We start from the raw sequence: 144179 nt of genomic DNA, 5'->3' as shown, positions 1-144179 counted from the left end.
GTCTGCCAACCCCCCTGGTGAAGGTGAGTTCTTTAAATAGCAATACAAATGACAGGTTATGTGTTTGTCTCTAGGTTGAAGACCTAATGGATGCAGTCAGTGGTGTGTTGGTACAGGGAAGCCACAAAGTGCTTGATACCCACAGTCAGGAACAAAGTGAAGAACAACAGAGCAATAGAACTGCAAGCAATCACTCTGGTGACTTAAGCCTGCTGATCAAACCACTCAAAGAAATGCTTCACAAGGTTGGTAACCCCCACAGCTGTCCAGCAGGACACTGAAGAGAAGGGTCCATGCAGTTGGGGGTTAACAGCAGAGAGTAACTGCCATTAGGTCATGGCCCTGTTACTGACACTATGGGGCAGGCATCCCTGCTGTGGGGGCTGGAGAACAGTTCCCAGGTGTATTGAGCCTTCCCTGGTCATAGTTTGTCTTCTTCTCGCTAACACCCACTTGGTGAAGGTTAGGTGCTTGTAAAGAAAAGTTAGATGACAGCTTATATGATTCCTTCTAGAGTGAAGGCACAGCCAGGAAAGGAAAGCTGGGGAAAATTGCCAAAGTTCTTGGAAAGAAACTTGTTAGTGAACTTTTAAAAAACGCACCAAAATTGATAGAAATTGGGATATGCATTGGAGAGCTCATTCTGGGAGATGCAAAAATATCAGAGTCCTCGGGAGGAGTTTTCAGTCATTGGAGCGAGAGCTCTGGGAGATAATAGCCCTCCCCTGACCCTAGAGGACTCTGACGGTGGTGATGAGGTGAGTGCGGCATGCAATGCTTAACATTTCATCCTCCCTGCTCACTCCTTACCTAAATAATATATCGCATTACAACATCCTATTTCTTTTTCCTTGAAGACCAATGAAGAATCCTAGGCAGGAGATGCTGTGATGCTGGAACCAGAAGCAAAAAAGAGGACAGTACCGCTATGGCGATGCCCTGGCCTATGGATCCAAGACAGGAAGCCGATGGACCTCCTCTGCTGAGGAAATAGCTGCCTGGACCTGCTGCCTGGGAATTTATAGGATAACAGCCCTGGTCACACCCAGAGTCTGGACCTGAGACAGGACCCAGCATTGTGATTCTTACCCCAAGTACCAGCTTTGAATTTTCAGGAGCAACCACTTAAAATTGAGCCCTGGAAAAGCTAATGCCCTTCACCCCACCACTTTTTAAAGCTATAATAGGTTCTTGCCACCCGCTCTCCATATCCCCTTGGTTTGTGACCTGGGATGGAGGGTTATCCTTCCTCCAGCATTTTGTTATCCTTCCCTTCCCCCAATTGTGTAATAAATCTTGTGGCTTTTCTTTCTTTGTGAGAGTGAATCCAAAATGTGCCATCAGTGAAACAATCCCAGGGTTGTTCCATCTCCAAAGTGGGAGCTGGGGGGCTGTGGGAGCCTCCTGCTGACCCGGGGGTGACATGGCTCCTCCTCCAGCAGTCATAATCCGCATGTCCCTAATTTAATACATCAGCTCTAGGCCAGCACACCCCTGTGAAGAACAGGTGTGCCCACATGCAGCAGCTCTCTCTCCACGGGGAAAGCAAAAGGAGCCTGCCATGACAAATGGGAAAACCCTCCCATTTGTGACCACAAGGATGGACTGTGAAGGCATTGTGCCCCATGAAATAAGTCAGCAGAGCAAGTAAAATACCGTGTGATCTCTCTTCTGTCTGGGATCCTACAAACAATCCAAGAAACTTGGAGAATCAGAAGTCAGTCTTGTGGTTTCCAAGGTGGAGGTGGAAACAGGGAATTGGGGGACGGTGGTGAGAGGCAGGAATTCCAGGTGTTGGACACTCAGTGTTGGGGATGGAACATACAGCATGATGACTGTGACTCAGAGCTATGCTCGCCGTCCCCTGCATGGTGAACAGAGCTGTGTATGTCCCCCATTCCAGCTCTGCTTGTGAACTATAAACGGGTTCATAAAACAAATCCCATATCGAGAATTCTCACTTAGATTGTGGAATCTATACATGCACACTGTTAGAACATTAGATTTATTCCCTTGCTCAGATTTCTGTTTCAGTAGTGACCGTATGCCTGTTCTCACATCTATGTTATGTGGAGATATCCATCATATTCTATCTATCATTCAAATTTCTCCAGATGAATCATATCTTATGACCAGGTGAACCCAGAGTGTGTCAATGAATAGATGCTAATTTTTCAATTTCAAAACAACCATGTTGTAATTTTTCAATTTCAAAACAAACATCCCTCCTGGGATGCTTTAGAACAAACTTAACTTGGAAATCTGTAAACTGCAAACTGTTTTAAACTCATCTTTTGCATGAGGTGGGTGGTATCAATCAAGTGTCTTGCCCTTTACTTGTGAAAGGAGGAATCTTGCAAATGAATGCTGGCTTCAGTGTTCAATGTTCTCCCTCTGTTGGTAGAGATTCAAACCAGATTACCTTCAAGTTCTATAAGGACTTTACGCATTTGTGTATATAGGTATGCATATTTATACACATATATGTATATATATGTTTACATATATTTAAATACATTTTTGTTGATTTCAGAGAGAAAGGGAAAGATATAGGAATATCACCCATGAAAGGGAATCATTGATTGGCTGTCTCCTGCACTGGGAAATTGAACTTCGACCTCGTGGTTCATAGGTGTATGCTCAATCATGGAGTCACACCGGCCATGCTCTATGTACATCTTTATCAGAGGAAATGGGAAAACACCATGACATACAGCTGGATGGACTCTTGGTCATGTAGGATTCAATGCAGAATTTTAACATAGGTGTGTATTTTGTACAAGTCACATCTGTGCGACATGTTGTTGTGTCATATTACTAGAACCATATGTCCATGGTTTTAACTTTTCATAAATAGAATTGGCCTTTGAGTTAGGGGTACCATCCTCCTTTCCAGTAGAAAATTTATGTATAATTTTTACTCTTCCTACTCATGGCAGGAAGGAAGCCTTACTAGGAACATGAACAGTCAGTTGACATACAGTCTATAAGTCACATGTATTACAATACTGTATTGTTACAATAAAGTAAGCCAGGGGAAAGGAGATTTTATGAAGAAAACATAAGGAAGAGAAAATACATTTACAGTGAAGTCAAAAGCCAAAAGCAAGCATGTTCAGGCATTCGATCACAGAGTCCAGGGGCACAGGCAAGGGCTCTCACTGAACGCTTCATTTGCTGTGGTTGTCACACAGCTCACACATGAGGACTAAGAAAGCATGCCAGGCATGTTTTGAAGGCTGCCTGCGTATAATGCAAATTCCAGGAGAAATGCTTCCAAGTACGCTTTGCTTGTGCTAATGGAAAAACTGAGCTAGCTACGTGCAAGACAATGGCACCTGGAATAATTACAAGGTCACAAGATGTCCAGTTCCTGGGTTTCGCTTAAGGTCATGGCACTGGTGCCCAGCTATGAGAAATGTTGCACAATCGTGGTTCTGCAGCCCAGCAATTCCTGTTCTCAAACTCTAACTGTGAGCTGCTAATGTGCTTCTTTTTGTGAAGCAGGAGAGGTAACCTCAGGGTCTTGAAGGGAATTAGGTGTTTGCCTTGTGGAGGACTGCGTGTCTGTAAGGAAGTTCTGACCAGTTCCTGACACCCAGGAGCATTATTCAAAGTAGCCCAATGTGGGTATAAGCCATATGCCCATCCAGGGATGATGAGAGAAACAAACATAACACATTTACTCACAAAATATTATTCACTTTTAAAAAATGAAAATTCTGACATGTGCTAAAATATGGGTGAACATTGAGAATATTATGTGAAGTGAAATAGCCAGGTACAAAAGAAAATATTACATGATTTCACTAATGTGGTATGCGTAGAATATTCAAATTCATAGAGACAGAGAGTAAAACATTTCTGTTATTGCCAGGTACTGGGGGAGGGAGGATTGCAGAGTTACTGCTTAAAGGGGACAGAGCCTGAGTTTGAGGGGGGAACAGGTTCTGAATGGAGGGTGGTGACAGCTGAGGACAATCTGCACGAGCTTCATGCCACTGAACTGTGCCCTTAACAATGGTGGCAATCAGTATTTTTATGTTACATCTATATTGCCAGAGAAAAAAACAAAATTGTATGTGTCATCGTGGTTCCAGAAAGTTTGTCCATCTAATTGTAAGTATAAAATAGGTACTAGTCTTCATGAACTGTGACTCCATCTTTATTTTAAAAAAATGAAAATATGCATAGAAAACACTGGTTTTTAAATAGAAGCTTTTTCATTGCTTCTCCTATCCAAAATGAAAAAGCAAAAGTCTAAATCAGAAGTGGTGACCTAAAAATAAAAATCCAAACCCGTGGAGAATTTTTATGACTTTATTTGAGCCAGCTGACATGTGCTGGGGAGCAAGATCTCACGTGCTCCAGAAAATAAAAGTTGTGCAGCTTCTTCTATGAGTTTGAAATTGAAAATGGGATGTAAGGGAGAGTACATGAAGGTGGCAGAAAGCAAGATGGCAATGTGAGTGCAGGCTGGTTAACAAGGTCATATGCTCTCCTGAGGGTGGTTAGCGCTTATCACAAAGATGTGTTCATCTAGATACCGGGCTTGCTTGAGTCAAAGATAAACCTTTTAATGAAAGTTAGGTCCCTGGGATGTGACTACCCACCATGACCTGTCCACTTAGGAATGTATGATCAGACCACCCTATTAAGGGGTTACTTTACAAAGGACCCCTTTTTCATAAACAGAAAGTTCAGCCAAGTATTAATTTTTTTTCCCATTTCATTAGCTGGGCAGAGCCATCAAACTATCCATGCTGAGGTGCCAGTTCTCCGTGGCCCTCGCTGAAGGGTTTTGTGCCTGTGGGGTGTGACTCCTACATCTTCAGGGTGCTCAGCAGCGGTGAGCACAGCAGTAGTTTAACATCTCACTTTACCACGCTGGCACTCTTCGAAATCACAGGAGAGACCTTTGACTAACACGTATATTTGCCACATGCTTGTCTTTACTACTTCTCCACAAATTGTTCCTCTTTCTCTTGCATTTCCCTGGAGATCTATCTTGGGAGAAGAACAGACAATTGTTAATCAACCTGCTGGACTACAGCAATGTTATGAAGCATCATAGAGTGTCTAATATATTCCCCTCTCTTTGTTTTAAACAGAGATATGGTTCTCATATGAGAAAGTTCACCAGATAAGCGTATACAATCCACTAGTTTTGTTATATTCACAGAAAGTGGAACGATGGTGGTCAGAGGCTGGTGGGAGGGAGACATGGAGAACTGTGTTAAATGGGTGCATATTTTCAGACACAAGAATTCAAATGCGAGTGTACCTAATGCCTGAACTGTACACTTAAAGTGGTTTAAGTGGTAATTTTATGTTATGTTTATTTTACCATTATTTTTTTAATATATTTTATTGGTTTTTTACAGAGAGGAAGGAAGAGGAAAAGAAAGTTAGAAACATCGATCAGCTGCCTCCTGCACACCTCCCACTGGGGATGTGCCCACAACCAAGATACATGCCCTTGACTGGAATCGAACCTGGGACCTTTCAGTCCGCAGGCCAACACTCTATCCACTGAGCCAAACTGGTCAGGGTCTTAGCATGATTTTAAAAGAAAACATGCCCAAGAGATAAAATGCAATAGCAGAGTGGGCAAAAGTATTTTCAAATCATATATCTCATAATTGAATAATATCTAGAATATATAAAGAACCCAAATAACTCAACAATAAAAGGACAAATAACCCAATTTTAAATGGGTAAAATATTTGAATACCTATTTTCCCAAAGAATGTATTCACAGATGCATAAGTACTTGTAAATTATAAACATCATCATTCATCAGAGAAATGCAAATCCAATAAAAAATGAGATACCACTTCTAACTATTCGCAGGGACATAATTTAAAAGTGGACTGTGGGATGTATTACAGAGGATGTGCAGGTACCAGGATCCTCACAACGTGCGGAGGGGGTGTGAAATAGGAGCCACTGTGGAAAGTGGTCTGGCATTTCCTCAAACCCAAAGAGGATGCCATTCCTTGGAGGAACACCTGCCACACAGCCTCCTGTGAGGCAACTGCCTGAGGGCAGGGCCCCTGCAGGAGCAGGTGTAACTATCTTATGGATCTGAGGCCCCAGGGGAACTGTAAAGCCACAAATCAGAAATCTACTTACATCCCGTGATCACTGATTGGGATAAAATGCATGGTGTACTCAAAAAATACAGCTCCACTGATTTAGAATACAATGTATTTTTTAATCATGTAAGACAGCGTTTTTCAACCGCTGTTCCGCGGCACACTAGTGTGCCGCGAGATGTTGCCTGGTGTGCCGTAGGTGCAGACAAGACAAGAATTTTATAATTTTTCACTATTTTGTTTACTTAATATTTCATAATAAAGTAATTATAAAATACTTTCTTTGTGTTTATTTGATTCCTATTCAAGAGAATTACTTTATATATAGTCAATATAGGCACAGAGTTAAATTTTTTTTAACATTTTCTAATGGTGGTGTGCCTCGTGATTTTTTTCATGAAACAAGTGTGCCTTTGCCCAAAAAAGGTTGAAAAACACTGATGTAAGAGATTAAGGTTCCAGTGTTTGAGAGAGGAGAGCTTCTTATATTCTCAATGATATTATAATAAAATTCAAATGAACTGATTTTTAAAAATTGTATGGGGTTCCCAAGATTATTCAATAGAGATAGGATGATCTTTTCAGCAAATGATACTTGAAAATCAAATATCCGCATACAAAAGAATAAAAATTAGACCTTTACCTTAAACCTATGCAAAAATAAACAAAAAATGGATCAAAGACCAAGCATGAACACTAAAATTATAAACCTTAAAATGAAAACACAAAGGAAGAACCTCATAATATTAAATGTATATGTAATTTTTGCAAAAAAAAAAATACATTAAAAGGATAGGCAGCCAAAAAAACTAAATGTTTTATATAATCAAATAAAAATTTTTAAATGTCCATCTAATGTTGACATAATAAAATGGAAAATCAGAGGATTTGGGAAAATTCTTGCAAATCATATCAGATTGGAAACCTGTTGCAATGCTGGTAAGAATTTAAAATTGTGCAGCCCCTGCCTGTGGTAATCATGGAAGAAAATAAGCCCTGAATTTTCAATCCTGGCCGGTTTGGCTCAGTGGATAGAGCATAGGCATGTGGACTGAAGGGTCCCAGGTTCAATTCTGGTCAAGGGCATCTACCTTGGTTGCAGGCACATCCCCAGTAGAGGGTGTGCAGGAGTCAGCTGATTGATATTTCTCTCTCATCTATGTTTCTAATTCTCTATTTCTCTCCCATCCTCTCTGTAAAAAATCAAATATATATAATACACACACACACACACACACACACACACCGCATTTTCTGGTGTATAAGATGACCCCCTAATTTTACAGTTAAAACATAAGTTTAGGCCTATATTCGCTGTATAAGACTACCCCCCACTTCAAAGAAAAGACTTACTTTGCCGTCAAGATATGCAGGTAATTTTTGTGCAATTTTGTTCTTTTGCCTCCGATTTTCAGTTGACTTTTTTTCATTTCAAAAGTTGTCTTATACGCCGGAAAAAAGAAATGTCTGTGTGTGTGTGCATAGAATTTCAGACCCAGCAATTTATCCCACTTCTGGATTTGTCCCCAAAGACTTGAAAGGAGGAACTCAAACATTTGTGCAGCTATGAGGACAGCAGCATTATTCAAAGTAGCCTAATGTGGGTGTAAGCCACATGCCCATCCAGGGATGACTGGAGAAACAAACATAATACATTTACTCACAAAATACTGTTCACTTTTAAAAAATGAAAATTCTGACATGTGCTAAAATATGGGTGAACATCGAGGATATTATGTTTAGTGAAATAGCCAGGTACAAAAGAAAATATTACATGATTTCACTAATGTGGTATGCGTAGAATAGTCAAAATCATAGAGACAGAGAGTAAAACATTTCTATGTTATTGCCAGGCACTGGGGGAGGGAAGAATGCAGAGTTACTGCTTAAAGGGGTCAGAGCCTGACTTGGGGAGAGGAACAGGTTCTGAATGGAGGGTGGTGACAGCTGAGGACAATCTGCACGAGCTTCATGCCAATGAACTGGGCCCTTAACAATGGTGGCAATCAGTATTTTTATGTTACATCTACATCGCCAGAGAAAAAACCAAAATTTTATGTGTCATCGTGGTTCCAGAAAGTTTGTCAATCTAATTGTAAGTATAAAATAGGTACTAGTCTTCATGAACTGTGACTCCATCTTTATTTTAAAAAAATGAAAATATGCATAGAAATCACTGATGTGGGAAGGCATCTGAGATAAGAATAAAATTGTCTGACAGGTATTTTCTATAATGAATACAAACAAACATACAACATTTCTGGTTTGTGTTCCCTAAATACTTAACAATAGAAGTTAATATGTAATATAGATATATACTTTCTCCAATTAAAACATTTTCACCAAATGTCATTAAAATGCTGACATTAAGTGTAAATCAAAGTAAAACTTCATTGAATAAAAGTCTAAAGAAAGTTTCTTGAGTGAAATCTCAAGAGCAGCCGGTTGGACACTGAGGAAGACATAATGGCTCCTGGTGCACAGAGGGGCCGGGTAAAAGCCATTTGCTCCCCTACTCCTCCATTGCTTAGCCACGTGTCTCTGTAAAGGAGTCCTTCCTGGGGACCTGGAGAAAGGCCTGGGAGGGGGCACAGGACAGGAGCCCTAGGAGTGTCCCCCTTCCCGGGAGCCCTCCCAGTCTGTCCCAGTCAACCCAGCACCAGGGCCTGGCCCTCCATGTCTGTGCTTTGGGCATGGCCATCCCACTCCCCATTCTTCCCAAGCCCAGCTGCGCCCTCCTGAGACAGTGAGTACCTCCGCCTGTGAGCCCTGCCTTCCTCCACCACCCGCCCCTTCTTTGCTGCAGAATAAACAGGATCCAACAGAGAGATGGCTGTTCTCAGCCTTCCTGAGGTTTTACCCCAAACCCCTAGAACTGAGAGGAAAGGCAGGGTTATGCTGAAATACCACTTGGGGTTCCCTGTAAGCTCTTGTTTCTGAACCCCCTACAAAGGGCCTGAACTGCAGGTAATGGGTTAACATGGGTTCCAGTCCCTCCCTGGAATACTTCTCAGTGTTTTCCTGGTTCCTGGTTCATAGTCACCCCCAGGTGTCACCAAGGCAGATAGGATCTGGGCAGGGATCAATTAAGACCACTTGAGCTTTGTCCCTCACCTGGAGATTCATAATTTGGTGGCCCCACCCAAGGGTATCCTAGCCAATGAGGCATGGGTAAGAGATGGGGGTGGGGCTGGCCAGGCTGCTCAGGATCCTTAAATGGGAGGCCTTGGGGCCACAGCTATGCATCAGAGACCCCTGGACCTGCCACTGCTTACTGCACCTTCTCAGCTGCTCCACCACAGGTGAGTGCTCTGCCAGGCCAGGCTGGGCTAGGCCACCCCAGGAACCAGCCTGTCCACCACCTTGGGGAACAGGATGCTGGCCCCCAGTGGGAATGATCCTCTTCCATTGCTGGGCAGGACACAGCAGCCTGACCACAGCCCATCTGCCGCTGGGCCCATGCTGCCTGACTGTTTCAGCATCTGTGGAAGAGGCAGGAGTGTGTGTGGGCAGGGAGCAGGGCTGCGTTCCCTCAGGTCCTGCCTGCTTTCCTGCCCCTTGTCCCTGGCCAGTGATCTGAGCCTCAGAAGAGCTGGGCCCTGTCAGGAGGCAGGAACTGGTGTGTGTGTGTGGGGGGGTGGGGGGGGGGACAGAAGGGGGAGTGTCTCTGAGTTCCATCATGCCAGGTGAGCACTTCCCTGGTTGGGGAAGGAGTAGGGGGATGGTTAGCCAAGGCCAGGTGGGGGAGCTGAGCCCTGGCTGTCCTCCTGCCCACCTTCCCCTGGCTGGGCCTGTAGGAGAGATTCCAGTTCTAGGAGAGGCAGTTGGAAGGCACATCTCACCCTGCCTTGCAGTAGTCAGGGAGGAAGTGGGAAGTGGCCACCTCACTCCTGGGACCTCTGTCCCTACCTGGGGTTGGGAGTCCTCCTTAGGGAGGCTCTCCTGGGTCACCTGGGCACTGTTGCTAAATCCCTGGAACAGCCTTTTGCTTGGTTCCTCTTTGGAGCCTCAAAATCCTGACCCATAAGCCACCCTCCCAACCTTCTCCCAACCTAAATGATCTTTGCACATCTTGTTTCCAACCTGGAGTCATTCTCCGCTGCTTTTCCTTCAGTGACTGAATCACATACCTCCATCTGGATTGATTTTCTCCACGTAATTCCTCATCTTTCCTCCACAGGCCTTGGATAAATAAGTTTTTGGGAGAGGGAACTCAATCTTTTTGTCCCACCTACTCTCTTCAGAAGAAGGTAAAATGGTTTTTTTTTTTTTAGAAGGATTGCTCTCATCAGACTCAATTATTTTTTTTTCTCCTTAGGTGTTTGAACCATGAAAGCTTCAATCTTCCTGGTAGTTCTTTGCTTGGGAATAGCCTCGGCTGTTCCAGCAGTTGATCAGAGTGTCCATGCAGAACCAAATGAATTGGTTGTAATGCCCGGAAGTATAGTTGGCGCGGTAGGTACCATGTGAAACTGTCCAGAGGGGCCCTTAGCGGAAGGGTCCATGCTGTTGGGGGTTTACAGCAGCGAGTAGCTTCTTCAGCAGCTCTTCCCAAGGCCATAACTTCATGCTCCCCCCTCCCATTACTAACACTATAGGGCGTCCCTGTTGTGTGGGTGCCTGAGAAGAGCTCTCTGACCTATAAACCCTTCCCTGGTCCTGGTTTCTCCTCCTCTCTGTCTGCAAGTCCCCTTGGGGAAGGTGAGTTAGTTTGAAATAGAAATAAACATGATGTATTATATGTTTGCTTTTAGCTTAAAGATATATTCAAAGCTGTGATCCAGGCGATCGTTGGCGGAGTGGTTAGGGTAGCCGTTGAGAAAAGACCAGTGAGTTTGGAGACAGAAATCAATGTCCCCGCTGAGGAGGTGAGTGTGACATGGTTGGCTGGACTCTTGTGTCCTCTCCTAGTTTATTAGCAAAATCATCTCTTGCTTCTCCACACTCTGTTTCCTTTTCCTTGAAGATCGCTGAAGAATTCCAGGCAGGAGATGGAGTGATCCCAGAGGCAGAAGCACAGAAACTGGAAAAAGCCATCGAGGACATCCTCGTGGCCATGGGTTTGGGAGAGGACAGCAGCGGAGCGCCTGTGCTGAGGAAATAGCTGTTTGGACCCGCAGCCCGGGAATTTACAGCGTGGCCACCTGCTCACACCCAGGGTCTGGATGTGAGATAAGGACTGAAAATTCCGATTCCCAACTCAAGTACCGACTTTGATTTCTCAGGAGCCCCTTTAAAATAACCACTAAAGTTGAGCCTTACAAAAGCTCACCCCACCACCGTGGACGCTATAATAGCTTCTTGCTATGTGCTCTCTCCCCTCCTGTTGGTTTGTGACCTGGGCTGGAGGGCAGCACCTTCCCCCAGCACGCTGGGGCTCCTCTCTTCCCTCCCCCAATTGTGAGACCTGTAACTAATAAATCTTTGACTTTACTTCCTTTGTGCGAGTTCATTCAAACCGCCTTCAATGAAAACCACACCACAGTTTTCATATTTCCAAAGTGGGAGCTGGGGGGCTGTGGGAGCTGCCTGCTGACCCGGGGGTGACATGGCTTCTCTTCCAGCAGTCATAATCCGCATGTCCCTAATTTAATACAGCAGCTCTGGGCCAGCACACCCCTGTGAAGAACAGGTGTGCCCACATGCAGCAGCTCTGTCTCCACGGGGAAAGCAAAAGGAGCCTGCCATGACAAATGGGAAAACCCTACCATTTGTGACAACAAGGATGGACTGTGAAGGCATTATGCCCCATGAAATAAGTCAGCAGAGCAAGTAAAATACTGTGTGATCTCTCTTCTGTCTGGGATCCTACAAACAATCCAAGAAACTTGGAGAATCAGAAGTCAGTCTTGTGGTTTCCAAGGTGGAGGTGGAAACAGGGAATTGGAGGACGGTGGTGAGAGGCAGGAATTCCAGGAGTTAAACACTCAGTGTGTGGGATGGAAGGTATAGCATGCTGACTGACCACCTCCGCTGTCCGGTGTAAAGGAAAGTCATTAAGGAGGTAAATCCTAAGAGATCTCATCACCGGACAAAACATTTCCCTTTTTTATTTTTTATTTTTTTCATTTTTTTATCTACTTGAGAAGATAGATGGTAGCTGAATCTAATATGGTAATTATTCCACAGTATATGGACATCAAACCATCATGACCAATAGCTTAAATGTATGTAGTCACGTGTGTCATTATTTCTCAATAAAATTGGAATAAAAAGTAACACATTTTTAATAACATGAAATTGTGTCCTTTCTAGGGTAGACTGTTGACCGATATACAGTTCGCCCTTGGAGACTGAGAGCTTTTTCATTGGTTTTCTCCGTCAGTGTGGCTTTGGTTGGGCTGTTAGTGTAACTGGTGCCCTTGAAGGACAGATGTTCTGGAAAAGTGGAAACTTCCTTTCCTGAGTGAGCAGAGCCTGGCTGACACTCTCGGTCTCACAGCAGCGAGGGCTGCCACGGCGCCTGAGGCATGACACCTTCCAGGGTGTGAAGGCCAGTGGAGGCCTGGACTCAGAGCTACACTCTCCGTCCCCTGCATGGTAAGCAGAGCTGCTTATGTCCCCATTCCAGCTCTGCTTGGGAACTATAAACACGTTCAAACATTTTAGATTGTGGAATCTATGCACACTGTCAGAACTGCCATTAAAATGTCTTACCTTGTCCAGATTTCTGTTTCAGTAGCTACCATATAGCTGTCTTACTCCTATGTTATGTGGAGATACCCATCGTATTCTATCTATCATTCAAATTTCTCCAGATAGATCATGTCTTATGACCAGGTGAACCCAGAGTGCCTCAGTGAATAGAAACCAGCTAATTTTTCAATTTCAGAAAAGCATTTCACCTCCTGAAATGCTTTATAACCAATTTGACTTGGAAAGGGTCAAGCTGCAAACTGTCTGGAACTCCTATTTCACTGTAGGTTGGTTGGTGGTGGTAGTGGTGGTAATCAAGTGTCCTGCCCTTTACCTTTTAAAGGTAAATCTTGAAAATACAGCCCTCAGTGTTCAATGAGGGTTCTCCCTCTGTGGGCAGAGATTCAAACCAGATTACCTGCTGGTTCTATAAAGAAGGTAAGTTTTGTCTATCTATATATTCATCAGAACAATTGGGAAACCACCATGACATAAAGCTAGATGGACTCATCGGTATGTAAAATTCAATGCAGAATGTTTTAAGTGTGTGGATTTAACCTATTTGTAGATGTAATATTTGTGCCTTATGTTCCCATTTGACCATTACTTGAATGATATGTCCATGATTTTATGTGTTTCACAAGTAGAATTGGCCCTTGAACAACATGGAGTTAGGAGTACCAACCACCTTTGCAGTAGAAAATGTGTGTATAATTTTTCTTCTTCCAAATCTATACTGAAAGCCTACTCATGGTGGGAAGGAAGCCTTACTATAAACATGAACAGTCAGTTAACATACAGTCTATAAGTCACATGATTACAATACTGTATATTGTTACAATAAAGTAAGCCAGGGGAAAGGAGATTTTATGAAGAAAGAGTAGAGAAGAGAAAAATGCATTTACATGAAGCTGCAGCCAACAGTAAGCATGTTCAGGCATTAGATCACAGAGTCCAGGGCACAGGCAAGGGCTCTCAGTGCACGCTTCATTTGCTGTGGTTGTCACACAGCTCACACACGAGGACTAAGAAAGCATGCCAGGCATGTTCTGAAGGCTGCCTGCATATAATGCAAATTCCAGGAGAAATGCTTCCAAGTACGCTTTGCTTGTGATAATGGAAAAACTGAGCTAGCTACGTGCAAGACAATGGCATCTGAAATAATAACAAGGTCACAAGATGTCCAGTTCCTTAGTTTCACCTAACGTCACGGCACTGGTGCCCAGCTGTGAGAAATGTTGCAGAATCGTGGTTCCGCAGCCCAGCAATTCCTGTTCTCAAACTCTAACTGTGAGCTGCTGATGTGCTTCTTTTTGTTAAGCAGGAGAGGTAATCTCAGGGTCTTGAAGGGAATTAGGTGTTTGCCTTGTGGAGGACTGCGTGTCTGTAAGGAAGTTCTGACCAGTTCCTGACACCCAGGAGCCTCGCTGCACAAAACGTTTCCTGTAACTGAGAAGCACACTCCCCGCTGGTCCCCTGAAGCCCCCGCCCTGACCCCCTGGCTGAGGGAACACGCCCTGCCTTGGCTTGTTGAGGAAAGATGACGTTGGGAGATCTTTCTCTCTGCCCTCTCCCTTTGCCCGAATCAACTAAACCTTTCTCTACCTCCAGGCACCTGTGTCTCCATGATGGGAATACGAACACATAGGGCACAGGTACCTTTATTTTGGTTGGGAAATCAGTAACAACAGATTTATACAAAAACTCAGACTATAAGGAGAACACACAGTAAAATCCTTGCTGTTCAAGTATCAATGATATATTTAAATGGCTATACAATCTGATTTGATATAGCTTTCTTGATATTTATTAACATTTCTTTAGTGATATAACTTTAAAAATATTTATTGATTTGAGAGAGAGATAGTGAGACAGAAAGAGGAAAAAAAGAAAAAAAGAAATAGTTTTTTTTAAAAAAATATATTTTATTGATTTTGTACAGAGAGGAAGGGAGAGAGATAGAGAGCCAGAAACATCGATGAGAGAGAGTCATCGATCAGCTGCCTCTTGCACATCCCCTACTGGGGATATGCCCGCAACCAAGGTACATGCCCTTGACCGGAATCGAACCCGGGACCCTTCAGTTCCCAAGCTGACGCTCTATCCATTGAGCCAAACCGCTCCCGGCTATTATTCTACTTATTTATGCATTCATTGGTTCTGTCTTGTATGTGTCCTGACTGGAGATCAAACCCACAATCTTGGCAATTCAGGATGGCACTCTAACCAACTGAGTTATCTGGCCAAGCAAAGGCATGACTGTCTAAATGACATAAAAGAAGTCTTAAGTTGGTAAACATTATTAATAATAACTAGAGGCCCGATGCATGAAATTTATACAAGAGTAAGCCTTCTTTCCTCCAACTGTTGGCATCTGCTTCTCTCTGGCACCTGGGACCCAGGCTTCCCTCCAGCTGCAAGCAGGCACCCAGGACCTGGGCTTCTCTTGCAGCCACAGCTTCATCTGGAAGATTGTCCAGAGGATGTCCAGAAGGATGTGTGGTCTAATTAGCATATTATGCTTTTATTATTATAGATAGCTTTATGCTAGAGACTGTATGCTAAGCACTATATAACTTATTCTCTATAATGTCCACAATGCCCTCAGAAGTAGGCGTTTTTATCATTTTTAATTTAACCTTGACAGATTAGAAAATGGACTCTATATCAAAGTCATGATCAAGGTTACATGGCTCTTAAGAGGCAGAATCAAGACTTGAAATCACAACTAATCTATTCCAAATCAGTGGACCTATTATATAGTTGATAGGTCAATTAGGTCAAGTTGTTACAAACCTTGAAAATTCGAGGGAAGTAGAAAGAATAAATAAAAGAGTTTGGAATGATAAAACTAAATTTATCATCAAAAGGTAAATTTCTGCACCCAAATATCAGGCCCTCTGAAATATATGGCTGACACTGTTTCTCCTACTGAACACTGAAGTCACTTCTACGGGCAGCTCGTGTCCAGTGCCAAAAAATGACTTTTCTCTGACACTTCTCAACAACCAGTGTTACATCATCTCCTCTGTTATCTTCTGGCTCATTCTCCCAGGCACACCCTGGCCACACTGAGCAGATGTTTCTACCTCTGCCTATTTTGTTTTCTGGAACACCTTCCCTGTGTTTCTGGAAACTATGAAATTCTTTTCAGTGCTAACCCTGAGCTGCTCCTCGGAATACAACCAGGTTCTACACAGCACCAAGTGGGGATTCCAGAGAAGGCAAGCTGCTTTCTTTCTCCCAGAAGCGCTTTCCGAAGAAAGACATTGTCTAGGGAACTTCAAGGCCATAACCTTGGGATCTCTGAAACACAATCAGTAAAGGAGTTACTAATTCTGACTTTCTGAAGGTGTTTTTACTAGGGGAGAATTCAATGTCCCCCATGGGTTATTGACATATTCTAGGGAGGATTTTGAACATTTACTTTAGGCACTCAGTGCAGAACCGTGAACTCAGTAGGAGCATAAAGGAGAGGGTCAGATGGAGGTTGCCTGTGGAAGTGGGAAGGCCCAGCACGTCTGGGTCATCCTGATGAGAAGGCCCCACCTGAACGCAGGAGGCAGCAGCAAACAGCAGGGTCTGCCCGTCAGAAAACATGTCACAGGAGGAAGGACTAGACTTCCTCCCACAGGACACAATAGTTATTAAACACAAGTAGAAGTGCAAGGTGCATTCCTGCCCCTTATTCCACTTGAACACACATCAGTGGAAGCCCTGAGTGGTATGAGGTTTTTCTGCACCTGGGAGCCAGTTCAGTCAAATGTTTTCTCCCATTTCAACCTTAGCTAAAACGCTAACCCTTTCCCCAATGTGTTAAGGATGTGTCATTACCATTCACTCAAGGGCATTAATACTGCTTCCTACATAAGGGATTGTGGCTCTTATATAAATACTACCATATTGGAAGGTACCTAAAGGAGTAAGATGGACTCCTGATGGTGTGGTGTGCGTGCAGTGGCTACTTTGGGCAAATTTTAACTGGCTGTGGGGTTTCAGTTGTTCTGCCTTAAGGAGGGAAGCTTTCTTATCATTAATCGAAGCAGGAATGACTACTAACTATCAGCCTTCTGGTCAGGCAGTCCAGTCACTCAAAAACCCATGATCATAAAACTTCTTTCATGTCAATGGGACTTCATGGTTTTTTGTTTATTTCTTATATATATGTTTTATTGTTGATGGCATTATAAATACCCTCCTCCCTTTTACTTCCTCTCAGCCCCCACTTTCCGACCGCCCTCAGGTCTTCACAAACCTCTGGCCCATGTCCATGGGCTATGCATATAAGTATATAAGATCTTTGGTTTATTTCTTCTCATACCCCCATCCCCACATCGAGGTATATCAGTCTGTTCCATTTCTCCATTCTTTGTGTTTTTGTTGTTGGTCAATTCATTTTGTTCATTAGATTCCACAAATAAGTGAAATCATGGGATATTTGTCATCCTCAGATTGGCTTATTTAATTTAGCATAATATTTTCCATGTCCATCCATGCTGTCCCAAAAGGAATATAATATCCTTTTTTATAGCTGCATAGTATTCCATTGTAAAAATGTTCCACAGCTTTTTTATCCACTCAATATACAGATGGATACTGGTGCTGTTTCTAAATCTTAGCTATTGCAAATAATGCTGCTATGAGCATAGAGGTGCAAATATTCTTTCTGATTGGTCTTTTAAGTTTTTTAGGGTATATTCCAAGAAGTGGGATCACTGGGTCCAATGGAAGTTCCATTTTTAATTTTTTTTTTTAAGGAAACTCCATACTGTTTTCCATAGTGACTGCACCAGCATTCACCAGCATTCACTGCATTTCCACCAGCAAACTAGTGTTCCCTTTTCTCTACATCCTCACCAGCACTTGTTTGTTGCTTTTTTGATGATAGCTATTCTGACAGGTGTGAGGTGATATCTCATTTTGGTTTTACTTTGCATTTCTCTGATGATTAGTGACTTTGAGCATTTTTTTTTTTCCATATGTCTCTTGGCCACTTGTATGACATTTTGGGAGAAATGTCTATTCAGATCTTTTTCCCATTAAAAAAATTTTTTTTTCTAAATCTTTATTGTTGAAAGAATTATATATGTCCTTTCCCCCCCCATTGACCTCTTCAAGACTGACCCCACCCCTAGCACTAGGCCTACACTACCTTATTGTCTGTGTCTATGATACATACACACACATACACACACACACACACACACACACACACTTGAATACACTAGGAGAAATTCTTAGAAACATACAATCTTCCAAAACTTAATCAGGAAGAATTAGAAAAACTGAATAGACTTATAACAATGAATGAAATTAAAGCAGTAATGAAATAAACAAATCAACCAAAAAACCCAACAAACAAAAGTCCTGGACCGGTTTGCTTCACAAGCAAATTTTCAAATAAAAGCTAACACCTACCCTTTTCAAACTATTCCAAAAATTCAAGAGGAGGGAAGACTCCCAATCTCTCTCTCTCTCTCTCTTTTTTTTTTAACCAGGCAAGCATTAAATTAATTGCAAAACCAGATAAAGACACTACAAAGAAAGAAAATTATATGCCAATATTTTCAAAGAACATAGATGCTAATATCCTTAACAAAATATTAGCAAATTGAATCCAGCAATACATTAAAAAGACCATACACCATGAATAAGTGGTATTTATTCTGGGGATTCAAGATTGGTACAATATTCTCAAATCAATAAAATGTCATATATCATTAAATAAAATGAAGGATGAAAATCACATGATCAGATTAATAGATACAGAAAAACATTTGATAAAATCCAGCACCCATTTTTTATAAAACTCTCACCAAAGTGGGAATAGAGGGATCATACCTTAACATAATAAAGCTATATGACAAAGGTCAGGAACAACACAGGAAAGTCTGCATTCACTGCTCTTATTTAACACCAGAGGCCAAGTGCATGAATTTGTACATGTGTGGGTTCTAGCAGACTCACCCTGATCTGGGACAGGGCAGGCCTGCCTAGGGAAGGGGATGAGGGAGGTTGGCCAGCTGGCTCGCCCCCAATCGAGGCAGGGAGGCCAATCAGGGGTGGGGCTGGCCTGCAGGAGGGACTGTAGGTGGTTGGCTGTCTGGCACCACCCCTGGCCAAACTCTTAGTTGAACTCCTGGTAGAGTGGGCAATTTGTATATTAGCCTTTTATTTTAAAGGACTAGAGGCCTGGTGCATGAAATTCATGCATGGGAGTGTGTGTCCCTCAGCCAAGCCTGCACCCTCTCCAATCTAGGACCCCTTAAGGGATGTCTGACTGCCCATTTAGGCTAGATCCCAGTAGGATCCCAGTAGGATTGGGCCTAAACAGGCAGTTGAACATCCCTCTCACAATCCAGGACTGCTGGCTCCCAACTGCTCGCCTGCCTGCCTTCCTGATTGCCCCTAACCACTTCTGACTGCCAGCCTGATCACCCCCTAACCACAGTCATGCCAGCCTGATTGATGCCTAACTGCTCCTCTGCCAGCCTGATTGCCCCTAACTGCCGTGCCCTGCAGGCCTGGTCCCTCCCCCCGCCCCCAACTGCTCTTCCCTGCAGGCCTGGTCACCCCCAACTTCCCTCCTCTGCTGGCCTAATCTCTCCCAACTGCCCTCCCCTGCAGACTTGATCACCCCCAATTGCCCTCCCTTGCAGGCCTGGACCCTCCAACTGCCCTTCCCTGCTGGCCTGATCGCCCACAACTGCCCTCCCTTGCAGGTCTATTTCATCCCAACTGCCTTCCCCTGCTGGCCATCTTGTGGTAGCCATCTTGTGTCTTGGAGAGATGGTCAATTTGCATATCACTCTTTTATTAGATAGGATAGTACTGGAGGTCCTACAAACAGCGTTCAGACAAGAAGAAGAAATAAAAAGCATCCAAATGGAAATGAGGAAGTAAAACTGTCATTATTCACAGATGACATGATATTGTATATAGACAACCCTAAAGACTTCACCAAAATGCTACTAGTCTAATAAATGATTTTGGAAAAGTAGTAGGATACAAATTAATCATCAGAAATTGATGGCATATTTATACACCGATAATGAGCTGTCAGATAAAGTAAGAAGATAATCCCAGTTGCTATTGCAAAAAAAAGAAAAAGGTAACCAGGAATAAATTTAACCAAATAGATAAATGCCTATACTCAGAAAATGATAGGCCATTAATGAAAAAATAAAGGAAAATATAGATAAGTGGAAGCATACACTGTGTTCATGAATTGGAAGAATTAATATCATTAAAATGTCCATACTACCCAAAGCAATCTATCAATTCCATGCAATTCTCATTAAAACACCTCTGACATATTTCACTGATCTAGAACAAATACTCCAAAAGTTCATATGGAACCTCAAAAGACTCCAAATTGCTTCAGAAATCTTGAGGAAGAACAAAGTTGAAGGTATCACAATACCTCATATCAAAGTATACCACAAGGCCATTGGAATCAAAATAGGTAGGTACTGGCATGAGAACAGGGGTACAGATCATTGGAACAGAACAGAGAGCCCAGAAATAACCCATGCCTTTATAGTCAATTAATATTTGACAAAGGAGGCAGTAGCATACAATGGTATAAAGATACATACAAAAAAAAAAAAAAAAAGAAAAAAAAAGAAAGAAAAGAAAAAAAAGAAATTAGACCACCAATTTACACAATACATAAGAAGATACTAAAAATGGATAAAGAGTTAATGTAAGTTATAAAACCATAATAATCCTAGAAGAAAACTTATACAGTAAACCTCAGACATCTCTCATAGCAATATTTTTGCTAATATATCTCCTAGGCAAGGGAAACTAAAGAGAAAATAAACAGATGGAACTACATCAAAATAAAAGGCTTCTGGACAGCAAAAGAAACCATCAACAAAATAAAAAGGGAATTCACTGAATGGGATAACATTTGCAAATGATATATCAGAGAAAGGGTCAATTTCTAAAAAATATAAAGACCTTATGCAACTCAACACCAAGAAGACAAATAATCCAATTAAAATTAGCAAAGGAACTGAGTGGACAATTCTCCAAAGAGATCATACAAGTGGCTAAGAGACATATGAAAAAATGCTCAATGTCACTCATCATCAGAAAAATGCAAATTAAAACCACAATGAGATATCACCTCATACCTGTCAGAATGGCTACCATCAATTCTATCTAATAAAGAGGGAATATGCTAATTGACCCTCACACCATCGCAAATATGGTGGCACCCACAGCCAATAAGGAAGGGATATGCTAATTGCTGCCCCGCCCTCAAACATGGCTGTGCCAACAGCCACAAGATGGCAGCTCCCAGTTTCCTCAGCCTTGCTGGGGTACCTGCTCCAGAGTCCCACATCCCCTCAGCCCCTCAGCTGCTCCGGGCTGGCCAGATGCATAAGCAGGACTTGGATGGTAGCTGTGGTTCAGGTAACCAGGACTGGCTGAGGCATGCACTGCCAGCAGTGGCAGCAGCATAGGTGTGATGGGGTTTCACCTTACCCTGATTGCTGGGTTTCCTCCTGTCCCCGAGGGCTCCTTGACTGTGAGAGAGGGCAGGCTGGGCTGAGGGACCCTACCTCCAGGGCATAAATTTTCATGCACTGGGCCTCTAGTATATCAATAACAAGTGCTGGGGAGGAAGTGGAGAAAAGGGAACCTAGTACAGTGCTGGTGGGAATGCAGTCTGGTGCAGCCATTTTGTAAAACAGTATGGAGTTTACTCAAAAATAAAAAGTGGAACTTCTGTTTAACCCAGCATTCATACTTCTAGGAATACATGCTAAAAATCCCAAAACACCAATTGGAAAGAATATATGCATCCAGCCCAAATGCCCATCAGTAGGTGAGCAGGCATAAAAGCTTTGGTCCATTTATGCAATGAATTCCAAGCAGCTGTAAAAAGAATGAATCTTACCTTTGCAAGAGCATGGGTAGATCTGGAAATAATTATACTAAGTGATGTAACCAAGTCAGAGAGAGGCAAATACCTTATGATCTCACTTACATGTAGAATCTAATGAATAAAGTAAACTGATCAACAAAATATAAACAGAGACATGGAACAGACTGCCAGCTATCAGAGGGGATGGGTGTGGGGAGATGGAAGAAAGAGAGTGAGGGGATAAATGAAAGAACATAATGTATATACATAACCTAGAGACACAGACAACTGTATGGTAAGGGCCAGGGGTGCAGGAGCAAAGGGGGAGGGACATCTGTAACAGTGTCAACAATAAAAATAAAGCTAAAATAAAACAATGCCTACTCTCACCTCCAAAAATAAGCAAAATAAAATAATTGGGAAAAATAGATTGAAAAAATAAAGGGTCACACATCCATTCCAGGAAGTATTTGAAATAGTACAGTTATTCTGGATTATAGTTTAGCAGTATCTAGTTTCCCAGATTTGTAAAGACACATAATTGACAAATTGTATTGTATTAAGTGAAAGTGTACACTATAAGAATTTAAAATATAAATGTATTGCCAGCCCCATATAAAATTCATGTTTTCATTATACTGTAGCCCCATGGTCAGCAAACTGAGGATTGCGAGGCACATGCAACTCTTTGGCTTCTTGAGTGTGGCTCTTCCACAAAATACCATGGTCTGGGTGAGTCTATTTTGAAGAAGTGGCATTAGAAGAAGCTTAATTTTTAAAAATTTGGCTCTCAAAAGAAATTTCAATTGTTGTACTGTTGATATTTGACTCTGTTGACTAATGAGTCTAAGGGTGTGCATAGCATTATGTCTAAACAAAGAGTATGCACCTTAATTAAAATGTAGTTGCAAAGAAATGCTGAGTACCATTTGAGCTCCTCATAAGGTGATAGCCACTGTGAGGGCTTCTATTCAACATGCGAGGAATGCAGCCTGTGAGAGGCATGAGTGAAGGACAGTACAGCTAGTGCACCCGTCCACAGAACAGTTTGGAAACCATGGTAACCTCACTCACTGTACATCCCAGCCTCAGAAATGCTTTACCTTACGCTGAAAGTTTGGCCTTTCACCACCTTTACTCATTCCCCGCCCTAAGATGTTCCTTATAAAAGTGAACACACAATCACCAAAGACCCAGCCATTGCCCTCCTTTAAACTTTGTGTCTATCGCCCACTCTTCCTTAAACGTGTTCCAGGTGCAGTTGGCCACACTCTCCCTCAGCATGAGCACAGCTGCCAATCATCTGGAGCCTCAGTGGCCTGTTTGGAGGAGCCCACGGGGCAGTGAGGCCAAGCAAAGGCCAGGGAGCAGTCCCAGGTGTCTGCTGTGCCCAGAGCCTTTCTCCTCCCCTGGGGCTACCGTCCTGAGAAAGGCCTGTGCCTGTGACAGCCACGCCTGAGGGGAAGGCCTCTGAGCAGGAAGCCAAGGGCAATCCAAGGTGTGGGTGGGAGAGAAGGCACCTGGTGGACACGGCCTCATTCCAGAACGTTCTTCCCCAAACGATACGCTTTTATGGCGTCCAGCTTTCCTTCAGGACACAGGGCCCTGTTTCACAGACAGAAGACAATGCACTATTTTAAGTTTACTGAGTTAGGATCTTCCACTTGAAAATGAAAGACTTATGTTCCTGAGGCAGGAACCAGAGCTTAGAACTGGGTGTGTAAATAAGAGTCCATAAAACGGGCAGGTGGCTGCGCTGTAGCATGGGAGATGGCAGCAAGCAGGTCTCTATCGTCACTAAATTAAGAATTTGCAGGTATTTCCTACAGGCGATTGACTTGTCCCCTGTTGTTCCTGGAGGAATGGGTAACACCCAACATGCCGGGATATTCGGAAACTGTGGAAAGACGAGGATATAGGAATGCATTGCTCCTCCTTCCAGCAAGAAAAGAGCCTTTACAGAGAAACTTCTCTGTTTGCAAGGACACCTGGAAAGCACAGAGTGAAATGACAACCTTGTGTGTGTACAAGTAACTGAAGGTGTTTAGATTCTGTGCATGCTTCAACTTGTGGATTAGAGAGACGATTCTCTGCCCCTGGCTAGGACTGGGATTGAGGCTAAAAGTAAGACAGAACCTAACATAGGAGGAGTCAGTAGTTTTCCTCATCAGGTTTTGTTTGAGTTGCTTAGTTTAATTTTTTTACATCTTAACTTTCATCTTTTTCTCCTTCTCCTTATTCCCTGTGCTGGCAATTGATAAATCATTATGTTGTACAACTGAAACTAATGTACCATTAAAAAAAATACATATTTTATTGATTTTTTACAGAGAGGAAGGGATAGGGATAGAGAGTTAGAAACAGATGAGAGAGAAACATTGATCAGCTACCTCCTGCACACCTCCTACTGGGGATGTGCCCACAACCAAGGTACATGCCCTTGACCGGAATCGAATCTGGGACCCATAAGTCTGCAGGGTCAACACTCTATTCACTGAGCCAAACTGGTTAGGGCCAATATACCATTTTTGGTCAACTAGCCTATACAATAAAGGCTAATATGCAAATTGTCCCCTGGAGCAGGGGGCAGAGTTGGCTGGGCAATTGCCGTGGTCCTTCCCCCTGGCCAGGCTTGCCCAATCAGCCCCAATCAAGGGGGCTGCCCAGACCCCAACTATGCATGAATTTGTGCACTGGGCCTCCAGTAGTTTAATAAAATGATTTCAAACAAAAGGAAGACAGTGTGGCTTCAGAGTAAAGTACAGGCCTGCTCCATGTTCACATCTGTCCCTAAGCAAAGCCCCCAGAGAGGGATAGAGAACTGATTGATGGACTTTCAGGAACATTTGATATGTGATTATTTCAAAAATATCTGGAGGTCGTACTGGGTGGAAAGTAAAAACGGAAAACAGCATTTATTTTAATTTGCTGTTTAATTTTTGTTGGTTTCATTTTGAATTCACTTATGGACATGTGAGATGAATTCCTTCAGACTTCATCAGGACAAACAAACTGTTCACGAGGAGGTACATGCTCTGATACATCTTCCCAGAAGTTTGCTGAGAACATCTTTTGAGCTCCAGCCCCAGGCTCACCACAGGGCAATGAGCCAGGGAGACATGTGCCTGCTCCCTGAGGCTGGTCACCTGCTCCCTGAGGCTGTTCACCCGCTCCCTGAGGCTGGTCACCTGCTCCCTGAGGCTGGTCACCTGCTCCCTGAGGCTGAGCACCTCTCCCTGAGGCTGGTCACCTGCTCCCTGAGGCTGAGCACCTGGTCCCTGAGGAGGGTCACCTGTTCCCTGAGGCTGAGCACCTGCTCTCTAAGGCTGGTCACCTCTTATGAGGCTGGTCATGGGACTCAACTCAGTGGTTGAGCATTAACCTATGAACCAGAAGGTCAGAATCAATTCAAAGCCTGAGGAATTTTCTCTGGTGAGGAGGATTCTTTTTGGGGATTGAGGTTGTGCTGTGGGTCACAACCTGAGAGTGAGGTCAGACTTGATGGTCACAAGCAAAGGTCACAGTTGATGAGAGGCCTGAGCCTCAGCCCCGCAGGCCCAGGAGGAAGCAGCTTGCAGACACAGCCAGGGCAGGGGCTGGAGGATCTGTCCTAGCCGAGCCCCCTGGCCTGAGGGTGGACAGGGAGGTGCCCCTGAAAGGGGATTTCAAGGAGTAGCCACCCCTCCCATGTGCAGCTCTGGAAATGCAGTGGCAGAGCAGGAAGTGGCCCCAGGACACAGCTGTTAATCTCCCTGGAACCACCCAGGCTCAGAGGCTTGCTGGCTCATGACTGGTGATCACAAGGACAAGTCTTCTCTCAAAGGGAGTGAGGAGGTGTCTGGGAGGAGGGAGAGGAGGTTCACAAGCACCCACAGCAGGGCCCCCTGGGTCCAGGGTGGTGACTGTCACTCCCAGGGCTGATGCTTGCTGAGGCAGCCTGGCAGGTGCCAGATGCTGTGACTCCAGCCTGCAGGTCCTGTCAGGGTCCTGGTTCCTTATAAACGAACCACTGCTAAGTGTTCATAGTGTGATGTAGTGTGTGTGTTGGGGAGGAAATTATTTTTTTCTACTCTTCAAGGTGGGAGGATTTAATAATCACATTGACAGAAGATAGATTAGAGAAGAACAAATATAGTTATGTATTGGGCCCCATAAAAATATGAGCCATTTGGCATGAGCAGTGGTTGAGCATTGACTGATGAACCAGGACATAGAGGGTCAATTCCCAGTCATGTCACAAATCCAGGTTGCAGGCTCGTTCCCCAGTGCAAGAGGCAGCTAATCAGTGATTCTCTCTCATCATTGTTGTTTCTAACTCTCTTTCTCCCTTCCTCTCTGCAATCAATAAAAATATGTTTTAAAATAAATAAAAATATGAGGCCCAAGGGTCCTTGGGGCAGTTGAGGCCTGTATGCCAACCCAAGCTAAGGCATGGGATGGAGGCCTGGGCTTCAAAGGGGAGACAGGGATTTGGTGCAGAGGTTTGCCCTACCCTACAGGTAGGTCTTTCAGATAAAAAGTTAGGTCTGGACCCAGCTGCTTTTCTAGATCAGCCTCCACACCTCAACCAAATATGTTTAGGCTGTTAAGGGAGAGGTAAAAGCTTTTCTTGGATCCGCTGGGTCTTGGTTGTCTTCTGCTCAGAGTAATCCAGGTGCCAAAATAATACACCTCGGGGACTTTCGTTAGAACATCTTCATGTGCATGTGTGCATCATGAGTAAACGCAGGTGTGTGTATTTGCATATGCGTATGTAAGCATTTGTGCCTACGTACCTAAGTGTGTGTGTGTATGTGTGTGCATGTATAGAATTGTCTGTGTGCATATGTGTGTATGTATATAACTGTGTGTAAGCATATTATGTGTTTTGTGTATGTTTAGTGAGTGTATATGTACGATGAGTATATTATGTAGAAGTGTGTTATGTCTGTATTGTTTACAAACATGTGACTTTGTGTGTGATGTGTGTAAAGTGTGTGTATATGTGTCTGTGTTTTATGAAGTGAGGGGCTCTCAGGCCCTAAGGAGAATCTGTGCTTCTGGCCATGCACCTGGTTCTCACCGATTCAGCCATGACGTCCGTCTCCACAGCAGGGTGACCACAGAGCATCCTGAAACACTCTCCCCCCCTATGCCTGAATGCCACCCCCCTGCCCCTGAGTGACCCCCCGGGGTTCTGTGAGCCCTCGGACTGTCACAGCCAGTGCCCTGGTAATCTTTCTGTCTCCAGGAAGGGAAGGCAGTCCCCCTAAAGGGAGGCCAAGGCTGCCTCCTAGAGGTCGAGTGACTCTGTGCCAGCACTCCCCTGGGAAGGAGAAGCAGGCCTGGCCTCTGCACAGAAAGCCAGCAGAGAGCATCCTGGGTGCCCGCCTCCCCAGGGCTCAGCAATGCCCCTGGCTTTCAGAGACACTTGATGAAGGCGAGCGCTGGCTTTTGTTTTTCTAGACATTTTTAAAGTAACCGATCTTTTGACCTAACACTGGGACAGCTGGTTGTCAGTGTTCTTAGAAGCTCTTCAGAAACATCAGTGTCAGTGGCTGCTTAACACTGACAGTCATTGACTTAACTCTTCCCAACCTGAAACAGCCAGGCCTTCTCCCTGTGACAGGTAAAGCTGGGATCCACATCCTTATGCACATTTTTTCTGCATTTTGGATTGGACGTGAAGCTGTTTTCCTTGCTTTATGTGCAGGACTTCATTCAAGGCACAGTTCTGGCTGAGCAAAATATTGCGTTTTTGTTGGTTTCTGTCAGGTTTACTATTTCCCCAGAAAAACATTATTTTACTCATTAACTCTTGACTCATCTTATACTTTTTAACTATTATGTGCTACAAATAATGGCTTTTAGAATCATTAAGCAACAACATAGGGAAAATTTTAATGCCATCATGAGGATAAAAATTATTAGAAATGATTAAAGGTGTTGAGAGTTAAGAAAACATTAGTTTCAAATGTTATTACTGATAATGCCCTAGAAATTTCTGTAATTGTTTTTAAACCTGGAGAACCTGTTTCGGGATGCGTTTGGGGGTTTGTGTTTTTTCCTAACTGAGCTGTAGGATTCTCTGACATGTCAGACTTTTACGTCAGTGACTTGCGATAAGCTCATTGAATTGTCAACACTCATGAATCAGCTTGTCATGGCCCGTGTCCCTCTCCATCTGGCTTGATGTCCTGAGTTTCTGCTCACACTTGGGGTCCCGCATGCCTCTGAGTCAGTCAGCAAGCAAGGGAGCTATGGTGCTGAAGGTGACTTGTTCTCACTGCCAAGGTGAGGTGGGGCTGCTGCTCTACATGGAGGGAGGGGAGAAGATGTTTGACAGACAAGGGATCCCTTAGGGTGTCCTGTGATTGAGATTAAATAACAACACCCAATCCAGGAAGGACTGCTAATGGCTTAGACCAGGGACTCTCACCTGGTAAAACATGCAACACCAGCCTATTTAGTCAGGCCACTGACCTCTGCCCTTACATTGTCAAAAAGAAAATAAAAAATAACAACACAACACAACAATAGCCATCCAGTGTGAATGATTCAAAATTATACCTATTTTTTTTATCTGATCAGCAAAAAAATATATAAGTTTATGGGTGCCCCAGGATTTTAGTAATTAGTTTGTGTGCCATGAGGTGAAAATGATGGAAAACCAGGGGCCTAGACCCTTGAGGAATAGAAGTCTGGGCCACCCCACCAGGAAAAGAGCACAACAAGCTGAGGAGCTTGCTGAGGACAAAAGGAATAGAGAGCAGGTGGTGGAAGACAGTCCTTATGAATACCAGTTGTGAGTGTTACAGAAATGAGGATTGTAATTACCAAGAACAATTCCTTCCTATTTTCTTAGGGATCTGATTGTCTGTGCATGTGCATTTAACACCTTACTTTCCTCTTTATTCCTGATATATCAGGTAACATGAGATGTGTTGAAGATATTTCATGATATTAAAGTATGGTTGATTTTTACATCATAGAGTTTAAGTTATAGAGTATTAAGGAAAAGAGTAAACATCCCTCAGAAGTGTATTTTCTGAGGAAGGAATTTGTGTATTATGTGGATGTATTATGACATTTGGCAGAAATATAACCGCTAATGTCCTTATCTGGAGATTAAGTGTAATTTGAGAAGGTGCCAAATTCACAAAGAGTGGACTGGTGGTGGTTAATTTTATGTGTGAACTTGCGGGACCATGGAGTGAGTACCCAGGACTGTGGGGCGCTTTGGGACAAGACTGACACTGGAGTGGGTTCACTGAGCAGAGCAGATCACCCTCCCTGATGTGGGCAGCCTGCACCTATCAGGTGACTCCTGAACAGAACAAACATGCTGGCACTCTTGTGGGTCAGGGGGCGCCTCCTGCTGGCTGCCTTCTGGCTGGAACACTGATCTTTCCTGCCCTTGGACCAGAAGCACTAGCACCTCCTGGGCCTGAGGCCTGAGTCCCCAATTTGCCAAATACAGTTCTTGAGAGTTTCCATCCTCCATATTTCATGAGCCAGTACCTTGTAATGAACACATTTATAACCTCTTCCTGACGCTGTTTCTCTTGAGAGTCCTGACTAATGCAGGCTTCCTGAAATCTACCCACAAACCCAAGGAGTCTGGGACAACAGATTAGGAGCCCTGTTCTAGTCTTTCTTTGAGCTCAGGGTTTACCCACAGGCACAGAATATACAGGACAAATCTGTTGTCACCTGTTCAATGACTCAATGCTAGCACTCACACTTTCCATTTTACCCTCTGGCCTCCTAGTCCAGGGAGCACCCCTGCCCCAGGGCACACCATGTGGTCACAGGCCTCATGCTCAGCTATGGAAGGAAGATGCTGATGATGCTACAAACCTGCTAGACAGATAGGCCTTAGGGACCATTATACACGTGCTTCTGTCATTACAGCTCTTCCTGCTGGCCCAGCTGCTTGCCCCCAGGCCCCTCAGCTCACTGTTGTCTTCATCTCAGATGTTGGGAAGGGGCCCTGGGCTTGTGTCACAGGCACAGGACAAAGATGCTGGCTTCACATGACATCAGTCCTGCCAGCAGTTGTGGAATTTTTGCTTGAAAACTTGATTTCTGGGCTACAACCCTGGGGTTATAATATTAAGTAACTAATTATATGTTTGTTTGTTTTTTTTTTAAATCAAGTGATTTGGGCATTAGGAAGGAATGACACTAGTTAATATTTTTTGAGAATTATTCTTTATTCTGTATATCCAATAAAATAGAGATAAAACAAAAAGGAGAGAAAATTAACTTCTTATTCACATATATCTTTTGTGTATAACTATCCCATGGATATACATGAAATACTATATCATTTTATATCTATGAATTGATTAGCCACTATATATCATTACAGATGCCACTAAACTATTTTTTAATGATAAAGTCAAAAGTGTCAACTCCCATAGTGAATTGACTTTCACCATGGAGAACTCCCCATTACAATATGAATAGGTTAATTGTCAACTAACACATCCATATCCAGTCTTGGCTGAGATGGGTAAGGGAGGGGAAGTCTCACACTGGCTGTGCAGGTATCAATCAACTCAATACTTTAGGAGGATACTTTTAAAAACATCCACATAATTTTCTATGGGCATACTAATTGATGTAGTAAGTTTTTAAGGAGCTAAAAATATCCTTGTAAATGCATTAGAATATTTGTATAAGTATGTACAAATTTATAATAGGAAAAATATGTAAACACAAAACAAAAATAGCAAGTAAAGAAAATGTCTATAAAGTAAAATTTTGTATAATCATTATATAGAATGCCAGAGATCTATATGTGGTGACATACAAAATGAATATGACATATTTTTGAATAAAATTGAGTGGCATATAAATTTTAACTGGTACACATTTGAAAAATAAATTACACTGGTTAATTTATACTTTTTTAGCTATCAAATCACATAGAAAGAAGGCTCAGAAATATTGTCCAGAATATATCTTTATGATTCCCACTAATTTCTCTGCTCCTTAAAATACAGGTTTGATATCTAGAATCACTTTAACTAACTTTAACTTCTAACCTGTGAGGTGGAGGATTGGAGCCATATGACTCCTCAAGCAAAACAAGCCTTTTCTTTATCTTAGAAAGAAAACACAGAGAGTGTTGTTTGTCCACATGGCCCTACAAAGGCTTGCATCAAGGGGGGGCTGGAGGATCAGGACTCAGCTGATAGCAATACATCAACACCTCCTTAGACGTTCTGACTGCTGTGAGAGTAAAATAGACTTAGGCAGCTTATAAACAACATAAATTTATTTTCCACATAAATAAATTTATTTTTCTTTTATACAGAAAAGCTCTGTATCCTGAAAGTCCAAGATCAAGGCACCAGCAAATTTGGAGTCTTATGAGGACCCACTTCCTGGTTCATAGACCTTTATCTTTTCTGATTGTCCTCAACTGGAGAAGAGAAAAGGGAATCCCCAGTGCTTTCTTTATAAGGACACTAATCCTATTCATGAGGGCACCACCTCTTGACCCAGTTAACTCCCCAAAGCAGCACTTCCTCAAATCATCACCTAGGAGTTAGGGATTAAACACAGGACTAGGGAAAGGAAAGCAAACATTCAGTGTCTAGCAAATACCCAGTGTTTCTCTGCTCTTCCTCCACCCCAAGGCAGCATCAGTCACCACCATCTTTATGTCAGTGTGTATTTGTCCAGAACTTGCCCAGTGCCAATCCTAGACTTTGTGTGCTTTAGTACAGCGTGCCCCTTAGGAAAGTTTCTGCTTGTCCTGTTGTACAGAGTGAGGAAACTGGAGCTGAGAGAGGGTGAGGACATGCCCCAGCTTCATACACTTGGAAGGAGGCAGTCTGCACCCCTCTCTGCACACCCCTCTCTGACTGGCCTCTCTCACCTCCCTGGGGATACACCATGGGTGTGGGTGGGTTTTGTGAAGATCTCCGGGAGGCCCTATGTCCCATCAGCACTGAACACTTACATCAGCCAGTGAGTAAAGGGCTTCCACAAAGAAGTTTAGTCACTTAAAGGCCATGGAGATCCCAGAGTCCCAGCAGAAACTTACAGTTGGAAAACTGGAGCTCATTTCCTTTTGAGGAAATCCTGTCTTCAGGACACTAAATGGTGCCACTACCACCTGGGTCCAGGGAATGCCCTCTAGTTCCCCAAACACTAGCTGCCATGGAAGCTCGTTCCTTGGAAATACCATTTCATTGTTCCTGTGGCTGATTGCATTTTCCAGAGATAACCATATCGAGATCCCCGATTATATGTGGTCTTTTAAGAAAATGACCTTTGTACTCCATCCATTGCACAATGGGGTCTACCCTTGAACCTGATAGATCCTCTGATGGTTCCTGATAAAGAATGGGAGAAATCGTGAGATGTGACTTCTGAGGCTGGGGCATAAAATGCCATACATTTCCTCCTTGCTGTGTGCCATCATATATCTCCACACCCAGCTGTAGATGGATTCCTTTTCAGAAATGTTTATTCTCTCTGCTCCTCTACATGGGTGTGCTTCCCTGCTCCAATACGTTAGGCTTGGCTGTGCAACTTCTCTTGTACAAAAGTGTATGGGGAAGGGACATTGTGCTAGTTCTGAGCCAAGGCCTTATGAGTCCCTATGTTTCCCATTACCTCTTATCCCTCTGTCATGGCCACACGTAGAGCATGACTTGGCCAATCCAAAGAGCATGAGGGATGCACGACAGAGAGCTGGCTGATCACCTGCATCAGAAAACGTGCAGCCAAGCATAGACCTATGGATGGCCCAGGTTTTCAGGAAGAGTGTTGGAATGTTGTGTTATAGCCACAGGTCATTAATACAGGGGCTTGGCATGTTTGAGTCCTGCTGACAGGACAAATCCAGAAAAAAAGGCACTGACCTCATAGCTAAAGGTTATCTGAACTCCAACTGTGGGCTTAATTTAGATTTGGGGACAAAACAAGAATGATCTCACTTAGCTTCTCACCACATCAAATTTTTATTATGGATCTAAACAATAAATAAGCCTCAATAATTGTAATAGAACTAGAGGCCCAGTGCATGAAATTCATGCTTAGGGGAGTAGGGTGTCCCTCAGCCCAGTCTGTACCCTCTCTAATCTGGGACTGCTGGCTCCCAACCGCTTGCCTTCCTGCCTGCCTGCCTGATTGTCCCTAACTGCTTCTGCCTGCCAGCCTGATCACCCCCTAACCACTCCCCTGCCAGCCTGATTGCCACTAACTGCCTTCCCCTGCTGGCCTGAACCCCCAACTACCATCCCCTGCAGGCCTTGTTCCCCCCAGCTGCCCTTCCCTACTGGCCTGGGTTCCCCCAAATGTCCCCCATTGCAGTTCTAGTCCCCCAACAACTGCTCTCCCCTACAAGCCTAGTTCCCCTCAACTGCCTTCCCCTGCAGGCCTGCGCGCCCCCCCCCCCCCACTGTCCTCCCCTGTAGGCCTGGTCACCTCTAACTGCCCTCCCCTGCTGGCCTGATTTCCCACAATTGCCCTCCCTTGTTAGTCATCTTGTAGCGGTGGCAGCCATCTTATGTGTTGAAATGACAATAAATTTTCATATTAGGTTTTTATTATATAGGATAGTCACCGTGTTGCCCATTATATCATCCAAATTTATTTATATTAAAACTGAGATTTGTACCTTTTAAACACCTTTATCCACTTTCTACCAAAGCAGCTCTTATAAAATTAAACATACCTTAACCATATCAGCTGTCAGCTGCACTCTTTCTTTCCTTTATAGCAGCTCCTCTGCTTTGAAAGTGTTTCAGGTTCAGCTGAACATAAAGCAAAGCAAAGCAGCTGGGAAAGCATGAATATCACCTGCCAATCATCTGCAAACCACAGGGATCTGTTCGGGATGAGCTCTTGTCTCAGGCCACCTAGAGGCAATGTTTTGCTAGTAGCCAAGATCCTTTCTCTTCTCAGAATACTGCCCATGGAGCAATCAGTTTATAATCACCAAGTGTGGGTATAAAACTCTGAGAAGAAAGGCAAAAACAAGATTGTCTGGGTGAAAAGGAAGGGCACCTGAATGTGATGTGACAACATCAACCAAGGTGATTAATTTTGGTGGAATTCAGCTCTATTCCAAGAAAAATTACCCTATGTCACATAACAGGAGTCTCTTTCAAAGCTTATTGAGTTGGGTGTTAATCACCAGAACATGAAAAAGGCATGCCTAATGCAGAAACCAGTCCTTAGAAATAGGGTGTTATCAAAAACGTCCATAAAATGGGCAATGGGCAGTGCTGTAATATGGTAGATGGCAGTAAGAAAATTTCTGTTCTTACTAAGCTAAGAATTTGAAAATACTTATTACAAGGTGGCTGATCGGTCACCCATTGTACCTGGGATATAGAAAACAGCTAACCAGGCTGGAAATCTAGGAAACTGCAGAGAAAATGTAGAACGTAGGGATGGATTGATGACTTCTACAGCTTTCGCTGAGCTCCAGTATGTAAATTACTTCTTTTGCAGATAAAATTCTTGGCTTGCTAGCACACCTGGAAATGAAGGAAAGGGAAGAAAAAGTGGTATGAAAGACCCTTTCTGAATGGGAGTAATTGAAGATTTTTTAGGTTCTGTTCATCTTCTTACTTGCAGATTTTGAGATACTAAATTCCCTGCCCCTGGCTAAAGGGGAATTGAGAATAAAGTGGGACAAGAGTTAAGATGGGGGGAAGGCTTTCTTTTTTTCTTTACCTCAGGCTTTAAAATTTTAATTTAGTTTAGTTTAGTTTTTTTTTTTTTACTTTTTGAGCTCCATCTATTTTTTTACTTTTTGACCTCCCACCTCTCTCTGGCTACCGCCCATCTATTATATCTATAAGCTTATTTTCTGTTTGTTAGTTTTTTATTTGTTTTGTTTTAAAGATCCATGTATTAGAGAGAGATGATATGGTATTTAATTTTCTTGGTAAAACTTCTTTCACTTGCAGTAATACCAACAAGGTACATCCATGTTGTAGAAAATTGCAGGATTTCACTTTTCTAATGATTAGCATTATCACAGTGTGTGTGTGTGTGTGTGTGTGTGTGTGTGTGTGTGTAGGGTAGATAACAATGAGATAGTCAAGGTATGGTAACAACTTAATTGTTCATGATTCAATAAATGGATGAAAAGGCTATTTCTTATTCAAAACACATATTCAAAAAGATATGTGGGCCTCTATGTTCATTGCTGCACTATTTACCATAGCCAAGATATGTTAAGAAAACCAATATCATCAATAGACAAGTGATAAAGAAGATGTGGTACATATCTATAATAATAATAAAAGCAGAATATGCTAATTAGACAGGACATCCTTCCAGTGGCTGTAAGGGAGAAATCCATGTAGCCATCAAGGCTGTGAAGGCCTACTCTTGCATTGATTTCATGCATCAGGCCAATAGTATATAATGAGCATAATCAAAAGCCAATACTTAATGGCAACAGTGGTCACTGCGATGTTACTGGACCTTTGGATTAAATGTCATTTACTCAAGGACATGTCCATTTTCAAGGGAGAAATTCTGGATATGATGGGTTTTATCAACACTTGTGTTACCTCATGTAATTTATAACCCAAACATATGAGGGTTGCCTTTAACATCTTTGATGTTGACCACATGTATAAGTGCATTTGGATGGTGGCCCATCCAAGGCACATGTGCTGAAAAGGCTCATTCACACTCCATGCCCATGAGTACTTGATGTTCACAGGTTCACCTGATAGAGAAATGGAGCAAAGAGTATCCCTTTTCATCTTAACCTTGTCATGAGCTTTGAGGTCACGCTGATGAACTTCTCTGGGGTAGGTGACTGTGTCTGTGGCTTGGAGAAGACAGATTCTTTGCCCTAAATTTATTCCTGTGAGGGATGACTTTGGATTTACCTGCATTTTCCACAATGAAATTCTGTGAAAAACCTTGACATCAAGAGTTTTAAAAAATGTTTCAACTCATGAATCATTTATCCACTATTTTAACTCAGACATGGCAGTAACATACAATGGTTTTAAAATAGAAGCTTTGATATATTCTGTAATTTTAGTGACCAAAGCATGCTATTTCTGGCAAAACATTTATCTACGTTCTGTTCCAGTTCAATTAAAATAATAAACAAAAAGAGAAAAAAAATGATTTTTATTGCTTCTCTTATCCAGAAGGAAATGCAAAATGATAAATCAGAAATAAAATGACAACTTAAGAAAAATCCAAGCCTGTAGGTAATATTTTTATCTATATTTTAATTGATTTAAAAGAGGAAGAGAGAAAGATAGAAACACCAATAATGAGAGAATATCTGATCAGCTGCCTCCTGTAAACCCCAAACTGGGATCAAGCCCACAATTGGGGCTTATGCCCTGACTAGGAATCAAACTATGACCTCCCAGTTCATAGCTCCACACTCAACCACTGAGCCAAGCCAGCTGGCTGTAGATAATTTTCACAGGTGTTTGTTTGAGCCAAACGGGCAACATATGGTGGTAGTGGGAGAAGATCTCAAATATTCCAGATAATAACAGTTGTGCAGTTTCTTTTATGCATTTGAAATTAAAAAGGGAATATAAGGGAGATTACATGAAGGTTGGGAGATTACATTTAACATCTTTGATGTTAACCCCAAGTATAAGTGCAAGTCCAGGCAAGGATTGGACTACAGGATGCTTAGTGAGATTATGTACTATTTGAGGTTGGTTACAACTTATTGCCAAGGTGTGTTGATCTATCTAGATGCATGGAAACAATGGTCAGGGCTTGCATGTGTCAAAGATAAACCTTTTAATAAAAATGTATATAGCTAGGTTGTGACTACCCACCAAGACCTGCCCACTTAGGAATTTATGAGCAGATCGCCCTGTGAGATCACTTTCCATAGAACCCCTTTTTCATCAACAGAAAGTTCAGTCAAGTCCTAATTTCCTCCCCTTTCATCATTTGGGCAGAACCATGGAACTATCCATGCTGAGATGGCAGTTCTCCGTGGCCCTCGCTGAAGGGTTTTGTGCCTGTGGGGTGTGACTCCTACATCTTCAGGGTGCTCAGCAGCGGTGAGCACAGCAGTAGTTTACCATCTCACTTTACCACGCTGGCACTCTTCGAAATCACCAGGGGAGACGTTTGACTAACATGTATATTTGCCACATGCTTGTCTTTACTATCAATACTTCTCCACAAATTATTCCTCTTTCTCTTGCATTTCCCTGGAGATCTATCTTGGGAGAGGGGCAGGCAATTGCTGGTCCACAATTGCAGACTATAGCAATGTTATGAGGCAACTTAGAGTGTCTAATGACTTCTATATATCCCCCTCTTTATTTTCTAAACTGAAATATGATTCTCATATGAGAAGGTTCTCCACATAAGCATATACAACCCATTGGTTTTGTTATATTCACAGAAAGTGGAACTATGGTGGCCAGAGGCTGGTGGGAGGGAAACATGGAGAACTGTGTTGAATGGGTGCATATTTTTGGATTGACAAGATGAGAATTCTAGCTCTTGATGACAGTGATGGGTGCACAAAATGCTGAACTATACACCTAAAAAGGCTTAAGTGGTAATTTCATGTTATGTTTATTTTATCACGATTTTAAAAGAAAACATGCCCAAGAGATAAAATGCAACAGCAGAATGGGCAAAATATTTGCAAATCATATATTTCATAAATGCATAATATCCAGGATATATAAAGAACCCTTGCAACTCAGCAATTAAAGAACAAATAACACAATTTTAAATTGGGCAAATAATTTGAATACATATTTCCCAAAGGACATATGCACATATACGTAAGCACTTGTAAAGATGTTCAATATCATCATTCATCAGAGAAATGCAAATCCAATCCAAAATGAGACACCATTTCTAACTCTAAACAGGGACACAGTTTAAAAGTAGACAGTAGGATGTATTACAGAGGATGTGTAGGTACCAGGATCCTCACAACGTGCGGAGGGGGTGTGAAATAGGAGCCACTGTGGAAAGCGGTCTGGCATTTCCTCAAACCCAAAGAGGATGTCATTCCTTGGAGGAACACCTGCCACACAGCCTCTTGTGAGGCAACTGCCTGAGGGCAGGGCCCCTGCAGGAGCAGGTGTAACTATCTTATGGATCTGAGGCCCCAGGGGAACTGTAAAGCCACAAATCAGAAATCTACTTACATCCCGTGATCACTGATTGGGATAAAATGCATGGTGTACTCAAAAAATACAGCTCCATTGATTTAGAATACAACGTATTTTTTGATCACCTAATAGATTCAGGTTCCAGTGTTTGAGAGAAGAGAGCTTCTATATTCTCAATGATTTTAAAATAAAATTTAAATGAGTAATCTTTAAAAATTGCATGGGGTTGCCAAGATTATTCAATAGAGGTAGGATGATCTTTTCAACAAATGATGCTTGAAAATCAATATCTGCATGCAAAAGAATAAAATTAGAGTCTTACCTGAAACCTCTGCAAAAATAACCCAGAAAATGAATCAAAGACCAAAGTATGAATACTAAAATTACAAACCTTAAAATGAAAACATAAAAGAAGAACCTCATAATATTAAATGTATTAGTAATTTTGGCCAAAACAATAAAAAAGATGTTAAAGAATAGGCAACCGAAAAATAAAAAAGTTTCATATGATTAATTAAAAGTTTTTCAATGTCCATCCAAAGATATTATTTACTTAATAAAATGGCAAATCAGAGGATTTGAGAAAATTCTTGCAGATTATATCAGATGGGAAACCTGTGCAATGCTGGTAAGAATTTAAAATTCTTAAAACCTGTGGCAATCATAGAAGAAAATAAGCATAGAATTTTCAAACCCAGCAATTCATTTAACTTCTAGGTATGCACCCAAAGAATTGAAAGGAGGAACTCAGACATTTGTGCAACTATGAGGACAGCAGCATTATTCAAAGTAGCCTAATGTGGGTGTAAGCCATATGCCCATCCAGGGATGACTGGAGAAACAAACATAACACATTTACTCACAAAATACTGTTCACTTGTAAAAAATGAAAATTCTGACATGTGCTAAAATATGGGTGAACATTGAGGACATTATGTTTAGTGAAATAGCCAGGTACAAAAGAAAATATTACATGATTTCACTAATGTGATATATATATGCAGAGAAGTCAAATTCATAGAGACAGAGCGTAAAACATTTCTCTGTTATTGCCAGGCACTGGGGGAGGGAGGAATGCAGAGTTACTGCTTAAAGGGGACAGAGCCTGACTTTGGGGAGAGGAACAGGTTCTGAATGGAGGGTGGTGACAGCTGAGGACAATCTGCATGAGCTTCATGCCACTGAACGGTGCCCTTAACAATGGTGACAATGAGTATTTTTATGTTACATCTACATCGCCAGAGAAAAAACCAAAATTATATGTGTCATCGTGGTTCCAGAAAGTTTGTCAATCTAATTGTAAGTATAAAATAGGTACTAGTCTTCATGAACTGTGACTCCATCTTTATTTTAAAAAATGAAAATATGCATAGAAAACACTGATGTGGGAAGGGAGGTGAGATAAGAATAAAATTATCTCACAAGTATTTTCTATAATGAATACAAACAAACATACATTTCTGGTTTGTGTAATATGTAATATAGATATATACTTTCTCCAAGTAAAGCATTTTCACCAAGTGTCATTAAAATGCTGACATTAAATGTATTCAAAGTAAAACTTCATTGAATTAAAGTCTAAAGTAAGTTTCTTGAGTGAAATCTCAAGAGCAGCCGGTTGGATACTGAGGAAGACATAATGGCTCATGGTGCACAGAGGGGCCGGGTAAAAGCCATTTGCTCCCCCCTCTCCTCCATTGCTCAGCCACGTGTCTCTGTAAGGGAGTCCTTCCTGGGGACCTGGAGAAAGGCCTGGGAGGGGGCACAGGACAGGAGCCCTAGGAGTGTCCCCCTTCCCTGGAGCCCTCCCAGTCTGTCCCAGTCAGCCCAGCACCAGGGCCTGGCCCTCCATGTCTGTGCTTTGGGCATGGCCATCCCACCCCCATTCTTCCCAAGCCCAGCTGTGCCTCTCCTGAGACAGTGAGCACCTCTGCCTGTGAGCACTGCCTTCCCCCACTGCCCTTCCTTTGCTGCAGAATAAACAGGAGCCACCAGACAGATGGCTGTTCTCAGCCCTTTTGAAGTTTTAACCAAACCCCCTAAAACTGAGAGGAAAGGCAGGGTTATGCTGAAATACCACTTGGGGTTCCCTGTGAGTTTTTGATCCTGAACTGCAGGTAGTGGATTAACTTGGGTTCCAGTCCCTCCCTGGAATACTTATCAGTGTTTTCCTGGTTCTACCTTCATAATGAGCCCCAGGTGTCATCAAAGCAGATAGGATCTGCCCAGAGAGCAATTAAGACCACATGAGCTTTGTCCCTCACCTGGAGACCCAGAATTAGGTGGCCCCACCCAAGGCTATCCTAGCCAATGAGGCATGGGTAAGAGATGGGGGTGGGGCTGGCCAGGCTGCTCAGGATCCTTAAATGGGAGGCCTTGGGGCCACAGACATGCATCAGAGACCCCTGCACCTGTCACTGCTAACTGCACCTTCTCAGCTGCGACCACCACAGGTGAGTGCTTCTGCTGGGCCAGGCTGGGCTAGGCCACCCCAGGAACCAGCCTGTCCACCACCTTGGGGAACAGGATGCTGGCCCCCAGTGGGAAAGATCCTCTTCCATTGCTGGGCAGGACACAGCAGCCTGACCACAGCCCATCTGCCGCTGGGCCCGCGCTGCCTGACTGTTGTAGCATCTGGGGAAGAGGCAGGAGTGTGTGTGGGCAGGGAGTAGGGCTGCGTTCCCCCAGGTCCTGCCTGCTTTCCTGCCCCTTGTCCCTGGCCAGTGATCTGAGCCTCAGAAGAGCTGGGCCCTGTCAGGAGGCAGGAGCTGGTGTGTGGGGTGTCTCTGGGCTCCATCCTGCCAGGTGAGCACTTCCCTGGTTGGGGAAGGAGTAAGGAGATGGGTGGCCCAGACCAGGTGGGGGAGCTGAGTCCTGGCTGTCCTTCTGCCCACCTTCTCCTGGCTGGGCTTGTAGGAGAGATTCTAGTTCAAGGAGAGGCGGTTGGAAGGCACATCTCACCCTGCCTTGCAGTAGTCAGGGAGGAAGTGGGAAGTGGCCACCTAACTCCTGGGACCTCTGTCCCTACCTGGGGTCGGGAGTCCTCCTTAGGGAGGCTCTCCTGGTCACCTGGACACTGTTGGTAAATCCCTGGAAAAATGGCTTTTAAATCACCCCACTGTGCACCATGAGTCATTATGTCTTCCTCAGGTGACCCAGGAGAGCCTGAACTGAAGGTAATGGAGTAACATAGTCACCTGGGGGTGACTATGAAGGTAGAACCAGGAAAACACTGAGAAATATTCCAGGGAGGGACTGGAACCCATGTTAACCTATTACCAGCAGTTCAGGTCCTGGGCAGGGTGTTCAGTGCCCAGGTGACATAGGAGAGCCTCTCTTTCCAAGCCTTTTGCTTGGTTCCTCTTTGGAGCCTCAAGATCTTGTCCCATAAGCCACCCTCCCAACCTCCTTCCAACCTACATGATCTTTGCACATCTTGTTTCCAGCCTGGAGTCCTTCTCCGCTGCTTTTCCTTCAGTGAGTGAATCACATACCTCCATCTGGACTGATTTTTCTCCACAAAATTTCTTATCTTTCCTCCACAGGCCTTGGATAAAAAAATTCTTGGGAGAGGGAATTCAACCTTTTTGTCCCGCCTACTTTCTTCAGAAGAAGGTATGATGGGATTTTAGAGGGATCGCTCTCATAACACTCATTTATTTTTTCTCCTTAGGTGTTTGAACCATGAAAATTTCAATCTTCCTGGTAGTTCTTTGCTTGGGAACAGCCTTCGCTGCTCCAGCAGTTGACCCCAGTTTCCATGCAGAACCAAATGAATTGATTGTAATACCCGGACTTATAGCTGGTGCGGTAGGTACCATGTGAAACTGTCCAGAGGGGCCCTGAGCGGAAGGATCCATGTTGTTGGGGGTTTACAGCAGAGAGTAGCTTCTTCAGACCAGCTCTTTCCAAGGCCATAACTTCATGTCCCTCACCCCACCCTCCAACCGGCCCCCCTTTAATGACTCAGTAGGGCCTGCATCCTTGTTGTGTGGGTGCCTGAGAAGAGCTCTCTGACCTATAAACCCTTCCTTGGTCCTGGTTTCTCCTCCTCTCTGTCTGCAAATCCCCTTGGGGAAGGTGAGTTAGTTTGAAATAGAAATAAACATGATGTATTATATGTTTTCCTTTTAGATTAAAAGTATAATCGTAGGTATAATCCAGGCGATCATTGGCACCGTGGTTAAGACAGCCATGGATAAAAAACCAGTGAGGTTTGAGACAGAAGTCAATGTCCCCGCTGAGGAGGTGAGTGTGACATGGTTGGCTGGACTCTTGTGTCCTCTCCTAGTTTATTAGCAAAATCATCTCTTGCTTCTCAACACTCTGTTTCCTTTTCCTTGAAGATCGCTGAAGAATTCCAGGCAGGAGATGGAGTGATCCCAGAGTCAGAAGCACGGAAACTGGAAAAAGCCATCGAGGACATCCTCGTGGCCATGGGCTTGGGAGAGGACAGCAGCGGAGCGCCTGCGCTGAGGAAATAGCTGTTTGGACCCGCAGCCCGGGAATTCACAGCGTGGCCACCTCCTCACACCCAGGACGGGAGATCAGGAGCCTCCAAAACTTGATGGCAGTTAAGATGCACCATGGATCCAGGGGAAGACAAAGCACAAGAGACTCTATAACATGGTCGATAACACCGGAAACTGTCCACAGGGTTGGGAGTTCATTGCACAAAGTAGCTGCTTGAGGCCTGCTCTCCCCAAAACAATGTTTTTATCTCTATGTCCCCAAAATAAAAAAAAAAAATTTAAATGTATCTCATTGTGATTGCAAAAAGGTTGTCAATTTAATTATAAGTAGAAAGTAGTTACTAGGCTTCATGAACTGTGGCTCCATTTTTATAAAAAAAAATTAAAATATGCATAGGAAAATCTGATGTGGGAAGGAATGGGAGAGAAAAAGATTTTTTTTCTACATTCATTTTCTAAATAACTACACATTTTCAGGTAATAATGTACAATTCATCTGGTTTGTGTTTCCTAAATACATACACTACTATTTAATACAGACATACATTTTCCTCCATTTAAAACTTTTTTACAAAATGTCCTTTAAATGCTGACATGAAAATAAATCAAAATTGAAAAAAAGTTTCTTGAGTGAAATCTCCAGAGCAGCCGGTTGGACACTGAGGAAGACATAATGGCTCATGGTGCACAGAGGGGCTGGGTAAAAGCCATTTGCTCCCCCCTCCCCTCCTTTGCTCAGCCACGTGTCTCTGTAAGGGAGTCCTTCCTGGGGACCTGGAGAAAGGCCTGGGAGGGGGCACAGGACAGGAGCCCTAGGAGTGTCCCCCTTCCCGGGAGCCCTCCCAGTCTGTCCCAGTCACCCCAGCACCAGGGCCTGGCCCTCCATGTCTGTGCTTTGGGCATGGCCATCCCACTCCCCATTCTTCCCAAGCCCAGCTGCGCCCTCCTGAGACAGTGAGCACTTCTGCCTGTGAGCTTTGCCTTCCCCCACCTGCCTCTCCTTTGCTGCAGAATAAACAGGAGCCACCAGCCTAGATTATACTGTTCTCAGCTCTGCTGGGATTTTAACCAAGCATAGGACTAAGTCAACTTGGGGTTAATCCACTGTGGTGGGTGGAGGGAGTCCTGTAAGGGGTTTGCCTTCCCCCAGGTTCACTGAGGTATGACCTGCGCTGGGACAAGTGAGGGTCAATTAACTGAGCCTTGACACTCACTGGGAGGCCCACAGAGGCCCACAGAGGTCCATGCTGTTGGGAGTTTATGGCTCAGAGCAGCTTCCTGAAGCTGGCTCTGACTAATAGAATGTGCATCCCTGTTTTAAATGGAAATAAAGGCCTAAAGGCCATGGCGAATTCCTGTGCCTCTGGAATGAAGAAAGGCGTAGAAGAGCAGAGTGGGAGAAGAGCATGAAAATGACTGACCTGCACCATCAGGAAGGGAGATGCTGCTTCGCCATGGCAATGACTGAGTGTGGCATCGAGGCTTGGCTTTTTGTGTTTCCTCTCCTAGCATGCTGGCAAAAAGAATCTTGCTTTGCAACACTCTACTTCCTTTTCCTTAAAGACCAAGGAAAAATTCGGGAGGACGGTAAATGGCTTTTAAAAGCGGGAACCCGGAAGGGGAAGGTGCTCTGAGGACCCCGCTTGGCTGTGGATTGGAGAGGGAAAGGCCCTGTGACTCCCATGAAGAACCAGGCAGGCCGGCGTCCAGCAGGTCTCTCCCAGAGCAAAGCCAGCGTGAACCCGTGGCCTTTTGTGTAGACTATGTATCAACATGCACTTTTCTATTTTTAAAGGAGATTTCAGATAGAGGGGCTCTTGTCAGTCTTTCTATTTGTTTCATAGAATGAGCGCTTTTGAATTTTGTTTTCAGGGTCAGTGTGGTTTTTGTTGGGCTTTTAGGGCAACTGGTGCCCTCGAAAAACAGATGTTCCAGAAAAATGAGTGAGTGGAACCTGGTGGACTGCTCTCGTGCTCAGGGCAATGAGGCTGCAGGGTGGCCTAATGGATAATGCCTTTGAGTACGTCAAGGACAACCAAGGCCTGGACACAGGAATCCTACCCATATCTCCCATAGGTAAAAGGGGCTTGTTATTCTGTTATTGTTCCAGCTCTGCTTTAGAAATTCAACACTTTAGGGAACATTCTATTTCTACAAACTCTATTAGCTTTGCGCAGTTCTCAGTTGATATGGCTAAGGTAGTTTTTCTATTACCATGTTACATGGAGATGTACTTACCATTCTATACTGCATATCTCTCCATGTATCTCATGAGCAGATACATGTAGTGCCTTACTGAGTAGACACACCAGCTTGTTTTTTAAATTTCAAAACAGCTAAAAGCATGTCTCCTTCTGAGATGCTTTATATCAAACTTTTTTTTTAATTTAGAAATTTACTCAGTTTAATCTACAAGCTTTATATAGCTTTAGATAAAACACACACACACAGCCGAAACCGGTTTGGCTCAGTGGATAGAGCGTTGCCCTGGGGACTGAAGGGTCCCAGGTTGGATTCTGGTCAAGGGCATGTACATTGGTTGCAGGCACATCCCTTGTGGGGGGTGTGCAGGATGCAGGTGGTTGATGCTTCTCTCTCATCGATGTTTCTAGCTCTCTATTCTTCTCCCTTCCTCTCTGTGAAAAATCAATTAAAAATATTTAAAAAAATAAAAATAAAAAAACATGCACAATCAACAATGTAAAAAACAAAAACAAAAACCAGTGAAAACAAGACACTATTTCAAAGTCTGGGCCCTTGTGACCTTCCAAATACAAGAGTTCTGAAGTTGTATATGCCAATTGGAAGAATAAGACAAAATTATGAATGGAGCCATGACATTTCAAGAAACAAAATTGATGTAGCTAAAATGTGTTTGCACTTTAGACTATAACATTTGTTGTAATAATTGCTAGGTTGAAGTTCACCATGCAAAAAAGGGCATGGGTTTACATTGCAAAAGGTGTCCACAATGCATTAGTGACATTCTTTTATTGACAGCTGACATAAATTCATTTAAAGTGAAATATTTTAAGCCAAAAAAAGTTCCCTTTTAAAAAAAGGAGCTTTAAATATTGTTGACATTTTTATGGTTTCTTTAAATGCCCCTGGCTATTCCCAGAGGTTTTTTCCCTTTACTTTTTATCATTTGAGTCTTAGCATCCATTTAAGTTATGATGCTTCCAACCTTGCATGGCTTGCAATTGCCCAGAAATAAGACCACTGTTGAACTATTACAAAAGTATAAATGAACCTTTTAATGCCACCATCTTTCCTGTTGCCTGTGGAGTCTCTGCTGAATCAGGATCAAGCTCCAGAAAGAGACAGAAAATGAAAGCACGCTGTTTGCCAGGACGCGGTGGGTTAATACTGATGTATATCAAACTTTTTAAATCAATTTTTTTGTTTAAAATATCACATATGTATCCTTTCCCCCTCATTGACCTCTCCCCAGCAGCTCCCACCCTCAGCACATGCCCTTATCCCCCTACTGTCTGTGTCCATTGGTTTTGCTTATACTCATGAATATAAGTCCTTTGGTCTCCTACCCTTCTTTCCAGCCTCCCCCACAATTTTCCCTCTGAGGTTTGATGGTTTGTTCAATGCTTCTATGTCTCCGGACCTATTTTTGTTCATCAGTTTATATTGTTCATTATAGTCCACATATGAGTGAGATCATGTGATATTTATATTTCTTTGACAGCTTATTTCACTTAGCATAATGCTCTCCAGCTCCATCCATGCTGTTGTAAATGGTAAGAGTTCTTTTTCATAGCAGTGTGGTATTCCATTGTGTAGATGTACCACTATTTTTTAATCCACTCATCTGCTGATGGGCACTTAGGCTGTTTCCAAATCTTAGCTATTATAAATTGTGCTGCTATGAACATAGGGGTGTTTCTGATTTCTTGGGATATATACCTAGAAGTGGGATGTTTCTGATTTCTTGGGCTATATTCCTAGACGTGGGGTGACTGGGTCAAATGAGAGTTTCATCTTTAATTGTTTGAGGAAATCCTACACTCTTTTCCACTTTATAACAAACTTGACTTGAAAACTATTAATCTGCAAACTGTCTTGACCTCCTGTTACCAGGGAAGTGAGTGGTAGCAATCAAGATCTTCCCCTTTAACTTTGAAAGAATGGAATCTGCAGATGTAGGCCCGAGAATTCTACTGCCAATGACCCTGACTCCATTAATATTCGTAACCAAGAGAGGCTCCTTATGGAGGAAATGGCAGCTGTGGGCTCCTCTGTCGCGATGGAGGCAGGTCGGTGTTGCTTTCAGTTCTACAAGAAGGTAAGCATTTGCCTTTGTGTAAATTGAGGCAGAGTAACAGAGAAACATTGATGACATGACAGGATCACCTCTTTCTTCAGTGTGCAGACTTCAGTGTGAATTCCTCGGTGTGTGGATTTAACACAGCTGTTCATTCTGTACATGTAATGTCTGTGCCTGATGTTTCTATGTGATATAACTTGACCCTTAGCTCCATGATGTTAAGAACTTCATAAATATGTTTAAATAGCTCTATGATTTGATTGGTATAGGAATACTTTACTTTTTGTCTAATTGTTAGACCTTTCAAATTTACCAAATAATTTTACTCTGTAATTAAATTAAAAAGACCCCTTGGATCTGGCCATTTTGTTTTCTGTGCTGTTTCCTTAGAAGAGTAGAATGATAGTGTTTTAACTAGTGGTCTGTTATGCCTCATGATAAGTTGATTAAAAAAGATGTATTTCTAATATGTTACAAAAGGGCTTAAATCTCTAACCTAAGAAAAAAGATTTTGGTTTTATTTTATTATTTTTTTAAAATATATTTTATTGATTATTTCACAGAGAGGAAGAGAGAGGGATAGAGAGTTAGAAACATCGATGAGAAAGAATCATTGATCAGCTGCCTCTTGCACACCCCCTACTGGGGATGTGCCCGCAACCCAGGTACATGGGAATCCTTGATGGGAATCGAACCTGGGACCTTACAGTCCGCAGGCCGATGCTCTATCCGCTGAGCCAAACCGGTTTCGGCATGGTTTTATTTTTTATATTTAAATCTTTATTGTTGGGAGTGTTACAGATGTGCACTCTTTCCTCCCCATTGCCTCTTCCAACTGGTTCCTGCCCCCCCCCCCCCCCCCCACCGGTTCTTCACCACCTTATTGTCTGTGTTCACAAGGAATGCTTATGGCATAAACGTTCTTTGGTTAATCTCTTCCCATCCCCTCACCCATTCCCTCTGAGATTCCTCACTCTGTTCCAGGTTTCCAGGCCTGGTTCTACTTTATTCATCAGTTTATTTTGTTCACTAGATTCCTTGTTTGTTTTGATTTTTAGAATCAATTGTTGATAAATATTTTCTGCCCTTTTTTTTGTTGTTGTTCATAGGTCAACACTCAACCACTGAGCCATGCTGGCCAGGCCCCTAATTTTCTTGATGTGAAAGAGTTTTCAAATATAGCACCCACTTATTTTCCCAACCTTATTTCCCATTCTTCCCCTTTGTTCATTGTTCACTTTTGCTGACCTGGCTTGGTAATATTTTTCCTGTTGGGAAAGTTGTTCATGTGCTGCAACTGATGATCTGTCTCCTCCCTTCTGCTGCCTCCATACCACCTGCCCCGAATTCCCCCGCTGGCAGCAGGCTCTTTTGAATGCCCGTAACCCTTTGTAGCTCTCTTTCTTATAGCACTTCTCATTTCCACCTACCGGTACTTCTGGTGTAAATATACCTCACTCTCCGTTTCCTAGAGGGCTCCTGAGGATCTGTGCTAGTTCTTCCTCTCTCTGTGCCTGCTCTAAGGAAAGGCCACGGGAGCATACAGCAGAAGGAAAGAGCACTTACCAGAAAAATGAATTGGCTGGAACCTTGATCTTGGGTTTCTAGCCTCCATAACTAGAAGAAAATAAGTTTCTGATGTTTGAGCCACTTAAGTCTACATTTTATTATTGCTGCCGGCACAGAATGAGAGACATGTGCCCTGAAACAAATTCAGAAATGAAAACGACCAGATAACTAGAGGACACACAAATCAAAGTGATGACCTGCTCACTACACTGCCTGCTGCCTGCTTGTCTGCTCCCCAACAGGGCCGAGACCATGCTGGCTCCCAGCCCTCCATGTTCCCCGCAGATCACTGCCGTGGCTGTAAAAACAGGAGAACCTGAAGGTCAGCCAGGCTTTGGGAAGCTAACGTCTGAGATTCGCTCTGTTCTCAATAGCCCAAAACGTTAGCCACGCGCACAGCAGAATTCAACCCCAAAGTCAAAAGGTTTTCCTTGAAAATAGACTTAATTTTATTCAAATTAGAAATATCTGTCACTCTCTGCCAAACCACCTCCAAACAAAGGTATCCTCTGGACAAATGAAAAGAATTTCCTAGGGAAAAATTTTAAAGATAGTAAAAGAAAACTTCACATTTCTTTAATGGGGATCGATCGATAGAAAGTTACATAATCAGAAAGTGTTAACCTCTGACCTGTCCACAGGTGTGTGGATCATTCACTGGGAGGGAAAGGGGAGGGGGGAGTGGCAATCACCACTGAGATTTGCAGTTGCAGAAGTTCACATCTACCCTGTCAGTTAACACAGAGTAACAGGTGAGCCGAGGAGAACCGAGAGGCAGAGGACAGGGCGTTCCTTCTGAGAACACCTCTCTGTGTTCAGCTGAGCAGGCACAGGCCAAGAGTAAAAAATCAATGTTCTATGATCGGTCACTTTAAAGACAAGCTCCGTTCCTTCTGGCACTACTGACATTCCACCACGCTAGGTTCCAAATTCTAGAAAAAGGTAAAAAGATTAAAAACGGAGAATGGAGGAACTGCTGCCCGTGCCTGGAGGAAGGGAACATAGTGCCCTGGGCTCCATCTGCCAGGCAGCACCCGCGGGGCAGGGCGCTGGCTTCTGCACCGGGCTGGGGGCCGGCACCGCACGCTCCGGGCAGCTCCGGGCAGGGCTCCTGGGAAACCGGGCTACTGCGCCATCTTGCGGATCATGTAGTTGAGGATGCCCCCGTTGCGGAAGTAAGTGAGCTCCACGTCGGTGTCAAACCTCATGACTGCCTGGAAGGTCTTCCCGGTGTCCAGCTTCGAAGACAAAGAAGCGGAGAAGCGTCACTGGGGAGCAGGGGGGCAGCTCAGGAGGAGGAGCATGTGCCGCCCGGGTCAGCACCGGGGACTGGACCAGAGGGGACCGCACACTGGCACTGCCTGGGGACGTGGGGGTCTCAGGCCCGCCCAGACCCTGATTCAGACGCTGCATTTTAAACATCCCCAGCGACTCATCCACATGGGAAGGCACTGCAGTGTGAGTGATGGACCGGAGAGGCACTGCGGGTGTGAGTGATGGACGGGAGAGGCACTGAGGGTGTGAGTGATGGACAGGAGAGCACTGAGGGTGTGAGTGATGGACAGGAGAGCACTGAGGGTGTGAGTGATGGACGGGAGAGGCACTGAGGGTGTGAGTGATGGACGGGAGAGGCACTGCGGGTGTGAGTGATGGACGGGAGAGGCACTGAGGGTGTGAGTGATGGACGGGAGAGGCACTGAGGGTGTGAGTGATGGACAGGAGAGCACTGAGGGTGTGAGTGATGGACGGGAGAGGCACTGCAGTGTGAGTGATGGACGGGAGAGGCACTGAGGGTGTGAGTGATGGACAGGAGAGGCACTGAGGGTGTGAGTGATGGACAGGAGAGCACTGAGGGTGTGAGTGATGGACGGGAGAGGCACTGAGAGGCACTGAGGGTGTGAGTGATGGACGTGATAGGCACTGCGGGTGTGAGTAATGGACGGTGGAGGCACTGAGGTGTGAGTGATGGACGGGAGAGGCACTGAGGGTGTGAGTGATGGACGGGAGAGGCATTGAGGTGTGAGTGATGGACGGGAGAGGCACTGAGGGTGTGAGTGATGGATGTGAGAGGCACTGAGGGTGTGAGTGATGGACGGGAGAGGCACTGAGGTGTGAGTGATGGATCTGAGAGGCATTGAAGGTGTGAGTGATGGATGTGAGAGGCACTGAGGTGTGAGTGATGGACGTGAGAGGCACTGAAGTGTGAGTAATGGACGGGAGAGGTACTGAGGGTGTGAGTGATGGATGTGAGAGGCACTGAGGGTGTGAGTGATGGACAGGAGAGGCACTGAGGGTTTGAGTGATGGACGTGAGAGGCACTGAGGGTGTGAGTGATGGATCTGAGAGGCACTGAGGGTGTGAGCGATGGATGGGAGAGGCACTGAGGGTGTGAGTGATGGATGTGAGAGGCACTGAGGGTGTGAGCGATGGATGGGAGAGGCACTGAGGGTTTGAGTGATGGACGTGAGAGGCACTGAGGGTGTGAGTGATGGATCTGAGAGGCACTGAGGGTGTGAGCGATGGATGGGAGAGGCACTGAGGGTTTGAGTGATGGACGTGAGAGGCACTGAGGGTGTGAGTGATGGATCTGAGAGGCACTGAGGGTGTGAGCGATGGATGGGAGAGGCACTGAGGGTGTGAGTGATGGATCTGAGAGGCACTGAGGGTGTGAGTGATGGACGGGAGAGCACTGAGGGTGTGAGTGATGGACGTGAGAGGCACTGAGGGTGTGAGTGATGGACAGGAGAGGCACTGAGGGTTTGAGTGATGGACGTGAGAGGCACTGAGGGTGTGAGTGATGGATCTGAGAGGCACTGAGGGTGTGAGCGATGGATGGGAGAGGCACTGAGGGTGTGAGTGATGGACGGGAGAGGCATCGGAGAGTTAGAAAGGGGCTGTTTGGGCAGTAGTCACTGTGACTGGGGCATGGTCTTTCAAGCCTCTCTCAGGGCTCCCTGCAGAGGGAAGTGCCTCAGGTCAGGTCAGCGGTTTTGTTGGGGTCCCTGAGGCACTGGGCCCAGCTCCTCACCCTGTTCACAGACCTCAGCAGCTGCCTCTGCCGGGGAGTCTAAGCCCCCCTGGGAACTTGGCGCGGGCACGTCCTCCTTTCCTCACCCAGGAAAGACTCAGGGATGGGGACAGCGTCAGTTGTCCTATCCCTGAGCTTTCACCACTCGTCTCCGGACTAAGTGACACTGGGAGGAATGGGAGAGGCTTGAGGTATGAATGGAACTGATCACTCTATGAATGAACAGAAATACGTGGTATGTTCTGAGGCAGGTAGAGAAGGGCCTGGTAAAAACTCTTACGTCTAATTTAGTCCTACCCTTTGTTTTTCCTTCTTCCAAATCCCACTGATTTCCTTCTAACAAGATGGATTACAAACACAGGGTCCCCGGGAGCTGGCCCTGGCCTGGAGAGGCCCTGGCTCACCTTGACCTGGACTTTCATTCGTGGCTTGAGGTTCTCTGGGATGTTGATGGTGTATCGCTCCCGCCCGGTGAGGCCCAGGGTGTCTGCCGTCTCCCCGGGGAGGTACTCGAGGGGGATCACGCCCATTCCGACCAGGTTACTGCGGTGAATGCGCTCGTAGCTCTCGGCCAGCACGGCCTTGATTCCCTGAGGACCAAGAGAGGGGTTTGGACACAGCCCGGGTTTTCCTTAGACACACACAGACTCAGCCACAGGCTTCCTGAGTCAAAACTTTTCTCACAGCTGCATTCTTTGAAGTCATGATTTACACAGAGAGCTACCCCCTCGCTATAAATAACACAGAAGTCAGTGCTAAATGAGTGCCTACACAGAACAGGCACTGTGAGCCCTTAAATGGCTGCTCTCATTCCCCTCCACCACGCCGGGCGGTCAGGGGAGTGTCTAGCATTCTGAACCCATGCAGTATGAACACACACTGAGCCACTGTGCGACGCAACACCTCTTAGCAAGCTTCCACTGTACCTGGGATCAAGTCTATTATGACTGTAGGCCCACTGGCAGACACGGGAAGACTTAATCAGAGAAGCAACTTATAGAGCATACTATCAAGAGAGTAAAGAATTACCTACTGTGTGCTTTTATACTTCCTGCTACAAGAATCAAATTCTATGGAATATAATCTTGACATTAAACTATTTATGAAGTACATTTTACTGGCAATCTACCAGTATAACTGGCAATACACAACAATGATCGATAAACCAGGATACTTGATTAACTAAAACACCCTATTCTCAAATATTACTTAACTGTAATAGAATATTATGGTACCCCTAAAAGGTCTCTTGATATCTAGGGTACACTCTTAAGAACATCCTTGCATAAGGGTCCCTCAGGGAGCTTGTTAGGAATGTAGAATCCTAGAGTCCTGGCCGGGTAGCTCAGTTGGGTAGAGAGTCATCTCGATTCGATTTGCCAAGGTTGTGCTGGATCCTCGGTCAGTGCACATTCAGAAAGCAACCAGTGGACATTTCTCTCTCTGTCTCTAATCAATCAATACAAATAAATAAACAAACAAACATGTTTTAAAAATGTAGCATCTCGGCCACTACCCCCGATCTACTGCAGATTCCCATGCAGGGAGTGTGGGGAGGAGGAAGAGAGTGATCATTGCAAGTCATGGAAACCATGGCTATGAAGCAGTGGCTCTCAAATTTGCTGCATATTAGAATCATCAAGGGAGGCTTTTAAAATCTGACACCAAGGCCTTTTTCCTTACCCGTTAAACCATAATCTCTTGGGATGAGATTCAGGCACAGGTGTTTTTAAATATTCCACAGGTGCTTCCAAATTTTAAAAATTTATTTATTGACTTTTAGAGAGAAGGGGGGGGGGGAGAGAAGGAGAGAGAGAGAGAAATATATATAGAGAGAAACATCGATTTGTTGTTCCACTTTATTTATGCATTCATTGGTTGATTCTTGTATGTTCCCTGACTGGGGATTGAACCTGCAATTTTGGGGTATCAGGCCCACACTCTAACCAACTGAGCTACCTGGCTAAGACTGTTTCCAAATTTAAAAACAAATTTATGGAGGAAGGGCAGATTCTTCAGGATAACAGATATTTTGGATACATGTATTACATAGTTATTGGGGAGGGGGAGAGTATAAATCTTTGTAAATGCATACTATTCATGTCCCTAGTTCTGTATAAATGGCTGTGCAGGCCTGTCAATGCCACAGATCGCAACTGTGTGACCCTCTCTGTATGAATTCACCTGGGAGACTGCTGAGTGGCCCTGGCTGGGCAGCTACAGGTTGAAGTACATGGTGTCTGAGCAGCCAGGACTCAGAGCAGCTCTACAGCGAAGTCTAGACTCTGGAGCGCCCCCTGGGTGCTGGTTCTCCTTCCCTCCCACCCAACTGACTGGCACTACTGTTAGTGACCAGTTCCCTTCCTCAAACCTCTTCCTTCTTTTCTCTGGTTCTTTTCAGCAGATTCTAAAAAGAGCAGACCCCTGACATACTACCAAATAATCAGATAACCTTTTTTTTTTTTTTTTTTTTTTTTCCCCCTGACAGAGCAAAATGATTGATTTAAAAAAAAAAAAAAAAAAAAAAAAAAAAAAAAGGTGTTGGTTAGTCAGAGATTTTCAGAAGCCTGGCTGTCTGGGGCTGCCTGCCGGACAGCCACATGTTTACAGTACTTGTGGATACCACCTATTTAGGGTTTCCCAAGTGCATGGATTGGCTGGAGCCACACGTTATCTACATTGACATCAGCTAAGTCGTTTTGCCTTCCCTGAATATTGAAGCCGGCAGCAGGATGCTGAAGAGGTGAGAGCTCTCTGCTGCCTGGTGTGGCCCCACCTCTGGGGAAACCTCCAGGTCAAGCCCTGAAAGGCTGAAGGGTCTACAGAGTGTCCTGTTCGCACAGAGAGAGGGCGTCCTTCCCGCTGAGTCTAAGGAGACTGTCACAGGCAGGAAAGAGCACTGTAGGAAGCACATTCCCTGAGTTTACCCAAAGCTCAGGCTCCTGGCTGTTCCCCTTCCAGGACCCTGGCAGCCCGGTCAGCAGCCGCAGCCCTGGCTTGTTCACCTGGGACAATGGCCTTCAACAAATGTCGGGTCCTCAGCCTTGAGAACATTATGAAAACCATGGAATTTCCCCCTTAGAAAAAGACATACAACCTTTTGGATATGATTTCAGAGACTGCACAGACCTTCCGCCCAGCTGCCCTACTGCGACCCCCAGAGAACACGGTTCCGGGACATGTCTGGTCTGAGGGAACATTTCATCTCCAGATCACTCTTCACGGAGAGAAGGGAAGCCAGTGCACCAAGAGGCAGGGGAGGAACAAACGCCACTGCTTTTCTGAGCTGTCTTCCACATCGTGGAGAGTAAAGCACCAGGATGGATTCCTGGCCCCTCTCAGCGTCACTTCCGGTCCATGTCCCTATGTCATACTCACCAGGAGGAAAGGGCCCTTGGCTGCCCAGTCCCGGGAGCTGCCGGAGCCGTACTCCTTGCCGGCCAGAATAATCAGGGGAAGGCCCGCCTGCTGGTACCGCTCAGCGGCATCAAACACATCAAGCTGAGGAAGAGAAACAGAAGGTATTACAGATGTGGTAAAGGCACAGAGTGCAGACACAGGCCTGGGAGACCTGGGAGGGTGTGCAGGGTCTGAGGTCTGCAGTGAGCCAGGTCAGTGCAAAGCCAACGGAAAACTCAGCCAGTCCACAGGTTGGTCTACAGATGCCTGATCTACAGATTCCCAATGAGCTCCATTTATCTACACCGACCAAATTATATTTTACTAGAGGCCTGGTGCACAGATTCGTGCATATTGGAAGGAAATTAATTAGAAGGTGACTAGCGGGGCAGGACTGAGCTAGAGAGGCTGGACGTGTCCTGGAGCCAACTCCTGCAGTCCCTCCCTGGCCAGCCGCACATGGGGCGGTGCCGGGGCTCAGAGGGCGTCTGCAGAGTGAGCAGGGTGGAGTCCCTCAGCCTAGCCTGCGGGGATTAGGCCAAAACCAGCAGTCCGACATCCCCTGAGGGGTCTGAGAGTGCGAGAGGGCATTCTGCAAAGTTGCTGCCTCTCCACAACTCCTGTGTGAATGTCTGCCCCCTGGTGGTCAGCGAGCATCATCCCTACAAATAGGTCGGCTGGTTGCTTAGCCTTTTATATGCATAGATATTCTCTTAACTGAAATGGTTGGTTGTGAGGGTTTTAGAAAAACATTCAAATCCTAAGGCATCAAGGGAAAAAGGAAAAATAGATTAGATTGTTTTTTCCTCTTCCATTGACTGAACTATTTAAAATTAAAAAAAAACAAACCAACACAGAATCCCACCTAAACCTGGGTTTCAACTCAATATCAGAGACTCGTTGATGGTCAATTGTGAAGGGTAGCAAAGCACAAGAAGGTAAGGTTCTGAAATCATTTAAAATGCAAACTTTTATTAGTCACCCTTCTGCATAGAGGTCAAGGTAGAGAGAGTAGAAATATTGATGGGTTAATGCCCAGCATTAAAGGACAGGAGAAGATGAATATTTAAGTGCATATGAGAAATACCGAATAGATTCATTTGTTCTCACAGGGACTCTGAATACTGAGCTGAGACTTCACAGAAACACCTCATGCCATTGCTAGTGGTGGAGCAATGCAACAACTGTGTTTCCCAGCTACTAAGTCGGAAAATAAAATCCCTCTAGAGTAGGGGTGTCGAACTCAATCAGAGAAGGGGCCAAAATCTAAAATCCAGCCTAAATCGCGGGCCGAATGGTTTACTGAACAGTCATAAACTGACAATGTCATAAACTGACAGCGGAGTGCAGTGATGACAGCGCGGTGCGGGCCACATTGCAAGGCCTGGCGGGCTGGATTTGGCCCGCGGGCCTTGTGTTTGACACATGTGCTCTAGAGAGTGCTCCCTTTGGAAGGTATTTAATCAAACCTTTAAGCCAGCATTGATAAACTACTGTTTTGATGGACCGCAGGAGCCTGTGGTTAATTCTCCAGGGCCTTGGCTAAATCTGGGTGGAAGTCTGTATGTGTGCAGCTGGACCGAGCTCATGAATAGAGAAACTTACAAAAACAGTAAAAGCCTCTCTGTCCAACCAAATGGTCTAGACTGCTTCAAAGACCAGAAGGAAACACCCTGCCTGATACTGTCAGAGAGATCTGTCACCAGCGTTGGGTGTTAAGAATGTGGGAGTTGAGTTTGAATCTGCTTTCAGAACTACTGCAGGCTGAGCACCACGGCAGAGCAGGTCATGAAACCCCCGGTCCGGGGGACCAAGCAGCTCTGGATTCCGTCTCCTGACTGCTGTTATAGGAGCCATGCTGCCCGCTAACCCGGCTAGCGTGGGAGCTGTGCTCTCTCCCTCTCCTAGGAAGTTTCTCGTGCTTCTGTGCCTCTGTAACTCCTAGGTGTTAGGTGTGAACAGTCCATTCTCCATTTCGCCAGTTTCATCACATCCCCTAGTTTGATGAGGATTAGGTTCTCTTAAGCACCATTCCCAAGAATCCCTCTGCACCTCTCCTGCCCCCGACCTCCCGATAGAGTGACTTCAGATGGCTGGTATGTCAGTATTGGGTATTTGCATTATGATTATGTAAACGCTATTTACTGCTGAGTCAGGTAATGTACTATGACTTATCTTTCTTGGCAATTTAAAAACTATTTTCACTGAAATTAATAATTTTCATTTTGTGTGTGTGCTGACCAGTTTCTATGTTCCTACCCATTAATTAATCCCCAAACGATCTGCCTAAAGCACAAATCTCCTCAAAAGACACTCAGTCGTATCAGGCAATCCATCCCTGAAAGTCTTTTCCATGGGGCTTCGCTCCTGGAGCCGGCACTGCTCCGTATGGGCTGACGGCGCTCTTGGGGCACCTCCCGGGACCGAGGGGCCCTCCACCCGCATCCTGGGGGTTCCCAGCCCTGCCTTCCCCTGGACCCGACACCTTCCTCTCTTTTGGTGGAACACTGTCAGCTAGCAGGAATTGAGGGATATCTTTTACGTTTTTGAGTATCTGAATATATTACTTTAATTTCATTTGACTGGAGTATGAAGGACAGACCTGTAAGGGGGAAATCAGTCTAAGTTACCAGTGTTGTCTCTGGGCCTCTGATCTCCAGCACATTGTATATAACCTGTCTTAGCTTCTCCGCGAGTTTCCAGATCTCCTTTTTTAAATCCTCAGCCAAAGATATGTTCATTGATTTTTTAGAGAGAGGAAGGGAGAGAGAAATTGATGTGAGAAACATGGATCAGTTGCCTCCTTGAGTGGGGCCAGGGATGGAACCCGTGACCCTTCCGTGCTCTAATGAACTGAGCCACGCTGGCCAGAACCCCGCTGATCTTAACTCCCCAGGGCTGTGACTGGCGCAGGTCATCTTCAGGCGCTCTGCTGGGCACTCAGGGGCCTTGCAATCTGGAGTCTTCCATCTTCCCTCATGGGAGTGTGCGACCATCTCCACTCTTCTCTCTTCAATGTCTCTCTTCAGTCAGATGTTAGGATTCCTCAGTTCAGTCTTTACTTTTCTTAGTTTCTCTCTAATTTCTGCTCTATATTTTGAGAGATTTTTTTTCAACTAACCAACTCTTCCTGTGGAATTTTTAAGGATTTTTTTTTTTTTTTTTTTTTTTTAATTCAAAGAGCTCTTTCTTGCCCTCTAATTACTTTATGCAGGGATGGGAACGTCTGGCCCCTGGGCGATATATAAGGCCACAGAATCATTTGGTCTGGTCCTGCCAAGGCGTTAGGGTGAGTTAATTAGATGTTTGACAACTATAGCAGGGACTTCTTAAGTTGATAATTTCGTATGGCCTGCGAATGATGTTAAAAATATCCAAATGGCCCTGGGCAGAAAAAAGGTTCCTCACCCCTGCTTTACAGCAACAGAAAACCATCTCATCACTCTGAAGAAACAAGGTTTTTTCTGTTTTCTTCTATTCTTTGCATTATCTGTGTTCTCTCCCTTCCTCCCTGTCCTTAGCCTAGGTCTGTCTTTCGAGTTCTCAAATGTCTGTCCTTCTCTGCTCTGTCTCCTTATTTAAGAAGCACCGAACATCTGGCCGGAAGTTCTGTCACGGTGGAATCGCAGATAAGTGACGGTCGCTGCGACAATCAGTGCCCGGAGGCCCCAGTGCTTGTCACGGCAGGGCCTCCCCTTGGTCTCTTGGGCGTCCCGCCATTTAACTGTATCCTTCTTCATCTAACAGTTTGCTCATTACCCCTGATCCACCGAACATCCCTAGCACGGGCTCTGTGCAGGTCCTGGTGAGCAGTGACTGTCTGTGAAGAGACTTCACAAAAACACGATCGGCGGCAGGCGAGGCGGGGGGCACGGTGAACAGTACTGGCTTCGAAGCCGGACTCCCTGGGTTTAAACTCCGTGTCTCTGCCTGCGGCCTGAGGGATACATGAGCTCTCGATGCCGTGGGTTCCCAACTTAAAATGTGGGTAACTATGGTACCCGCTTCTAAGTGTTGTTACGAGTATTATATTAGACAATGCATGCAAACAGCTTAGGACAGTACCTGAGACATAGTAAGTTCTACGTAGATATTAGCTGTTATCGCTTTAGAATAGGTTGGGAAGGTTATTTCTCAAGTGGCCTAGCCCGCTTCCAGCAGCTTCGCCACATTCCTGGGGAAGGGAGGTGACACTGCGGAGCAGACACCAGACTGGCTGTTTCACGTGTCCCTCCGTGTGCGTCTCAGCCTCGGCGCCTGCCGAGGGCGACAGCGCAGTTTCTGCTTCACAGGCAGGAACGCTCAGGCTCCGAGGGAAAGGCACTGCTGTGAGCCACAGCTGGCCTGAGGTGGAGCTGGGACTTGAACCCGGGCCTGACTCAAAGGGCAGGTTTTCCCGGCCTCTCTCATGCCTCCCAGCAGACAATTCCACCATCACAGGTCACATACGGGTTCCCTGTGGGACCCGAGCAGGCCTCCACATGCCTTCTTTCCTCCTGGGATGGCGAACTCAATGAGATGCCAATGCAGCCCTAAACAGCACTTCTGGATAAACACCCCCACCTTCGCCTGAATTCCCTCCAACACTCGGACCTCGGAGCATTTCAGTCAGAGCCTCTGAAAGCTCAGCTCCAGGAAAGCGGATTTAGTCAGGCCAAAGGCAGAGCCCCTGAGCAGGACGAGGAGGTTCCCTGGTTAAAGGCGCCCCCATCCCTGATGAGCTCCACAGGGACGGGGCGGAGGAAGCCACAGGCAGGAGGGCAGGGAAGGAGCTAAGAGCGAAGGCGAGTGACCCGGGAGACGCCCAGCCAGCCAGGGCCGGGCGAGGGCACCATACTCACCACTTCTCCAGAAGGCAGGTGTATCGTCTGCGGTGCCTGCTTGTTCAAAAACTTGTTTAGTAAGCGAATGTTGGCAAATGTGCCCCGGGCCATGATGGCATCGTTGCCTCGGCGGGAGCCGTACGAGTTGAATTCCCGCGGAGTCAGGCTGCCAAGGCAAGTGGAGGGGAGCCGTCAGTGATGGGGGAAGATGGCCCCAGCTTACCCCAAGGAAGGGGAAACAGGAACCTCGGTATTCCTCTCCTCTATCAAGAACGCCCTCCCAGGCAGCACTCTGTTCCCACAGTCTCAACTGAGGCAGCTGAGGGTGCAATCCCAACCTCCACTCTGGGAGCTGAGGGGAGCTGGGGAGAAAGGAAGGTGGAACTAAATATTATCCCAGGCCAACCTCTGCCTTACAAATCTGGGTAGAAAAATAGGAGGAACTCTAATAGGAATATTTATTTCATTTATTCAGTAAGAGAGCCTATGAAGTTTCACAAAAATTAAAATATCAAAAACGAGTAAGAAAGCCCTGGCCAGGTGGCTCGGTTGGTTGGGGTGTTGTCCTGTACACCAAAGGGCTGTGGGTTCAATCCCCACTCCAGGCACATCCGGCAGGTGAACTGTCAATGCTTCTCTCTCACATCAGTGTTTTTTTTTTCTCTCTCTCCCTTTTTTCCTTTCTCTCTAAAATCAATAAACATAGCCTTGAGTGAGGCTTAAAAATAAATGGGTAATAAAAAGTAAAGATGAATAATCAGAGTAAGTTGGTCAGGGGTCAGGTGGAGCTCCAAATGGGGGAAACATAAACTATTGACCCATTAGCTAACCAGAAGGGGGTTCAGATTCACCCCCCAGTTATCAGAAACTGAACTGAAAGGGAAGACACACCACTGGCAACAGGATTTACAATTTCATAAGATAAACGTCAGAGCAGTGCCAAGGAGGCAGAGCAGCTATTCCCCCTGGCCCTGAGGTCAGAGAAAAGCCTGGCCGGGGGGACCTGAGAACGTCAGAGGAAACATTGTACCACGAACACAGAGACCCCTCCACAGGCTGCTTCTTAAAACGCTAGGAAATGAGTGTGAGTGTTAATGCGATTGAAAGGATAGACCTAATTGAGGATCGAGAGAACCTGTAAGTGGGTTTCAGGAACAACTAAAATTATACCCAAAATGTTATGATCTGTGCATTTTTCTGAGAAGGCATTAAATTTGCTTTTACTCAATTCCCTAAAGAGTCCATGTCTCAAAAGAGGTCAACAATCACCAATCAAAATAAGGTGTTGGGTTTTGCTCCTCGAATTGGCTCTGGGCCCCTCCCAGAGGAAGCTGATGGGGAGGTGGGGATGGGAACCAGGAGTCTTCCCAGATGATTCTCATTCAAAGTGAGAGTTGGATGGCTTTGAGGAATCCGGATCTGCCAGCTAACAGCAGAAAACGCTGGTATAGCACCTGTCAAAAACGGTACAAGATCGGACTGCTGAGTGCGTGCGTGAACTGCCAGGCCTAGAAACAGTTCCCTGTAAAGAGTGCGTCTCCGCCGGGAAGGGCAATGCAGTTCACGTTATGTTCCCGCTGAGCGGATCAATGCAGCCAGGCTCTGCCGCGGGTTAACAGCAGACCCTGTGCTTTATCTACTTGGCAAGCCGGGGGACGAAGTGATACTGTGTTTCCCGGAAAATAAGACATCCTCCGAAAATAAGACCTAGCGCATGGAAAAATAAGACATCCCCTGAAAATAAGATCTAGCGCATCTTTGGGAGCAAAAATTAATATAAGACACTGTCTTATTTTCGGGGAAACAGGGTAGTTGAGCCGAATGCATACAACACTTGCTCAAAGAATGTCCCCGCTTCCCTTGAGAGGGCTCACGTGATGATGGATTCACCCATAGAAGCTTCAAAGCAGCCAACAGAAAGACGGACTGGTTTCCTAGCGCCCGGGTTCGGTGAAGAGCCACAGTCTGCTTCCAACGGGACCAGGGGAAGAGCACTGTGGGCCTGGCCATCCCGCTGCCCTCAGTGGTCCTCAGCTCGCCCCTCACTCGCTTACCCTCTGTTAGTCAAGTAGCGAGCAGCAGGGCTGTTTCTGGCGATGTTTCCAGCCGGGGAGATGTGGTCCGTTGTGACTGAGTCTCCCAGATTGAGCAGCACGTAGGCGTCCACAATAGACTTAGCGGGCTGCAGCTCCAAAGTCTAGCAAGGAACACAACGAGTCAGCCAAGCCAGCGCGGCCCCGTGCACCGAGAGAAGCTGGTTCAATTCGTGCGCGGGGTTTTATGCTTGATCCCTGGTGGGGGGTGTGCCGGGGGCACCCGATCAATGATTCTCTCTCATTGATACTTTTATCTCTCTCTCCTTCCTCTCTCCCTAAAAATATATATATATACCCTACTTGTTGCGTTCTCTCTTTATATAAAGAGAGAACGCAACAAGTAGGGTTGGCCCAGGTTTCTGCCAACAAGTCACAAGGGAAGTCTCCACGGTGGTGCTCTGTGGACTGAACCAGGCGACAGCCCTAATCAGTACACAGGAAATTCTAGGGTGTTTTTTCTTTTCAGTTTTATCAGGGGCGCTTAGAAAAGTACTGGCCCTGTCCCTTCCAAAGCAATAGGGAAGCAGCTGCAAATGGCACTCTCTTTCTTCACGTGCACAGAACTCCGACTTCTATCCCCTCCCCTCCCCAGAGGGACCCGCCCTGGCCAGCAAGGACTCCTTGACCAGCAGTTTCTGGGAAGCGCTCCCTGTCTGAGTGGGTCTCAGGGCGAGAGATGGCAGGCCTGCATGCTCCCGGAACAGCCCTCGGACTTCACCGAGACCATGCCCAGGTGGCACTGGATCCCCAGGGGTCTCTACACCCACACACCAGCCCGGACAGAGAAACTGAGGTCTCACTCCAGCCACTCCCATGCTCCCCTAACCCTCCCCAGGGGCATGCGCTTGGGCTTGTGGAGGTTGGAATGAAACAGTTGGTGAAAACAAGGTATGGGGTAATAAAGTAGATGTTATAAGGAAAGAAACCTTTTGAAGAATTCAGGTTGTTAAAAATAAAAAGTCATACCAGGTTTTCAAAGAACGGTGGTGACTTAATGTATGTAGATTTGGGATTCCAGTAATACAGCGTATCTGATGGGGCTGCCAAGGCATTCCAGCTTTCATTCACAGTCTTTACAAAAAAAAAAAAAAACGAAAAAAAAAAAAACGAAAAAAAAAAAGGCCAATCCAGTTACATTCTAGTACAAGGAAACTTTAACACATAAACCCATAACACATATTTGAGCTACGAGTACAATATAAACCATTCTTATTCTAGTCACACAAAAGAATTCCTTTATACTAAGACAGTGCCATGCTAACTAACTTAACAATTCACATGCACTACGACAGGCAGCCCTCAAGGACCCCAGCTGTCCCCACCCCTGGATTCACACCCTAAAGGGAGCCCCTCCTGCTGAGTGTGACTCATTTCCAAGGTCAGGTTATTCAGAGACTCTGCCTTCTATGTCCCTCCGCCCCTCTTGCTTTCTCACTCACCCTAATGGTGTGAGCTGCAATGCCGTGAGCTGGGTGGAGACTACCAGCAAGGCCTGTGGCTGATGGTCATGAGGAACTGAGGCCCCTGGCCCAGCAGCCCTGAGGCGCTGGGCCCGTCACACTGCGTGAGTGCCCTTACAGGTGCAGCTCCCCAGCTCACATCGGACTGGAGGCCTGCCACCCAGTTAAGCCACCCTTGGGCCCACAGACTGTGAGATAATAAGTGCTTGCTGTTTTAACCCACTAAGTTTCCAGGTAATTTGTTGTATAGCAAGAGATAACTAATCCATGTACTTACAAATGTAATTTAAGAAAAAATAACCCAGATTTGTAGCGAAGGGAAATCATTTAATCTCTGAAAATTTGGGGAAGTAGACTTTCAGGTCACATGGTCATTGGCTAGCCAATCACAACTGCTTTGCATACAAATTAGCTTGAAGTCTCTCCACAGGTCCATTAACTCAGCCTCTGAATGCATACATTTAATGCAATGCCCACCAAACTCCCTCAGACCATTCGTTTCCCAAGGGCTGCTGTGGGGAGGACCTTAGAGAGTCTGCCGTCTGGTTTCAAACCCAAGCCCTTGTCAGCAGGCTGTGAGTCAGCCTTACACAGAAAACAGGGAAAGAAATAACATCCAAGGGTCTCAACAAATAGTACTAAGCCCCATACATTTTATCCCTACTTGTAAAATGCTCAAAAAGGTTTATTTATTGAAGCAGTATGGTGCTTTCTACTGAGTGGCTTTTATGTATTTGTTGGTTTGTTTGCTTATTTATTTATTCTTAAGCATCCAAGTAATTGTGAGAGGTGTGGTCCCCCAACCGACTCTGCCTCAGTGACACCTGGGGGTGGGGACGCCAGAGCCCCGGGGGCCTGAGAAAGGGAGAGTGATGGAGAGCTGGCTGGGAACCACACACAACCTGAGGCCTTTCTCCCCGCCCACCTGTCTACATATGGCACATCTGGGGGGCGTGGGGTTTGTAAAACTGTGAGTTACAGAGAAAAATGACTGAGAGCCACTTCCCTATTCTCCGAAGAGGGAGTCATGAACCGGTTCCGCCCCTATTAGCCTCCAGGTCTGCAGAGCTGACACTAAGGAGCAGCGGGCCCTCAGATTCTCTGGGCGGGCGGGCGGGCGGGCCCTCACCTCTATTTTCTGATAGACCTCCTTGAACATCCCAGGGATGACGTACTGACGCTCCACCGCCTGGATCTCCTCTCTCGTTGGCCAGATATCCTTCAGAAACACCTGCTGTCCCTTTGCATTCACCCCTGGGGGAGGAGAAATGTTTATTAATGAAAAACTTCATTCACACCCTTTTTTCTTTAATCCCATACAGTCGAGTCTTGTTCTTGGCGGTAGTTATATCTATCCAGTCCATGCCGACACTACAGGGTGAATCCTAAATCACGGCCTGAGGAAACACAGGGCCGGTGTCTGAGCCTCTAGCCACAACATTTCGGTCAGCTAATCCGTATATAGCCTGGCTTTATGTGTTTCGTTTACAGACGCCTTAGTTAACACACGTCGTTGGTGCATTAACACTGAACTCCCTGCCAAGGGCTCGATGACTGTGCCTGAGGAAGCCTACTTAGCACAGACGCCTCACAGACCCCTGGGCTTAGGGTCACCACACAGCGCTCCGCACCCTCCTGGGCAGGGGTCTTCAAACTATGGCCCGCGGGCCACATGCGGCCCGCAGAGGAGTCTGATCCGGCCCGCCAGGTTTTTTGGGCAGTGAGCACAGCCGAGGTGTTACAGTAGGAATTAGTAGTTCATATAGTCCGGCCCTCCAGCTCTCTGAGGGACCGTGATCTGGCCCCCACTTTAAAAAGTTTGAGGACCCCTGCTCCTGGGGGCCATCTGAAACAGTGACATCGCCTGCAAGCAGCACAACAGTGCAAACACCTGGCAGGAGGAGCCCATGGGCAGGTCGCTCATTTACAGGGCGGCCACTGAGGTAAGACGGTAGGGGGCGGAGAAGGCGTGCCTGGCATGACTCAGTTTCCCCACTCTGTGCGTGCCTCTGGATGACCTCAGAAGCACGATGAGCACTGACTTGGGGGGTAAAGTACATTTTAGTGAACAGGCAAATCTGCAAATATGGAATACACATATAATGAGTCCCTACTGTACGTCTAAGTTATAATTTCCTAGAGGCGAATTGAAAGAGCATTGTTGTCATATAATCTAATTTGCTTAGAGTGAATTGAGGAGGGGACAGGAAGCAAGAAAACCAGCGGTAAGAAGACAAAGCATCCTTTTGTCTGAATTTGGGGAGGTTGGACTACCTGAAGGTGTTGCCGCAGAAGGCATATTCAAGCAATGCCTGTGGTTAGGTTACAGCAGGAGACGGAAAAGGGAACTGGAGAAGCTGGCAGAAGAGCAAGCTCTCTCTGACTCTCTGTACATCTTTTCTGTCATCCCGCGCTCTTAGGGAAATCATTAATTCTTTCAGCTACGTCTGGCTGTGTATTGAGGAATAGAGAAAAGACTCTCCTCCCTTTTCACCTCACCTCTGGAAGTTCTAGGCTTCATTATTTATTAAGGAAAGCACTAGTTCCCTTTCAATTACATTTTCAAATTCTTTTCAAATTTGAAATTTATAACCCCGTAAACAAAGTCTTACCCAGTGGCTCTTTCTCGAAGTCGATCTTGATGGTCCCAGCAATTGCATACGCTATCACCAAGGGCGGAGAGGCTAAGTAGTTGGCCCGGGTATTGGGATGGACTCGACCTTCAAAATTCCTGTTCCCCGACAGGACTCCGACAGCGACAAGGTCTCCCTGGGAGAGGCGAGAGAGGAATCAGGTCACAGGAAACGAGATCGCTCCGGCGGCTCATTTGAGGCCATTTGCTGAGTTTTCCCACCACCAGGACGTAGCTCTCTGAGCTTCCCTTGCGCGGGTCCTCTCCCCGATAGGAGAGCACACAGGGTATCCCAGGGGGAGACCATGAGTGTCAAAAGACACAGAGCGATGTGGTCACCGGTTTCTGCTCATGAGAAGATGCCATAGGTCAGAGGCAACACCCCCGTTATTTTGCTGCCTGGGGCCTACGAACAGGTGGGGAGGCCTAAAAGTTGAAAGCTCCAGGCAGCCATGCAAAGCAAACCTAATAGTATTTGTCAACGTTACAGAATTTATGGGGCAAAACCTAAGCCAGTGCAAGTCAGTGTAGACTTCTGTGGGGGAAGGCTTCTCTGACGTGGAACCAGTTTTCAGATGAAACAATCTGGAGCCCCCTGGAGTCAGGACTTGCACTCATGCCCACTTGTGTCCAGGCGCCGCGCTGTCTTTGATGTCCATTCTCATCTCAGCGTCACAGGCTCTGGAATAGGTGCTATTTGTCACCTCCAGTGGACAGTACTGACCACTCAGGTGAAGGGAGGCTCATTAACCTGCCCAGGTTACCTAACGAGGAAGTTTAGCTTGGCCTCAACGGCCAAACATCTGATCACATCCCCTGCTTCCCTAAACCTTCTTTGAAATGACCAGTGTTCTGGTCACACATCATATGAGAAGAGGCCACAGCGCTGAAGACCCACGGCCCCTGGAATTACCTGCGTGATGGCTTCCACCACAGGCTCAGGCAAGGGCCCGCTGTTGCCAATGCAGGTCATGCACCCATAGCCCACGACATCAAACCTAGAAGCACAAGACGGAATGCTCAGTGCGCCCCCTGCTGGAACAGCTCCCGGAGAGCGCTGCCTTAGAGGAGAGCAGCCCATGAAAGGAGCCTGGGCCAGCGCAGTTCCCTTAAAGCGTTCTTTCCGGAGCGTCGTGATGAATACATTATTCATCCATTCTAGACCATTCCATCAGACTCCCTTTTGAGCAAATTATAAAAATAAGCCTAAGTGAAAGTTAAAATATGCCACGTATTGTTTCTATTCGGTATTTTTATCATATATTCCTAAGGGTTTCTGACTATGACAATGCACATGAATAAAACCTCTGACATCCGAATTAGGAATAGTGGGGAAGCTGGGGAAACTGTGTCTGGAAACAAATAACTGAAGTACCTGAGGAGTGAGAACACCTCAGCCAGGGTAAGAATGCTTTCTCACCAAAGGGCAGCTCTCGGTGCCGAGCCAGCGCTGGCCCCCGGCACCCTCGTATGATGGACAACTAGCTACACTGAGGGTCCTACTCCGTGGCAATGTGAAGGTTAAAGGTAAGGTGACCAGACGACCCGCTTTTAGTAGGACAGTCCCGATTTTTAACAATTTGTCCCGCCTCCCTCAGCGTTTTAAAAAAGCCCCGGGAGCTGGGACAAATTGTCAAAAATCGGGACTGTCCCGTCAAAAACGGGATGTCTGGTCAACTTAGTTAAAGGTCACTCACCATCTGACAAAATACCATCAGATGAGCTTACATCTGTTACAGGTGACACAGCAAGGGACATGTGGCAGACGACAAGACACGACAAAGGCGACGGGTAAAAGAAGGTCCCTCACCCCAGCTGAGACAGGTAGGGCATGACTCCGCTCTCCCGCAGGTAGTAGGTGACCACCCCGCTCCCAGGAGACAGGCTCGTTTTGATGTAGGGCTTCACGGTCAGGCCGGCGTCCACGGCTTTCTTGGCTAACAAGCCTGCGGATGGCAAACACAGGCACACTGTGGGAGGCCGCCTCCTCCAGGTCCCGGGACAGTCAGGAAAGACACTGGCTCTGCCGTCTGCATTCCCGGCCCCTGCCAGACCATGCCCCGTTCACGTGGGCACTTCCTGCTATTTCTGCTGCTTGTTGGAAATGCAAAGCTCACTGGCCGAGAGCAATCTTTCTAACTATGTTTTATTTGGATGAAAATTCTAATCTGAAGGGCCCCTTTTAATATATTTTTTTATTGATTTTTTACAGAGAGGAGGAGAGAGGGATAGAGAGCTAGAAACATCGATGAGAGAGAAACATCGACCAGCTGCCTCTTGCACACCCCCTACTGAGGATGTGCCCACAACCAATGTACATACCCTTGACTGGAATCGAACCCGGGACCTTTCAGACCACAGGCCGACGCTCTATCCACTGAGCCAAACTGGCTTCGGCTGAAGGGCCCATTTTAAAAGCATCTGAATGGTGCACTGGCTGGTGAGGAATACAGTCGGTCTAGATGTAAAAATGTCTTAAAGGGGAAGATCAGGGGCTCGTGGGCCACAAGACTTCCACAAACACAGCCCATCCAGGGGCCCGGAGGCCCCGGTGCTCTGTCTGAGGCTGTATCGCAGAGGCAGAAAGAAACGAGGAGAGCCCTAGCCAGTTTGGCTCAGGGGACAAAGCATCGGCCTGTGGATTGAAGGGTCCTGGATTCGATTCCGGTCAGGGACACACGTCGGGTTTCGGGCTCGATCCCTAGTAGGGGGCATGCAGGAGGCAGCCAATCAATGATTATCTCTCATCACTGATGATCTCTCCCCCTTTTCCTTCCTATCTGAAATCAATAAAAAAAATATTTAAAAAGGTAAGAAATGAGGAGAGGGGGTGTTGAGACACAGAAAGCTATAGACTCGCTGGTGACTGCTCTTGAGGAACCTGGTCTGTGCCAGAGAAAACCAGCTTAGCGGGCAGCAGCTTGGCTCCTTGGTTTTCCTGTGCACCGTCCAGCTCGTAGGGAAAGGGCTGTTGTAACTCCATCATCTATGGACGTGCTGCTCAAGAGGAACCATGGGGGAGGCTCAGAAATGTGGAAATGTAAGGAGACCTTATAGTAGCAAAAGTCTGTACCCAAATGTTAGCTCCTTAATCAGAACTGCAGACAAGGCCTGTGTCCTACCTCAGGTGCGCTTGACTACAAACCTAAGCCTGAATCCCATGGACCAAAAGGGCCCAGCAGGGTGGGACAGGGAACCACCTTGCGTGGGAAATTCGTTTTTTTTCTTCTAAAGTCTGACATAAGGTTTTGGGCTGTGCCAGAAATTCATCTTCCTTTGCTTTCTTCTACTTATTTTCCGGTTTATTCTAACCACGGTTATGCATTATTTGTTCCACTTTAAGTACTTTGCTTTGGGCGCTATTTGTTGTGAAAACATATGTGGGCCCATAAATTCCTACATCTGGGAAAGACAAGGTTCAGGGACCCACATGCTGAGCGCCTGGGTCATGTCTTGGGGGATTTCCACCCTCACGTCCCCCACATGCCATGGGGAGGGTTTCCAGCGCACTCACCGGCCCCGAGCATCACGGACGGGTTGCTGGTGTTGGTGCAGCTGGTGATGGCGGCGATGACCACGGAGCCGTGAGCGAGGGTGAACTCGCTGTTGTTGTAGATAAACGTCTTACGGTCGTCGTGATGGTCCGGAGCAACCTGGAACCCCTTAAACCCTTGCTACAGGAAGAAAAAAATAGATATACAAAAAGAAAACTTCTCACTTTAAAAGATGAAGAAATATTTTGGAAACTATAACATTAAAAGGCAATTCTTAACAAAACATAAATATCATGGCCAATAAAATCCAAATGCTACAGTAAAATTAAAGTTCTCTTGAGTCTTTTAAAATCTTTACAATCAGCAGCCATCATTCTAAATCTTACTCTAGCTTTGAAATTAGCAATTGCTTCCTTTCTACCTAAAGACCGGACATGTTAAAACTACAAATTTAGTTTAAAGTTAGTCTCAGTAGAATTCGATGGCATTATTGTAGTTCAATGAGGTCACGGATTCTCACCAGATGGAAATTTAGAAAAAGGGGCCATTTGGGTCAGATTCAGCCATGAAGGCTCCAAAGGAGAGACGCCTGTCTGCCCTGAGCCGGGGGCCGCCTTGCGAGCAGGGGACGGAATGAACAGCAGCACAAGGGCCAGCCAAGCGTGGCGAGTAGAGGGAAGGATGTGAGAGCTGCATGTGGAAGCAGATATGCTCTAGAAGGTGGGCTGGATCATGCTTACACACGGCCAAAGGCTCTCAGGAGGCTGCTTGGCCTCCTGGCTGGTAGGGAGCATTGAGGACGTCAGGATGGAGAAGACCCGCCCCCCTGGCCAGGCTCCTGGAGGAGTCATCTCGAAACGGGGTGGACTGAAGCCGGGCATTAGGTGAGCAAGCGTGGGGCGGGCCAGGTTGGGGAGGGCCTCCGCCTGCTCCCGGCACTGACCTTGGCTCCGAGGCAGCTCTCAAAGTCCTTTTTCATGTCGGACACGGCGACTTTGTCCTGAGGCCGCTTGGGTCCACTGCAGCAAGGCACTACGGTCTTCAAATCTAATTCCACCGCCTGCCGCCCCGGAAGGAAAGGAAGCGTGGGACTGATGTTATTCCCACGCAGAAACAGCAGGAGCCGAGTCAGAGATCTCAGAGCTCTGCGGTCATAAAAACCAGCCACACCGCCACATTCACAGCCACGGAGGTCAGTGTCCGTTTTAACTCCTAAGGGATGAATCTCCAGAGATGAAGATGGTGACGCAGGCAGTGTAGGCAGCAAGCAGCCAGGCCGCTCTCAGGAAGAGCAGGTGGGCATGTGGCTGCTGCCCAGCACCTTCCAGCCAGCCCTCTTTGAAAAGCAGCTCCTACATGCTTTTTATTTTAAGTTGATCTGGGATGGGTTTTTTATTGAAACAATACATAATCCATTATACTTTTCTAAGATGATTTGGGAGGGATGCAGCCATCAAGTCATCAATGCCAGGAAGTGGGCCCTACTCTAATGCAGCACTTCCTTCCCTCAGTGTCATATGAAGGAAAATGAGGGCACCACCTACGTACTGTGTTTCCCCGAAAATAAGACATCCTCAGAAAATAAGACCTAGCGCATGGAGAGATAAGACATCCCCTGAAAATAAGACCTAGCGCAACTTTGGGAGAAAAATTTAATATATTATAAGCCTCTGTCTTATTTTCGGGGAAACAGGGTAGTGTGTGCTCTCCTCCTGGCTGCTGAGGAAAGTGTGGATTCAGTTGGCACCCTAGGAAATGAATGAAGGCTTAGTCATTGGATAAATCAGAACTAGTTGACCTGTTCACACCTCCATTTCTTTCCCATCTACATATATAAAAGGCTAATATGCTAGTGTTCATCTGGGTAATGATGTTATGTAGCAATGCCTGGCTTCCTCTCCCTAGCGACTAGTCTCCTTGGAGTTTCTTCAGCCCAGGAACAGGACTTGCTTTACAGCCAGGTGGAAACATTCTACACTGGATCCAAATGTCTGTGAAGCATTTTCCCGTGCCTCATTTAATTTGATCCTCATAGAAGTCCTGGAGTAGGTAGATAGGAGACTTGGTGGAATCCTATTTTCTTTTCATTAGCCAGAAAATGGAGATTTGGAAAGTTTAGAAACTTGACCCAACTGAAAAGAAGTAAGAAATGGTGGACCTTGAAAATGACTTCAGGTTTTTTCACTGTGCAGAATATGTCAAACACTGCTGCAGTTAAATATTTTACCCCTTGTTCTCCCTGCCTGATCAACAATAATAATCTGCTTCATATTGATATTTACTGCTGTGTTGCTAACAATTACCTGAAAGAGGAGTTGGGGTGCTTCACTGGGCTGGAAAAAGCTTAGCTAATCAGCAAGCAGGTCTAATTAAGCAAGTTTATTCTATAATATATCTATAAAAAGCTAAGTTGACTTGTGCATGCATGATGCATAATAAAGCTCTTGCTGGCGCCAATTGCACATGTGTATGTTTCCATCTATCATTGTCGATCGTGAATTTGGCTTGATCAACATAATAGAGAAAGGGTGAATAGCGATGTTAAAATATTTCTTCTAATTAATTTCCTTTCAATGTGCACGAATGTATGCACCAAGCCACTAGTCTTTAATAAGGAGGAGCTTAGCCTTCAGTCCTTCTGGTGAAGTCCTTCTCCAAGCTCCTCTACTAATTTTCTACAAGTACAATCCCCAAGAGAAACCACACAGCACTAAAACCACGCCTCAGGAAGAGGAAACACAAGTCCGTGAAGGTGCTCTCATACCTGGGCAAAGTCTGGGTCCTGGGAGGAGTCACTGAAATCCCGAAACATTCCTACAGCCTGAAGATACTTCTTAATGTACTTGACCTTCTCTTCATCACGACCTAGGGGGCCATTTTAAGAGGAAACAAGAGATGTTAATACTTCTGGTTAAAGACTGTAAGCTACTACCTCCACCAGTGATTATACAGTGACAGCACTTCACTTTCACACGACAGGCCTGCTGATGCCACGGCACTCAGGCCACTAGTCTGACTCTAGCTGATCTGCTGTTCCCTGCAGACTATTAACCGACCATGGTTCCTAAGGAAGAGGCTATGAGAGGCTCCTCGTACCTGTAAGCACTCCCCCTTCTCTTTCTTATGCTCCTCAATTAGGAGCAGCCTAGGTCAGCACATCCTATCTCTGCCTTCACCTCACCAGACTCCCGGCAACCCACATTATTATTGCTAACATAATAGTCCACCTCAATCCCACAAGTCACCAGCCAGGAGCACTTCCTGGGTGCCCGTCTTGAATGCATTATCTCAATCTCTAATCGTTTATCATGACCTTAGGAGACAACTACTGTTATTATTCTCATTCTCAGATGAGGAAAACATGGCTCCAGATGAAGTAACTTTCCCATGGAATACAGCCAGTACATGACAGAACCAGGATCCGAACCTGAGTTTGACTCCAAAGTCCAAAGTCTTAATTCATAGTGCTGCATCACCAGGAATATGACCCTGAAGGCTCAGCACTTAATCACAAGACCCTGGCTGCAGGAGATATTCCTCAGGAAGTACGCCCAAAGGACATGCAGTCCACCCATGCCTCTGAATAAAACTGTTTAGAAGCCTGATTCTTAGACCCACCACACAGCAGCATTTTTTGTTTGCCTGTTTCTTTGACATGAATTGTCAAGGTCATCAGCTTCTAGCACCGACCTCACAAAAGCTGACTGTACGAGCTTCACTTACGTGTTTATCCTGACCTGTGTTTGAGCCCACTGCTGATTACGTCCCGCAACATCCCTTCATGAAGATGCGCGGGAGAAATTTAATAGATGCTTCAAATGTGGTGCCCAATCGCTACTCAAGGGGCCCCCTCCAGTGGCAGACACTAATCTTCGTTCTGGATGGTTCTCCAGCTTTCCTCCCGTTCCCCTCCCCGCCACCCCTTCCCTGCTCTTCTTGAGCTGGATTTCCTCAGTTATTTATCCTGCCCTTTAATTTCTATATCGTTTTCACTTTCTTTGGAAATCAAGGGAGGTAGCAATTAATCCATTTCGATGTGGCTGTATTTATAATAAAAACTTTTTTTTTTTTTTTAAATTAACTTTTCATGACAATCGTAACTCTGACAGGAAACCTCTCCTTGGGAAAGTCTGGGAGAAGCTGGGAGTCAGAGTGTGAACGGGCCTTATGAGACCCACTGGGAGATGGGCACCCAGCTCTTACTGTGCCCGCTACTCCGGTTGCGAAAGAAACACTGGCCACTGTAGTGCACGCAGGACATGGGTGAGAACGCTGGAGTTTGCTCCTTTCTCCTTAATGCCTTCGTTACAATCCCAAGAGTCATGTGGGAACTAAAAGGTCTCCTCTATTTTTGTCACATAGAATGAGGTAGTAAAAATAAAACTATTCCATGCTACCTTCTTGCTCAGTATAACTCAGTGGCTTCCTAGAAGATGTGGAATAAAATCCTCACTGGTCACTGTGGCCTCCAGGCCAGTGTGGATCTGGTTCCTGCCTGCCCATCCCCTAACCTCACCTCCCATGGCCTCAACCCTAGGTTTCCAGAGAAGCTGAGCTCTTCCTGATGGCTGTGCCCTATCCACTTCACATCTGCTGGTATCCCAGCAATCACTGTGACTTACAGAAAGAAGGCAGACATCTGCAGATCTGACCCCGTGCCCTGCACGGGCTGGAAGCAGCGGGCTGTGCCCGATGCTGTGCTCTGTGAAACGTTCCGAAGGGCCCTGCTTCTCGCTTGCGGTGTTACACTCACCTGTCTGCACCAGGTACTTGATACTAACTTCATCGACCGGGAAAAAGGCAGCGGTTGCTCCGTACTCTGGACACATGTTGGCAATCGTAGCTCGGTCAGCAATGGACAGCTGGGCCACTCCTGGCCCGAAGAACTCGACGAATTTCCCCACTACCCCAACCTGGCGGAGGTGCTGAGCGGCAGAAGGGAAAGGCGTCAGAGTGGACAGACCACCTCTGAAATGCAGAACTATCACCTTACACTCCCTACCAGCTAGCACGAATGAACAGAAACAATAAGTTAGCTCCATGTGTTATTGATTACTTTACAGAACAAACCTTGAAAACCTTGAAAACTAATGCCAACTACACAGAACATGGCATCCTGACTGGAAGCTGAAGCAGAAAAGGGACATTACTGCTAGTAAAAACACCGGCCACGTTTCTGCTCGGCTAACAGTGCCATTCATCACAATGCCAGCCTCTGTATTTTGATAAATGCACCATGGTAGTGCCAGGTGGCATTTGGGGGAGCTGGGAGAGAGGTAACAGGAGTTTTTTGTATCATCTTTATATAAACTCTCCTGTAAAGTTAAAATTAGGTCAAAACCATTCTTAAAAAAAAATAGTAATGTTACATTAAACAAAGAAAAATATTAAGAAAAGGGTTCAAAAATGTGAAACACTTTTTCTGCAACGAGATCCCTGGAAATGCCTGGAAGTGCTAAAAGTGACTGACGGCTTGAGTGAGTAAGTGGCTATTTTCAAGTGTATAATGGGCAGATTTCCCAAACACAGGTACAGGTCAAATGTAACCGAAAGATCCAGTCGGGTTCCCCGATCTTTCCCAAGCGAGCCGCTGGCCCCGCAGGAAGCCAGGTCCAGGAATGAGGGCAAACACAGGGACAGGCTCTGTTGGTGACGTGAAATTTTGTCAAAATTTGTGTGTACGCCTCGTATTATTCCACATTGGAAGAGCAATGCACACACATCTATGATTAGCTAGTGTGTTCAAATAACTCCAGTTCCAAGTTCCACAGAGATTCCATCAAAGGGGACCTTTCCTGGGCCTTTCCCGGGATAGTGTCCATCCCAAACACCCCAAGCCTCCAAGCTCATAACCAGAAAAATTATGTTTTCAATAATAAGTCAATTACTTTTCCAATAATCTTTCAAAATAAAGCTGCCTTTTTTTTTTTTTGCAAAGCAAGCAAGTCACATAAAAAAAAAAAGATTATTTCCTAAAGGGACTAAAAGGAAAAAAACAGTATTTTCCAGTTTAGAAAAACATCTTTACAAAAATGTAACTTACAGTACAGAGGAGGGAATTTAAAAAGCTCAACATTAATCACAGAAAAAGTCTGTTATTTACATTTAAGGAAGAACCATGGGGAAAATGTAGTAAAAGTGTAATCATATGCAGGGGAATGATTCTTACAGCTTCAGGGTAGAGGTTATTTCTGGGAACAGAGAAGACAGCTTAAAGCATATGTACTACACTTCATTTCGTTAAAAAATACATAGAGAGAGTTCTAAAGCAAAATGTTATAATCTGTTAAGTCTATGTGGTAGGCATATGAATATCATGTTCCCTTCTGTGTATTTGAACTATTTCACAATTTCAAAAGAAGAAGATCCAGCCGGCCAGTGTGGCTCAGTGGTTGTGCACCCACCTATGAACCAGGAGGTCACGGTTTGATTCCCTGTCAGGTCACATGCCTGGGTTTCAGGATTGGTTCCCAGTAGGGGGCATGCAGTAGGCAGCTGATCAATGATTATCTCCCATCATTGATGTTTCTATCTCTCTCTCCCTCTTTGAAATCAATAAAAATATTTTTTTTTTAAAAAAACAAAAAGATCCATGAGACAACAGAACAGTAAAATGAACATAATTACCTAAGACTTAACCACAGGACTATCCCTTATCCCATCCAATGCATTTTTAAATCAACATACAGTTTCCTAGCATTTCCAGAACACACGGAGGCCAAGAGAGACCAGTCACATATTTCCCCGTGTGTCACTGGGACTCTCCAAGACCACAGAAGGGGCAGCGTCTGTTACCTTGGTGATGGTTAGCACGATGTCAGTGGATGTGACCAGAGGGTGGGGGTTTCCCATCAGCCTGTAGCCAATCACCTGCGGAAGCACCATGCTGATTGGCTGACCCAGCATGACAGCCTCTGCTTCGATGCCACCCACACCTGCAAGGAGGGGCATGATAAAACAATGCTCCATTACTCTCACCGTATCCCCAGGCAGAACTCAGAGTCATTAACAGGCAACAAACCCAGTTACAACATTACTAGCTACTAGAACAGAGTTATGCTTCTAGAAGGAGCAATGACCTTCTCCCTCTCTCCCACAGACTTTTTAATGAGTGTTACTCCGAGTGTGGTTCCCCAAACACCTGCATCAAAGTCCCTTTGATTCCAACCAAGTGGATGGGTGTGTGTGTGTGTGTGTGTGTGTGTACAGGAACCTCCACTTGTAACACACACACAGGTGATTTCAGTTGTTCTAAAGGACCCCCACCCCTATCCCGGTTCACGCGTCCAAACAAAGGCAGGAGGCATTTTTCTGGGCACTGGAAATACAGCGGCCAACAGATCAGGCACAAATGCCTCTCGATTCTGTGGTCACACAAACCCATGCTCCTGGGAGCCATGGCACCAACATGAGCCAACGCACAGCTGCAGCACGGAACACAGGGAAGGACACTCACCCCACCCGAGGACGCCCAAGCCGTCGATCATGGTGGTGTGCGAGTCCGTGCCCACAAGGCTGTCGGGGTAGAAATATCCATCCTGATCGAACACCACTCTGGCCAAATACTCCAGGTTCACCTGGTGGATGATCCCCGAGCCGGGGGGGATGATGCGCATGTTGCGAAAAGCCTGGGAGCCCCACTGGGATGGAAACACGGGAGAACACGCTGAATGCCCGAGGCGCTCCGTGCAGCCCAGCTCCGCACCTCTCCCTCGCACCCACATCCGGAAAGGTCACCCGCGGGCCAAACTCTGTCCATACCTTTAAAAATTCAAATCGTTCTCGATTCCTTTCAAATTCCAGGTCTTGATTCTTCTGTAAACTGTCTACCCTGTCGGAGAGAAAAACCAAATGTATGAAATGTAAGAGTTAGAACGTTACTTGTCAAATTTATTGGAAATGAATAAACAAAATGGTAATTTTATCTGCAGGCCCGCTGGGTAGTGCTGTACATTCATTCACGTGGGGAAGGAAAGGTAATCAGCAGAAGTAAAAGGAATAACGATTTGATTAAAGTGGCTCCTACAATCCCTTTAGACATGGTGGGTAGAAAATGGTAAGTTTAAATGAATTCAATCACAATGTGCGACCCATAGAAACGGACTCAGGCATTCCTGACGACACCAGCAGCTTAGACAGTTAAAGAACCCTTGTTCCTCTCCTCCCTGCTCATCCCCAGCCTCCCAGCAACTCCTGTCCGGGCGGAGCCACGGCTGGGCTGGCATGTCCACCTGTTTATGTTGGGAAACAGGGAGCAACTGGTGCTGGGAGGACAGGCATTTACAGAATCATCATCTCCTCTCTCTCGGACAGAGGTCGGAAGAGGATGGGGCAGCCCAGGAATGTCTGTAGAGCCCAGGCTACATGCCGAGGTTTACTCAAAGCCACTCAGCCCTTCGGGAATGACACCGGCCACTCAGGGTGTCAAGACACTTTCCCAGCATTTTTGTGATCCAACTATATTGTGTTGACGCAAGGTAGAGTAACTCATCGTTGCAGCTTGGCGGGTTCGGCACACAGGGGGCGCTCATACACTGTATGTTTTGGATTGCGGGAACATGGGGAAGGTAGTGAAATTAGTAGGTTAGACCCAAGGATGGCTTTGTTAATAGCTAACACTTACTGACATTCCCAGGAACAGCCCTTCTCTACTCCCTTCTCATCCACAATCTCATGACATGAAAACAAAACTATTCTAATGTTTTATTTTTCTCATTTAGTCCCTATAATGACCCTTTGAGTTGGGCCCAACTAATATCCACATTTTTCAAGAGGAAACTGAGACACAGAGAGGGTAAAAGCTTGCTCAGGACCACACAGCAGGTAAAGGTGGAACTGGAACTCAAACTGGAGAGTCCGACTCCAGTATTGATGCTCTAACCGCCCCCGTGCTGTGCTGCCTCCCGTAGCTGCTGCTGCTGCGGAGACAGGAGCGGTCACGGTGGTTGTGGGAGTGACCGCAGCCAGCACAGTAACCTCAGGAGCTAATGGCTAGGATTATGTCCCCGGTGCCAAGTGTGAACTCAGTCAGGTACTACTGTCACCCCACTGTGAAGGAGAGGAAGCTGAGGCACAGGAAGTTTAGTAATTCATCCAAGGTCAGGTGCATGCAAGTCACAGAGCTGAACCAGGCCTGATGGTCCTGGGCCCCTCCTTCCACCCCCACACTCCTCCTCCGCCCCTTTCCTTCAGTGATCGGTGCTCTGCAGAGCCCGCCTCGTGCCGCACGGAACACCAAGAGCAAAAGCAGCATGTGCACCGCCGCGGCCGGAAGCTCAGAGCCTGGAATTCAGGCTTCCCTCTGGCACCCGGGACCCAGGCTTCCCTCGCAGCCCAGGCTGCATCCAGAAGGATGTCGTCTAATTAGCATATTACCCTTTTATTATTATAGATGGTACTCTAGAAATTCACCTACAGTGGAGATAAGTTTTCACACTCACAAAATCTGGTCGGAAATTGTTACGATATTCTTGTTGAGATTTTAAAAATGGTTATTTCTGAGATAACTTTGTAAAGCCTTACAATAATGTGTTAGTTAGATCCTCAATGCCTAAAGATGATGTGAGGTGAATTAATATTATTCAAACCAGGCAAAGAGCCTGGAAGTATTTAACTGAGAAAATTTACCACCCTTCCACCTCTACCCCATTTTTCTACTTCATTTCTGGAAAAAGCTGGAAATACACCCACAGCACACAGTTGCACAAAGACTGAGACATATCCCATTGGATTCCTTACAAACATGAGGAAAGTGACTAGGAGGTCAAATTGCAAAACCAAACCCAAGAAATAAAACAAAACAACACCAATGAAAACATTTCTAACAGAAGTGTCCTGTTTAATTAGAAAAGAAACAAAACAGATCTGCTAGATTTGGGTATCACTTTAGAATCAAAGTTCACCTTATATTTGCTGTTTTATAAAAATACTAGGTGCCCAGTGCACAAAATTCATGCAGGGGGAGAGGGAGTGCCCCTCAGCCCAGCCTGCACCCTCTCTAATCGGGATGCCTTCAGGGATGCCCGGCGTCCCGTTTAGGCCCAATCACAACCAAGGATTGTTTCCTCCAACTACTCACCTGTCTGCATGCCTGATTTCTCCTAACTACTCCACTGCCAGCATGATTCCCGCCTAACTGCTCCCCTGATGGCCCGATTGCCCCTAATTGCTCTCCCCTGCAGGCCTGGTTGTCCCTAACTGCCCTCCCCAGCTGGCCTGGTCACTCCTCCCCTGCAGGCCTGGTTGTCCCTAATTGCCCTCCCCTGCTGACCTGGCCACCCCCAACTGCCCTCCCCTGCAGGTCTGGTTCCCCCCAAGTGCCTTGCCCTTCAGGCCTTATCCCTCCCAACTGTCCTCCCTTGCAGGCCTGGTTGCCCCTCACTGCCCTCTGCTGCTGGCCCGGTAATCCCCAACTAACCTCCCCTGCAGGCCTGGTCCCCCGGAACTGCCCCCTTATGCAGGACTGGTCCCTCCCAACTACCCTCCCCTGAGGGCTGGTCACACCCAACTGTCCTCCACTGCAGGCCTCTTTGCTCCCAATTGCCCTCCTCTGCTGGCCCGGTAACCCCCTAACTGCCTTCCCCTGCTGGCCTGTTGCCCCCCAACTGTCCTCCCCTGCAGGCCTGGTCACCTCCAACTGCCCTCTCCTGCTGGCCATCTTGTGGTGGCCATCATGTGTCCACATGGGGGCAGCCATCTTTGACCACATGGGGGTGGCCATAGTGTCTGCTGGAGTGATGGTCAATTTGCATATTACCTCTTTATTATATAGGATTTTTGTACTACAGTATAAATGGAAATGCCAATAAAAAATTAAAATCAGAGTTGATGATGTCAAGGTTTCAAAGTTTAAAAAATCACACTGAACTTGGTGATAACCAAAAGTAATTAATTGCTTAAGTCAGGAGGTCTATGAATGGTGAGAAGCGAGAAAAGATTTCAGACATTAAAACAATCGCAATTCTGTCTCCACCAGGCCAGCAAAATGAGGTAAATCCATCCACAATGAGAGTTTCCCAGAAACATCACGTTGGCCATGATTTTGTGAGGCCACTTTTTATGGCTTCTGAAGTGGGACTTCAGGAAAACATCATTAATCTCAAATAGGATACTTTGTGTATGTATTTTTAACTCTTCCTTTGAAATCAAACATTAAATTAAGCTCATGTGATGTAAGAGGAGGGGGTATGGGGGAGACATGTTGCCTAAGGATAGATTTAGAGTCCAAAGGAAAGGAAGAGCTGGCTAGCATCCGGTCTGTCTGTTCCAGGAACTGTCAGCTAAAAAGCAGATTTCTCTTCATCTTGGATTTATTTGGTTTGGATATTGGCAACACCAACTGGAGAATGACCAGTTTCTCCATTTCTCTTGAGGCTGTATAGAACCTGCTTAAATCCCCAAAGAAGCAAATAACAGTTTCCTTTTCCCCTCTGAATGGATTGTTTCATATTCTTAAATGCTATTTCATTATAAGATAATAGCTTATTGCAAAACTAAAAAGCAATTACGATCCTAGAAATAACTGCACCTCACTTTCTAATATTGTGCACCTGGCTCACGAAGCTGTATGACATAAGCAGGTTCCAAGTGTTATGTAGCACATTGTAAATATAACTGTAAAAGTTATCTTACAATAATTTAATAAATCATTCCCTTTTATCATATATTTAGAATGCTTCTACATTTTTATTATTATAAATAATGCTTTAATGAACACTAGTAAGTCATTAAGCTTTTTTCTGTATCTGTATCAGTTAAGCTTGGAAATTCCAGGACAAAGGTTATCAGTTTTTAAGGATCTTGATACAAACTGTTTTCATCATTTCTAAATTACAGTGCTATCAGCAGTGCATAAAAATGTCTCCTTCTTTACACCTTTATAATTAATAATGTTTATAAGCTTGAGTATATTGATTTCCTTTTGTGAATGTGATGTACCACTTTAATCAATTCGCTATGTTGAACAATCACTGTGCCTCTAGAAAGAACATGATGGTAGTATTTTTTAATGTATTGTTGAATTTGATTTGCTAGTATTTTGGTTAAGATTTTTGCATTGGTATTGATATTGGTCTGTAGATTTCTTTTTTTGGGTATGTTATCCCTGCCAGAATTTGGTATCGGTAGTATTAGCCTCATAAAAATGAGTTAGGAAGCATTGCATCTCCTCCAATTTTTTTTGAAAGACTAAGAAAAATAGGTATTAAATCTTTTCTGTATGTTTGATTAGAACCCACCCAGTCCTGGGGTTTTATGTCTTTGCAGGTTTTTGATAATCTCAATTTCCTTACTGTTGATTGGTCTATTAGATTTTCCAGTTCTTTTTTTTTTTTTAAATATTTTTTTTATTAATTTCAGAAGGCGAGAGTGAAAGTGAGATAGAAACATCAATGATGAGAATCACTGATTGGCTGCTTCCTGCATGTCCCCTACCGGGAATTTAGCCACAATCTAGGCATGTGCCCTGACCGGGAATTGAACAGCGAACTCCTGGTTCATGGGTCGATGCTCAACTACCAATCAACACTATCTGGACAGATTTTCCAGATCTATATGATTCAGTGTAAAAAAGTTATATATTTCTAAGAACTTTTCCATTTCTTCTAGGTTATTAAATTTGGAAGCATGTAGTCTTTCCTACTATTCTTTCATGGTCCTTTGTATTTCTGTGGTGTCCACCGTAACTTCTCTTCTTTCATGTCTGATTTTGTCTATTTCTCTTTTTTTTTCTTAGTGAGTCTTGCCAGTTTGTCAATTTTATTAATCTTTTTAAAAACTAGCTCTTGCATTAATTTTTCTATTGTCTTTTTCTTTTATATTTCTTTTAATTCTGCTCTAATTTCTATTATTCCCTTCCTTCTGCTGACTTTGGGCTTTGTGTGTTCTTTTCCTAGATCCTTATATTGAAACTAGAGGCCCAATGCACAAAATTTGTGCAAGGGAATTGGCCCTCACAACTTCAGTGGCTTGCCTGGGCTCTTGCAGTCCCGGCTTTGTCCAAAAGATATTCAGCTGTCTGGTCTAATTAGCATATTATGTTTTACTCTTACAGATATGAGGTTGTTTACTTGGAATTTCTCTTTTTTCTAAGGTAGACCTGCCCCAGAATGTAAATTTCCCTCTTTTCACCACTTTTGCTCTATCCCTAAAGTTTTGATATATCATAGTGTTATTCTCATTTGTCTATGTGTCTTTTGATCTCTCCTTTTATTTCCTCTTTGACCCAGTCATTGTTTAGTACCATGTTGCTTAATCTCCACATATTCATAGCTTTTTCCATTTTCCTTTTGCATTTGATTTCCAATTCCAATGCATAGTGGTCAGAGAATATGCTTGATGAGATTTCAATCTTAAATTTGTTGAGGCTAGCCTGGCCAAGTGTGGTTCCATGGTTGAGCATCAACCTGGAGATCACAGTTCAGTTCCCAGGCAGGGCACAAACATGAATTGCTATCTTGGTTGCCACCTGGGGGCATGCAGGAGGCAGCTGATCAATGATTATCTCTCATCATTGATGTTTCTATCTTTCTCTCCCTATCCCTTCCTCTCTGAAATCAACAACAACAAAATATATATATATATTTAAAAAATTATTGAGGCTAGTTTTGTGTCCCATCATATAGTTTACCCTTGAGAATGTTCCATGTGCAATAGAGAATAATGTATAATCTGGTGTTCTGGAATGAAATACTCGGCAAATGAGATTATGCCCATTTAGTCTAAGTGTGGAGTAAGACCAATACTTCTTTTTCGATTTTCTGTTTGGATAATCTATCATAGCTTTCAATAGGATATTTAGGCCCCCTACAATCATGTTTTTGTCAGTTTCTCCCTTAAGTTCTGTTAGTAGTTGCTTTAGATATCTTGGTACTCCCTTACTGGGTGCATAGTTATGGATAAATGTTATATCTTCTTGATGTATTTTCCCCTTTATCAGTATACAATGTCCATTCTTGTCTGCTTACTTTTTATTTTGATATCTACTTTGTCTTATATAAGTATGGCTGCACCTGCTTTTCTTCGGATGCCATTTGCTTGGACTATCATTTTCTACCTTTTCAGGCTGAGCCTATCTTTGTCTTTGTAGCTTAGATGTATCTCTTGAAGGCAGCATATGGTTGGACTTTGCTTTTTGATCCAATTGCCACAAAATCAGAGCATTTCCATTTAGGGTGATTATTGATGTCTGAGTATTTCCTATATCCATTTAAATCTTTTGCTTTCGGGTAGCTCTGTGTCTCTATTGTTTTTCCTTGTGTCTCTATTGTTTACTCTATTGTCTGTTATTTTAGTTTGGTGGCATTCTATAATGTTTTCCTGTGGGTTTTTTTTATGTTAAAATTTTGCTGTTGTTGTAACTATTAGGTTTATGTAATAGAAAGTTTCAGATAGGCAGCAGTCATTTTGCTTCTGTTAGCATCTTATCTCTATTTCCCAGTGCAAATTCAGACCTTTACCCCCCTCCTTTTATATTTTTGTTGTCACAAATTATTTTCTTATGCTGTGAATGTCTTTCCAAATTGCAGTAGCTATGTCTTTTCTTAAAAAACAAAACAAAACGAAACAAAAAACACAAACGTTTTTACCTCTTTTAATCTTTACACTGCATTTCAGAGTATAATAATCTATTCTAAATAAAGGATTGCCATTTCCCGTTTCTGTCTGTCCGTGAATCATCTTAGACATGTCTGTTTCAGGGCTTGTGGTGATAAACTCCCTCAGCTCCTGTGTATGGAAGTCTTTATTTCTTCCTCATATCTAAAGGATACATTTGCTGGATATATTATTCTTGCCTGGCAATTTCTCTCTTTCAATAGTTTGACTATTTTATTCCACTCTCCCCTAGCTTGTAGGGTTTCTGCTGAAAAATCCTATACTTTAATGAGATTTGCTTTATAATTTATTATCTTCTTTCCTCTGATTGCCATGAGAATTATTTCTTTGTCATTAATTTTTGACAGTTTTAATGTATGCCTTAGAGAAGGCCTTTTTGGACTGAGATACTTAGGTCTTCTGTTAGCTTCTTGGATTCGAGGATCCATCTTCCCATAGGTTGGGGAAGTTCTCGCTGACTGTTTGAACAGGCTCTCTGTTCCCTTCTCCTTCTCTTCTCCCTCTGGCATACCCACTATTCTTATATTGCTCTTTCTGATGGAGTCCAATAGTTCTCTAGAGTTCTTCCATTTTTATTCCCCCCCCCCCCCCCAAATCTCTTTCTTCTTCCATCTGTGCCATTTTAGATTCCTATCTCCAGAATCACCAATGTTTCCTCCATCTAGTCAGCTCTTTTTCCTCGATCTGGTCAGTTCATTCTTCATCTTTTTTATTTAGCTCTTCAGTTCCAACATTTCTATTTGGTTCTTTTTTAAAGTTTCAATCTCTTTGGTTCATGGATTTTATTTGTGAGTTCATTAACCTTCCTGAGTTTTCTTACATCTCACTGAGGTTTCTTTCACACATGCAATCTAGAATTCTCTTGTCATTTAAGGCACACATTTCGCTATGTTTATTTTCTGGAAATTTTTCATTACCTTCTGAGCTGCCTTGTTACCCTGGTTATTGGGTGGACTGTTTCTCTGTCGAGGCACTTATGGGAATGAGATCTGCCTTTTTAAGAGTGTTTAGCGGGCCGGGACCGGTTTGGCTCAGTGGATAGAGCGTCGGCCTGGGGATTGAAAGGTCCCGGGTTCGATTCCGGTCAAGGGCATGTACCTTGGTTGCGGGCACATCCCCTGTAGGGGGTGTGCAAGAGGCAGCTGGTCGATGTTTCTCTCTCATTGGCGTTTCTAACTCTCTGTCCCTCTCAATTCCTCTCTGTGTAAAATCAATAAAAAATATATATATATTAAAAAAAAAAAAAGTGTTTAGCGGATCTCTATCAGCAGGTTGATAGGAAAAGGTCTTTCTTTTGGTTTCCAATAGATGGCGCTGAAACATGTTTTTATTTTATCTTGAATTGCTCTGGCTTCTCAGCTCTCTGAAGGGCAGTGGGAAATGCCCTGTATTCTCTGGGGAGGTGGGTGTCCCCTCACCAGGCCACCTGGGTCTCAGGACACTGCCCTCAAGGGGTAAATGTGGTGGGCAGTGGTGCTCCAAACTGGTGGAATCCCAGCATTACATCCTGCAACGAGATGCTGCTGGCCGTGTGTGCTGTCTCAGCCCCTGCTGGGCTCAGCTGCAATGGTTTGGACGGGATGGGCTGGGAGAGGCCAAGTCATGCATGTATGGCTTTGCTCTCCTCCCACTAACAGCAGCTGCCACCCCGCTAACGCCAGACTTCTGTGTTTCTACCCATCACTGGGATTAGCCACGGTATGCCTGCTGCTCAGGCAGGAATGCTCTGCTTCTCCAGTTCTCAGGGCTGCAGACACTGTGCTCTGTAACCGACACTTGCTGCTAGCGCTTTTGCTGGGGGCAGATGTGAGCTTTGGGAGGGTGAGGTAAGGCAAGCTCTAGGAAGGAGGGATGCAAGGAGGGAGGTTCTATGGCTTTGTTTAGTGCCTGGTAATGGCAGCTGCTGATCCACAGCTGCTGCAATTGTCTTGTGTCTGCCCATTACTGGGTTCAGCTGTCCTATGTGCGGGCCACTCAGGCAGGGATGTTGACTCTACCCCTCTACTCCTCAGGACTGCAGAGGGTGCCCACAGTGACCCCTATCTTTGTTTCTCTCCTCTCCCTCCTTCCCGTTAGCTCTGATTTGCCCACCTTCAGATGCTTTAATGCATGGATCTCTCAGACGTGTTTGTGTGTTAAGCAGGGAATCCTCTGTTTAATTACAGCTGCTCAACTTCTAACTCCAAGCAGAGAGATCAGAAGGACCTCTCGCAATGCCATGATGCTGACATCACCTTCCACATCTCCCTTTATATATTAAGAATAATAATCCTTGACCATATTTGTTGCAAATATTTTTCAAGTTATTTCCTGTTAACTTTGAAGTCGTTAAAAATCTATAGATTTCCTCCTTTTGTTTTATTCATTGCTTCAAAATTTAGAAATGTATTTTTCATAAAGATTTTTGACACATATGTTCTTGAATTTTCTTCTAAATTTTATGACTTAATTTTTTAATATCACTGCCTTAATTCATATGAACTGCTATGTCTACCAAATAATCAATTTTCCCAGGATTATATGCAGAATAATTATTTATTTCCTCACTGATAACTGATAAGAACTTCTAGGTTAAGATACCAGCCTTCTAGCAGGCCCTGGCTGCCCTCTCTTGTGTAATCTTGCAATTACTTCTGTGACTTTGGACTTAATTGTGTAACTTGCTTTGACTAATGTCCTTGTGACTACAAGTGAATGTATGCCAGTCCTGCTCTGGGCCTCAGTATATTGTGGGCTCCTGCTTGCCTTCGTGAGCCTGTGAAGAGTGGCTTTCTCCTCCACCTGGGCCCTAAGAGAAGCTCACAGGGAGCGGTGCTTCCCGGCTGCCCCGCGGATGTGCAGTGCAGGGCCAGCCGCTGACCAGCCCGGGGTGGATGAAGCAGAGCTGCCCCTGCACTCAGCTTAGATCAGCTGACCTCCCAGTCAAGTTGTAGACGTGTAAGAAATAAATTCTATTGTCGACTGCCATGGAGATGTTAGCGTTACTGGAAGAATTCTGGGGAAGAGTGAAAGGAGTATCAAACAATAGAAGAAAGAACAAAGGAGAAAAAAGGCACAGGCATTATAGAAACCGATACAGAGAGGGGGAGATAGTCAAGATATAAAATAGTTACTTGGGATTAAAAAATAAAAATAAAAAAGTAATAAGAATCCAGTGGTTAAAAACAATAAGAAACCTTAAAGTCAAATAAATACTTGCATTGACAAACTCTCATGGCAGAAATTCATGTGAATGTTTTCCCCTAAGACTTGAAGCTGGATTTAAACCCAGGCTGCTCACTCCAAGAAGTAAACAGGAAAAAAAAAAAAAAGGGGGTGGGGGGGAGAAAAGGGATTTTAAAAAATTTACCCTCACCCACCGAATAAAAAGCTTCACTGCAAAATCTATATTGTTTGAGTTTTCCTAAATATTCCTTTTAAATATTTTCTTCATTTATTTAATTACACACACACGCGAGACTTACACTCCAATATTTTGCACAGAGCAGAAAGCCCAGGTATTCGCTTTAATCTCTCACCTTCTGTTGAAATCAACTTGGATGGAATGATCAATCACAAGGTCGGCAGGGCAGATGGGGTTTATTTTCTCTGGATCTCCTCCTAACTTTTTCACAGCGTCACGCATCGCAGCAAAGTCTACCACGGCCGGCACACCTCTGAGAAAAGAAGGGATTGAGCAGAAGATAAATCTGTCAAGCATGTGTCACTGAGTTTTTTAGCTTTTGTCTCCACTGACAAAAAATTGGCAATGAAACTCTCATCAGGGGAGCGAACAATGACTTAGGAAAGTGAAAGTTTCTGACCACATTTCCTTGAGCAGAAATCACCTAAGGAGTAAGTGCTATGGCTGAGCCGTAGCTCTATGGGCAGTTTTATCACTGCATTAAAGTTAACAACCAACATGGTCTAATACTTTTTAAAGTGGGGGCCAGATCACGGTCCCTCAGAGAGCTGGAGGGCCGGACTATATGAACTACTAATTCCTACTGTAACACCTTGGCTGCGCTCACTGCCCAAAAAACCTGGCGGGCAGGATCAGACTCCCCTGGGGGCTGCATGTGGCCCGCGGGCCATAGTTTGAAGACCCCTGGTCTAAGGTGAGGAACTTTGGGAAAATTGTTGCCTAAAAACTCTGGAACTTTTACTGTCATGACTGTTTCCCATTCACATGGTAGGCTGACAAAGATCTAGAGAAAACATATGAACACAGATTCAACGTCAGACCAAACTTAAAGGAATGAATATAATTCAGAGAAATAGGTTATAAATCAAATGTATAAGTGAATCCTTCCTTTCAGTTAGTATATTAGAGAATAAAATTAAATTTGGGTATCTTCCTTTAGTAAAATAAAATTGGGCCTCCAGAAGGAGTAAATTAATATCATTTAAAAATAGAAAGGTAGTGAGTGCTATCTTAAAAAAGAGGCCGATGGGGAGCAAAGAATTCTGGAAACAGCAGGATGTGAACTGGGGCTTCACAGCAATAGGTCAGGCATTCTGAACTCCTATCACTCCTCACGGGACTGCACGTCAGTGTTCAACTGCACATCAATGTTCAAGTACAGTTGTTTGAACCTTGTCTCCTGAGTGGCAGGACGTGGGGGGGAAAGATTCTAAGATAGCTCCACTCCTATGTCTGTCCCCCTTCGCTGGTACGTTTAGGACTGCAGTCTTCAAGACCAAGGCAATGACCTTTGTCACTAGAAGAGGTGGAGGGAACACATCCCAGCTTGCCTGAAACAAGCCCTTGCTGCCTAGAATCAATAGCTCCCTTTTGTTTCCAAAAGTGTCTGGGTATGGGGTGATAAATTATATAGTCACTGTGGTTGGCTTTTTATTTAAAGCTTTCCTTAAAGGCTGACGAGGGAGGCAGGGAAGAAGAGAACGAAGGCTCACGTGAAATCCTGCAGGATGACCCGAGCAGGCTTAAATGGCACTTCTATGTTCTTGTGCTGCATGACATTCCAGTTTAGGATATTTTCAATGTCATTTTTCTTCACCAGAAATTCATCACAGTTCCGAATGGCTGCCTCCAGGAGAACTCTGATCGAAAATGGTAAGCGTCCTAGGATAAAGGAGAAAGCATAGCAAAACAAACAAAAATCATGAGACTCTTTATCTTAAGAGATCTTTAAAGTCCATCTCTATATAATTTACATATATAAAAGGCTAATATGTAAAGTTTCTCCTTGGGAGTTTGACCAGACCAGGAGTTCGGCCACTCGCTATGACGTGCGCTGACCACCAGGGGGAAGCACAGAATGAAGGAAGGCCCCAGCAGCTGGAAGAAAGGCTCTGGCAGGCAGCCAGAGGGCCCAATCAGCCCTGATGGCTGGCCCGGCCTAGCGACCCTACCCGTGTACAAATTTTGTGCACCAGGCCTCTACTCTTGATATAAGGCATTAGACTATTTTTCCAACAAGGAAAGAGGGTAAATGTAAACTGATTTTAAAAGTTTAAAATGTGAAGGTATTGAAGATATTGAATGGATTTAGGACAAATTCAGTACCAGAAAATACCCACACACTAGGCAAAAACAAAATATTACAGTTAATTCTTTCAGAATAAATGGTTGCCTCACAGATCATGAAAGAAATCAATGTAGATATTTAATGTATTATATGCTAGCAAATGAAACACACATACTCAGAGAAATATTTCTCATGAAAACTAATGTCCAAGAAATGAGAAAATAACTCTTTTACAATTATTATAATTAAGTATAGTAACATACATCTCTCCAAGGAAATAAAATCCCAAACAGCATATAGTATAGTAACTGGGATTTCTAGGATAAAACCATGGTAATTCATAAGAAAACTACTTTGCTCATTTAAAAAGGAAATGTTCTATCCTGAAATATGAAATTATTCCCCAATATTATCTGGAAAAGACAAGAGTATAAAGATAGAAAAGCACAGGATTTGGAATTAATCCTATTCTGTGTAACCACAAAGTTGTTATTTGACCATGTCATTGACTCTCTCTGGAATTCAGATTCCTCAGCACTTGTTGCACTTTATAAATATGATCTCTAGGGTTGTTACTCAGATTAAATGATATAATACGTATGCTCAAACACTCCATAACCTATAAAATGCTATGTAAATGCTACATGAATATCATCATTACAGTACTACTACTTAAAAATGAGCAATCCAAGGTGTGTGTGTATTTATAAAGCTTAACCCAAGACGTGTTCTCTGCTATGCCTTTTTCAACTCTCCTAAAAGCTAATTTATTACATAGCATAATTATTATGCAAATGAGATACCAACTGCTGCCAAAGCACTTACTTCATAGAGCCATGTACCTACCATATCTTGAATCGTCCAATTTATTCAAATTGAAGAATTTCTTTCCTGGCTGTGCAGGATCCAACGGCTCAGCGAGGTGTGCGAATGGGTTGCTCATGGTTCCTGCTGGCTATGTGTCCCTGAAAAGGAACAAGGACACTTAATTTCTACTCTCAGAGCTGGACCTCATTTTACTTGATGAGTGTTTGTTTCTAAAACAATTATGGTACACATTTATTTCAAGAAGTCATTCATTATCTTTTCAGAGAGGGAGGTGGGACGTAAATGAATACATGAATGATCTTAGCAAATAAAATGGGTTTCTGTGAAGCTATTGTGAAACCAAGCATTCACCTCTGAAGAGAGCATAAAGTCCCAAACTTCTTTTGTCTTCTTTCTACAATTTCCCAACATTTCCCCACTGATAAGAAACAGGAAGAAGTGAAATGAAGGATGTGTCTCATGGTAAATCCTGTTTATTTGAACAGACCTTTGAGCTGGACCCGTGACTCGCTTGACAGGTAATATTATGCAACTGTATAAAACGTGGACTTTGGAAATGGGGATTTAAAAGCCACTGCTTTCTGTTGTAAGTCTCTGCAGCAATGTAAGTAAATGACAAATGTGCTGGTCAAAGTGTCCCTGACTCACTGTTGTATCTGACAACAACAGAGTGTTCACAGCAGGGAATCTTTAAGGTAACACTGTGGTGGCATCAAGGTCCAAACTTCAATGATAGGTTTGCAGGAGACTCTCTACCCAGCACTGGGTAGAATGTCTCTTTTTATAAATTACTAGAGGCACAATGCACGAAATTCATGCACAGTGTCTGTGTGTGTGTGTGTGTGTGTGTGTCTGGGTCTGTGTGTATGCGTGTCCCTCGGCCCAGCCTATACCCTCTCCAATCTGGGACATCCCTCTCACAATCCAGGATGCTGGCTCCCAACCACTCACCTACCTGCTTGCCTGATTGACCCTAACCACTTCTGCCTACCAGCCTGATCACCCCTTAACCACTCCCCTGCCAACCTAACTGTCCTCCCCTGCCAGCCCAATTGCCCCCAACTGCCCTCCCCTGCTGGTCCAGTCAACCCTAACTGCCCTCCCTCGCCAGCCTGGTCAACCCTAACTGCCCTCTCTTGTCAGCCTGGTTGATGCCTAACTGCTCCCCTGCCAGCCTGGTCCCCCAAACTGCCCTCCCCTGCAAGCCATCTTGTGGTGGCCATCTTGTGTCCACATGGGGGTGGTCGTCTTGTGTGTTGGAGTGACAGTCAATTTGCATATTGCCTCTTTATTATATAGGATAAGCAGTGAACAAGGGAGGACATTGCTTGTGGGCTCCACACAGATAAACAGCGATTTCAATCATATCTACAACTTAGAGCAGAACATTTTGGGGTGAGCGACAGAGACTTGCTCTCTATTCCTATCCCTTGGGCAAAAATCCTTTAATGAATCCATTCCCCAACAGTCTTAATTTTAAGATACGAATAGTAACATTTTCCTAATTGATCCAAAAATTTTATGAGTAAATATTCAATGTAATTTTGAGATGACTAATACAAATGATCAACATATTGCTGTAAAATGGGGGGGGGAAATGTATAGCAAACAACTCTTTGTGGAGATAAAAAGTTACAAATGGGTCTTTTATCCAAAGACAGGTCCCTATCTTCATCAAGACATAAAAGGGACTGGTTCCTTTAAGAGGGACAGAGGTTTCCAAATTAGGTCGGGAAGGAGGACTCAGTGTTACCATAAACCCCTTTGCATGGTTTGTATTTTTAGCTGTGTACACATATAACTTTGAAATAGGGCTTTGTAAAATGCTGTGTACACATATAACTTTGACATAGGGCTTTGTATATCTACTGTGTTTAAAGTCCAGTGCTAGGTAGTTCTGGGGGAGGAAGCTGGCTGAGAAGCAGCCCCTGCCCTCCTGGGGCCACCAGCACGGGTGACAAGCCAGACACCTGATGGGGCAAGAGAAGCTGGAGGAGAGAGCGGGTTGGGTGCCAGCAAAGCCATTCTCCTGAGAAAGGCTTCTGTCCCCTGGTCCCCTGTGGGTGCTGTAGGAGCTGCCATCATGGGCGGAGGAAAGTATCTGCCTCAATTTGGGCCAATCCACTTCCTTCTTTAAGAATTCTGGAACTGAAACGAAGAAAAGCGAGCAAGGGACAATGGAACATACTCAACTGTGCTTATAAAAGTACGAGAGGCCCGGTGCATGAAATTCATGTGTGTGTGGGGGGGTGTCCCTCAGCCCAACTGCACCCTCTCACAATCCGGGACCCTTGGGGGATATCCTACTGCCAGTTTAGGCCCGATCCTGTGGGACAGTGGGACATCCCTCTCACAATCCAGGACTATTGGCTCTTAACCGTTCTCCTGCCTGCCTACCTCATCATCCCTAACCACTCTCTTGCCTGCCTCATTGCCCCTAACCGCCTCTGCCTTGGCCCCTACCACAGCAACTTCGTCAGGAAGGATGTCCAGAATGACATCTGGAAGGTTGTTCGGTTGTCCAGTCTAATTAGCATATTATGCTTTTATTATTAAATATGTGCCCTAGAATCTGCATAGAATTACCTGGGATCTTTCTTGTTAAATATGAGTATTTCTGAGTATCCCCCTTGAATTACCAAATCATAATTGAGTTATCATAATCATAACTCCCTGGGGGCAGGGAGTGTGTGTAGCAGGAATCAGTCTTTAATCTCCCAAATGTTTCAGACACATTTCAGTTTGAGAACCACTGGTGGACACTGTGGAGTAGGAACTTACACTTAGTTCAGGAGGCAGCGAGGTGCCAGGAGAGGTGTGTAAATGTATGGGGAAAAAAAAAAAAAAAAAAAGGAGGGCCAAGCTCAAAGGAGAGGGGGGTCACAATGCCTCCACGGCCCAGGCAGGGAACCTACCCAGAGCGGGCAGCAGAGGGCCGGCAGCCTGGGCAGTGTGTGCCCGTCTCAGGGCCGGCAGCCTTTTGGCTCCAGCCCCGGCCTGAGGTAGGAAGGCTGGATTTTTACATGCCCTCTCTTGACTTACAGATGTTGGTACATAACGTTTTATAAACTACTGTGTGTTGTGCCCCACAATGGCCAACCAAACAGGCTGTGGGCCCTATTTGACTGCTGATCCATCTGTGACCTGTGTCCCAACCTGAACTGACAGGTGCCCTGGCCAGGAGGGTAGCCAGACAGAGAAAAGTCAGGCAGGAAACTCGGGTGAAGGTGAGAAGCGGGCGCTGGACAGCGGAATCTGAAATGGAAGAGTAGTGGATGGAGCAAAAGCTGAAGAGGCAAAAGGCAGAGGAATGGCTGAGTGAATGGGAATCTCAGGGAGGAGAAGCAATACTACTGACCTCCGGGTGCCAAGGAGACACCGTGGCTTCAGTGTTTGAGGAGAGCGCGCGTTTAAGGTGAAGTAGAGCACAAAGTCAAGAGACTTGCCATTTATCCCACTAAATGAGGACCCCAACAGGAAGGATAAAACCATATGGATAGCCTTAACCGGTTTGGCTCAGTGGATAGAGCGTCAGCCTATGGACTGAAGGGTCCCAAGTTCAATACCAGTCAGGGGCATATACCTTGGTTGCAGGCACATCCCCAATAGGGGGTATGTAAGAGGCAGCTGGTCGATATTTCTCTCTCATCAATGTTTCTAATTTTCCTCCCTGAACACCCGCCTTCAGAATGTGGGGCTGCTGACCAGACAGTCACGTGGGACCGGCGAACGGTTCTTCTAGGAAAGGAATCCGAAAAGACACGCGTGACTGCATCGCAAGCCCTTCTCCCTATCTAGTTCACCCTCGAAAGTCAAGACAATTGACAACCGGTCGAGAAACAGTGTCTTTCAAAGCTAAGCCTTCCTGACTCACCAGCGAGGTGACGGATAAACTATCCCGGCCATCACAGGTGCATTTTGCGCCTGGAAGAGTGGGTATGGGGAAGAGAGTGTCAAACCCCGAATTTTTAAGTTAAATCATGGAACATATTAAATGTTAGGCACAGGGAGGCAGGTCTGAGATATTTAACAGATGAGCCATGCTCCCAGCACAAAGGTGGAGAGAGTCCAGAGCTGGGGTTCCTTCCCAACTACAGCCCGTCTTGCAGCCAACTGACCTTTTGACCTGCGGAGGCACCTTCTCCTGTGCCAGTGTGAACAGGCATTAACCCAACACCCACCCTAGGATTTGTGACTTCAGATGATAAGGACGTGTGAGTGGGAATCAGAGAATGCTGTCTTCTGCAAAGATTCCCCTGATGGGGAAAGCCAGGTCCTGAGGTCAGTGACTGCCTGGGGTCACAGGAAAATGGAAGAAACTAGCACTGATTTTCCCTCCAATGAAATATAGATTTCCTGCAGGGAAAAACAACTTAAAGTCCTTTAGAAGTAGAGGACTTCCTTAGGCATACCACAGTCCTCTGGCACTTTTAGTTCTATAATCATTTACAGAACCTTCCATGGGGTTCAGAATTCCAGAGGACTGACGGATAGCTAAGCTTTGGGAAAACAGCTTATGGTTAGGTTTTGACAGTCTGTCCTGAGCGAACAGTTTATTCCCAAGAATAAGGGCAAACCAACTTTATCAATAAAACATCAAACATACCACTCTTTACTCAGATTCAACATAAGACATGTGAGCCCGGACTCACACTTAGTGATAGTGTGAAATAGAAAAAGTTACAGAAAAGATATGTGTGTGTGTGTGTGTGTGTGTGTGTATGTATATATATATGTGTGTATATATATATATGTATATATATATGTATATATATCATATATAAACAAACACACACTAGAATCAAGTTTAAATCTAAAAACCTTCAAGACTCTTAGTATATATTTATTCACACACATATACCACTGTATTGAAAATGCATAGAAAAAGAAAGATTAAAGTTATCACTGATTATCCCTAAGAAGAAGAATAAATTCCATAAGGGGAAAGGGCTTTAACTTTTTACATTATACACGGCTAAATATAACCCAAATTCTATTTTTCATAAGCATGGGTTCATTTACTACTATTTACTATTTAAAGCCGAAGCAGCCATTTTCAATTTTCACATAAATATCTTCAGAGGATATTTCATACAGGAAGGCATAGTCTCTATAAAATGAGAATTTGACAGCTATGTCCTTTGAAAAGAAGATAAAACAGTTCTCAACGTTTCTGGAACTACAATATGTAGTTCTTTCTTTAATAATGTCTGATGAGGAGTTCTTTAAAAGTAAATCTGTTCCTATTATTTCTAGATAAACCCACCTTGCTCCCCAAAATGTATCCTCCATTCTCCACCAACGCAGTGAAGTGGCTCATGTTTCACTTCAGATGGACAGCTCCATCCTCACACAAGTCAATCCAAGCTGCACCCTCCTCTCCCCCAGCCCGTCCCCTCTCCTTCCCAGGGAATCCTAGCAGGTATAAACTTGCTGTTGAACCACATCTCCGATGGTAACTTTAAAAATATTACACTGAGAAACAGATGCTCATTGTAGAAATGCTAAAAAATGCAGCTAAACAAAAAGAAAAGCCAATCTGTATTATGGTTGCAGTTTCATTGAACACGATTTTAAAATGTATTTGAATTTCTTAACAAAATGGATCAGACTTCAATACACATTGTTCTGTAAGTTGCATTTCTTGCTCAGCAATAGACCACAAACATCTTTACAAGGCAATCAGATGACATTTTATAAAGTTCACATTGTTCTGTAAATTGCTTTTCTCATGCAGCAATAGACCACAAACATCTTTATAGGGCAACCATATAATATTTAATATCACTTTTAACTACACCATAAAAATCTGTCATTCAGATATATAACAATTGATTTAAATCCTTAATAAAATACACACGCTCCTCAACTTATGTTGAGGTTACATCCTGATAAAACCATTGCAAGTTGAAAAAAATCCTAAGTCGAAAATGTACTTAAATATGTCTAACCTACTGAATAACATAGCTTAGCCAGGCCTACAGACATGCTCAGAACACACACACTTGCCTACAGTTGGGCAAAATCATCACATTACTGCTGCCCGGCATCATGAGACAGTATCATATTGCATATTGCTAGCTAAGAAAAAAAAATCAAAATTAACAATCCAAAGTACAGTTTCTACTGAATGTGTATGAGCTGGTAGGTTGTTTCCAAATATTTACATTCGAACAATGCTACAGCCTCTGTATGCATTTCTTTGAACAGGTTCTTAATCCATTTCCTTAAAATAAACTCGGAGCTTTCAATTCTAGAAGCAGGACTGCGGGAGGAGGCTCTGCCCGTCTCCCCTGCCACACGGCACCCGGGAGCTGCGAAGGCCGTTCCAGGTTTGGGACCCTTGTCTGAGGCCGCGACTGGAGTTGCCTAAGCCAGGCAGCATAATTTTCCATTCTGCCATTTGCCAAATTGAAGGGTTAAAAAGCGAATCTTGGGTATTCCTCTAATTGCTAGTGAAGATGAATACTTTTCTGTCTGTCTGTTAGACATCTGAATTTCGTCTCACGTAAACTGCGTGTCTGCCAGACAGGCCAAATTGAGTGCCACTGAGATGGCCTCCGGAGAGGACTTGTCTGAGCTTACAATGTGGAGGAGACTCTAACCCCGGAGAAGCAAAGACTGCCCTGGGCCTCTCTCTGATCTTCAGACTTACAGTCTACAAGATTCCCCTTCACGTGAAGGGTGGGCCCTGAAACCCGATGCACAGTATCAGCCCATGCTCAGTACATCGTGAACCTAGAGGGGGAGAGCAGGGTAAGTGGTCCATTAGCTTAAGTCCCGGGCACAATCCCCCTTTGGTCAGTGGGCTTTGCCATCTGTAACCAAACTGAAGGTCCTCGCCCAGGCAGCAGTCTTGCCCGTGGGCCTTCGGAGGGAGCCTGGGTACAGCATGTGGGCAGAACACTGCGACACCATCACGCTTGCTAGAAGACCACCCCAGACCCTATGCCCGGGCCTCAGTGAACGCCATGCAGTGATGGGTGTTGGCACAGCCAGATCTGTAGAGATGTTTGGAACAGTCGGCTGACTTTAGCCAAACTCCAGCGATCAGATGAAATAAGATTCACTTCTTCAGATCATTTCCTGCCTTTGGAGAATGTGAGTCCAAGACTTGGCTGCCCCTGCTGTCAAAAGTTGGATCCTCTATGTTGCCAGGGACATAGAGAGAGGCATAGAGATGAGTGGGCCCCACAGCCAACCCCAGGCTTTCCATGCACCTGTGGGAAGGAGCAGAGGAGAGGAGAGGAGTGACCCTGAGCAGCAGGACCCGGTCAGCAAGGGGTGGGAGGATAGAGCTAACTGGGGGGCAGGGGGCTTAGGAGGTACAGAGTGTGCATATATGTCAGTTTCCAGGAGAGCAGATTTTTAAAATTTATGCAAACAACAAAAAGAGTTCCTTCTGTGTTTCATGTGGTTTACCCACTTCTCTTCCTCTCTTCTCACTCTCCTGAAAACACCCACCTGAATTATCATGGCTTCCAACTCCCAAGTCCAATATCACTACATCTCTAGAGTTCAATTCAGTTCACTATAAAAATCAGATATGCCGCTTTGTTTGTTTGTTTGTTTGTTTAAAGAGAAATTAATTGGTCCCACTCCTAAACTGACGGTCATGTATCAGAGTGTCATTCTACTTATAAACAACTTTTTGACAAAAGTGAGATTCCAAGGATGTCTATGTGAGCATAAACAAGACCGAGGTCAGGACCGCTCAGGCCAGCAAACCACCACAGCCTGCTAACTCGGTTCTTTCGCCAAGCAGGGAGCTAGAAATCACTTGCTTGCAGATGCATCTAGGAAACTGGAGCAGCCCAAATAGCTCTGAATTTTTCCAGAAACCAGATTATCTCTTTGATCTTCTTAGAATCATAAAAAGTAATTTAAAAAACACACAAACAAAAATAAAACAAAAATCTCTTAAATGTGATACTTGTGATCAAAAGAATTTTGCAAGAGAAGTGATAAGAACCATTGCCTGTTTTGGTAGAGAATGAGAAAGAGAAAAGAGAAAGAGGGAGTTGGAGAAAGAAATGCACTTTACTCTTTAAAAATGAACATGAGTCTGCCTTCTATATCAGAAAGCTTTGCCATCACATAACGGCTTGTCTCTTTTTGCTAAATTTTTAAGTTAGTTTGTTTTCTACTTGACAATCAACCAGAATGCTCCACATATATTCCTAGGCCTTTTAAAGAGTTACAACAGCTTTTAAATGATACAATTTCATTTCAATAAGCCATATGACCTTTCTGTCCCTCAGTTTCCTAATCTGTAACATAAGGTTAGTTGATGATCTAAAAAGGCCTTTCCAAATGAAAAAAAATTCCGACTTATTTATTCAATACATATTTATAGTATCCATATGCCAGGAACTGTTTAGGCAGTAGGGATACACCCAGGAACAATACTAACAAAGTTCCTGCCCTCATGGAGCTCCCATCTTAGTGGAAGGAGAAAAACTAACTAACTAACTAAATAAGTAAGTAAATATACAAACCAAGTCAGAGAGGGAGCAGCTGTGTGGATAAAGCGGGGTGAGAGCAGTGGGGAGTGTTGGCCTTGAGGGACGTCAGGAGATTAGAGCAGGCCTCACTGACATGGAGCCACAGCAGCAGAGCCTTGAAGGAAGAGAGAAAAGTCACATGCCATCTGGAGGAGGGGTCAGGTCATGTGCCAAGGCCCTGAGGTAGGCCTGAGAAAGGCAAGAAAGAGTGCAAAAAAAGAGGTCAAAAGGAGAGCAGAGAGGACACTCCAGTGATTTTGACTAAAGACAAACTACAGAGTACTCTCCTAGCTTTATGTTTGGTTAAACTGCAGGTTTCCAACATCTGAATTTGTTCAAGTTGGGTAAGAAATCAGCCTGTAATATAAAAAGTGGCTACTTCCTCAAAACGAGCCCTTCTGCTTCTGAACTTCGTCGTTAAGTAACACTGGAAATTTCCAGGATGTATCCTAAAATGATCGTGACTCACTCGGCAGACGTGCACAGCCGCTGCCAAAGGCAGGGGCCAGGATTGGGGGCCAGGCAGTGGCTGCTGCACCCCTCATCCAGCAGCCCCTGCTCTTTCTTTCAGGCCAGAAAGGAACACCCCTGCCCCTTCGAGGCTCCCGAGTTCTAGGTTGCGACCGAGGCGGCACAATATCATAGCGATTCCCAAAGGGGAGAGGCTCGCCCGACACAGCCTTGAGGCTCACTGTATACCAGGCATTAGCTCCAACTCAAAGGACGGAATAGTGGGCTACTATAAGCAGCGTTTCCCCCCAAAGTCTTGGTGAACTTGAGGATTTATAATTCCAGAGATGCATCAAGAAAAGAAAGGCATCTTGGGGTCAGGAAACATTTGGCCGGGAAATAAAGGAAGAAGCTGGACAGGCCTCCTCAGAACCAGGGGTCCTGACCCGGCCTGGGCTCTGCTCCCGACCTCCTCCTTTCCTCGTTATGGCCAGTCCTCAGCCCTTCCTAGGACGTGGGTCCCCTCCCCTGCAGCATCCCCGTCACCAGGGGGCGTCCAAACGACGCGTGCAGAGACCCCCACCAAGGCCTGCCGCACCCCAGTCCCGGGAGCAGGAGTAGGGGACAGGCAGCTGTGCTGTCAGAGCGTCACAGAGCACGCTAGTCTGCACCCTTTCAGCCTGGTGTCCTCAAGCTCCCACACTCGTTTCAGATTCCTGAACTTGTCCAGCTCAGACTTGAGGAAGAGTGTCACCCCAGAGGCTGCGGGCAGGGCTGCCTCAGTCCCCCAGGACAGCATTTATCTCCATGACTGCACCCAGTTTCAGCAGTCACCCGCCCCCACCCACCTCCACCCACCTCAGAACTGCGTGGACTCAAGAATGATGACTCACATCGAAACTGGTTTGGCTCAGTGGATAGTGCGCCAGCCTGCTGGACTGAAAGGTCCCAGGTTCGATTCCGGTCAAGGGCATGTATCGTTGGTTGCAGGCACGTCCCCGGTGGGGGGTGTGCAGGAGGCAGCTGATTGATGTTTCTCTCTCATCGACGTTTCTAGCTCTCTATCCCTCTCCCTTCCTCTCTGTAAAAAATCAATAAAATATATTAAAAAATAAAAAAGAATGATGACTAACGATAGTCATGCTCCCAGAAGCATGAGGTATAAACCGTGTGCTTATTGGTTTTCCAGAAGAAAGGCAGCTGATGGGAAGGACCCGATCTCCTGGCTTCTGGCCCCACAGCAGCCCAGCTGCGTGGTCAGGAGCTGAGGTGGGAACCAGGTCCCAGGCCTGCTGCAGGGAGAATGGAACTCAAGCCGAGTCCACCCCCGACGGGAAGGCCCAGCTCTCAAGCCCTGTGCTCTGGTCCCCTCAGGGCACCACCGCACGGTGGCATGAGATCCACATGTAGAGGCCCCCTTACTGGGTCAGCGATGGGACAAGTAACGGAGTGGCATTAGCCAGGACACATCTGGGGCTGAACTGTTCGGGAGACGGGCCCGGTGTGGGTTCAGGAGCTCAGCGAGGACATTTATGGACCGAGCACCAGGACACGGGGGAAAAGGCCCCTCGCGCTGCGGCCACACACAGACCGGCCGGCCGGGAGGCGGTGGCAGAGGGAGGGTGGTGAAGGAGCCTCCGGGAGACCTTAGCCTGCCTGGGAGCTGTGAGGAAGGCCTCCAGCCACGGCGACACCTCGCAGGAGCCTTCCAGAAGGACGCAGCGGGACGGAGTCAGGCAGAGAAACCGCGGGCAGACAGCAGCCTGTGCAGAGGCCCTGGAGGAGGGCCCTGTGGGAATCCTCGGGTACACGCTGGGCAGGGCCGAGAGGAAAGGAGGGCAGGGGCCACATCACGAGGGACGTCACAGACCGTTCGGATTCATCGGAAGACAAGGATGCACAGTAAAGGGTGCTAAGCTGCAGTCTCCTGATCTGCCTGTCAGAGATCAGCCTGGTAGTGGCGGGGACTGACTCAGGGCAGTGGCAGGGAGGCAGATTAAGGTGCTACTACAGTCACGCCAGGAAAAGAGAACAGAGTGTCTCTCTCTCTCTCTCTCTCTCTCTCTCTCTCTCTCCCTTTCTCCCTCCCTCCCTCCCTCCCTCCCTCCCTCTGCCTTTAAAAAAAAATATTTTTATTGATTTCAGAGAGGAAGGGAGAGAGATAGAAACATCAATGATGAGAGAGCATCATTCATCGGCTGCCTCTTGCATGCCCCCCACTGGGTATCTGAGCCCACAACCTGGGGCGTGTGCCCTTAACCAGAATCAAACCCAGGACCCTTTAGTCCCCAGGCCGACGCTCTATCCACTGAGCCAAGCCAGCCAGGGCCAGAAGCTCTCTTTTTGAGTTAGACAAGTTCAGGATCCCAGGAAGAGTGAGGAAAGCAGGATGGACGCAGGGTGAGCCCTGAAGACAGAGCGGTGGGGAGGGCGCCTGAGTCCCTCCCGTGGGCATGCTGGCAGGACCGATGACTAACGTGGGAACCTGGATGTTGGGGTGGATTTGGGGTGATGACATCCAGCAGGCAACTGCATACCTGGGCCTGGAGCTCAGGAGCCCGGGGCTGGAACAGAAAACAGAACAGCAGCAACCACCAGGCATGATGCCATGAGCGCCACATCACTCCACCAGCACCGGGCCTGATGGCATGTGCTGGGAGCCTGCGGGGAGCCAGGCGCCTCACCCTCATTGTGTAACCTGGTCTCTCAACAACTGCGTGAGAGAGCCATTGCCATCCCATGGTACTGAGGATCAGGGCGGTTCAGTAACTTGCCAAGGTCTAGTGACTGGTACCTGGCCAAGCTGGGCGTCAGACCGAGGCCCCCTGGTGCCAGGGCTGCCCACGTGACAGCATTTTACAGTCACTCTTCACGTAAGGACTCAAATTAGCCAAGTGGAATGAAAAAATTAAATCTCACATTACAACGATCCTCAAACTCAAAGGTACGCATGTGAGGACTAGCTAGTCACCTCTATCTCCTCTAAATCATCCTTAACTTGGACAACATTTATATGATAGATAACTTTCATTTTTTTTAAATGTATTTTATTGATTTTTTACAGAGGAAGGGAGAGGGAAAGAGAGTCAGAAACATCGATGAGAGAGAATCATCGACCATCTGCCTCCTGCACACTCCCCACCAGGGATGTGCCTGCAACCAATGTACATGACAGGAATCAAACCCAGGACCTTTCAGTCCGCAGGCCTACGCTCTATCCACTGAGCCAAACCGGTTTCAGCTATGATAGATAACTTTTAAAGGGTGGGCTGCTGTCAACAGGATAGGCACCACCAGCACAAATAAAGTAACTCATTCCTTACCTGGGCAAACAGGGTTTTATAAAACCTACCACCCTGAAGGCTAACCCTGAGGCAGGCCGGGCCCCACCATATTACACCACTGTACCTTTGGTACGTCTGCCCTGTGCAGCTCTTGTGCAGAACAGACCGTCAGCAATGATTTTTCACCCCTCCCCGCCCAACTAAAAATCCAAACCTGGCAACTAGGCAGGAGGGCACTGTCTTACACTGACGCAGCTTCTCTGTGAGCGATGCCATGGCGTGAACTGTGCTTTGTAATGTCACAATAACTGTCTGAAAAGGAGGGTGAGGATAAGGAATAATGAAGTGCTCCGTAAACATCTGCTTTTGCAAATCACACTGTCCAAACATGGACTTGCCCAGAGTCATCTGAGGTCAAGAGCGGAATGAGACTCACACCAGCACGCATGCACTGGCCTTGCTAACTCATCAGAGAAGGTGGATAACTTTTAAAGCAAAGACTAGAGCAGAACACAAGGAACCTGAGAAACGATGGGCTCAGAGAGTGTGATGTCCCTTTAGTAGCTAGATCGCATTAAGGGACACATGCATATTTACCTCAAGAGCAGCGTATGTCTCCCAAAGACATACAATGCTCAGAAAGATAGTTCCCTGACTTTGCATGTTTGCAACATATAATCTCAAAGCCCTCTGGTTTCCAATCAACACCAAAAATCAGACTGCCACTTTCTAAAGGTAAGTATTCAAGATTCACTTACCTCCCTAAACCTCAGTTACTTCTATGCAGATTTAAGGTAATGATACCTGGCCGGCACGGCTCTGCCCAGCTCACAATGGCTGCTGTGTAACGAAACAAGACAACAGAGGGAAGCACAGTGCACGCTGGGAACTCAATACCTGTGACCTACTGTTATTCATGAGATTGCTCTCCACTTACTTCCCGGGCAGGGGGATTCTAAACATGGCCTATTTCTTTACTGGACATTTAAATCTATATTTTAAAACACTATGGATACTTTAAAATCTAGCCAGAGCCACTCTTATCTACTAAGGAAAAACATTATAAAACCAAAAAAAACTAAAGGCTCCAGATGTGTATTTGCAAAAATGGTAACAGACCAAATTGAAGTCTTTTTATCACAATTCTTTAACACGTTTTAAAATTAGGTGGCATTAAATGTTCTTGGTACTAGGCAGGGTCTGTGAATTTTTCTTTCAATGTGATGCATTTCTTTTATTATATAATAAAAAATTTCCCACCTTCGCTGGTTTGGCTCGGTGGATAGAGCACCGGCCTGAGGACTGAAGGGTCCCTGGTTCAACTCTGGTCAAAGGCTCATGCTTTGGTTGCCAGCTCCTGGCCCTGGTCGGGGGCATGTGGGAGGCAACCAATCGATGTGTCTCTCTCACATCGGTGTTTCTCTCTGTCTCTCCCTCTCCTTTCCACTAGCCCTATAAATCATTGGAAAAAATACATCCTTGGATGACAATTAAAAAAAAAAATTTCCCTTCAATGAACTTGATTCCAATTAATGTAGCATCTATTCTTTGAGCATCTCCTTTGCATTAAGCACTGCTAAGTAATACAGAAGATAAGAAAAACACTTCTTTGCTTCAAACAAATCTAACCAGAAGACTAAGATCAGCACACAAATCGCTAAAGCAGGATAAGGATTATGAGAAAGTCACCTGAGAGACAGCGGTAGCCAGGGAGAAAGGCTTTGCAGGGAAGTGGGGAAAGAAAGAGGGAAGACACATGCACACGGACGAGCAAAAGCAGCCACAGAGAGCGGGACAGCACAGCAGGTACTCAAGGTCCACCCGGTGTCTGAGCGGCGCTGACCCTGGGCAGAGGAGTTTAAAGATTTGGCTACAGCAGTCAGCCCCTGCTTGTTACTAAAATGACACAACAAAGAAGAATGTTTTCTGTTAATTTATACAGGTGAAAATGAAGATGTCAGAGAGAAAAAGGAGTATACACTGAGTGGTCAGATTATTATGACCTCTGGATGCATAATAATCTGGCCACTCAGTATACATATTATATTAGAGGCCCGGTGCGTGAACCTGTGCATGGGTGTGGTCCGGCTAGCCTGGCCAGGAGCAGGGGACATGGGCGGTTGGCCAGCCTGCCTGCTGGTCGAACTACTGGTCTACTGGTCGAGGGGACAATTTGCATATTAGCCTTTTATTATATAGAATATACACTGAGTGGCCAGATTATTATGCATTTAGAGATCGTAATAATCTGGCCACTCAGTGTATATGAAACAAGATTGGCCAAATGTTAACGTTCCTCTTGGTTGAAGCTGTAGGTTTCTATTCTCCACTTCGTATGTCTGACGTGTTCCATTAAAAATGGCCGAGAAAGACATGTAGGCCAGGCGACCAAGGGAGAGAGAGGGTCAGCTGGTGGCTTCTCAGTTGATGTGTTTATGCAGAACTTCCCCGCCTCGGGGTCACCTGGAGGGACAGGGTGGGTGGGGGCTGGAGCCCACTCCACGGGGAAGCAGCACGCGTGACAGCGGCCTGGCAGCGGGCCTGCTTTCGGTTCCCCAGGCCTGGGCCTCGGCCCCGTCTCCCCACTTCCCACGGGGAGGAAGGGCCGTAAGTGTGTCTAAGGCAAACGCAGGCTACCGGTTGTTCTCCTACTAGGTGTACAAGTAACTATGGGGCGTATTTTTGGTCCTGTCCAATTTATTACTTGTCATATCCAATGTCATACGTTTTTAATACCAGCTAGAAAGCATTGATAAGCAAAGGGAAGACCACTGAAAGCCAGCTTACTCCAGAACGCAGAGAAAAGCCCTCGGTGCGTGGCAGAGCCCCTGCCTCGGTCCACGCGTGTGCACACCCACACATACAGGCACATGCTGCCTCTTCTTGAAAAGCAGGATCACAGGGAAACATTCTTGGGTAATATGTTTTTTTATTAAACTGTACTCCTGGCTACTCCGTGACACAGCATTTACAACACCACCGTAAAGGCTGCACGACAGTCCAGTAAGGAACCCTTTGACCTGGGGCTTAAATCTAACGCTGCTGTTTAATGAAATCTTCCGGCCTGAGAGGCGGTCTGTCGAGATTCCTTTGCGTTAACATATACCCGTAGCGCACACCCTCGTTCAGAACCATGATGTGACAATCAACGTGGCTTTCCCTATCGGGGGAGAGGAGGCTGCTGTGACATTTTTACTGGAGAAATAACTATCTTCTTTTTTAAAATACAGGTTGTTGGGATTCTCGTTTTCAGTTTTGTTTTCAGGCTGTAAAAGCGATACTCGAACACTGCAGGGCAGGCTGACCTGGTATCACCAAATGCAACAAGTAAACGCCCACTGTCTTCTTCCACCCGTTCCACACTCACTGTAACTCCCATAGTTCGGTATATCTGTCTCCCAAACACCGATATGGCAAATTTAAATAGACAAAATAGGTAAGCATTCACCCATAAGACTTAGGTACATATGCAGACACACAAATGCCCACATACACATACATACACACAATGTACATTTAGAGTGTATAACATATGTACAAATAATAAAGAGTTTTTCTTTTTGTTTTCTTTTTTTAATCCTCACCAGAGGATATACTTTTATTAGACTTTTAGAGAGAAAGGAGGAGGGTCAGGGGAGAAAGAGAGAGAAACATCAATCAGTTGCCTCCCATACACACACGCAGTGAATGGGGATCCAACTCACATCCTAGGGATGTGCCCTGGCTGGGAATCGAACCCCTGCAACCTTTTGGTGTACAGGATGACGCTCCAGCCCACGAACACCTAACACTCACACTGCTGGTCCCCCATCCCAGCATGTCCGAGATGGCTCCAGAGAGCCAGCTGGGAACAGACACCGCCTCCCCTCCTCCACCCAGGGCTGTGTCCTCAAAACTTGAACACACTTGGCCTTCCTCTCAATAGCCTCCTGTGGATTCTTCTTTGATCCTAAGTCCTTTGCAGCTGTCACTCTAGCCATGTCTGTCTTGGAATATCAAGTCCCTAATATTCACACATAACGTCCTAAAGGATTTCCTTTTCTATGATGCTACCCTCAGGAAGCACGGCTCCTTGTTTCGACATTCCAGCACAGGGGTCAGCAACCTGAAGCTTAGCACCTGTTTTTATAAAAAAAAGTTTTACTGGAACTCAGCTGTGTCCATTCACTCACAGATTGCCTCTGGCTGTTTCCACACTACAACAGCAGAGCTGAATAGTTGCAACAGAGACAGGAGAGCGCACAAATTGTAAAATGCTATCTGACCCTTTACTGTAAAGTCTGCTGACCTGTATTCTAGAATATAGTGAACACACACTATTTTTTTTCCCTATCAAAAATTTGGAGAACTTGAACCATGCACCCCAAGTCCAGCATTTTTGTCCTGGCTAAAGAGTCTGTTTTTTATTAAAATAAAGAGGAAAATCACCGGGCTCTGACACAGCAACGGTGAGCTGGTAAACCTTTAACAACCTGCAGAGTGGGGGAGCGCTGGCCTCAGAGCAGATCTCCGTGGTGTAAACACACGGATGATGGCGTACTTCACGCTAGAACACGGGATGCCACTGGAACGGAGCTGGAAGACATGCACACAAACACTAGTGCCACAACCAGCTCCAGCAAAACACCGGCTCCTCCAGAATCTGCAGGTCCCGACCTGGGACACCAGGGGCCCAAGCTCTCACTTCAAAGGCGAGGAGACCGAGGCCCCCAGAGAGGAAGGGCCTTGCGGGGCTGGGCCAGTGGCTGAGCCAGGCTGGAGCTCCTTTCCTGCAGAGTCCGGCTGCCTCGCAGGGGTGACTTCCTCCATGAAAGAGTGGAGGAAGGCAGGCGAAGGAAGTTCTTGGCTAGGAGCGTGGCCATAAACGTTGGTTTTATTAGGATCTTCTCAGCACCTGCTCTGAGCGCACACCCGGGAGGGGACTGTTCTCCACACGGGACCATGGCTCCTGGGGACACTCTGTCTCTATGAACCAGCAGTTCCCCGAGGAACCACCAGCCAGAAGCTCCGCTAAGACGGGGCCCACATCTGTTTTTGCTCCTACTTTTTCCAGAATCCAGCGCGGAGCTGGGCACGGGCTGGGGCAAGGGAAGTAGGTCGATAAATATCTTTATACCAAGAACAGAGCAGACGCTCAGAGGTGAATCCACTGGCTGCTCCCATCAGTGGAGAGTGTAACCACAGATGCAACCGCCCGTGTGTCTGCGACCTTTCCGAAGGGGGGCAGCAGCCCGGAGCACAGAGGCCCTGTGGATGCAGGAGCGGGAGGACGGGCAGACGTAGAGAACTACTTGTCTGTGACGTATGGAACTTCTACCTGAACCTGTGCTGACCCAACTTGACGTGGAGGCAGTAACCCAGAGAGGGGTCCCACCTACCACGCACCAGGAAGGATGCAGGAAGGGCCTCTCAGGCACACACCTCTGCCAGCGGAAAGTGCAAGAGCACCGAGACTGGGGAGTGAGGTCCCAGCAAACTCCAGGCCATGCAACGGCAAACAGAAACGCACACGGAGAAAGCAAAGACAAAAGCACCGGGCATGCCTGTTCTTTGGGGAAGAACTTCTGGTATCAGTCACACAGACCCCTGCACGCTCGCCACAAGCTCCGGGTGGGCTCTGCTCTGGACCCTAGGTCCTGTCGGACCCGGACTGCTGCCATCCGGATGCAGACAGCTCACTCTGCAGGCACAGAAACAACCACGTAAAAGCCCACTGTCCCCTTCCACTCGTTCCACACTCACTACAGCTTCCATAGTTCTGTATATCAGGACTCCAGGACTCCAAACACTGATAAGGCAATTTTAAATAGATGGAATAGGTAAGCATACACCCATATGACTTAGGTACATATATATAGACACACAAATGCCCACATACACATACATGCACACAATGTACATTTACAGTGTATAACATATACATATAATGCGAATTTTTATTTTTGTTTTCTTTCTTAAATCCTCACCCAAGGATATGCTTTTATTGACTTTTAGAGAGAAAGGAGGAGGGGTAGGGGAGAAAGAGAGAGAGAGAAACCTCAATTAGTTGCCTCCTATACTCACATCTTAGATAGACATGGCTAGAGTGACAATTGCAAAGGATTTGGGATCAGAGAAGAATCCACAGTAAGCTATTGGAAGGAAGGCCCACTATGTTGACGTTCTGAGCCACCTGTGAGCCTTGCTGAGTCTCCAGGCGGCCAGCAGGGCTCACCATCGCTGATGCAGGGCCCCAGCACTTGGTCACAAATAGCAAGCAGAGCTTAAGGCTGCCCATGGCATGGGCTGGCGTGCGTTCCCTTCAGAGGCAGGATCGCAACAAGCAGCCGGGCCAGTGACTGCCGCCTCGGAGGCATTTCCCACAGCAGGGTTCTCAGCGTTCGGAACCGGGCAGTCTAGGAATCCACAAGGTCAACACCAGTTTTGTAATAACACCGAGAGGCCAATGGCTTTCTCACTCTCACGTTTTCAGGAGTATACACTGGGAGGTTCTGCAAGGCTACATGACACGTGATATTGCAACAGACTGGATGCAGAAGGAGATAGGAGAATCCAGCTGCCTGCTATGAAACCTGACATCAAAAGGATTTGCAAAAATGTAACATGCCACTCACTCTTCTCAGTAACAGTCTGTTTTGGACAACATGGCTACTTTCAGAAAGAAAAAAAAAAGTTAGGCTAACTATCACAGGACCACTATGGTTTTAAAATAAAGTAAAAATTCCTGTTCTAGATGGTCAATATCGAAAAATATAACCCATATATACACGAAAGCTCCTGAGTATACACTCATATTTAAGAGTGTAAAGGGGTTTTGGGTCTCCCCAAAAGTTTGAGAACTGCTTTCCCAGAGGCCCTGTCGCCCGGAGCTGCGCGCGGTACACGGTGCAGGAGGGAGACATGCCCCTGCGGGCCGGTGGCTGGGGGAGGCAGCCCGTGCTCCCCCCTGGTCTCCGAACCTCTCAGGACGTGCTCCGTGCCAGCCCGTCCATCTTCCCCCGAGGGCTGCTTTCCCCTGGCCCTTTTTCCCCTGCCACTTGGTGCGGACTGCCGATCGGCGGCACCCGGGGAGGATGGCCCGGTCCGGGCACCGGGGCCCGGCGAGGCCTACCCGGAGGCCGCACACGCTCCGCGGGGCCGGGACCGCCAGCCCGGCCAGGGCTCCCGGCGGCGCGCACACCGGGCAGCGGGGCGGGGAGGCCGTGCCAGCCCCGGCCCTGCCCCCCGTGCCGCGCGGGCCGGGGACGCGGGGCGGAGGTCGGTCCCCGGGAGGACCAGTCCCCGGTCCTCCCCGCGGCCTCCGGACTCCCCGCCCCGGGCCGCCGGCGCCGGAGAACCGCTCGGGAACGTGGCCCGGGCGCCGCGGAGGGGCCCGCGGGCTCCTCCGGGACCGGGCGCGCTCCCCGGGCCGCGGGCCGGCGGGCGGGACTCACCGGGCTGCTCCGAGGGCTGGGGCCAGGCGGACACCACGCCGCTGCGGCCGCTCCTGGCGCTGCGGGCGGCTTCCGCGAGCTGCCCGGGTCCACCCGCTGCACCTCCCGGCCCTCCCCGCGCCGCCCGCCGCCAGGGGGCGGGGCGGGGCGGGGCGGGCCCAGCGGGGCCCGGGGTAGGGGGGGTCCGAGCCGGGCCGGAGGGCGGGCGGAGTCTGCCCGCTCCGCCCCGCCCCGCGGACTTGGCCTTGGGACCGGGTGGCTGATGGGCGGGCGCCGCCGGGACCCGCCCTCCCCGGGGCCCGGGCCGCTCGTGCGCGACCAGGGCCTGCACCCAGGCGACTTCAGCCGCTTTGGGGCCTGGAGGGCCACTGCCAGGCTCGCGCGGGGAAGTGAGCCAGGGGGTGGGGTTGGGGGTGGGGGGTGGGGGGTAGAAATGCAGCTTTAAAAGTGATTTGGCTGCAAAACCACCCTAAGGCTCCACTATCTGGCTGCTGGGTAGGTGTGATCTCGCTCCTCCCCCGCCTCCTCCCACTCCGCCTCTCTCTCTCTCTCTCTCTCTCTCTCTCTCTCTCTCTCTCTCTCACACACACACACACACACACACACACACACACACACACGCCTTCATTCCTTGCCAAGCTTCATTCCTTGCCAAGCGTGCCAAGTGGGCCTCGGGGTCATGCAGACTTGATAGGGAAACTTCAAGGTTTCCATGGTTACAAACGCCAAGTTTCTGGGTGTGACTTTAAAAAAAAACCAAAAAACACTCTTTGGAACGCAGGCTGGGCCCCAGGAGAAGGGGCTGCTGAGAGTGGCCCCGGCCTTCTCCTCCGCGGGACCTGCTTTCTGGACGGTGGTTGGAATTCTGCCCTCCCGGGCACTGAGTCCAACGGAGCGGTTAGGTCCTCCTGGATGAAAGGGGTGAGGCTTTCCTGCCCAGTTAGGTGGAAAGTTGTCGTCGTTTTCTATCTTTATTTTCCGTATTATTTTGTATTCATTTCGGGCGAACAGCGTAGTGGTTAGACAGTGTAGTTTTCTGTGTTGAGTATCTGAATAAGTCAGCGGTAAGATGAATAATAGCTAATACTAATGCCAACTGCTACCGGTTTCCATGCTCGGAGCCCGCGGAGCCCTATGGTTGGAGCTTTGCAGGTTATGTGCTGGGACTATCCCGGCTGCCCTATGCAGAGGAATAGCGCCCCGTTTTGCAAATATGAAATGTCCCCTAGCCGGGGTGCACCCTCAGGCCTGGCTGACTCTGAAGGCCACAGGTTTGCATCATGCTACGCCACAGAGCACAGCTATCCCCTAGCTTCATTTAATTTTCCAACATAAAGGGTTGTATTTAATTTTGAAAGGGGCTATTTCCTATATTTTCTATACCAGAGAAGACTTCTCACCCAGTTTCTAAATTCCTTCCATTAACATTCATTGAACAAATGTTCCTTGAGTGTCCACTGTACGCCAGAGGTGCAGGACTAACCCAGAAAAACAATACTAGAGACCCCGCTGTGGAAGTCAGGGAGAGCAGCGGACAGCGGGAGGGGGAGGCTGGGAGAGAATTTTTATTCTTACGGAGGCAGCCCTTCAGAAAACAAAATGTCTTTTTTTAAAAAAAACACACACATATTTTATTGATTTTTTACAGAGAGGAAGGAAGAGGAATAGAGAGTTAGAAACATCAATGAGAGAGAAACATCGACCAGCTGCCTCTTGCACACCCACTACCGGGGATGTGCCCGCAACCAAGGTACATGCCCCTGATCGGAATCGAACCTGAGACCCTTCAGTCCGCAGGCTGATGCTCTATCCACTGAGCCAAACCTGTTTTGGGCACAAAATGTCTTGGCACATAATGTTTTGGCACATAATGTTAATGATAACAGACATATAATATGATAACTGGTAATCCTTGACAGGAAGTAATCAGATATAAAGGGAATTGGGTTATGTTAGGAAACACTCTGGCAAAACCATAAGGAGCCATTCCCACATCTCTCCACCCTGTGGCCCTTGGGACTGTCCCGGTGGCCTGCGGACTGCTTGCGATTCCAGCGGCCTCTCTTCCATGCCGACTGCTCTGTGGTCTCTGACCCTGGGGACTAGTCTTTCTGTAACCTCCTAGTGGGCTCAGAGCCCTCCGCTCTCCTGGCGTACCCTCCCTTCGGCTCCTCCCCCGCGCTCTGCACACTCCCTTTTCCTGTGACTTCACAGAGGCGCTTTCCTCATCTCCCTGAACTGCTCCATCGCCTTCTTTGATCTTAACTCCCTTCAGATCTCCACGCTCTTTATTCCCAGCCATTTGTGGGGCATCGGCCGCCGCGGGATGTTCCAGAGGCGCCTGGCATCCTTCCCGTGTGCAGTGGGACTTGGGTATCCCCTCTAACCACCTGTCTGCCCCTCCTGGCCCTGCAGCTGTTTCCTGGTTCTGAACACCACTTTTGAACTGGGATCTCACGGTGTGCCGAGAAAGCTAACCGTCCAAGGAGTTCAGAGTCATCGTGCTAGGCTCCTGCAGGGTCTGCCTGAGAAATAGTCCCGGCATAACAGAAGATTCCGCACGTGGCCCAGAGCAGCGCAGATGCTTCGTGGGCCTTCTGAGAGCAAGCCACCCTGGAGGGGTGACTGCTCATGCCCTCCGTGGCAGAAAGGTCCCCAGGTGAGGTACATACTGGCATTGCTCTTTCTAGCTGCCTCACCGCCAGGAGCTCCCGCCACTGTGGGCAGAACCATGAGGGTTTGGCCGGAGACCCGTCACACTCTCAGGAATGTCTCCTTGCACTCCAACTGGCTTCAGTTACTTACGTAAATGAGGCTGACTCCGTTTATAGAAGCATCCAAAAGACTGGCCCCAGCTAACTGTGTCTCGCGCCTTTGTTTTCACACGCAGACCCAGGGAAAAGCCCTGAGACTGAAAAGCTGCCTCTATCCGCGGAGGCCGGGAAAAGGCCAAAGAGAGAGGCTGCCACTCGAGTCTGGCAAGTGGCAGGGCCTGTTGTGGGGAACGTACGCAGCAGGTGCCTCTGGAGCAGCTGCAAGGCAAAGTGGACTCTCCACACTGCTGGACAGGCGCCAGGGAATCACACGGGGGCGGGGGGGGGGGGGGGGGAAGGGGGGAGAGTGGGAGGGGAGGGAGCGGGGATCATCAGAGATACTAGTCTGTGACTGCTACCAGTACAGGAAATTGCTTCACAGGCCAGGCCATGTCAAGATAATGGCCTGTTCTAGGAACCAGCGCATAGCCAGAGGCAGGCAAAAGGTGATATATGTCAGAATGAACATCGTTTACAATCACACAGCGTCTAAAGGGGGCTTGGTAAGCAATCTCTGTTCTTGCCCAGGCACAGCCTGAAGGTCCCAGCAGCGGTCACGTCAGGGAACCGTCTCCCCTCCACAGCTCTGCAGTTTGTCAGGCACGTTCAGCCGTATCATTTGATGGAAAGGAAGTGATGGAGGAGAAAGGCCGTCTAGAGGAGCAGTTCCCACACCTCTTGTTGCCCTGGAAACATACATCCCACGCTGCACTCTTACAAAGACCACGTCTGAGAGGCTGACCACCCTTTGAGAGACACATAACTCATAAAGGGTGATGCTGGGGTTTGAACAAAGGCCGTTCCAACTCCAGAGCTCGTGCTCTTAACCTCTGTGCAGCCACATGCGATTTTATTGGAGTGAAATCACCGGATCCCCTAAGGCACATGTGTCAAACACAAGGCCCGCGGGCCAAATCCAGCCCGCCAGCCCTTGCAATGTGGCCCGCACCGCGCTGTCATCACTGCACTCCGCTGTCAGTTTATGACATTGTCAGTTTATGACTGTTCAGTAAACCATTCGGCCCGCGATTTAGGCTGGATTTTAGATTTTGGCCCCTTCTCTGATTGAGTTTGACACCCCTACCCTAAGGTCTCACATTACTTAGCCTCTGCACCAAAGAAGAGGAACTTGCAAGTTCTGGGAGGGAACGCTGGTCTGCCGCGGAGTCCAGGATTCCTTATCCACTTACTGCGGGACGCCTTCTCCTTGGTGACAGCACAGCGGAGTGCAGCCCTGCCCTGCAGGCGCACAGGCCAGTGCTCCTCAGCCTGGGAGGCTGTGATGTCACTGTCCAGAGGCACTAATTTTTGTTTCGTTTTTCAGACAATGACTTGATAACATTCACAAATGAGAGTTTAAACAGATTGCACATTTGTCGCTTATTGGACTCATTTCCATCCCTAGTTTATGAAGAGACTGCTTCGCATATCAGTGTAATTTTTACAGTCTTCTTATAAGCTCTCTTGACTCTTTCCCACACTTTAGTCTCTTTGTCCTTCATTCTGGGACCCGTCTTCCATTTACTGTGAGAGCAGTGGATTCCCCGAGCTCATTTTCCTCAGCTCCAAGGTGAACTCACTATAAGCATAGCACCCTTCTGGGCCTCTGCCTCTTGTCCCCATTGTGAACGGATGTAACATTATGTTCATGCTACTGGTTGTGTATGAGTAATAAAGCACTTTATCTCTGACTCAAGAATCTTACGTCTTCTGCCAACATCTACGAAATGGTAACAGGTTAAATTGTTAGCTTCTGTAGAGTGAAATCTCAGGTCCCCGAGGGCTTCTCTACCTCCCCCTGCTCCTAAGGGGCGATTGGGGCGGCAGCCACCAGCAGGTGCAAGCATACCAGCATGGTTACAGTCGGGCTGCTGGCAGAGAGGGGACGTGGAGGGTGTAGGGTGGGGGGGGGGTGAGGGGTGGGAGAGGAAAAGGGGGAAGCAGGAGGGGCCAGGATGGGGCAGGGAGGATGGGCTGAGACCTGCCCTTATTCCTATTGCAGCCTCACGGCCAATAGTTTCTTTAAAAAAAAAAAATTATATATATTCACACACACACACACACACACACACACACACATATATATATATATATATATATATATATATATAATATTTCTTTATTGATTTCAGAGAGGAATGGAGCAGGAGAGAGAGAGGGCACATTAATGATGAGAGAGAATCATTGATTGGCTGCCTCCTGCACACCTCCATCTGGGAATCAAGCCCGCAACCCAGGCATGTGCCCTTGGCTGGAATCAAACCTGGGACCCTTTAGTTGCACGCTGATGCTCTATCCACTGAGCCAAGCTGGATAGGGTTTTTTAAAAAAATATATATTTTATTGAAAAAAAAATTTTTTTCGGAGAGGAAGGGAGAAGGATAGAGAATTAGAAATATCGATGAGAGAGAAACATTAATCATCTGCCTTCTGCACACCCCCTACTGGGGATGTGCCCACAAACCAAGGTACATTCCCTCGACCTGAATCGAACCTGGGACCCTTCAGTCCGCAGGCCAATGCTCTACCCACTGAGCCAAACTGATTAGGGCCCACAGTTTCTTTCAAGGTGCACGAATTTGTGCACTGGGGCCCCTAGTATATTGAATAATGTTGTAATAGCTATGTGTGATGCCAGGTGGGTACTGGGAAGACCAAGGGAGGGGAGCACTTTGTGAAATGTCTGATTGTCTGACCACTGTGCGGTACCCCTGAAGCTATACTGAAGTAATATTGAATGAGAAAAAAAAAAAGAAAAAAAAAAGCCATCCTCACAGCCTATCTTCTTCCCTTCTGCTTTCTGGACTTTCAGCAGCTGTAGCCCTTAATATGCCTGTTAGACTTCTTGGTCTGTTGGTCCATGGTCCCAGAGGGCAGTGGTTCTCAATGAGGCCAATTAATCCCTCCAACCCCCTCATTTGACAATGTCTGGATCCTTCCTGAATGGTCCCAACTGGAGGGTGTATGTGTGCACTACTGGCATTTATTGGGTAGAAGCAGCAATGCTGCTAAACATTTTAGAGTACACAGAATGTTTCTACGAGCAAACGGTTATCCAGCCCCAAAGGTCTCTAATGCCGAGGTTCAGCACCCTGCTGTGGGGTGGGTCCACGTTGAAACCGATGTATCTGGGAAAAGAAAATTAAAGTGACCTTGTAGGGAGAACCTTCTGGGCAGAGTCAGTATCATTGTGACCGTCAGCGCCGAATATATAATTGATACTTACGTTGTATGTGCTTGTACTGTGAATGCTATCAAGTCCAGAAAGTTTTCTTGCATTCAGGGACTATGGCATATAGAGAGGTAACCTTGGTCCTCTTCCCAGCGGTCTGGGGAAAATATGTAAAATCTAAGAAGAAATGAAAATCAGAGCCTCAGTTCTGTTGCAAAACGCAGAGGCAGTTTCCTAATACAACACCGCCACCTTCTGGAATCAAGCATCAACTGCACCTCTTTACCCAGCTCTACACTGCAGTCTGATGTCCCCATTTTGGGGTGGGTCAACTTAGACTTGATAACTAATAAGGAAAGGCTCAATATACCTCCCTTGTCAATAGAAATTGAATATTTAAGCATGCAGTGGCCTGGTCTCAGCAGCATCTCAGAATATACAAAAAAGTGGCAGCTAAAGGGGAAACTATTTGCATTATGCCACCTGAAGTAAAGCCACTGGCTCAATGGGGCCCCATTCAAAGAGGTTCACCTTAGTGCCTGGGCCTGGTTAATGATGGGTCAGGAGCTGACACCTTTCAGTGCCCACTGGGATGCCATCCTGAAAACTGCTGCGCTGTCCACTCAGTGGGCACAAGGCCATTCATCCCTCTGGCCAATGCTCCCTGTGATGAAACGCATATATGTCTTTACTGATTCTTGGGGTATTGTCAATGACACAGCTGTCTGTCTGCTATCTGGTCCAGCTGGGAAGACTGTGGGCTGATAGAGAAAACAACCCTGGCACCTGTGGTGGGAACACCTTACCCCAGCTGTACAGTCAGCAATCTCTCTGTTGTTTAGATCCAACACTGCCACTGCTCAAGTAGGAACTGCACCCGACCATCGGTAGCTTGAGCCCCAATTATTCTGCTCTGTCTGATGCCGTCAATAGCAGTTCCCAACTAGGAGGTGCAAACACATGGACCAGCACAACCTTGTTTCATTGTGACTTACAAATGTGCATTCGTCTCTGTGGTTTGAGAGGTCTTGGGTTATGCCATGAATGGGAAAGGAGGCTGGAGCCGGCCAGTGACACTGCCCGGTGCCCGTGCCTGACCCAAACCAGAGAGTCTGACAGATACCTATCATCCATCCATCCATCCACCCATCACCCATCTATCTATCTATCGATATCTAAGCAATACCAGCTGTAGCTTCCACCTCTCAGGGATTTGGTTGATTTTGGTTCAAATGCTTCTTCTATTTTCTTGTGACAATCCAAAGGCCTTCTCATGCTTCGAGATTTTGTGACTTGTTCATCTTTTTCACCCTATCCTGTGGCTGACCTTAACTTCCAGCAACTCAAAGCAGGCGTCAGTGTGCTCCCCTTTTCCATTTTAGGCGTGGGAACTCTAGCAAGGCACTAGAGCACGGGCTGGTCAGCTTTTTAGTTTTGTTGGAGCATATGCGTTTTTACAACCTTTTAAAAATGTGACAACTTTTCTTAGCTCTCAAGAATGAAAGTGGAGCTGCGGTTATAGAAGGCTGCCCTGAGTGATGAGGTGCTGAGCAGGTACACATCCCTGGCATTTGCTGCACATCCGCACGGGTTCCCCATGGGCAAAGGCTCCGCAGGGGGCGCCACCTCTCCTTCCTCCTCCTCATTGTCCTCGAAGGCCAGGGTGGCTCCCCAGCTTTCTCCCGCTGCAGGCAGCCCACATCCACAGCTGACACCCACCAAGGATTTGACAGTTACCGGTGGGCACAGCTGGCCCTCCTGTCGCCCCAGAAACACAGCCAGCAGCGCAACCTGGTCCTGTGGTGCTGGCTGCCTAGCAGGCCCTGGACCCCCGTAAGCACCACAACCCCAAGCAGAATCGCCATCACACACCCCACACCGGAAAAAAGGTACTAACATAGGCTCCTGGCTGCTCTGGGCCTGTGGACAGTTTTCTGAACGCTGCCCTGCAGTCTAAAGGCTGAAGAATGAAGTTCCTGGAGACATTTGCCTTCCATCCTGGGTTTCAGCCCTGACTCCACTTTTTACTGCTGTGGTCGTGTCACGTGGGAAAAATATTTCACCTTTCGGTGCGTCAGTTTCCTCATTTTGAAAACAGTGGTAATGATTCTTACCTCATACAGTTGTGATGAAGAGTGAATGAGCTAATATGTATACAGTGCCTAGCAAAGCTGATTGTAAATGCTCACCAGACGTTATCTACTAGTATTACTAGAGGCCTGGTGCATGAAATTTGTGCATTTTGCAGGGGGTGGGGGGTGTCCCTTAGCCTGGCCTGCACCCTCTCACAGTCCAGGAGTCCTTGGGGGATGTCTGATAGTGGGCCTAAGCTGGCAGTGGGCCATCCTTAGTCCTGCCACGAAGGTGAGCCCGACTTGAGCCCGACTTCTGGCTGAGCAGTGCTCCCCCTGCACTGAGCATCTCCCCCTGGTAGTCAGTGTGCATCATAGCGACCCGTCGTTCTGCTGTCCAGCAAATTTGTATATTAGCCTTTTATTATATAGGATTAGCAAGCCTTTTATTTTGTATGGATGGTTTCTGTTTGCTTCAAAAGTAATGGGGAATTGTTTCATTACATAGCATAGCCAGCAGCCATCTTTCCCTTTCTCACCTTTCCTCTCTCTCTCCCTCCCTCTCTCTTCCTCCTCATTTCCTTTCAGATATAACCAAGAATTTATCATATTTAAATTTTTATTTTATCAGGCATTGTTCTTCCCACAGTGAGATTTGCTAACATTCTATAGAGAGTGAACTTATTTATTTTTTATCTAAGAAAAAGTCTGATTCTTCACAGCATCCTATATAATAAAAGCCCAGAGACCATAACAGTGTAGCGACCAGAACGACCATTTAACCATCACTATGAGGTGCATTGACCACCTCCCGGTCTCCCCACCCCCCAACCCCCCACCCCTGCCCTGGCCTGCAGGTTCCGATTGCCAGATGGAGAACAGGGAACCAGGTGGGTGGTATCAGGGGCAGGACTGGGGACTGGCAAGCTGGCAGAATGATCAACCGCTTGGTCCTTTCTACCCCCCCAACCTCAACAGGCTCCAATTTAAGGATGGCAAATGGGGAACTGTGGGGAACTGGAGTGGGTGGCAGTGGGGCAGGACTGGCAGAAGATGGCCCTGATCGCAGGGTAGGCCTAGGGACCCTATCTGCACATGATTTCATGCACTGAGCCTCTAGTTATGTATAATTAACAAACTAGAAGAAATGGAACCTTAGCTGGTGCAATAATAATGTAAGTAACAGGAAAAGTTATCAAAGAATTACATCCAAAAATACTAACTCAGATGATTTTGACTTTTAAAAGTGGGCTTTTCATTATGAAACTATATACATAAAAAAAAGGAAAAAGAATTCTATAATAAACCCTCTGGGACTCATGACCCAGACTCTGCAATTATAAAGTCTTGGACAATATTATTTCTTCTATATCCTCACTCAGTTCTTCCCCACACCTGATAATTTCAAAGAAAATACCCGAGTTTATAAAATTTCATGAATCATATATTTTGTTTTAAAAATATAACCACAATATCATTTTCATATTAAGAAAGTTAAAAATAATTCCCACATGTCACAAAATATCCCATCTGTGTTCAAATTTCTCCAGTTGTCTTACAATTGTTTTGTTTAATTTAGGCCCATAACCTTTTCTCTGTTAATTTACAGATTTGTACACTCTATTTTTTTCTTCCAGTTTATTTGTTGGGGAAATAATTGTTTGATCCACAGTGTTCCAACACCTGTGTCGTTAATTGCATTTCCATGATGTCACAATATGTTCCTCTGTTCTTGCAAAATAGGTATGTGGTAGGCAGGGACGATGGGCCAGGTACAGAAGGTCACCAGGGTGAACATTGGGCAAAACTGGGAAAACAAGGACCTTGACCCCGGGTGACCTTCCCTCCTCCAGCATATCACTGGCCATTCGGTTTAGAGCCCCTGACCTTTCGTATCGCTGGTCATTCTGCTTGGACCCTCCACTGACCTTTCCTCCCCTGTCATGTTGACAATCTTGGGGTAGACCCCCTGGAGGAGCAACAGGGGGCCGAAAAGTGGCCTCATGCAACTCCTAGGGCCCTTGCATGACCCTCCGTTCAGCATTCACCCCTTCGGATAACAGCTAAGTGTGTTTTAGCTCCCAGCCCAGAAAAGCAGCAAAACCAGATGAGCAATGTCCTGGCTGACATCGGGACCAGCCGCAGTGACTAATGACCCCCTGCCCTGGTGCCAACCAATCAGTAGAGACCGTGGCCCTGAAAGGACATGCCTGGAACATGATGGGTAATCCAGTAGGATCCTCCCCTGACACCTGCAGAGGAATATTCTCAAGACGAGGACCCAGTGCCTCTCCCTCCTGGGAGCACTGCACCCTCTCCCCACCCTGTCCTCTTCCCCAGGCACATGACCTTTAGCCCTCTCCCTCCTAAGCTCAAGGCCCCTTCTTTTGCCTCTGAATCTGTTTTCTGATGACACCAATCTAGTCTAACCAATGATTAAGTAATTAACGGGAAAGGAGCAAAGGGAGGGCTGAGTAATATGGGCTCGCCATTTGTGCCAGGAAGCTGCAGTTTAATACTCTCTAGGTCTGTTCCCTGCAGATCCTGGGGGGAGGGACTAGACCCGTGGTTCCCCAGCCTTTTCTTGGCCATGCTCCTCCTAAGCATCTCTAAAATCCTGATTCCAACTGCCCCCCCTGCCCCCCCCCCTCCCCCCGACATAGAATTCTTATTATTCACAAAGTGAACCCTATTCATGTGGAGGAAGCCTACAAGGCCATTAACTGGTCTAAACAGGCTTCCAAAGAATATGGCATCTGTAAAAGAGACAAATAAAAGAAGGAAAGTACTGAGAAATTACTAAGAAATTGTTAAAAAAATAATAATAACATGAAGTGACATAAAAATAGCAAATAAAGTTTCAAAACATATAATAGAGAACTGAAATACATAAATATGTCACTATATATATTTATATAGTGTGTACGAGGTCCCTAGAACCATAAGAAATGCAAAAAATTCACTGTTAATAACTCTTTCTCTAATTGCCCCCCCTTAAAAATCAAATTGCTTTCTGTGGGGAATGTGCCCACTTTGGGAACTAGACAAAGAAAGAATAGATGGCCGAAACCAATTTAGCTCAGTGGATAGAGCATCGGCCTGCGGACTGAAGGGTCCCGGGTTCGATTCCGGTCAAGGGCATGCACATTGATTGTGGGCACATCTCCCATTTCCACTGGTGGACACCCCACATCCACAGATAACACTCAGACCATTTGTGCTAAACCAAGGTCGGGTCTGATTCCACCTGTTGAACATCTGCTGCTGGTTTTGTTTTCAGGTACAGTATATGTATCTTAAAAAAAAAAAAAAAAAAAATCCATGATTTGAGTGAGGGAGAGGGAGAGGGAGAGAGAAATAGAAACATCAATGATGAGAGAGAATAATCAATTGGATGCCTCTTGCATACCCCTTATTGAACATTGAGCCCACAACCAGGAATCAAACCATGATCTCTGGTTCATAGGTCTATGGCCCTTAATAGCTTCTTTGCTTTCTGGTGTAACAAGAGGTTCTTCAGCCAAAACCGGTTTGGCTCAGTGGATAGAGCATTGGCTTGCGGACTGAAAGGTCCCAGGTTCGATTCTGGTCCAGGTCATGCACCTTGGTTGCGGGCACATCCCCAGTAGGGGGTGTGCAAGAGGCAGCTGATCTATGATTCTCTCTCATTGATGTTTCTAACTCTCTATCCCTCTCTCTTCCTCTCTGTAAAAAAAAAAAAAAAACACCACAAAATATTTTTTAAAAATTGTCCTTAAAAAAGAGAGGTTCTTTACTCACTTCTTACATTTTTGTCCCAGATCTACACCTTCCATTTCATAACAGGAGTTCTGGTTCGGCTTAGTGGAAACAGTATTTAGAGTGATCCGGACACTCACTGCTGTTGGGTTGGTATTTGTAGAAACAGTGTCAGTGGAGAGAGTTTTCATATGTTTTTGTAAGCTTTTATAAAGTTTAATTTTATTAATGATTATGTAAATTCTTTTCATTATTTCAAAGTTGTGATATTGTGATTGGTAATAGGAAATACGGATTTGGTGTTCCTCCCTTTTCTGACACAAAGCTCCTAAAACCCTTGGAATTTCCTGAGTACTAAGAGAATCACGAAGTACCATCAAGGTATCTTTGTTATGTTAATGAAGGAGATTTTGGAAAGCGCCTGGGGATGGGGGCTGTTTGCCAGAGCAGCCAACCATGAAATGAGGGTTGAAACTTTTAGCCCTTACCAGAGGATATTTTTTCATTGATTTTTAAAGAGAGAGTAGAAGAGAGAAGGAACATTGATGTGAGAGAAACATATTGATTTGTTGCCTCCTGCAGAAACCCAACCAGGGCCACGGCCGGTGAGGACCCTGTAACCAAGGTACTTGTCTTTGGCTGGAATCAAACCCGGGACCCTTTGATCCAAAGGCCAATGCTCTATCCATTGGGCCAAAAATGGCTAGGGCATATGTTTTCAATATTTTATTATTGTTTTGTGAAAGAAAAGAGCCACATGCTAACCTGACAAGCTCAGGGAAGGCCTGCGTGGCCATCTTGCAAGCTCAGAGATCTAAAATAACCACAAAAGATGGTTTGAAAATTAAATATCTAACTACAAACAGGTTATAGTGGGTAGTCTTGTCCCAGATATTTTACCTGACAAAGATCAACTTAAATCTTCTTCACTGAGCCCATCTGCCTTCCTGCCTCTAAGATAACTTATCTGTGAGATGTCTGAGTAACTTGTAACTTCCCTTTTACCCTGGACTCCTCAGGGCACAACAAATGGCCTGAAGACATTCCCTCATTGTTATTGTTATCAAGTTAATTGTCAACTGTTAATTACTTTAAGTATCCTGTATCCATCTCTGTAAAAGAAGCTCAGGTCCATCAGTTCACCTTTTACCCTATCCCAGAGGTTTCTCCGCTTAGCTCTGTCCCACCTCCCTAATCTATCACCAATGAATTTCAAGTAACTCACCTATGTCCCTTTCCTTTGATTGCAATGTATAAATATAGAAATGTAACCCGCCATTCTCCGGAGCATTATCTCAATCCATTTAGGTTCTGCTTCCTGGCTCAAATAAACTCCCTAAAATTCTTTACAGGTTTCAATGGTTTTTTTCACTAACAGTTTCAAGTCATAAATTCAAATCTGTAAGCCAGTTTGAGTTAATTTTTGGGTATAGTATCAGATATCAGTCTAGTTTCATTCATATGGCTTTCCAGTTTTCCCAGCACCATTTATTGAAGATACTTTTCTCGGTTGTATGTTTTTGGTTCCTTTATTGAAAATCAGTTGCCCATATATACGTGGGTTTATCCCTGGGCTCTCACTTCTGTTCCATTGGTCTGTGTGTCTCTTTCTGACAATACAAGACTGTTTTGGGTATTCTGGCTTTGTAGTGTAGTTGGGAGTTGGGAGTGTGATACAACAGCTTTGTTCTTTTTCTGAGGATTCCTTTGGCTATTCTGTTGTATGTCTTTGGTTCTATATCAATTTGAGGATTTTTTTTTTTTTTTTTCCTATTTCCATGAAGAAGGTCATTGGGCTTTTGATGGGGATTGCATTACCAGTAAATCTGTAGATTGCTTTAGGTAATATGATCTTTTAAACAATGTTAATTCTTCCAATCCATGCACATGGAATGTCTTTCCCATTCTTTGTGTTTTTGTTGGACCCCCTGAAGGAGACCCCTGCCCTGACCCAGGATCAGCGACGACCCAGTCAAGGGGGAGGATAGACATTATCACAAGGAACAGGGTGGAACCGCCGCAGGACGTTGATAATACATTCAGTTTACTACCTCTAGGGGCTGAGTCTGGTGGTCTGGTGCTGTGTTGATAATACATCCAGTTTACTACCTCTAGGGGCTGAGTCTGGTGGTCTGGTGCTGTGTGGCTCATATCCTGTGTTTCCTGGGGCAGTTCTAAAGGTCACATTCCCAAGGGAAGTCTGGGCTAGCAGGGGAATTTTTCTATATTATTTATTTCAGCCTCTACATTTTCAGTTTCTTTCAACAAATCTTATAGTTTTCAGTGTACAGGCCCTTCACCTCCTTAGCTATGTTTATTCTTAGGTATTTTTTCTTTTTTCTTAGAACTGTAAATGAGACTGTTTTCTCTCTTTTTCTTTCTGATATTTTGCTGTTTGATATAGGAAAAAAAGATTTTTGAGTGCTGATTTTGTATCCTGCAACTTTACTGTATTTGTTAATTAGTTCAAGTAATCTTTTAATGTAGTCATTAGGATTTTCTATATATAGAATCATGTCATCTGCAAATAGGGACTTATTCATTTTCAATTTCATTTCTTTCATTTCTTTTTTGAGCCTAATTTGTTCTGACTAGAATTTCTATCTTGAATAACAGCGACCAGAGAAGGCATCTTTGTTTTGTTCCTGACATTAGAGGAAAAGTTTTCAGTTTTTCAACCCTGACATTTTCCATCAGCTGAGGTTTTGTCATATATGGCCCTTATTAAGTTGAGGTACTTACATTCTATACCCATTTTGTTGAACATTTTAAAAATATTAATGCTTTTGTCTGCATCTATTGATATAATCCAATGATTTTTATCTTTTATTCTGTCAATGTGTAGCATCACATTGATCAATTTGCAGATGCTGAACCATCCTTTCATCCCTGGAATGAGCCCCACTTGACAGTTGTGAAAGAAAAAAGCCACATGCTAACCTGATAAACTCAGGGAAGGCCTGCGTGGCGGTCTTGCAAACCCAGAGACCTAAGATAACCACAAAAGATGGTTTGAAAATTAAATATCTAACAGCTTATAGTAGGTAGTCATGTCCCAAATATTTTCCCAGACAAAGATCAACCTTGATCTTTTTACTGAGCCCGTTTGCCTTTTTGCCTCTAAGATAGGGGTGTCGAACTCAATCAGAGAAGGGGCCAAAATCTAAAATCCAGCCTAAATCGCGGGCCGAATGGTTTACTGAACAGTCATAAACTGACAATGTCATAAACTGACAGCGGAGTGCAGTGATGACAGCGCGGTGCGGGCCACATTGCAAGTCCTGGCTGGCTGGATTTGGCCCTCGGGCCTTGTGTTTGACACATGTGCTCTAAGATAACATATCTGTGAGATGTCTGGGTAACTTGTAACTTCCCTTTTTCTGGAGCCCCTGGGGAACAACCAAATGTGGTGGGCGCCAGGACAGATGCCTCAAATTCCTTCTTTATCATGTTAATTGTTCCTGCACTCACCTGAGTACACGTCCATCATTTTACTTTTTATCTAATCCCAGGAGTTTCCCACCACTTTGCTTTCTCCCGCCTCCTTACTCCATCACCAATGAATTTCATGTAACCCACCTATGTCCCTCCTTTGATTTCAGTGTATAAATAGAGAAATGTAATCCACCATTCTTTGGAGCATTATCTCAATCCGTTGAGGTTCTGCTTCCTGGCAATTGTCGACAGTTTTGGCTCAAATAAACTCATTAAAAAAATTCTTTACAGGTTTCAATGGTTTTTTTCGTTAACACAGTGATGTGTAATCTTTTCAATGTATTGTTGTATTCATTTGCTAGTATATTTTTGTGAATTACAGAGATACTGGCCTGTAATTTTCTTTTTTGTGTGTATGTTGTCTTTTCTGTTTTTGGTATAAGGGTAATTTAGCCTCATAAAAATGAATTAGGAAGTGTCCCTTTTTCAGTTTTTTGGAAGATTTTGAGAAGAGTGGGTATTAAATCATTGCATGTTTAGAAGACTTTTATTTTTTGGGAGGTTTATGATTATTCTTTTAATTTACTTGTCAGTGATTGGTCTATTTAAATTTGTTAGTTCCTCATGGTTCACTCTAGGAAGGTTATTTCTAAGGATTTGTTCATTTCTGAGTCTAGAGTCTCAAATTTGATGGCCTATAGTATTCTGTAATATTCTTAAATTGTCCTTCCCCCAACCCCCCGTGGTGTCTGTTGTAACTTTTCATTCATTTCTGATTTTACTTGTTTAAGTCTTCTCTTTTTTTCCTTAGAATGTCTAGGCACTAAGAGGTTTGTCAATTTTTGCTATCTTTTCAGAGAAATAGGTCTGTAGTTATATTTAATGCCCTCTTTCCCCCCTTACATTTATGTTATAATTAAGTGTTTAATAACCTAATCTGTAGTAGATTTGTGGTTTCTTGCTTCTGTCTGATCAGTTAATTTTCCTACTCAGTGGTGATCTCCTTTCAACATCTGTTGTAATGCAGATGTTGTGGTGGCTAATTTCCTTAGATGTGTGTGTGTGTGTGTGTGTGTGTGTGTGTGTGTGTGTGTGAAAATCTTTATTACTCCCTCATAGCTAAAGGGTGACTGTGCTGGATTTATTACTCTGGGTTAGTGGTTTTTCTCTTTCAGTATTTTGAATATTTTCTTTGCCTCTCTCTTGTAATATTTCTATTGATAAATCTGATGATAATTTAATGAGGTTCCTTAGGAGGTAACAGTGTATTTTCCCTGGCTGCACATGCTCTTATTTTATTCTTTTGTAAACATATAGCAGCATCCTACCTATATTTTCTCCCAGGTATTTTTTGTGTTTTGTTTTTCTAGCCATATATTATGGTGATCACACTATAGAAATATAGAGCCTTGTCCCATTCATTTCTGTAACTTTATGATTCTCTGTTATGTACCTGTATGATTTATAGACTTTTTTGTTTTCAATAATCACTCTTATAAATAGCACTTGAAGGAAAATGCTAGGCCATATGGTCTTTTTGCATAGAGTACTAGAAGTAATATTGATGGGTCAAAGGGTAAAATCATGTTATGTTTGCTAGGTATTGCATCAGTTAGGGTCTGCAATGGACTGAATATGTCCCCCAAAATTCATATGTTGAAATCCTGACCCCTAAAGTGATGGAACTGGGAGGTGGGGCCTTTGGAAGTTGATCAGGTCATGAAGGTGGAGCTCTTATGAATGGGATTAGTGCTTTTCTTTAAAGTGTAGAGAGCTAGCTTGATCTTTTTCTGCCATATGAGGTGCAATATCAGGAGTCTACAACCTAGAAGATGGTCCTCACGAGAACCTGACCATGCTGGAACCTTTATCCTGGACTTCCCGCTTCCAAAACTGTGAAACATGCATGTTTATTTTTAAGCCCTCAGTCTATGGTAATTTGTCAAAGCAGCCCAACTAAGTCAAGATTCAAATTGGAAACAGAAACCACACAATTTATTTGAATCAGTAGAATCTAATAGAGTTGTTCACTAGGGTTATGAATCAATGAGAAAGTTAAAAAAGAGCTTTTAAGGTATCAATAAGTCAGCAAATGCAGGAAGTGACTATCAGCCCTCAGAGGAGGAAACCTAGAGGAGGGGTCCTACGAAATTGTAACCCAGACATGTGAGGAGATGGTACCACCTGACTGGTGTTTCTGAGTTTGAAGAAGGAGGTGATGTCTCAGATCTTGAAGAAGGAAGTGATGTCTCTGTGGGGAACAGGAGTTTGCAAGTAGGAGGAAAACTGAAAGCAGACAGGAAGCCTCCATGAAACAGACAGGAAAGAGCAAGTCCCTCCCTCCTTCTTTAGTGTCTCAGACTCCCTCTGGTGCCTCTGTTGACATATCCTACCCTAGAGCCACCTGACAAACAGATGAGTGGCTGGAGAGTCCTGGTCCCAGCATCAAAGCAGAGTGTAAGTGGGTACATTTACAGCAGAGAGGCCATACTTTAATCATCTCTGTGGGACCGTGGGTGTGGTATGACTGTTAGGCATTTCCACACCACTGCAGCTCTTCCATCACATGGCCAGCAAAAGATGACCTTGTCAAACTTAAAGTTTCTGCCATCAGATGATTCTTTTAAACAACAGGTAATTGTCATGCTTTATAAAATCTTCTGAAGTTCATAAAATGATGCAGGGTATGTTATTCCTTATTGGTTTTATGGCTTTAAAAATTCTTGTAAAACACTTCACAATTATGCAGAAACACAGCTGACACAGATTAATGAACAACTTTAGGATGAAGAATATAATGACTGGGCTGGACAGCTGAAACCGTCTGTTGGCAAAAGTGAACAGCGGTGTCCTTGCTGTATTCTTCACTATTAAATAGTGTTTTCTATATTTTTATCCCTCTGAATTTTTATGGTTTAACTGCTCAGATTTAATCCCAGAGCAGCTTTAGCTATAAAATAAGGCTCTTGTTCAAAAGTTCTTATTCCTTGCCTATTTTAAGATTACACATATAAAAGGGAATATCTAAAAAATACCCCCATAGGTGTTTTCATTTCATATGCATATTTGACATTCATACATATTCCTGTGAAAACCAATTATTCATTCATGAGTTTTATACCTTTACTGATAATTGTTTCTTGATTTTCTCTGGTTAGGCAACACAATCATTTAAATACATTGAGGATCAAAGGATGCTCCCCACTAGGGAAAATCACTCAGAAATACATCCTTTTACATTCTAGACACATCCTTTAATGAGCTTTCAAATCTTTGATTGAAATCTGTAAAGGTTAAGTCATCCTATAAATAGCATTGCTATTAACAGTCATAAAATTAATGAGAATAATAATGAGCTTAAGCATGTAAAATGCCAGAGTTAGCATAAACCCTGTAAATAACTCTGTGTATGACATTTCTGTTTTGCCATAGGGAAAAGTTCTGTAAGCTAGTCCCCTAAGTAGAGCCAATATGTTATTACTGAAAATAAACTACTCATTATCAGAGTTGTTTTTGCAACTTTGGGAGAGAGCAAAATGAAGTATTCTTGAAGGAGACATTTATTGCTGTGCAGCAAAATAAAAAAGTGGTTTTAAACACAGGTGACATTAAGAATATTTCTCTACATCACTTTCATTATTATTATAAAAGCAAAGCACAGACACTGCAAAAATGTAAAAGTATACTCATGTTTATGCATGCATGTGTGCATATTAACACACACATGCACACATTCACACTCCATTAAAAACTACCCATAATCCTACCACCCCTCGATAACATTACTGTTAATATGTTTTGTTCTATCATTCTGTCCTGTCTCAATACCTAGAGAGTGCACAACAGTCATAGTAACTCATTGCTGTGTCAATTTCTAATTCCTCAATGACATATGATGCAGAACATCTTTTCATGTGTGTACTTGTCATTTGTATATCTTCCTTGGTAAGGTATGTATTCTGGTTGTTCATTTTCTTATTATTGAATTTAAGTATTCTTTGTACATTTTGAATGACAGTCCTTTATCAGATAAGTTCTTTTTTGCAATTATTTCCTCCTAGTTTGTTTTCTCATTCTCTTGACATTTTCTTTACAGAGCAGAAATGTTAATTTAACTAAGTCCAGCTTATTGCTTCTTTCTTTCATGGACCAAGCCTTTGGTGTTCTACCTAAAGAGTCATTGCCTCACATTAGAACCCCTTTCTCCCCCATGACAGGAGAAGATTTGCCTTTGAGTGGTGGGCACTTGGTCCTATATACAGATTTTGTAAATTAGTAATTCACACTTGAAACCTATATGCTTCTGTTGACTAATGTTACCCTAATAAAAATTAATTAAAAAAAAAAAAGTCATTGCCATACTTGAAGTTATCTAAGTTTTTTCTCTGCTGTCTTCCATGAGTTTTATAGTTCTCATTTTACATTTAGGTCCATAATTCTTATGGATTTAATTTTTGTAGAGGGTGTGAGGTCTGCGTCTTGATTAATTTTTGTTTCATGTGGATGTTCAGCTGTTTCAGCAGCATTTATTGAAAAGACTATCTTTGCTCCATTGTATTGTCTTGGCTTTCTTGTCAAAGATCAGTTAACTGAATGTGAGTCTCCTCTGGGCTCTCCATTGTGTTCAATTGATCTATTTGTCCATTCTTTGATTAATATCATACTGTCTAGCTCACTGTACCTTCATAGTAAACTACAGTAAGTCTTAAAGAAGAGTAGTCAATACTCTAAATTTGTTTTTCTCCTTTAATATGAATTGGCTAATTTGGGTCTTTTGCCTTTCCATATAAACTTTAAAATCAGCTTATTGACACCCACAAAATAACTTGCTGAGATTCTGTGAATCAAGTTGGGAAAAATCGAAACCTTGACAATATTTAGTTTTACTGTCTATGAACATGGACTATCTCTCTATTTACTACTTTAATTACTTTCATAAGAGTTTTATAGTTTTCCTTATATAGGCCTTAAGCATATTTTGTTAGATTTTTACCTATGCATTTCATTTTTTGGAGTGCTAATGCAAATGGTAATGTTTTTAATTTCCAATTCCACGTGTTCATTGCTTGTGTATAGGAAAGTGATTGACTTTTGTATATTAACTGTGCCCTGCAACCTTGCTACAATGACTTATTAGTTCAGAAGGATTTATTGTTGTTGTTGTTGTTGATTTTTTCAGATTTTCTGTGTAGACAGCCATACCATTTGCTAACAAAGACTTTTATTTTTTCCTTCTCAATTTATATACCTTTTATTTCCTTTTCTTGTCTTATTGAATTAGCTAGAACTTCCAGCAAGATGTGAAAACAATGGTGAGAGATTACATCCTTGCCTGTTCCCAACCTTAGTGTAAAACTGCTGAACTCTTCATTATTAAGTATGCTATTAGCTAGAGGTTCTTCTGTACATATTTGTTGAGTTGAGAAAGTTATCCTTTTATTCCCAATTTGCTGAGAGTTTTCTCACAAATGGGTATTGGCTTTTGTCTAATACTTTGTCTGCATTTATTCCTGTAATCATGTGATTTTTCTTCTTTAGCCTGTTGATGTGATGAATTATATAATTGATTTTCGAATGCTGAACCAGCCTTGCATACCTGGGATAAATCCCAATTTGTCACGATTTATAATTCTTTTTATACCTTGTTGGAGTCAATTTACTAATATTTTGTTGAGGATTTTTGTATCTTGTTCATGAGAGATATTGGTCGATAGTTTTCTTGTAATTTCTTTGTCTGGGTTTGGTGTTAGGAGAATGCTGGCCTCATGTAATAAGTTAGGAAATATACCCTCTACTTCTACCTCCTGAAAGAGATTGTAGATGATTGGTAAAATTTCTTTCTTAAATGTTTAGTAGATTTCACGAGTGGCCCCATCTGAACCTAGTGCTTTCTATCTTGGAAGGTTATTCAATTTTTAAATTTAATTCCTTTAACATCTATAGTCAGAGTCAGATAATCTATTTTTTATGTGTGTGAATCTTGGCATATTGTGTCATTCAAGGAATTGGCTGATTTCACCAAGGTTAACAAATTCATGAGCATAATATTCTTTTATTATATTTTAATGTCCATGAGATCTATAGTGATATCCTCTCCTCTCTTTTATTTCCATGGCTCTTCTATTTTTAGTGTATTTAGGCCTGGATAGAGGCTTAAAGACTCAATTTTTCCAAAGAGCCAACTTTGTGTCTTATTAATTTTTCTCTATTGATTTCCAATTTTTAATTTCATTGATTTCTGGTTTAATTCTTACTTTTTCTCTTCTCCATTTGCCTTTTCCTGTCTGTTATTCACAGTCAGGAGTTATAGGGACTTCTCTTCCTGGCACTGGAAGCCTAGCTGGGGAGCCTGGCTGTGGGCTGGGACCCCTTGCTCCTCAGGGGAGACCTCGCTCTGTAGTGGAAATGTCTTCCCTATTTTAAAACCCCACACTGGGTGTGGGATCAGCCCTTTCAGCATCTTTCCCCTCCTACCAGTTTCAATGTGGATTTAAAAACAAAACATTCTTAGTTATAGGACTTCTGTTCAGCTAGACTTTAGGACGGCTCAGTGGTGACTGTTCTGTAGTTTAGTTGTAATTTTAATGTGGTTGTGGGAGGAGGTGAGCACCTATGCTTCCATCTTGACTGGACATCTCAGGGCTACATATTTTTAAAAATACTGTGTAATGCTCACTACAGTCCTATTGTACAAGGTAATCAGTATTGTTTTAATGTCCACACAAGAAAAGAAGGTTTTGAAGGTAAAAGCAACTTGTTCAAGTCTGTACTCTTTTTATTAATGGAAGAAAGGAGTTTTAAGCTCAGATCTGTAGGGTTAATAATTCAAGAGGTGTACATATAAATAAATTAACAGAAGACATACAGAATCACATAGAGATTGCAAGATTACAGGGATTTTGAGAACATTTTATGCCTTAAAAATCTTCAAAGCTGATGTATTTTGTTTACAAGAAACTGGAATTTCCTAGTAAGATAAAGGCAATGCTTTACTCAAAAGTAGAAAATCTTAGTGTGGTGAAGGCTGGAGTGTGGGTGTGAGCAGGCTAGAAGAGGTCACTGGGGGAGGGAGGTGCAGAGAGATATCTGTAATACTTTCAACAATAAAATAAAGTTTTTAAAAAGTATATAATCTTAAAAACAGCAAGAGGAAAGCAGTTAGTTACCTACAAGAGAGCTCCATAAGACTATAACTGATTTCTTTCTCTTTTTTTGGTGGTTATCAGAAGGAAGGGGTAGGGGTAGTAAAGGGTAAAGAGAGTCAAATATATGGCAACAGCAGATGATTTGACTTTGGGTGGTGGGCACACAATGTAATATAGAGATGATGTATCATAGAATCGTACACTTGAAACCTATATACTTTTATTAACCAATGTCACCCCAATACGTTTAATTTAAAAATACTTAAAAAAAAAAAAAAGAAAAAGGACCATCAGATGATTTCTTAACAGAAACTTTTGCAGGCCAGAAGAGATTGGCACAAAATACTTAAAATGATGAAAAGCAAGGGCCTACAACCAAGATTACTCAGCAAGGCTATTATTTAGAATTGAGAGAGAGATAAAGAGATTCTCAGACAAGAAAAAGTAAATTACCATTACTAAACCAATATTATCGATACAAAAAAAAAAAAAAAGGGTAGAGATTTGTTGATAGGTGAGAAGTGGTAAGACTGGTTCCATCTCAACAGTTAATATTATGATACATATTTATACAATTGATTGGCCCTTCTGAATGCCCATATGTTTTATCACTTATAAGTCATGGTAAGAGCATGTCTTGAGATGGGCCACAAATCTGGCCTGGAACTTGCTAGCAGCTATTGTAAGCAGGGAAGGAGGATCAGTTGCATGATCTGGTACCTATAATGTAAAAACATGCCAGAGTATTGGAATGTTGGCATGTCCAATGTTTTACTCAGCCCTTAAACTTGATTTAAAAATGATTATCACATCTTAACCTGACTTAGATTATATATGTTTATATCTCTTTATTTTTTTTATCTCTTATTTTGGAAACTTTAGCTTGATTCTCTTAGAGATTGTGGCCCAAGAGGCCTCTCAGCCAGTGGTAATACCATGAATTTAATTTCTATAGAATTTTTAACCCCTGAGGGTAAAGAGCTTACTGCAGCAGAGATCTTTTTAATATTTGATAGTGGGAACTGTCTAAGATACTTAAACAGGGAAAAATCTTCAAAGTAATAAGGAAACACTTGATTTCAAGGTACTACTTGCAAAAAAAAAAAAAAAAGATATCATTCGCAATATTAGATTGTGCCAATAGATGGAGAAATTGTACCATATAAATCAGAGGACTTGGCTCCTCTATGAGTAATAAAGAAATTCAGGATTCTGGCAAGTTTAAAATGGATTTATTCAATAAGAATGTAAAGCAGGAAAACTGGGTTACTTACAAATATTAACAAGAAATAATTTTAACAGAGGAAAAATTTCACTAATTTCCATTATATGTACATGGAACCATTATTACCTGCACTGTATTTGCAATTTGGCCATAGCACTTTTAGATCTGTACACATGACTGTATGGATGTACGTGTTTATACCTGATCTTGTACATAGAGGGTTTTAAACAATGTGCCCAATTTTATAGTATAAAAGAACAAAGCATAACTAAATTGAAAAAGTAGAGTAAGAAAGAATGGGATGAAGTCATGGTAAGAGCATGTCTTGAGATGGGCCACAAATCTGGCCTGGAACTTGCTAGCAGCTATTGTAAGTAGGGAAGGAGGATCAGTTGCATGATCTGGTGCCTATAATGTAAAAACATGCCAGGTGCTAGGAGAGCCATAATAATTCTTATGCTGAGATCTGGAGTTACGTCTCTTGGGGACTCATGAAGAGGAAGCTATATAATGCAATGGATAATATCCTTACATCAAACGCATTGAGACATTTCACATGATTGCTTCTTACAGTGTCAGCTGGTGGGTAATGTCACAGTACTATTCAATTAAAGCAGTGATTTACAACCTTTAACTCAAGGCACATGTAGACTAATTATTAAAATTCTACAGCACACCAAAAACATTTTTTTTTTTTTTTTTTTTTTTGCTGATCTGACAAAATCAATTAGGTATCATTTTGATTCAGTCACACCAGATGGCTATTGTGCTGGCTGTTGTCATTTTAATGTGAGGGGAAAGGGGTCAATGCCCCCGATTAAATAGGTATTGTGGCACACCAATTGAAAGCCATAGAATTAAAGGATTTTGAGGTGGGGAGAGGGTTAAGCACCATATACCCCAAGACATTCCTAAAGTGTAGCTCTGTGATTTTATAATTTAAGTGAACAATACAATTTAGAATCCACCAATCCTCAATAAATATGATTTATCTGAGTGGTTTGATAAGGATGGAGGGATGCTGGGGAGACTAACCAAGATGCTGCATACAGAACTCTAGGACCTGAGCCTGGCAAGTAGAGAGGCCTCCCTAAAAGCCATTCATGACCAGCTGGATCATGCAAATCCCAGCCAAAGAACCAAAACACCTGCTGTGGCTGAAGCATTTGGGTAGCTGTGTGGCCCGTTAAATGCAGCGGTGCAGTTGCCATAAGTAATTTGAACTGGTAGAGCCGGGGCATCCCCACTGGGAGGATTCCCTCCGCCTCAGGCGTGCTCACCCATCCTGTTCCAAACCCTATGCACAAGGCTCCTGTGTCCGCCTCGGGTCTCTAGACTCCCTCTTGACATCTGTTCTTGCTCGATTCTTCTCTTTGTCTGTTGGGACCTTCACTGCTGGTGACGTTCCAGAGAGCACAGCTGCTCTAGATGCTGAAACCCAAGCTGGATCCCCACCTTTCTAGAAAACTGCTGCCCAGACAGGAAGATTAGACCACAGCCATTAGGTTTTACGACTTCCTTTCCTACCAACTTCCCCTAATATCTGCGAGCCTGTGACGCATTTATAAACATTTTCAGAGCAGTTTCTAGGCAGGAAGCTGACATGAGAAAGTTTCTATGGCTCCATCCAGTTGCCATTTGGATTATTCCATACTCTCCGCCTTCACACATGGAAGCATTGCCACCCCAGGCTGAAGGCGACCAGCGGACATGTAGTCCACCTGCCAGATCACCACACAAATGCCTCCCTGCATCTAGCCCCCTCTTTTCTCCATTGTACCAACTGCAAATTCTCCTCAACAGAAGTTGCAATAATTTTGCATTCTATAGCCCTAGGATATGCTAAGGGAGTATTTTTGCTTATATTTCTGCACAGCAATTGGGAGAATGTGCCGGAGTTCCATTTTGTTTCCATTAACCTTTTTTTCTGAGAAATGGCTGACCCCAAATAGTAGAGCCGCAAATGGATTCTTTTAACAAGTAAGCTGTCAGGATGCAACCTCTGTGTATTATGCGGCTTTTAGTCTGCAAACGCTTCCTCTTAATGCATCGATTCCCTTAAGAGGTATGTATTGCAGTGACTTTCCCTGTATTCGAGTTTTAGGAATATTTCTATCACTGCTGTTTTAGGAAACCCACAATCAGAAGGATTAACAGTTCCCTTGTTTTTATAGCTAGCAGTCGCTATTTAAAACCTTGCCTCCTAACTGTTTGAGACCTCCCCAGATCAATGTTTTTTTTTTTTTTTTTTCTGATTTCTCCATAGACTTCGTCTTAATCCTGTTCACTGGGTCTTACGTGAGATATTTGTATTCTGACCTATTTTTCATGTTCCTGTCATCCTTGAGAAAATCATGCAGATTCTTCCCCAGCTCAGGGAAAAGCGGAGCTGCGCCGCCACCATTTAGCTCCGAGTAAGACTCTGTGTGGAGATAAAGCAGCACCACGGTTTTGATCTTACATTATCCAAATGGGAGCCTTTTACCCTTCACTGCAAACACTAGTGTCTGAGAAAGAGCTCCCCCGTGTTGCCCCTGGAGAACAGGTCAGGACTGGATTTACTTCTAGAAAGCAAACCCCATGAATAGCCAGAATGTGCAGTCTTGGTTCATTCATCATTTGCAGGTGATGTTGCCAACAGCTGGGGACAATGAGGTAGGAGCCTGCAGAGACCAGATCCATGGGCTGCCCAGTGCTCTGAGACTTGCAGTGGTCATGGCTCACCAGATTGGTATGGATCTGTCCTCACAGTGATCTCTACTTGTCTTAGTTCTCTTCTTTATTTCCTAATGTGGTACAAATGAAAACAATAACAGCAAAAGAACTGTAATAAACAGCTCTCAGTTCCTACCAGTGAGCATGTTTTGAAAATCCTTGAACTATGGGGTGTATATGTATAGTGTGTGTGTGTGTGTGTGTGTGTGTGTGTGTGTGTGTGTGTAGGTGGAGGGTTAGGCAGGATCACAGAGAGGAGACAGGAGGAGCTGGAGACCCCAGAGTGGGAAGAGAATATAATCAAATGGAAAAGAAAGTGCTCCCTAAAGCCTTGCTGGAGAGTCAGCTGGGAGAGCAGAATGATGGCCCCTCAGACCCCCCTGCCTCGCTCTACACTGCTCACAGTGTTCTCACTCCTGAGCCTGAGTTATTGGTGACGTGGAAATTGGGCAGCCTGCTTTCTAGCTAGCAGGATGGGCTGCAGTGAGAGAACCTTGGCCTTTGTCAGAAAGCAGAGCAGAGCTGACTCCAGATGGCCCCTATGGGGTGCATGGAACCTTCCTGCACACATTACCTGCATTTGTCCTTGTGAGGTGTAACCCATGGTGAAGCCAAATGCTGAGGAGAGGAGAGCCCCAGGAAGACCCTTCGCATACCAATGTCCTAGCGGCTTTGGTCTTTGGGGAACAAATGCGAGCTGGGATACAGACCCAGCTTTCCCTCCCTGTGGTCCAGAGAGTATGCTTGTGTGTGGCAGCAGCTGGCAGGTTCTCCTGGATGGGATGATTTCCCATGGCCTCATTATTATGTGGAGGGGGATTTGCCCATTTTGTGGAGGAGAATTTGTCCACCGGCTCCTCCATATGGCGAGAGCAGCCTCGAATGAGCAAGCTTGACCGAGGGCAAAAGGAAGCGCCCCTTCTATCCCAGAGTGAAGTCTACAGAAAAGGAAGCGGGGGAGCCATCAGTTGGTGGAAGGGGCCTGGTGAGCTGGGGAGAGGTGCAGTGAGCAAGGGGAACAAAGGAAGGGGGAACGCACTCTTACAAAGACACAGCAGTAATGAAATCAGGGTTAGAGAGAATAGGACTGGAGGACAGATGATTCAAAGTGAGAGATGAGGAATTCAACACCTTCTTCAGTAAGAGGTGACAGGAAAAGAGAAAACATGATGGATGTGCTCTGGTCCCCCAAGACTGAAGCAGAGGCCATGAAACAGGAACTGAGTCCAGGTCCAGCACTGAGTGGGAGCAGGGCGGAGAAGCCCTGTGTTTCCAGCACATGTGCTCTGCTCTGGAAGAGATGGTCCTGGAAGAACTGCCTGGTGGCCTGCTTCCTGGGATTTACCTGCCTTCGGAGTCAGAACACTGTGAGCAGTGTAGAGTGAGGCAGGGGCAGCCTGAAGGACCATCGTTCTTCTTTACCAGATGTTCTTCCATTGATTTTTAGGGAGATATTTTTCCATTGATAAGAGAGAAAGACAGAGAGAAACATTGATTGATTGCCTCCCTGCAGGGCCCAGGCTGGGAAAGAGCCTGCAACCAAGGTACTTGCCCTTGACTGGAATCAAACCCAGGACCCTTCCATCAACAGGCTGACGCTCTATCCACTGAGCCCAGCCGGGGCTAGGACAAGTTTTATTAAGCAAAAACACAAGTTATAGAATAGTAGCACAACAGAAAATACACACACACACACACACAAACGCATGGATGGAAAGTAAAAGTGATTTACCTTTGGTAAGTGGATTATTGTAATTTATTTTTCTTCCTATGCTTGTTTGCATTTCTATAGTAAACATTAATGACTTTTGTAATAAGAAACACATTCTTTTTTAAACAGCTGCAAGTATCAATGCCAACAAGGTCCATTATCAATCCTTTTTCTGACATGAAATCTGTATGGATTCAAGACAGTCTAACATCCGTCCTTGGTCTTACCTCTCCCTAGACGAGGGTCCATTCTAATTGGGAGCTTTGATGGCCACCGCCTGGTGCCTCCAAGCTGGGACAGAGAAGTACACTCGCATTTAGGGAAGAGCAGGGGGAAGTGAGTCTGTCCTGTGCTTCTCACCTGTGCTTTAAGAAAGGCACTTAACCTTTCTTTTTTTTTTTTCTTAACATTTTTAATTTATTTATTTCAGCAAGGAAGGGAGAGGGAAGAGTTAGACGGAGGCATCAATGATGAGAATCACTGACCGAATGCCTCCTGCATGCCCCTCACTGGGGATCGAGCCTACAACCCAGGCATGTACCTTGACTGGAATCGAACCCAGGACTCATCAGTCTGCAGGCCGATGTTCTATCCACTGAGCCAAACCAGCGAGGGCAAGCACCTAACCTTTGCAACAGCATACCTTACTTGCTCACACCTGTACTGGTTAAAGGAGCCAGACTTGCAGGCAAGCTTGGATCAGGCAGGACTTTCCAAGGTCTACAATCAGCAGGCTAATTCCGAAGAGGGTTGTCTCATTGATCGTGCCTTATTAATCTGCAGGCATTGCCATGCGCCTTGGCTTTTAGCTGAGGCAACCTCTGAGGTGGCTCTGTGGAGCAGCTGCTGTGGCTGGAAAGTGTCCTCTCTAAGGGGAATGCCTGTGAGCCACCTGGGGAGAGCTGGGAGTGCCCAAAAGCAAGCCTGTGCCAGAGGAGCGATGCTTTCCCCGGACTCTGGAAATGCCTCTCTGCTAGGATCCGATGACTGACCGTGTAGGATGTCGTGGAATCTGGGTGAGCTGTGGTGGCCATAATGGTCTTGAGAAGCAAGGACGATGGTGGTGATGTGGCATCTGGTTAGGCTGCTGCAGTACAATGGGCATGGAGGACAGAAGCAGGGAAAGAGTTAAGAGTTAGGTTTCCGTGCCTTTGAGTTGCTCTCCACCTTGGCTTAAGCACTGCTTCATATTTTGATCTGCTCTGGCACGTTTGGATGCTGGGCAGGGATTCAGCCTTGTCCATGGTGCCAGAGGCTGTGTGTGTAATAGAGGCATCACACGCCATGACAGGCTCGCAGGAAAGGCAGCTTGCACTGAAGCAGATCAAACAGGAGCATTTTCATGGGAAAGTGCCGTGTGGGTTGGTTTCTGCATCCTAATGCTCAGGGTCACGTCCAGCAGCTGTCCAGGTGGATGACAGTGGGGCCCAACCTCCCAGGACCGCCTGGTTCTTAGGTGGACACGCAGTCTGTATTGGGACGCTTCCTGAGCAGGGGGCCAGGGCTGGGGATACAGAATCCTGAATCCTGGCACCCCATGATGCCTAAGCCTTGGGCATGACTCTGATCTTTTGTCAGAAACTGACAGTGCATGACAACTGGAAGCTGAGGCGCAGCGATTGCTCACTCCTTTTACTCCTCATTCTTCTTCTGCTTCTGCCAGCTCCCTCTGGAGGCTCCCAGAAGGCAGCAGAGCGGGGAGAGGAGAGTCAGGCCTGGTTTTCCTCCATCTTGATCAGTGTTTCTATGAAGAGGCCTGGTAGGGACACTGAATGTAGGAATACACAGATGCTGGATACTTTTGGGTATTAAATTGCCTCTCTACCTTCATTTCCTCTATGACTTATTGCTAGTACCAATGAACCCACCTTTCCATACATGAGGGTTAGGGCTTAGAGCCTTGGATTATATATTTGGTGTAGAATATTTGCATTGATTCATTTGCATGTCCAGTGGGATCAATGAGCGGGTTGGCCACTCAGTGTTTTCCACTTTGATTTTTTAAAAAAATATTTTATTGATTTTTTACAGAGGAAGAGAGAGGGATAGAGAGTTAGAAACATCGATGAGAGAGAATCATCGACCAGCTGACCAGCTGCCTCTTGCACACCCCCTACTGGGGATGTGCCCGCAACCAAGGTACATGCCCTTGACTGGAATCGAACCTGGGACCTTTCAGTCTGCAGACCAATGCTCTATCCACTGAGCCAAACCGGTTTCCGCTCCACTTTGATTTTTGCAGAGGCTCTTTCACTGTGCTCTGTGTTGACTGATAATCTCTATAAAACATCCCTTCAACACCTACTATGCACCAAACCCCGAGCAGAGAGTCAGGGTGACCTGGCCAGGTGCATGGAATTTAATTTCTCTCTTCGGTGAAAGGATTGGTGTGCCTCTGTGATGCTGTGATATAATAAGAAACATATATTCAATCTTTGCTCCCAGATCCTAGCACAGAGCTTCTGAAACTTGGAATTTTCTGAGTGATGGGATGATAAAAGCATCTTTCAGTATAACGTGAAGTTAAAAAGTGAAATGAGAGGGAGCAAGCATTAATTTGGGATCAAAGCAGTGCAACTAGGGGAGCACAGATTCAGGAAGAAACCCCAAAAGTGTCCTGATTACAAGGGGTTTTTATGAGAGAAAGATGTAATTATATAAAACATTCTTAGCAGTGTTTGTAAGCTGAACATATCACACAAACCAATTGATGCTTAATCAATCAGAGTAGACTGCACTTGTGTGTTCAACAAATAATGATGCAAATTTTCTCATTCAAATCAGGGTGGTAATAGGTCAATTTTGGGCATCACCAAAGAGCACCCTTTTTACTGAGAATCAGCCACTTTTCTTGAATAAATACTTCTTGGATCATTGTACCTTTAGTTAATTTATAGAGCTCTGAAAATTTAATATTGACTTTTTTTTGCCAATGTTCTCATTGCTTTTATGGACGAATGGGTTTTTGGAGGTCCTACTCCACCATTCTACAAGTGCTTCCGTTCTTTCACCGATGCTTTGTACATTTATTAGTATTAAAAGTCGATGAATTAAAAAGCTCCTGTGGACTCACACAACTGCACACAGGGGACAATGACATTTTGTGGCTGTCCCACTCGAAAGGTCTGTAGCAGTGAGTGTCTGAGCAGCTACTGGGGACTGAGTCCCCATCCTGGGCATGTGCCCTGACCAGGAATGGAACCGGCGACCTTTTGGTGCCCAGGAGAGCACCCAACCAACTGAGCCACACCAGCCAGGGCTGAGCACCTGCTGTTTTACCTGGAACTTTCCTTAACTGGGAGAGGAGCAAACAGTTAAAACCTGGAAGAACAGCCCAGGGAATACTCATAGCCAACAGCAGTGTCACATGCAGAGGCTTCTGGGTAAGTATTGCATGCAAACCACTCCATAGCTACAGCTCACTTTTGTTTCATTTCACAGCAGAAAAAAATATTAGACTGTTAAAGTTCTTGTCCAGACTTTTGCTTTTTGTGTAAACTTGGATTCTTATGCTTAGTGATTTGCCACCCATTTATGTTTCCTCAAGTTTTCTCTTGGGACCTGCTCTCTTCTCTGTCAGTGACTGAGGCTCCACCAGTGATCTTGTCCCCACCTTCTCTCCTTCATGGCCAGAGTCCAGAGTAGTGAAGTCAGCTGGTATTATGTAAGCTAGGAAATAATTGTGTAGACAAGTAGTTTTTATATTTATTAATTTCAAAGCATCAGGTGAGAGAGTCTAGAGCAAAGAATAATAGTTGTGTAAGAAGGCCAATTTGAGTTCAAATTAAAGAGTTACTTCTGATAACAAAGGCTTTATATCTAGCTCACTTGTCATCTCCTCCATTTTCCTCATTTCCTTGGTGGAGTGAGCTTTTCTTACTGTAGCATATGGTCCGTTTCTGCCTTTCACCACCTTCTCATTTCATTATAGGTGTTTATTCACATTTCTGTCTACCCCAGTGGTTCCCAACCAGGGCCACTTTTATCCCCCGAGGGCCACTTGGTTTTGTGTGGAAATATTTTTGGTTGGCACCACTGCGGGGTGAGTGCTCCTGGCGTCCTGTGCGTAGAGGCTGTGGGTATTACAACATTGTTCAATGGGCAGCTCCCAAAACAAAGGATTGTTCCCCCAAATGCCAGTGCGCTGATGTTGAGAAACCCTGCCCTAGCCCATGAGGCTGGAGGGCAGAGAGCGTGCAGCTAAGCATATAAGATGTAGTAAATGGTCACATGTTGGCCTGTTAAAGGAGAGAGTCTGTTCATTTCTTTTTAAAAAAAATATATATTTTATTGATTTTTTACAAAGAGGAAAGGAGAAGGATAGAGAGTTAGAAACATCAATGAGAGAGAGAGACATTGATCAGCTGCCTCCTGCACACCCCCCACTGGGTATATGCCTGCAACTAAGCTACATGCACTTGACCGGAATCGAACCTGGGACCTTCCAGTCTGCAGGCCAATGCCCTATCCACTGAGCCAAACCAGTCCCGGCATAGAGAGAGTCTGTTCATTTCTTATCATTCTTTGCAACTGGTGGCTTAAACTTATGTATTTAAATTTTTTTCTTGGTTAGTCATTGAAAGGGAAATCCAGAAAGATCAAACAATACATTTATTCCTATGTATAAATGTCAGAAATACATGACAAAAGCCAATCGGAGGGTCCTGGGACAAGCTGGGAAATGAAACCCATGTGACATTTCTCAGAAAAGCATCGGTTAATCTTACCTTATCTGATGGGCTGGCAGTCCTCAGTCATCCAATGCCATCTGACTTGGTTTTGCTCCTCCGCGTGGCTTTGGAAGTGGACTTGATTCACTGCTCTCTGTTCTGGACAGAGTCTCAAGCTAGCACAGCATGGAGAGGCACAGAGAGCAGGTGGCCCATGCACAGAGGGCAGAGGGGAGGGAAGCTGAGAAGAGAAGAGGAGCTTGCTGCCTTCCATTGATTCCCAGGTGGAAAGCGGCCTGGCTCTTGCTGTTGGAGGGAAAGTTAGAGTGTGGAGGCAGAGATAGCTTGGCCCCCCACTCCCCCAGGCAGTGGACGCCTCTGTTGGGCGCTGCAACTCCCAGGTATGGCCTTCACGAAGAGAGTGAGCACACAGGCCGGATGACACCTGCAGGATTCCTGCATCTGTCAGTGTCCTGTTGAAGACGTGTGTGCGCAAAGCAGAAGCACAGGCCTCAGGCTGTTTGTTGAAAGGACTTGTGCAAAAGAATGAATGAGCACATGATTTCCAAAGAGAGGTGGGCTTAGTGCCCCTCCAAGTACCATTTTGTGTTATACATCTAGCATTTTCTATTAAACCTAAACAGAAAATGCTAGATTTATTTGGGGAGGGAGGTACTTTCTGTGGTGTTGGGCACCAAATATGTTTGGTTCTCAAACATTTTTTTGGAAATCCATCTTTTTAATTAAAAAAAAAATATTGATTTGAGAGAGAGAGGAAGGGAGAGGGATAGAGAGAAACATTGATGACAGGGGACTCTCAATGGGCTGCCTCCTCTATGACTCCTAGTGAGGATTGAGCCTGCAATCCAGGCATGTGCCCTGACTGGGAATCAAACCGGTGATCTCTTGGTTCTGGGAAGATGCTCAACCACTAAGCCACGCACACCAGCCACCAGGTATGATTCTCAAACATTTTAAGCAGAAGCTGAAAATGTAAATTCCTCGTCTGCCTCCAAGACTCTGACTCAGGAGATCTGGCAAGGCAGAAAGAATTTTTACCAGGATTTCAGGCACCTTGGAGGCAGGTTCACAAAGTGCTAGATCCACGCGTTTGAGGAATTAATTGTTAGAAGTGATCAAAATGCACATGATAGATAAACTGTATGGTTTCTGTGTTGTTCCTCAGAGGAGTTTTCCCCAGTTTTGGGGGAGATGTGAGAACTGGCATGCTGAGGTGGAGTGAGTTACTCTTCACTCTCCGGAGTCTTCATCAGAACCTTATCAGATGCTTCATTGTGCAATACAGCTGGCCGCACTCTCCTATGTCTTGAGCTGCAGAGTATTGGAGTTTGAGGTGGCTTCTGTCCACCACTGCGGTTCAAGGGGAGCACCTGGAGTTGATGAATCCTGAACTCACCCCCACGGGGAAAATCAAACTGTAAAGACAGATTTCATGGAAGCAATACTCAGTTCTGCTTACAAGTATCTATCTCCCCCTCAAACAGGATCGGTTAGGGCTCTTATTTGCAAATAAGAGAATCCCCTCTAGGTCATTGCAACCAGAGGGACTTAGTAAAGAATGTGAGAATGTTCACAGAACCTCCAGGTGGGCAGGAGTCCCTGAAGTCAGGAACGATGCTTCTACTGCTGTTGCTACGGGAACGGACGTAGCCACTCATACTGCCGGTGCTAGGGCTGGACCTAGAACCACCATATCATCTATACACCAACTCTGCCCTTTGCAAAAAGACAGAGTCCATGTGGAGCTTGCCTCCTCACATTTCTCTCTTTTCTCTTCAAAGCTTGCTTCCCGCAGGTACATCTGATTATGGAATTTAAGTCACTTGCCGGCACAGTCCTATGGCTCAGATCAGCTTATGGGAGCTTACTGTAAAGTTTCTAAGGGCTTTATAGGCCAGTCTAAAACTATTGACAACTT

General features: G+C 45.1%; 1 protein-coding gene across 1 annotated transcript; it reads right to left on the bottom strand.

The window, feature by feature from the left end:
* Positions 1 to 48583: 48583 nt before the first annotated feature.
* Positions 48584 to 109690, bottom strand: ACO1 (aconitase 1). Its single transcript, XM_084898948.1, has 21 exons — positions 109545 to 109690; positions 89892 to 90010; positions 88471 to 88639; positions 87093 to 87230; positions 76723 to 76792; positions 76418 to 76601; positions 75757 to 75896; positions 73715 to 73886; positions 71726 to 71826; positions 69905 to 70021; positions 68982 to 69141; positions 67278 to 67413; positions 66381 to 66465; positions 65448 to 65604; positions 63965 to 64089; positions 62342 to 62446; positions 61334 to 61476; positions 59298 to 59445; positions 54436 to 54558; positions 51462 to 51647; positions 48584 to 49267 (listed from the first exon to the last, which is right to left on the bottom strand). The coding sequence occupies exons 2-21, from the start codon at positions 89986 to 89988 to the stop codon at positions 49154 to 49156; spliced, it is 2670 nt and encodes an 889-aa protein (XP_084755074.1). The 5' UTR covers positions 89989 to 90010; positions 109545 to 109690; the 3' UTR covers positions 48584 to 49153.
* Between the last annotated feature and the right edge of the window lie 34489 nt (positions 109691 to 144179).

Source organism: Pipistrellus hanaki (assembly GCF_964339955.1).
Source record: "Pipistrellus hanaki genome assembly, chromosome: 11".
NCBI lineage: Eukaryota > Metazoa > Chordata > Mammalia > Chiroptera > Vespertilionidae > Pipistrellus > Pipistrellus hanaki.
Note: the sequence above shows the minus strand (reverse complement) of the source record. Positions and strands in the feature narration are given on the sequence as shown.

Excerpts from the sequence above, each read along its gene's own strand:
- ACO1 (XM_084898948.1), bottom strand. The coding sequence starts at position 89,988 with ATGAGCAACCCATTCGCACACCTCGCTGAGCCGTTGGATCCTGCACAG. Across the intron at positions 75,897-76,417 it reads CTTGGGCGTCCTCGGGTGGG|GTGTGGGTGGCATCGAAGCA; the intron begins GTGAGTGTCCTT and ends CCCTCCTTGCAG. Across the intron at positions 67,414-68,981 it reads GTCCGTGATGCTCGGGGCCG|GCTTGTTAGCCAAGAAAGCC; the intron begins GTGAGTGCGCTG and ends TGCCATCCGCAG.